The 106984-nt window shown below is 40.7% G+C and overlaps 2 protein-coding genes and 1 pseudogene across 2 annotated transcripts; 2 read left to right on the forward strand and 1 right to left on the reverse strand.

Annotated features, from left to right (window-relative positions):
• Nucleotides 1-2174: 2174 nt before the first annotated feature.
• On the forward strand, nt 2175-3333 carry LOC100032461 (glyceraldehyde-3-phosphate dehydrogenase-like; annotated as a pseudogene).
• A 14074-nt stretch (nt 3334-17407) lies between these two features.
• On the forward strand, nt 17408-81652 carry LOC100032466 (antizyme inhibitor 2-like). Its single transcript, XM_056826173.1, has 9 exons — nt 17408-17476; nt 20025-20198; nt 20904-21076; nt 22082-22216; nt 22656-22821; nt 26127-26274; nt 27754-27851; nt 29402-29619; nt 81475-81652. The coding sequence occupies exons 1-9, from the start codon at nt 17408-17410 to the stop codon at nt 81650-81652; spliced, it is 1359 nt and encodes a 452-aa protein (XP_056682151.1).
• A 239-nt stretch (nt 81653-81891) lies between these two features.
• Nucleotides 81892-83535, reverse strand: CITED4 (Cbp/p300 interacting transactivator with Glu/Asp rich carboxy-terminal domain 4). The gene has a single exon (XM_007492910.3). It carries the CDS (start codon nt 83194-83196, stop codon nt 82609-82611), a length of 588 nt encoding a protein of 195 aa, XP_007492972.2. The 5' UTR covers nt 83197-83535; the 3' UTR covers nt 81892-82608.
• Nucleotides 83536-106984: the final 23449 nt, after the last annotated feature.

Genomic DNA, 106984 nt, shown 5'->3' on the forward strand with positions numbered 1-106984 from the left:
TTGGGAATTTTCACAGTACATGGAGTTAATTCAATGATTTCCAATTTGCATGATGTAAATAAACTTTTAAAACAGTCCAGAATGCTAAAATTTCAATAGCCAACATTTATATAGGACTTGAAGATATGGGCAAGGGTGGTGCTAAGGTGTGTGAGTACAACCACCAGATGGCCATCTAACTTCATTTGTAACAGCTAGGCAGTTAAGGATTGGGAATATGAATTAAATCTCTTATTTATAATTTTTAGTTCTCAAATGTCACAGTAAATCTGCAATGATGAGCAACTGAGGCACAAAAGTTCTGAGCTTAATCTATTTATCATCAAGGTTAGCAGTTACCAATAATAGAGGTCAATTGGAATGTCAGTAATCAGACCCCTAACATAGTCAGAGCAGTTTTTTATATGGTTTAAGAGTTACATAAGGTGCAAAAGTACCCCCTAAATTAAGATTGTAGTTGGTTCTTAATTATACGATCTGACCTCTTAACAAGAGTGTTCATCCATTATGGCAACCAGACATCCCAAATTTGGCCAACATCCCCTTGGAAGGCCTCATAGCAGCTAACCCCACAGTACCCTCCAGGTCTGGACTTTCTAGGGGACTTTCTAGAGTCCATGGTGTTATGAAGGGGGCACAGAGTTAGTCACCTCTAGAACATTCTCCAAGAACGTCCTATCTACCACTTCCTGTCCCAATGGAGTTCAGTACCAGGAAAACATCTTGTGATAAAGTCAAGTCATCCCTCATTTAGTTTTCTTACTTCCCTTAACTGGCATGCTTGTTTTGCTTGCTTATTGAGAATTAATCATTAGGTCTGCACAACAGTACTCTTTTAAGCTTGACTATAATGGTTACTGTTATGATCAACAAAGCTCTATAAATCAATAATAAGTAATCAATGATCAATTCCACACAACTAAAATTAAATCACTGTATTTCAACTATTAGCAGGGCTGGCAAAATCCTAGGACTTTAAAGAGATTCCTATTATAGTATATCAAAATGGTAGTAGAAACATTATTATTTATGATGTTTTTATGATGATATTTCACATCATTCTTTTAACCTGTAATCCAAAAGAATCTGTATTTAAAAGAAATATACCATTTTGACAATAGGTCAAAGTGATTTAACAAATTTAGACATTTTAATCTCAGAGTTGTTTTGATTTGTGTTTATCTAATCAATAATCATTTAGAGCATTTTATATAGTTATATATAATTTTGATTCCTTCATCCAAAAACTATCTCGTCATATCTTTTGACCATGTATCAGTTAAGGAATAGTTCATATTCTTATATATTTGAAGAAGTTCTCTATATTTTAGATATAAGACTTCTTCTATCTGAGGAACTGTCTATAAATTTCTACCCAACTTATTGCTTTCCTTCTAATCTTAGTTACATTAGTTTTATTTGTATAAAAAGTTTCAATTTAATGTATTCAAAATTATCTGTTTTACATTTTACAATGCTTTCTATCGCTTGTTTATTAATAAGTTCTTTTACCCATAAACCTGATAGGTAATACATTCCCTCTTTTTCTATTTTGCTTATAATATCTCTCAATTTGGGAATGGCTGAACAAGTTATGGCATATGATTATAATGGAATATTATTGTGCTGTAAGCAATAATAAACAAGATGATCACAAAAAACCTGGAAAGAAGTGACTCAAAGTAAAGTGAGAAGAACTAGGACAATATTTGTAAATAGTAACAACAATAATAAAACTGTAAATGACAACTATTATCAGCAACACAAGAACTCACACACACACATATACAATGTATTTAAAACAAATAGCTTTCCTTACAGATGGACAAAGTACAAAACATAGTTAGCAGCTATCCCTTAAGGGGGATGGTTGGAGTGGCCACATAAAATCCATTTTTAATTGTTGAACTAGTTTCATTTAAAATTTAAATTAAATTCAAATTCATTTCAGTTGTTGAAGTAAAAAAATCAATTGTGTATTCTCTTGAAGAGAGAAGAGTTTAACTTCTTATTTCTGCTTAGTTATTTCAAGGATCCATTGAAAAAATAAAGGCATCCCACTCAGGTTCCTCAATCTTGAGGTCTGCAGAATAGAGAGAGTCAATTGTGGCTCTCAGCTCTTCTCCCAAGCTTGCTGCCAGGATCCTCTGCTGCAGTTGCATCCCTGAGACAAGATGGTGAAGGTTGGAGTCAACAGATTTGGCTGTATTGGACGCCTGGTGACCAGGGAAGCATTCAACTCCAGTGGAGTAGATGACCTCAACTACATGGTTTACATGTTCCAATGTGATTCTACCCACAGCAAGTTCAAGGGCACTGTAAAGGCAGAGAATGGAAAGCTGGTGAGCAATGGAAAAGCCATTATACATCTTCCAGGAGCAGGATCCCACCATCATTAAATGGGGAGATGCTGGAGCAGAGTACCTTGTGGAGTCCACTCACATCTTTACTACCATGGAAAAGTCTGGAGCTCATTTGAAGGGTTGAAGCAAGCAGGTTGCTTGTTATCTCTGCCCCTTTTGCTGATGACCCAATGTTCATGATGGAGGTGAACCATGAGAAATATGATCATTCCCTCAAGATTGTCAATAATGCCTCCTGCACTACCAACTGCTTGGCCCCTTTGGCCAAGGTCATTCATGAAAACTTCTGCATTGTGGAAGGACTCATGACCATAGTCCATGCTATTATTGTGACCCAGAAGACAGTAGATGACCCCTCTGGCAAGCTGTGGCATGATGGGTCTGGTGCTGCCCAGAATATAATCCCTGTTTCCACTGGTGCTGCCAAGATTATGGGCAAGATCATACGTGAGCTGAACAAGAAGCTCACAAGCATGGCTTTCCATGACCCTACTCCCAATATATCTAAGGTGGATCTGACTCGCATCTGGAGAAAGGTGCCAAATACAATGATATTAAGAAGGTGGTGAAGCAAGCTGCAGAGGGATCCTTGAAGGGCATCTTGGGCCACACAGAGGACCAGGTTGTATCCTGTGACTTTAACAGTGATACCCACCCTTCTACCTTTAGTGCTGGCACTGACATTGCCCTCAACAACCATTTTGTCGAGCTCATTTATTGTTATGACAATGAGTACAGTTACTACTACTGTGTAGTGTACTTGGCCTCCAAGAAGTATAGTGGAAAGAAAGCCATGGATCTTCATCCCCAGTCAAAAAAGAGTAGTTCTGCCACTGGGGAGCCCACATCCATAATCTATGTCCCTATGCTGGGGATCCCATGTCTCGTTCACATTCCTGCCCTGAGCACCCCTCTAATGGGGGTGGGGGAGTATATTCAGTACAAAAAATAAAAGAGAGTCAATTTGCAAAATAATTTTATTATGATTAAAGGAGTCCACTGCTACTAGAAATGTTGGGAGTCAGATTTGATTAAATCCTGCTAATTATCCAAATACCTTGCAAGTATACAATTCATCATATGAAAACACATACCTGGCAGCTATCCCTTGGCAGAGGGGACATTTTGGAGTGGCCCTAAAATTGTGCTTGGGTCATTAAAAAAGATTATTATCATTTTGCATTTTTCCAGATTACATGTAGATTCCATTTTAATAATCATTTCCTACATTTTTTATCCATGTTCCGTCTTCCTCCTACCCCTCTCCTCTCCTTGAGAGGAGTGGTAATATGATATGGGTTGTACATGTCCTTTTATGGAATACATATTTCCATGTTCATTATGTTGTAAAAGAGGGCGTATTTAATTTATACTAGAGAAAAATTTGTGAAGGAAATAAAGTGAAGATTGGCATGCTTCAATGTGCATTCAGACTCCATAAGTTGATGGAGTATATGATTGCAGATAGCCTTTTTCATCATCGTGAGTCCCTTGGAGTAGTTCTGAATCCTTGCATTATTCATAATAGTTAAGTCATTCACAGTAGATCATTGTGCATTATTTCTGTTAGTGTGTACAACATTTTCCTGGTTCTACTCCCTTCACTTTTCATCACTTCATAGAATTCCTTCCAGGTTTTATTGGGATCATCTTGTTCATCATTTCTTCTGGCGCAATGATATTCCATTACAATCATTTTCCACAACTTGTTCAGCCATTTCCCAGCTTACAGATGTCTTTTTAGTTCTTTGCCACCACAAAAAGGGTTATCATAAATATTTTGGACAAGTAGCTCCTTTTCCCCTATCTTTGATCTCTCTAGTAGTGGTATTGCTGAATATGCACAGTTTTATGGCCCTTTCTGTTCTGGGAGAGCTTGATATTATCTGGTTCAAGAGGGTACACTCTTAAAGAATTACCAGGCTTCGATGAATCTTTAAAAATAGTCTAGGAATTTATTGAGTGAATGGCTGGGAGGCAGGTGCAGGTGAAGTCTGCCTTCCTGAAGAGAAGGGGTCCAGGATTTTTATACCTTAAAGGAACAGAGACTGCGTGACCAGGAACAGAAGGTAGGGAGGGGGACAAACAAGGGGGATTAGGTGACATTCCTGTGGGAGGTGCCTTGGTGTCTGGGATAGGAGCATAGGTATACATTGTCTATGACATATTAAGCCTTGATCATAAAAGAGGGCGAGTTGCATATCTCAGAGAATCTAGTGATGTTTGAGATGCAAAGAGAAGGTGAGCTAAAAACTCTTATGAGAACACTAGGAGAAATGTATATCTCAGAAAATCCTTTGATCGAGCAGTTTGTCCCTTTAATTGCACCAGGGCCAGCTTTCTGTAGCCAGCACTCCAGGGGGTCCAGGATTGGGAAATTCCTCAAATATGCTTTTGATCTGGGATTCCTCTAGAGACTTGGGGTGTCCAGGGGACCCTGTACCCCTGTACCATCTGGGCACGGTTCCAAATTGCTTTCTAGAATGGCTGTGTGAGTTTACAGCTCCAATTTTCCCTTCATCCTCTCCAAAATTTATCACTTTCCATTTTTTTTGTTTTAACCAGTCTGATAGGTGTGAGGTGGTACGTCAGAGATGTTTTAATTAGCATTCCTCTACTCTATAGTGATTTGGAGCCCAAAGACCTTTTAACAAATGCTCCATCAAAAAGCAAGGGACTCAACCAAAAAGGGACAGGAGTTCAGAGAATTCAAGAGTTCCCTTACCCAAACTGAGCTGCGGAATTGAATACAGACAGGCACACAAGGGGTCTCTGCTGGTACTGAACACCTGAAGTCAAAAGCAGTGGCCAGCCTGGGCAATCAGGCAGGAACTTTGAATCTCACTGGGGCTTCCAATTATGTCAATCTGAAATAACGAGGACTACCAGAGTAGTAACAGAAAAGGGTCTTTAATTATAGCAAGGGAATTGCACTTCAGGGTAATCACACAGCACCGCACAGAGTGGAGGAATTCCAGAAGAGGTGCAGAAGGGGCAGAATTGAAATATTCTTCAACAAGGAGGAGTGCTTAGGAGGGGCAGCAACAAGGAGGAGCAATAACAGGGAGAAGTCAGATCAAAGGGCTTCAGGGGCAGTAAGTTTTTGAAGATCTCTCAAGTCCTGCTCCAAACATGATGTCAGTGAAGTCAAGGCAGTCCCTTCTGACAACTACATTTAATAGGGTTCCTATAGACAGAAACACATGGCCTAAAATTCTATTAGAAAACACAATCCAGGGGGCAGCTGGGTAGCTCAGTGGATTGAGAGCCAGGCCTAGAGATGGGAGGTCCTAGGTTCAAATCTGGCCTCAGAAACTTCCTAGCTGTGTGACCCTGGGCAAGTCACTTAACCCCCATTGCCTAGCCCTTACCACTCTTCTGCCTTGGAACCAATACACAGTATTGATTCCAAGACAGAAGGTAAGGATTTTAAAAAAAAGAAAAGAAAAGAAAACACAATCTGTGAAGAATGGAAAGTTTTCAAGGATGAAATGATGAAGACATAAACAGAAGGGAAGAAAAGGAGTTGCAAAACAGGGTGATATGGATACATAGGTAATTCACCAACCAACTTGGATTCATTAAAGCCATATTCAGAGGTCAGAAGCAAGGAGAGGAAATTCCTAGAGAGACAAGACAAAGCTATAGGAAAGTATGACATGGTCCTGTAAAAATTATTTGTATAATTCTAAGTCCAAAGACAGGTGAAGTTGGAGATGAAATTCAAAGGGCAAAACACTAATTTTAACCCCTATTGGGGAAAAAAGATAAAAGAAAGGAATAAAACAAAAGAAGAGAATAAAACCATTGATTTGGGTGGAAAGGACAACAAGAAGTGGCAACAGAAATTGTAATTGCTTAATTCTTACCTTATGGAGAGACCAACTTGTACAGCAATATTATGAATTTAAGAACTCTAATCAAAAGCAGTGGTGGTGGTGTTGAGTTATTTCAGTCCTATTTGACTCTGTGATTTCATTTGGAGTTTTAATGGCAAAGATACTGGAGTTGTGTGGCACTTTTTTTTCCAGTTCATTTTAGAAGTAAGGAAAGTGAGGCAAACGGGGTTAAGTGACTTGCCCAGAGTCACACAGCTGGTAAATATCTGAGGTCAGATTTTAACCCAGGAAAAGTCTTCCTGACTCCAGACTGAGAGTTCTATCGACTATGCCACCTAGCTGCCCCTTAACATTGCTACATTCATAGTGAGAATCCATGCTGAAAATCTTAACATAATGCATTATAGTTTTAGAAAAATCCACTACATGGCTCAAATTTTCTATATTCTATGCTAAGCTATCTTTCCATCTTTTAACTCAAGAAGTCTGGAATTGTGTTTCTGAATAAAATTCCTAATTCTTTAAAAGTTTTTAAAAATCATCATATTATTGTTATTGTATGTATTTTTCTCCTGATTCTTGTCAACATGCTCGTTATCTGTTCAAGTCTTCTGAGGTTTCTCTGAAACCTTCATCATTTCTTACAGCACAATAATATTCTGTTACATGTATATATCCTAACTTATTCAGCCATTCTCCAACTTATGAACACCCAGTCAGATTTCAATTTCTTTGTCACCTCAAAAAGAGCTGTAAACATTTTTGTATATCCTTAGAATTTGTTTTGCTTAGGACTAATTTTCTCCCTTAAAATTATCCTTCCTCTAATTCCTCCTCACTTCTCTTTCTGTCTCTTTTTCTCTTGAATAAAATGCATTTCTATTCCTATGTGTGTCTGTTCTTCCTTCCTTTAATCAGTTCAAAAGAGAATGAGATCTGTCAGATTCTCTACTCCCCAACACCTTATATATGTCTACTTACACACTCTGATAATGTGAGGTAATCCTGCTTTCTCTTCCTTCTTTAATTCATGCCTTTTCTCACTTTCAATTCTTCTTTTAAGAGTATTAGAATGTAAGAGAAACATTCTCAGGGATATTTAATTGGATTCCTGCTGGGGCTCCTAATGATGAAAGGGCTCAGAAGGAGTAAGTATATTATTTCTGTATATTTGAATATAAGCAATTTATCTGTTTATTTCCTTCTCCTTATTTATGTTTATGTGATTGGTTTTTGTATGTTTACAAGGTATGATTGTTTATTGTGTGTTAGCTATTTATTATATGTTTACATATTGTATGTTTATAGTGTATGGTTATTTATTGTAGGTTTCTTTTAACTTCTATATTTGAATTTCAAAGTTTCTACCCAGCTCTAATATTTTCATCATCAGTTCTTTGAAAGTCCTTTATTTCATTAAAAATCTATTTGTTCCCTGTAAAATTTTACTCAATTTCCTAAGTATTTCTTAGCTACAAGTCTATGCGCTTTGCCTTCTAGAATATCATGTGCCAAATTCTTTGCTCCTTTATAATGATGTCTGTTCAATCACAAGTTGTCCTGATTATGGCTCTGAATTTGGGTTATCATATTCCTGGGAATTTTCATTTGGGAGTTTCTCTAAGGAAGTTACCAAATATATTCTTTCTATTTTCAAGTTGTCATCTAGTTCTAAGACATCTGGAAGCTTTCTTTTAAGATTTCTCAAAATAGGATGTCTAGGCCCCTTTTTGATCATTTCAGATAATTTGGTTCTTAATGATTCTTAATTTTTTTCTCTTTAATCTGTTTTCCAAGTTGATTATTTTTCTATGTTATACCTTAAGTTTTCTTCTTTTTTTCTAGTCTTTTGACTTTGCTGTAGTATTTCTTAGTGTCTCATGAAATGACTGGCTTATATTGGGTCCATTTTAACCTTTAGAGATTTTTTTGCTTGGGCAAAGTTTGGTACTTCTTGGGCCAACATGGTAATTCCTTTTCTTTATAGTGCTCATTTCTTTCTCTTTTTTACCATTTAGACTGATTTCCATTTTAAAACAACATTTTAATTCTCTCCTTAACTCTTGCCTCCTCTGTTCCAGGAATTGTAGTTGAATTTGTGCCTCAACTGTTTCTTTAAAGATTTCTTTGTAGATGTTTTGGAGTCCTTCTCTTTTATGGGTTTGTGGTTTACATGTCCATTACATGTTACCATAATAGCTTTATATGGTGGGATTCTTTCATCATTTGTTCATTCTTGTGTCCACTTTCTAACTTCAGACTTGATGTGAGAAGGCTAGGCTTTGTTCATTTTTAGTGGGAAAATCAGGACTTTTCCCCAGATAAACTTGATTTGAATATTTTCCCCACTTAATTGTTTCTCTTTTAATTTTAGTTGTATTGGTTTTATATATGTCAAACCTTTTAACTTTTATATGATCAAAACTGTACATTTTATCTTCTGTGATTCTCTGTGTACCTTGTTTGGTCATGAATTCTTTCTCATACATAGATCCCAAAAGTAATTTCTTCCTTATCATCTAATTTACGTCACTCTCTATGTCTAAGTGACGTACTCGCTTGAATTTTATCTTTCTTTATAGTGAAAGATAAACATCCATGACTAGTCTCTTTCCAGACTACTTTCCACTTTTCCAAGGAATTTCTCAGTGAGTTCTTATGCCAATATCTGAGACCTTTGGTTTGACACTACGTTACTATTCTTATTTACTTCTTTCATCTCCTTTGTAAGACAAGGTCTAAAGCTTTTAACAACCTCCCTCAACATATATATTTATTCATGCAGATATTATCTTCCCTTTCTGAAAGAGAATTCTTTATTGTCTATCCTGAGTTAACACCAACTTAAGTACCTCACTAGATTGTTATGACAGCATTAACTCTCCTTTGTCTACCTTTTGATTGAATCAACACAAGCTTAAACTAGGAGGAGGAGCTTGCAAACCACTTAGTGAATTCACACCCTCAGAAACCCAATCAGCCAGGATAAGGATTCCCCTCTCCAGAAGATGAGATTTGGAAAATTCACACCCTTAGATGAGAACTAAACCTTCAGAAGATGAGAACTTAAGTGTCAGAAGTTGAGAAGTTGATCCCACAGACACTGCCCCCTGGGCAGTGCTAGACAATTTGGAAACTGTGATTGGCCCCTGTGAAGAGGGGCAGGGACAAGAAGTCACCATAAAAGCCATGAAATCCTTTGGCTTGAGGGAAGTTGTCTTTGAGAAGATAATCTGAAGAGATTGTCTTCTGGAGATAGTCTTTTGACTGGGGGGAGTCTTCAAGGGAACTTTGCTGGAGACTGCAACTTGGATCATGGGCTTGGAGCTCAACTTCAACTTAGACTCTGACTCCTGGACTACATCATTGGGTGAGTGAAAAGCCGACTCCTTTCCTTGTTCTTGAAGGAGGCCATGTGATTACTCACCACTAGCCTTACTGGTTGAGAACTAATTAATCTCTGCCTGGATTAAGCAGACCTGGAGTAAACATTTAGGATGATAGGATAGATAATCTCTCCATCCCCCTCACATTTCTCTTCTTTATTGTTTCTTCTCTATTTATAAATACTTGTAAATAAATTTCTGACTTGAGATATAATAAATACTGGCGACCACATAATTTTATAAAATTATTGTCCAACCATTAATTTTCACCTTTACACCTCCAAAGAATGAACTTTTCTTGAGGTCAAGAAGAGTTTTACTTTGGCTTTTATATCACCATCACCCATCATGCACAATGCCTAATATAGCTTGTTTGATGATTTTTAGATGTATTTTAAATAGCAATGGATAAGATGGCCAAGAATTGATGTTCTACAGGTGACATGGTCAGTTAGGAAGCTAGTGATAAAAGTCTGAACCAGAAAAGTCTTTTTTTTAATTATTAAAGAAGAGAAGACAAACTGAAATGTATAGACTGAGAGAACAGATTTACTATTACTATTCTTGGAAGAAAGTTAATGTAAAATATGTTACTAAAACAATACTAGGAAAGTCATGTGATGGATGTAACTCTGAGGATGTTACTTTGTATGTACACTTTAGAACTTTAGTTGAAGCTTAATATGGTTCAATGTCCCAGGAACACTATAGAACAATTTTTTGTTGATGAGTTATGTGATAACATTAGTGGTTATTTATCTTTGGGAAATTTTTCATGGATTTTGATGACCTTGAGTTTTATTTTTTTTTAACAAGAGGTTTGATTTAAATACTTTAAAAAGTGTCTTCTAACTCTTCAGTCTAGGAGTTTATGAACCTCAAGCTATTCCTTGAATTCCTTCATTTTATTAAGATTGATTTTTAAAAAATATTTGGCTGTGTGACTCATAGACTGTAATAGCTTCTGAAGAGTTCTAGTTAAAAGTCATCCAGAGGATAATGAGTTAGAAGTAGAATAGGAATGATGTGCAAATAGATTGAGACATAATATCAATGAAAATTTTCATAAGAGTCTGCATAAAGGATGGCAAAATGGGAAATAAGAAAAACTGAGGAACAACCCATGAGCTTTATTTGGCATCCATACAATGTCCAAAAAAGTAGAGAAGGTCCCCAGCACATGGGGGTGAAAGAAAACCTAGGATTTATGGAAGAACTTGGACAAATGAGAGGAATGACCACTTATACAAAAATAATCTTGAACTGGGCATCAGCATGGCAAAGGCTCTTTTATTTCATCCTGGAAAGAATGGCTATTCTCAAGCTAGTGTTACAGCCAGCAAGCAAGTACAAAGCATGGAGGCGCACAGGCTCCTTTTATCCTGTGTCCCTGCCACAAAGATGGTCCTTTCCCTCCTACACCATTGACTGGTTACTTGAGAGTTACAATCTCATCTCAAAAGCTAGCTAATCAGAAAGTGCAGTTTACAAACCCAGTTATCCTAATTATTCAATCAGGGTTTAACAAATCAAAGCAAGGACTGGTATTTGACCACACAAAACAAGGACTGTTTGAATCCTATCCATCTGCATATCCCATAGCCTTTGATGGGGATAGCTTATCAGTTTGGGTCTCATCTGCCTGAGCTGATGTGGTTTTGAGGAAATGGGACTTAGGATGGACACTTAAGAGACATGACCTGACTTCTTCCTACTTGGATTCCATTTCGTATCTTTGTAAGAGGAGTCCATCATCTTATAAGTTCTTGCTCCTCACACAAATTTCCCAGAAATTGAGAAGATTTAGATAGTTTGCAATCCGCATCATTGGAGAGAGTGTCTTCATTGATGAAATCACAGATCCATTAAAATATTGAATTATCAACATGTGATGAAAGCTCAAATCTATACAGTACAGATCTAATTAATCTAGATGTTTGAGTAATTTAAAGATTTAAATGATAACAGGAATTGTGGACCCCAGACTTTTGTATGTAAATTTTGGTCCCTATATGCTTTATATTTAAAAATGATAATGATATTTCTTCATCTACAATATTTTTCTCTATCCATAAGTTATCCAGTGCCAAGGAACCTAAACTCTAGGTTTATATAGGTTCAACATTAGAAGCCAGTGCTAAGATTGGGGTAAGTAGGTGGCGCAGTGGATAGAGCCCTGGGTCTGAAGTCAAGAAGACCTGAGCCTCAGATACCCACTGGCTGTATGACCTTTAGAAAATCACTTAACCTGTCTGAAAAATGAGGGTAATAATATCATCCACTTCCTAGGGTTGTTGTAAGGATCAAGTGAGATAATGTTTATTAAATGCTTAACATAGTACCCGACACACAGTAGGCACTATGTGAATATTAGCTACTATTATTATCATACTTATGACTCACTGTGTTCAAACCAAGAGTTTCCTCTAGGAACCCCAGAATATACCTTGAATAGGGGTTTCCAAATATGTGAATAAAAGAGTTCCCCAGTTCCTATGAAAGCCTTCAGGCTAATGCATATGAAGTAGAGCTTTTATGTCCCCCCACAGAAAATGAGAAACAATATAAAATTGTTTTACACACAGTAATCAGTAAAGTCGATATAATTATCTTCCCTTTTCTGATGATTCTCATCTTCATATTAAGAACTCATACAATATCACTGCCTGAGAGGACTATCTGAAGGGTTTGGACACCTTCTGGAAGGAAATAATAGAATTCTAGAGAAGCAACCACTTGACATTCCAGTGAGTCATGTCTACTTCCTAGACCTCCAGCTTTATAGTAATGCCATAAGGAATTACATTCTTGTGAAAAGAAATTAATGTAGGGTTGCTGGATATAGCAACCACTTCCAACTAGACCTATGTGATGCAGATAACTCACATTAGTAACTGATCAGGAGGTCCAGGGTTTTGCCAATACGTATCATAGTTCCTTCACTTGTATCTCCCTCAAATCCAGGGTTGTGAAGGAGTCCTTTAGACTCATCCATAAGACTATCACTCAGAAACTTCCAGCATTCCTTCAGAAACCTGAAATCCAGATAGTTTTACCACTTGATCTTGAGTTTGACCTCTCCAAGCTATTGTCTCTTGGGATGAGAAGTTATATTGCTGCTGTTTGATCTCTCCTAATGAGGACAATGACTGTCACTTCCATCTCTTGGACCATAATGTGCAACTGAGAAATGTCTTTGTGCCAAGAGGGCCATTAACCTGATTTGGGACAAGGCTCTCAATGAGTAACTTTGCAGCTACCTGGGCTTTCTTCCATTCCAAGTTCTGATCCATGCTCAATTCTCTCAGAATCAATTTGCAAAGGCAATCACAATTCTGTTAGCTTCATGGTGACTGGCACTGACCCCCAATACCTGGAATCAACCAATTCACTCCCAATTGAATCACATCCTCAGGGAAATAAGAATGAGATGACAAGTACACGGGGCAAGGGAATGAGAAGATGTCCAATTGGCATATCTACACCCTTCTTAGGAAGATACAATCAGCATCCCAAACAAAAGTTCCCAATACTGGCATATCTCATAGAAAGTAAAGGTTTGTTGCAACACCAAGTCAAGTAAGTTTATGAGTGCCATTTCCCCAATAGCATGTGACCACATTGTGTCTGTGTGTCACAATTCTCACAATATTTCAAACTTTTTCATTGTGGTAATGTTGTTGGTTATCTGGGAGCAATGATCTTTGGGTGTTATTATTGCATTTGTTTTGGGACCTCTGAACCATGCCCATATAAGATACCAAACTTAATAGATAAATGTTGTGTAGGTTGACTGCTCTACCAACTAGCTGTTCCCCATCTCTCTTCCTCTCCTTGGGGGTCCCTATTCCCTGAGGCACAACAATACTGAAATTAGGTCAATGACCTCCAAGTGTTCAAATGGAAGGAAGAGTTAATTGATGTGGCAAACATCATCGTTGTCTTATTTTAAGGAACTGCCACACAAAATGCATTGCTCATGGAGTTTTGAATTGATCCAACCATTCTGCAAGGCAATTTGGAACTTTGCCTGAAGGGCTTTAAAAGACTGTCTGCCCTTTGATCTAGCCATACCACTGCTGGGTTTATACCCTAAAGAGATAATAAGGGAAAAGACTCCTACAGAAATATGCATAGCTGCGCTCTTTGTGGTGGAAAAAAAATTGGAAAAGGAGTGGATGCCCTTCAATTGGGGAATGGCTGAACAAATTGTGGTATCTGTTGGTGATGGAATACTATTACGCTAAAAAGAATAATGAACTGGAAGAATTCCATGTGAACTGTAACGACTCCCAGGAGCTGATGCAGAGTGAAAGGAGCAGAACCAGGAGAACATTGTACACAGAGACTGATACACTGTGGTACAATCGAATGTAATGGACTTCTCTATTAGTAGCAAAGCAATGATCCAGGACAATTCTGAGGGCCTAATGAGAAAGAATGCTATCCATATCCAGAGAAAGAACTGTGGGAACAAAAACACAGAAGAAAAACAACTGTTTGATCACATAGTTCAATGGGGGATGTAGACTCTAAACGATCACCCTAGTTCAAATATTAATAATATGGAAATAAGTCTTGATCAATGATACATGTAAAACCCAGTGGAACTGCTCGATGGCTATTGGAGGGGAGGAGCGGAGGGCAAGAACATGAATCATGTAACTATGGAAAAATATTCTAAATTAATTAATTAAATAAATTTAATTTAAAAAAAAAAGGAAACTGCCACAGCCTCCTCAGACTTCAGCAATCGTCACCCTGCTCAGTCAGCAGTTATCAACATGAAAGTAAGACCTTCCACTAGAAAAAAAAAAACAAAACCATCATGAATCACTGAAGGCTCAGTTGATGGTTAGCATTTTTCAACCATAAAGTGTTTTAATTCAGGTAGGTGCATTGTTTTAGACATAATACTATTGTACACTTAAAAGACTATAGTATTTAAAAAACCTAACTGGTATATGCACTGGGAAATTTAAAAAAATCAATATAACTTAGTTTGCTGTGGGCTGAGAGAATAGGAAAGAGTCCAAACGGCCACATTCCTATAGGATAAAATCTTACATTTCTCAATTTCATATGTTCCCTGAGCACAGCATGCAAAGAATTAAAAAAAAAGTTCATATTGGTGAATCCATACCATACAATAAGACTGATTTCACTAGACAGAAGAAAAAAATAAAAGTAAATAAATTGGTGTTAGATAGTGAAGATTTACCCTACCCTTTAATGCTTCTACAAATTCTTCAAAGATAGAAATTATCTGGTTTTGTATTTTAAAAAGTGACTCCCAGTACAATAGCCAGCACATAGTAGGTTGTTTAATAAAAACTTGCATTGGTATTACCTAATGAGCAATTCAGAACACACAGGCAAAAATAAATAAATAAATAATAAGTGAGAAAGAGGCTGATGCTTTCCTAGCTCCAAATATAGGAAGGCTCCTTGGATCAGATAGCTATAGAGAACATAATTCCATTCAATGGAAGAAGCACAAAGAAGAAATAAATGGGCACTCTGCTACTGGAGACTTTATGGTAAGAAGAGAATGGATATCTGTTCCCACTTACATTTGAAATACAAAGACAGACAAAAATTTCTCTGCCTCTTTCTTTTTCTCTCTCTCTACACACACACACACACACACACACACACACACACACACACACACACACACACACACACACACACACTTATGAAGAAAATGTACTCAATTTCTCAATTTGGAGGCAAAGTTTCTGAATTTGAATTCTGGCTTTGCCACTTCTTACATGTGTGAACTTGGGCAAGTTAATTGACTCTTCTGGTGCTCATTTTCCTCAGCTGTAAAACTTGGGAATTGTACTAGACCATCTTAAATGTTATTTCTAGTTCTAAATCCACGATCTCTAGCTCTTAATGCATACCACATCTGTAGAATGTTGAAAATGGTTTCACTTCCCACTTCTAGTTAAAAACCACTCCCTAAATGAATGAAATGGGGGGATTGGGACAGCAAGTGGTAGTGGGAATTGAGTGAATCATCCTGACTGTCTCATAAATCAATTCCAGAGCTAGCTCTATTCTGTTCAGTTATGGGTCTAGTTCCAATTCTGTGTTGCAAGAAAACTTTATTCAATTGTGAGAATTAGGGGAAAACATTGCTTGAATCTAGCCCCCTCATGGTTGGGAAACTGGACCACCCTGCTGTTTAACTAACCCTTAACTGAGATCCTAGGTTTTGCTGACATGAAATTCAGTCGAATTCACAGACTTATGTAAAGAGTTTTCTCACAATTGTACATCTCAAGAAGCCCACTTATGTTATCTGAAAACTGGCCACATACTGATTAATCAGTTACTGTTTCTAAGTTCCTTTGATTGTATACAGACACTTGGGAGTGGGAGGATTGTTTTTCTGAATGGAGGAAGTCGTCCCTATATTCACTCTCCTTCTAACTTGTAAAGTCATTCATCTTTCATCTAATTAGAAAGTAGATTACCCAATATTGCATTGTTTAATTAATTGGTCTTATTCAATTGTTTTAATGTATAATAGTCTGAATTCAGGACAAGACCCCTTCTTCAACTCAGGGCTAGATCCTGAATATGGCCAGGAACATTGACTTTTATACATTAAAAACAATTCATTAGAAAAGGCCAATTTACTAAAAGGAATCAATACCACGTTAAATAATCTGATTTCTAATTGGATGAGAGATTAGGGATTTACCAGGTTAAAAGGAAGAGAAAAAACAGGTTCAATTCTCTGAATTCAGAAAAAACAGGTGTCAGGCTCCTGTCACTCTTCTAAGATTTATTTGTGTTCAGAAAAGTGAGTGGAGGTATCAGCACTCTGGACTCACCCTGTACTAAAGCAAAATAGACCTTTACATTGTGACTTCCATTTAGGGAATCTAGGAAAATATTTTATTATTCTTGGTGAGGAGAAGAAGGGTGATGAGATCTAAAGGGAAGAGGGTGAAACAAGAAAATGTTAGACTAAAAGTGGGTGGAGCGAGTTTGAAGCACGATTCCTTATATAGTCTCCTCTTACCATTCATCACTACCTTGCCTTGGCTGGATTCTATTCTTTCCTTTTCAAAAGGTGTGCTTCTACTTGGAATCAGTGCTGTCACAGTGGAATGATGTCCAAGAGGTGAGAGAAGAATTGGGTAACAATGTTTGCATTGGTATGGGATAACCCTTGTGCTCTTAAAAGGTGAAGACATAAGGGTTCTGAAGGGCTAATGGCAGAGAATTGAAAGTCTTCAGGAGCTGAGGATTCAAACACTTAGGGGCTAAGGAATAGTAATCCCCAAAGTACCAGAGGCTCTAAAGGGGGTTCTCAGGCTCTCTAATATTGAAGGGAGCTCTTTGATGCCCTAGGACCAAGGGGAGACATCAGGCTAGTGTTCCGGGACCTGTGAATCTTACTTTCATGTATACAAAAGGGCTTTTGAAGATAAAAAGAGGCTGTATTTTGGTCAAGGATAGATCCATGGGACAAATTTAAGAAAGATTTAAGATAGTCAGCTCTCTGTATTTTGGTTTTTTACTGGCAAAATTGGCAAAATGAGAGATCATATTAGATGATCTCTGAAATCTTTTTCATCTCTAAATCCTATATGATCCATTGGAGAGGACCGTTTCCAGAAAGGGAAGGAGGTGAAGAAGTTGAGTCCCTTGATTAATAGGGGGAGAGATTGGGATGGGGACAGACATTTCACAGCTATTTCTTCCCAGAACCTGTCTTCACATCCTCTCTGAGGGTCCAGAATCCTGCATTCAAACTCCTAAGGGGGTTGGAAGTCATGGGGAACTACAAGAGCAGGTGATGCTCCTAGAGACAGGAACCTCTGCTTGGAAGATTCTCCAGGAAAAAATCCGGGAACTCTCAGACTCGGTAAGAGAAGCTGTTGCACTAGTTCCAAGGCTGTTGGAAAATCAGGGAAGAAGGGACTCGGTTCTTGAAGGACTGAACCTATTTGCCACCTGACAACAGAAAATAGAGATGGAAGTCAGAAAACCTGTACTCAAATCCCAACACTTCCAATAACTTTTTTTTTTTAGTTCAATTGCTTCCCTACTCAGAGACTTAGCTTCCAAAAGGAGGAAATGGAGAAGTTAATTAAATTCTATGAATCAGTCCCTTCCCACTGATATTCTGTATTCTAAGATCCTTCTTAGTTTCAATATTCTAAGTTTTAAGAGTCCTCTCATTTAGAATGTCCTATATTTTAAGGTACCATCCAGTTCTGATGGTCTTTGTTTCAAGGCCTTTTCTTTTTACTAAGATTCTTTCTATTCTACTTTCTAGCATCCCTTAAAGCCCAGACTTTCTCAGTTTTATGTTCTAAAACCCTTGAGTTTTCATATTTTATCTTCGAAGGACCATCTGAGATCTAATATTGTTTATTTTTCCTAACTTTGACACTCTGTTTCAAGGTCTCTTCAACTAAAAATTCTATTTCCTTTTTTCTTTGCAGTTCTATTTTATTTTATTTTCAAATGAAAATCTACCTTCTCTTGCTCCCATATCCCCAACTCCCTACACTGAGAAAGCAAGAAAAGCAAAATTACCAATCCAAGTATGCGTAGTCAAGCAAAATAAATTCCCACATTTGGCCATGTTCCTGTTATCCCAGTATTCCCTAATCCAAAGAGATCAGTGCTACCACAGAGGAATGTAGGACAAGAGTGATGGCAGCCCTGGATAGCAATGCTTGTGTGGGTATAGGGAGACCTGAAAGCTCTCAGAGACTGATGGGGTAATCCTTGTACTCTTAGAAGATGGAGACACAAGGATTTTTGAAAGTGGGTTATAAAGAATTCAAAGTCCTTATGAGCTGAGGAAAGTACCCTAAAACTCTGAATTGCAGAGGGATAGTGATCTCTGAATTCCTAGGTCCCTATGCTGTCCAGGACTGAAGAAAGCCTTTTGATTCTCTATGCCCAAGGGATATATGTGGAGAGAATAATGTAGATTCTCAGGAAACTCACTAACCAAATTAAGTTTTTAACATATAAATATAAGATAATAACAATAATGACTATATTAATAATACTTTAATATTTGCAAAGAACTTTACAAATACTATCTCATTTGATCCTCACAACAACCTGATAAGGTATGAGCTATCATTAATGCTATTTAACAGATGAGGAAATTGAGGCAGACAGAGACAAAATAATTTGCCCAGTGTCACAGTCATTAAGTATCTGAACTTGGGTCATCCTGATTCAGGGCCAGAGCTCTCTGGAAGAAAAGGCAGATAATAGCAGATGAATACAAAGGCATGACTTGCTCCTGTAAGAATGTGTCAGGAATTATGATAATAAAACTCAGAATGAGCTGAGACTGATAAGGAAAGAATAGCAATCATTTTGGGATATTTTAAGACTTATATTGGAGAGAAAAGAGGGATTGATGATGGGACAGTACTCTTCCAGGTGAATGTAATGATGATAATATGTGAAGATGAGAATTCAGAGTTAATCCACTCATTTTACTTCTGTCTTCTCTGAGAAAGACATTTATCTTGCTCCTATTACACTAACTTAATTTCCTTTTTTGATAGGTAATAGACTAGTAGACTAGGGAAATTCTGGAGATATAGCTTACCTAGATCTTAGTGGAGCATTTGTTAAAAATATCTTATGCTACATTTGGGGGGGGGGGGATTGGGAGAAGCAAGATGATTGTACAACTAGCTAAATCCAGAAATGGTTGAATGACTGGATCCAAAGAGTAGTCACCAAGATTGTCAAACAGATGTCTACTCAGCAAGAGGTCTTCAGTTCAGTGATCTACAGATATGTACTTGGTCTCGTGTTGTTTAATATTTTTGTCAATGATTGGATACAGAATAGTCACTAACAGGGTCAAAGAGATATCTACTTGGCAGGAGATCTTCAGTTCAGTGCTCTAGAGATATGTACTTGGTGCTGTACTGTTTAACATTTTTGTCAATGATTGGATAAAGGCATCAATGGCAGGCATAACAAATTTGTAGATTACACAAAGCTGAGAGGGATAGCCAAAACAGTGGAAGACAGATTCAGGATTCAAAAAGATCTTTATAGACTAAAATATTGGGTTGAAGCATATGAAATTAAATTTAATGAGCATAAGTATAAAGTTACCCACTTAGATAGTACAGTTGATGCTATGTTGTTTTTGCAGATGAGGAAACTGAGACTGAGAAATCAAGTGACTTATCTAGGATCACATAGAACCTCAATTTGAACTGAGACTTCCTGATTCCCAGGCTATATCTCTGACTACCATACCATGTTTGAATTGCCAAAGGTTCCTTCTCCATAACTCTAAGGGATAGCTTTAATTAGTTGAGATATGGAGTAAGCAGAATGCAGGTCACAGGATAATCACAGTTAGGGAAGTTCTTCCTTATTCCACCAGAAATGGCTGTACCATAACGTTTTACCCACAGGATGAGAGAGATGCTTTCATGGTGGCTGACCTGGGGGTTTTGGCTGAGCAGCACAAGACATTCCAGCAGATGCTACCCCGAGTAACTCCCTTCTTTGCTGTGAAGTGCAACAATAGCTCCAGTGTGTTGCGGGTACTGGCCAACCTGGGCACTGGCTTTGATTGTGCCAGTCGGGTGAGCTCCAAGAATGCTCCATATACACATAAGCCTAGAGGTGGGGGTGCATGATGGGAAAGCAGGAGATGCATGAGGGTCAGAAGGAAAAAGTTCTTTGAAAAACTGAGCAGCTTGGGATTGAACAGAAAGGAGTTTAAAAGAACCTAGGCTGTGGGTCCATGGATCTGAAAGAAAATAAAAATGTGGGTGACGTGCTTACACATCAAGGAGGGCCACATCTTTCTTTTCTTTTTCCCATTGGCAATATCTCCAGTAGAGTCTGTCTAAGGGTATGGGCTAAGGAAGATTTGAAAACATGAGCAAGAGGAACATTTATGTATATGTGTTTTGGGAGGGAGGGAGGAACTGAGAATGTTTTGGCCATATCCTCTTTTCTTCTCCTCCCCGCCCCCCAAAGTCCTTAGGAGTTCTCATCTAGGGAGCTTTAAATCCATGATCCTCCTCCAGTAAGACCTCAAACGTTTCTCTAAGGGATTAGTGTTTTCTAAATGGAGTGGCAAGGAATGGGGCAGGGAATGGATTATGACCCACATTCCCAGAAGGTCAACACTATATCCAGTTCTTTTCCCCTGGGCTTTCCAAGACCCTTGGAAACTGGGACTAGGGATGGCATGCTCCATTGAGTTCTAAAGAGTCCCCCAGGTTAAGAATGTCAGAAGGGAGTGACCCCTGGAGGGATGACCTCTGCTGTGCTGCCATTAGGGGGAGCTGGAGCAAGTTCTGAGGATGGGAATCGCCCCTACCCGCATCATCTATGCCAATACATGTAAGCAGATCTCTCACCTCCAATATGCTGCCAGCCATGGGGTCCAGCTGATGACTTTTGACTGTGAGGAGGAGATTGCCAAGATTGCCAAGTTCCACCCCACTGCCAGGTAAGGGTGGCAGAAGAATCCTTACTGTTAGCATCAGGTGCTGGTTGATGGTTTCATGGGACAAACAGGGATGTTCTGAACCCAGAGACAAAATAGTCCTGAAGAAAAGGGGATAGATAATAGGGAGAAAGTTTCCCTATCAGATTCAGTTTCTTCATTTGTAAAATGGGGATAATAATTGCATTTATCTTATAGGGTTGTTGTGACAATCAAATGAGATAACACATGGAAAGTGCTTTTCAGACTTCATAGATTTATATGCAAAGGCTAGTTATTGGTATTAGTAATAATAAGTGAGTGACTGGAGAAAGATAGACAGACAGATAAATAGATAGATAGATAGATAGATAGATAGATAGACAGACAGACAGACAGACAGACAGATAGATAGATAGATAGATAGATAGATAGATAGATAGATAGATAGATTAGATGGATAATTTAGATGGATGGATGGATAGAGAGATAGACAAACAGAAAGACAGACAGACAGATAGATAGATAGATAAGATAGATAGATAGATAGATAGATAGATTAGATGGATAGTTTGGATGGATGGATAGATAGAGAGATAGACAAAAAGATAGACAGAGAGAGAGAGAGAGAGAGAGAGAGAGAGAGAGAGAGAGAGAGAGAGAGAGAGATAAGGAAAGATAAATCAATGACCTAAACCCTGAGGTATGAGGTGGGGAATTGGTACTAGGAGAAGACATCAAGCAATAGTTCTTAGAAGCTGACAAGATTTAGGCAGAACCAGCAGCAAGGTGACTCACTGGTGTCTGGGATATGAGGAAAAGTAAAGATGGAGTGGGAGTGGGGTGAGTAATACAGATATCTAGATGAGACTCCAAGTAGTGTGAGTCATTAGAAAGAACACTAATCTTAGATAAAGACACAAATTGAAATTCTCTCTAACACTAGTTATATGACTTTGGCTAAGTTGTTTCATTCATGTAAAATGGGGATAAGGCATGAGTGAAATGTGGACTGTTGTTTCTTGGCAGATTGGTCCTCAGACTCTGGACCCAGGACAGTGAGAGTCTGTTTCCCTTGAGTACCAAGTTTGGGGCTCCCTTGGACCAATGTGGCCATCTATTGACCCTTGCCAAGGACTTGGGAGTGATTGTTGTTGGAGCCTGGTGAGTCTGCCTTCAGTAACTCTTACTTCTCCCTGGGTGCTGGCAAGGGAAGAGACCTAAACGTGGAGCCAGAAGACCTGGGTACAAACCTGGGCTCTTCTATGACTTACTGGATCAATGACTTGATCTTTGACTTTGGGCAAATCCTTTCCCTTCTCTGGGCTTCATTTTCTTCCCTGTCAGCTAAAGGCAATGATTTCTGTCTTGTTCTCCACCCAGAGATTTTGGGGGAGTTTGTAAGCAGTAAAGGTTTTACAGACAGAAAAGCAAATCTAAGCTGTTTATGCCTTTTTATGTGTAGATCTACATATATGTATGTATACATATATATATGGGTCTATGTGGGAACATTTCTATACTTATGTATGAACATGCACACACGTGTGTCTTCACACCTACATCTGTACTCAACACTGACAGTGTGCTTGACTCTGCTCAGTTTCCATGTGGGTTCTGGCTGCCAGACACCACAGAGCTTCAACAAGGCCATTGCAGATGCCCGGCACGTGTTTGACCTGGGCCTCCAGATTGGGCACCCAATGAGCCTCTTGGATATTGGAGGGGGCTTCCCAGGCAAAAAGAACTTCGTGCCTACATTTGAAGAGGTGAGGAGCCAAGATCCAAAGCTGGAGGGGGATGGCAGGAAAAGGCAGCTTAGGATGGGGGGCTCTACCAATGTAGGTAGAAAAGACGTTTCCAGGCCCAATCATAGGAGGTCATTACAAAAAAAATGGTTTTATTGATGATCTTTTAAAAATCTCTACCTTGTTTTTCAAGGCTTCTGTCTTATTTAGGAGATAATGAAGTGGGGTGGTCTCTTCTTTACTCAGATGTCATTAGACACATTAGCTTAAAAATAATTGGATAGTTCAAAGCTCTAGCAAAAAATAAATGAAGTATCAAACTCTTCTTGACACTCTAGAGCCTATGCAGGTATCTTTAAAAATGTGATTCCCGGAACTCTAGGAGATACTCTTAAATGTGGCCTGACCAAGGCAGGGGATATTGGAATGATCACCTCCTTTTGACTGTAGACAGGGTAGTTATACTGATATAACAAATGCATAGTATGCTACCAACTGGCTTACTCACTCCAACCTGCCCTCATAATGGCAGTTCCCATGTCATTCCATGACACTACAATTCCAGCCCTCTCAGCATCCTAGGAGGAACTCTTGTTGTGAGTGGAATATACTCTCTTCTTACTACTTATAGCTACTGAGCCCCACTGGAGTGCTTCCCATTTACACAAAAATAAGTCAATCACAATTATGATACCATTAAATGTTAAACCTAAAATGTTTAGTGATGAGGCAAAAGGAATAATATTCAAAACATCATAATTATTCAATATAAGGAAATGAAATAATATGCAATACACCACTGCTGAATGATAAACTTGACTTATACTCTGCCATCAGTAGATATCTGTAAGACAATACAGGCATATAAAAATCTCGGTCGGGGGCACATGAGTGAGGGAAACCATGTTTTCAGAGCAGCTCATCACTCTACATTTCAGGATTTATTGTCTTTGATCCTTCCCCAAATGTGTCTCCTCCACCCCAATAGAGTCTCTTCTTGCCTAACTGCTTCCCTTTGGCCCTCATTTCTCTCATTGGGTGAATCTGTTCTTCTACTTTTGAACTAATGAAACAGTGACAAGTAATTTTTAATTTATAATGACCCTTTAAAGGATGCAAAGTGTTGGAATATTATAATGATATGGAGTTCTCTTAATTCAAAGAATTGTAAAGCTTCTCAGATTGGCTCTCCAGGAAATGCAGAGAAGCCCGGTTATCTTTACAATATGGAGCATGCCATATTGTACAACTGGCTTCCTGTTTCTTAAAGCAGCTTCAAAGGCTGCCTTTTTCCTACTCTTTCTCAAACAAAACATAGCAGTAGGGAGCAACCAGCTTTTCTAAGAAGCTTCATGAAGCTACTTGTAAAGAGCTCTAGATGGAAATTGCTAAACTCAGCTCTCTTCCTAGCAGAAGGCTCTTGATATTTTTTTAAACCCTTACCTCCCGTCTTGGAATCAATACTATGCATGGCTTCCAAGCCAGAAGAGTGGTAAGGGCTAGGCAATGAGGATCAATTTACTTGCCCAGGGTCACACAACTGGAAAGTGTCTGAGGCCAAATTTGAACCTAGGACCTTCCATCTCTGGCATGGCTCTCAATCCAGAGCTACCCAGCTGCCCCTCTTGATCTTTTCTTCAGCTAATCCACAAAGTGATGCTTCTATTACAACTAGCATCCTATCAATATAGCAGCAGCTAAAACCCTCTAGTTGTTCCTGTAGGTGTTTTCTCATTCCTCTTCCGTCTTCTTAACCATTCTTTCTTGTTCTTTTCCTGCTGGGTTCTTCACCCCTTCCATTAGCTCCTATCATAACTTTCTAGTAGTTTGCTTTCCTTTATGAAGCAGAGTTCACAAAACCCATCTTTCTATTAATTAAAAAACTAATGGACTTTATTTACTTAGATCATGGACTCTAATACTTGATTACAACTTTGTCAGGCTTAATCTCTTAAACACTGAAAATAGTTACATGGAAATGAGCCAAGGAAACATAATGGTAGTATCAATTACTTCTCTGTTCTCAAACATGTTCTCTATCTGGTCCTCAAAAGTTCTGTTACTCCTCACTTTTTATCTAAAACTACACTTCTTCACATTTGGGTTTTTATCTTTTTTTCATGCACAAAAATTATTTTTCTTTTCCTTTTCACAACCATATTCTTTATTTACTAAAAGGGCATGGCTTTGCTTCCTTTGAGAGTTGTTTTAATTCTTTTTCTTTATGCAAAAAATTTATTTTCTGACTCCTAACCCATTTTCTGCCCCTTATAACAGACAGAATTCTTGACTATAAAAGGTCCTGATAATGTGGCCTCTTTCAGCATAGTCAGGGTGGTCTTTGGGCAACAAATGTAAAGTTCTCCCTTGATTCCACACCTGAAAATCTTCTGGTAAACTTCTGGTAAGAAAACCTGCTGGTAAGACCCAGCAGCAGTTGGCTCTACTGACATATCCTTTCAGAACTCAGGGTCATCTTCACAATTTATGACATTGAAGAAAGATTTATAGGAGCCCATCTATAATGAATGGAACATATTATCTTCAAAAAAAGAGTCAAGTCACTGAACACTCTACCACCTGCACAATGACCCCAGGCCCTATATGTTTAACCCTAAGCTGAACTGGTGTTTGGAATGTGAGTGAGACAAAAGAGAAGAACTTGTCCCTGATTTCTTGGAGTTAATAATCTGGAAAAAGAAGAGGAAGAACAGACCCAGATCTTAATCTGGGGAGATATCAGAGAAGAAGGTCCTATCTCTGATATTTGAAACTTACAATAGACTGGAGAGACAGAAAGAAAAAGAATGGACCCAATCCCTGACCTCAGAGAAGTAGCAGACTCAGGTCCTGCCCTTGAGAAGTTCATATACTTAGTAGAGTAACCAGTCTCCAGACACAGAGAAGATTCAATGGTTGGACTGTGTTGCTTACTCCAGGAAAGTTGCCTGGAAGAGATGACATCTCTAAGATGGAAGGAGAGGAGAATAATACAGCATAAGCAAAGTCTTAGAGGCAGGTAAAAGTTCAACATGGTGTTGGTGGGGTGCCTAGTATACTGAAGGTCCTAGGGCTGATCTACATGGATTAACAATTCTAACATCTAAGGAGAATGATGACAAGTTCTAATAGATGTGAGATATCTGAGTGGCATGGCACAGTGCAGAATCTCCAGGAACATCCCCATGGGACAAGTAGGAGACATAAACAAGCATATGCTGAGTCATTGTATAAGTAGGTCCAGAACAGTTGGCTTGGCTGGAAGTGTAGGTTTGGGGATCAGGTAAGGAGATCTGTATTGATAGAGACCATCATCTTGCCTACAGATGGCAGCTGTGATCAATATAGCCTTGGACCAATATTTCCCAGAAGGCAGTGGAGTGGAGATCATTGCTGAGCCTGGCCGTTTCTATGGCACTAAAGTGTGCACTTCTGCCCTCAACATCATTGGCAAGAAGGACGTGGTGGAACAAGGTGTGCCAGGCTGATGTGCAGGTTATGTTAGCCTGGGATAACTCCCTCAATCAGGTCATGGTCTTTGGACTTAGCTCACAGTGTGGCCAAGAGCCAAACCTTACCCCAATATAAGAGCATCCTACAATGAAAGAATTTCAGAGGAATCTAGTCCAACCCTGATCTAAATATAATGTCTCTTTTTCCTTCTCATGTCCCTATTTCTATTTGGTATCGCTATTCAATGTGAAGCTCAAGATTGCTACCTTATTTCTCATATCTAATCAGTTATTAAATACGGTCACAGGCACATCTGAATACCCCTTCTTTTATTTTCCTGTGATTACCATCTTGACAAAGGCTCTTACAACCATCTCCTCAGTTACTTCAGTAACCACCTAAAAAGTTTTTCTCTCTCACTCTTTCTAGTTGAGCACATTAGCTCATAGATAGAGCTGATAAGGACCTCAGAGGACATATAGTTCAACCCTTCCATTTTACAAATGAGAAAACTGAGCCCCATGGAAGCTAAATGATTTGCCCAAGGTAGTAATGTCCATAGGTAGGATTTGAGTCCAGTTCTTCTCACTCTAGATCTAATCATCCTCCCTCTCAACCATACTGTTTCCCCCTCAAGTTTGTGCTTTGTATACTGCCAGGATCAGCTTTATTAAGCACAGGTCTTTCCATACCACTGTTGTGCTCAAGAATCTTCCTTTTCAAGCAGAGATCACAGTCCTGTTTGGCTTTCAAGGTCTTCCCAACCTGATGCCACCTTACCTTTCTAGCTTTATTTTATATTACTTCTTTCCAAATAATCTATTCTATTATCCAGACAAATTGTACTTAATATGTTACAAAGACAAAAACAAAATAGTCCCTGTCCTCAAGGAGATGGTAGTCTATTGAGACTGTGGACAGGGTGAGAAAAGGACTGGGTGTAGGTGGGATATAAAGTGTATGCTGTTAAGTACAAAATAGAAGCTAGATAAAGTAATTGCAAGAGGGAGAGAATACTAACAACTTCATGGATGAGGGAAGATCTCATGTAGGAGGAAGCACCTGAGTTGTACTTTGGAAGACATTAGGGATTTAATAACAAACCTCTTATCTTCTGTCTTAGATTTGATATTAAGTATTGGTTCCAAGGCAGAAGAGCAGCAAGACCTAGGCAACTGGGGTTAAATGACTTGACCAAGATCACATAGTTAGGAAGTGCCTGAGGCCAGATTTGAACCCAGGATTTCCCATCTCCAAGCCTGGCACTCTATCCACTGAGCTACCTAACTGTCCCCCAAAGCTAGGGCTTCTTTGTCTTATGCAAAATTTTTATATCCCCAGTGCCCAGCACCAAGCTCTGTCACAAGGAAGGCTCCTCATAACCTACCAAAAAATAAAGAAACCTAGTGGAAGAGTCTTGGGGCACTTGTGATTATGGGGAAGTATATGCCACACAGCCTGAAACTTTCCTCTGACTGAATTATTTTCTTTTCCATGAAGGTGGCCGGAAACTGATGTACTATCTCAACGATGGTTTTTATACCTCTTTTGCAGCTATCAGGAGGGAGAAGGAAACGAGAATACCTCATGTGGTGAAGGCAAGAGGGATAAAGGGGCAAAAGCTGATTTGGGAATCTCTGGAGGTAGGGCAGGGAAAATTGTATAGAACTGAGAATAAGTCAGCAGGACAAGACTATGTTTCCTATGGAATTCAGTCAGTACAGAGCCAGTTCTCTAAGATTTCCAGGTTAATATAGACCCTCAGATACAGTCTTGATCATCCTTACCCAGCCTCTATTCGCAACTCACCCCTGAGTTTCTCTATTCAGCACTTAGGAAGGAGGAGGAGTAACTACCTAATGCCCTCCAAGGTGACTAGACTCTAGCTAATACCCCTACATCTTTCCTGCTCAAAGAAATAATGCTTTCTGGGACACCTACATAGCTCAGTGGAGAGAGTGCAAGAACTAGAGATGGGAGGTCCTGAGTTCAAGTTTGACTTCAGACACTTCCTACCTGTGTGACCCTGGGAAAGTCACTTAACCTCAGTTGCCTTCTCCTTACTCTTCTTCTACCTTAGAACCAATACATATTGATTCTAAGAAGGTAGGGGTTAAAAAACGTTTATGCTTTTCCTGGAACATTTTATAGCAAGAAATGTCAGTTCATTCAGAAAGGTTAAAAGGGATAGTAGATCATAGAATCATATATTTATATTAGGAATTGGTAATCAGAAACCATTGAGTTCAGCCATTTCATTTTGTAGATGAGTAAACTGAGAATGACAGAGATGAAGTGACTTACCCAAGGCTGTACAACTTGTAAGTGCCTTAGGTAATATTAGACTCAGGTTTTACTGACTCCAAGAAACCCTTTATCCATCAGTGTAGAGGTTGATTTTTTTAAGTGTTTCTTTAAAAAAAAAAAAAGAAAGTATCTCTTTAGGGGCAACTAGATATTACTGTGGATAGAGAGCACCAAGTCTTGGAGTTGGGTGACCTGGGTTCAAATCTGACCTCAGCTACTTCTTTGCTGTTTGACACCAGGCAAATCACTTAACCTCAGTTGTAGCAATTTAGAGATATAGAGCAAAATATTTCCACATTTTACAGTTAGAAAAATCCTAAATAGCAAACATAACCTTAATATAAATTATGAGAAGTGTCTAGCAATCATAAACCATATAAAGTATTATGGAATGCATTGTGGCCTTCATGATGTACCCACCTCTAGTGCACCCAGCTAGGGTTCCTTAAAACTCTTGTCCAGCATCATCTGATTCATTCATTTATTCATTCACTCATTTATCTGACAAATGTTAATCAAGCACACCCTGTTCATGAGGGAGATAAGTTTTTTTTAAAACAATTCTACTATGTAATTAGAATAAATTAAAGAAGGGGTGAGGTGTAGAGGGTGAAAATTAAAGGAGAAAACCTAGTAGGGGGTAATCTTTGAATTGAGTTTTGAATTCAGCAGGGAAAGTGAGTAAGAATTCAGGAAGAAGAGGAAAGATATTTTAGAAATAGAGCTAGATCTGCATGATCTAAAACATAAAGAAGGGGAGGAAATAGAGAATGGGGATGGGATGGGCAAGGAGTAATTTTATTTAGCAAAACCCTCATCCTCTACTTCCCATCTGATACAGAAATTCAATTGCAAGCCACTTCTTTACCCTTCCACACTGTGGGGTCCCACATGTGATGCTTTTGACCGTCTGGGTCCCACAGACGTCTTGCTGCCTGAGCTTCATGTGGGTGACTGGCTGATCTTTGAAGACATGGGGGCCTACACCTACACCATAAGCTCCAATTTCAATGGTTTTTCACGGCCTGAGCTGAGTTTTACCATTCCCTCTGAGCTGAGGTAAGTAGGAATGCAGGACTGGGCATGGAGAGATGAACAGATGGTCCTCTGGCCACCCTCTCCCTGAGTTCTGAGCCCTTTCAAAGGGGAAAGTGGGACCTGGCCAAATTCAATCATGCCACTGAATTGTGGAGAGAATGGGAAGTCTCTGGAGTTCCGTTCAGAGGATATCTTCTGGGTCACAGAGCTATAATGAAAAATTACTCTGTTTGACCCTCATGACTTTTATGGTCCCTTTAACCTGCCCTCCCCTCCAATTAATCCCCATACTCTTCCCACCAACTTCTCCTTGCCCCATCTCCCTGTCCCCTTTAGAGTCTTATGCCTTACTAGGTAACAGCAAATTAATTTGATAATCCAAATCTTGTGAAAATATTTGAAGTATGGCTGAATGAATGGATCTCTATTCCCATGTAACACAAATTTGTTTTTACAGAGGCCTTCTGGATCCAATATCTTAAACTCCAGGCAGAGATGTTCACAATGGAGCGTTCAAGAAGCCTGACAAGTTGGGGGGGTGGGGGGGACTGTTTAAGGAGGGAGTATGGGAAATGGGAAATTCTGAAAACTTTTACTGTTTCTTAAGTCATATCAAGAGACCTATCTGATTATAACATATGACATAAACATATGACCATGACATGAAAAATCATCTCTGATAGATAGGGGGAAAGCCTTGACTAAAATTGGAGTTGAAGGTGGATCAGAAAAGGAAGAGGCTAGAATAAATGCTTTCCATTTGCAATCTCTGCACAGAAACAGCAGAGTATAGTCAGAGAAGCTCTAAATCAGCAAACTGTGTTCATTTCTAACATTATTGCTTCTTAGCTTTATGACTCTAAAGAAGTCATTTACCTTCTCTGGGCTTCAAATTCCTCAATTGTAAATCAGGGGCTGGATGAGATGATCTCAAAAGTGTCTTTCAGTTCTCATCTTCTAAGATATATTCAGGATACTAAGAAATTTAAATTTATATATATTTATAATTCTATATAAATCTTATTATATATGAATATTTTTACATATTTATCTCCCCAAATTTCTGCCTTCCTCCCTCCAAAAAATAAAAAATAAAAAAAGATGACCCAAAGTCCATATTTCTTTTCTCCCATGAGGACAGTGCTTCATATACTGCCTTGTTGGAACAAAATAAATATGTATTAAATTGTGACACTTTTGTTTGTTGCTCAATTCATGCTGCTTCCTTTATAAACACATAATAGCCATTGTCATGTAGGTTAAAATCCAGTGAAAGGATTGGGAGAAACTTAGAGTGGGGGCAACTAGGTGGCACAGTGGATTGAGTACTGGATCTGGAATCAGGACTACCTGAATTAAAACCCAGTTTCAGATGCTTGCTAGCTGTGTGACCCTGGGCAAGTCACTTGTCCTGTCTGCCTCAGTTTCCTCATCTGTAAAAATGAGCAGGAGAAGTAAATGGCAAACTATTCCAGTAAACTAGTCCAGCATTTTTTCCAAGAAAACCTCAGATGGGGTTATAAAGAAATGGACATGTCTAAAAGGATTGAATAATAACAGAATGTAGTACCTGCAGATATATTCAACCTGTTCCCTAGCTGTAGAGATTGAACAGCACTTTTAACTTTTCAGCAGTCTGCAGTCCCCGCTCTGATCACTAGATGGTCCTCAAAACCCTAGCTGTTTACCACTCCCATGCCCCCACACACACCCATTTCCTAGCCCCAGTTCCTTGACCCCTACTTTCATTCTTCCACCACTTATAGTGACTTTTTAGCCTTTCACTTTTCTGTTGGAAAGCAGGTTTGGCTTTGTAAAGTGTATGGTTTCCTGAGACCAAATGGATGAATAAATAATCCTCTTAATAGTAATTGTTATAATTAATACTCCTAACCCTCAGATTAATTTGCTTTTACTTTCTTATTGCACCTAATAATTGAAGATAAGAAAAATGTTACTTCAATTTTAATGTGAGTTTTAAGTGAGAGTAAAATAGACACACTCTCCTATAGCCACAAGGCTGGGGTACTCTCGGCTACTCAAGCTGAGAGAAACATTTCTATTCCTTTCATTCCTTTTTTTTTTTCTTACCCAATTATCTGTGCTGGAAAACTCTTATCATCAAGGGAGCAGAAGGCCACCCAACACTGGGCCATCAAAGGAAATGACAATGGGTTGAAGGGCTCCCAGAAAAAAACTCAGGGATTTCCATGAGTGGTCACAAGATGGGCAAAATAAGGATCATCTCCACTAACAGGATTGGCGGGAACTACACTTATCACTGACTACAGAGACATAAGATAGGCAAATGGAATGCTTATCTCCCCAAGTTGAGTAAGGGGAACATGTTGGAAGGCAGAGGTCCGGATCATTCCTTTCCTTATTTTGGCACTTGCTCACCAGGCCATGTACATTTCTATGGTTATGCAAGTGTACTCATGGTTCTTGGTATACAGTCTTAAACTTGCTTCATATAGCCCCAAAAGTCTGAAAGGAAAAAGCCTTTTAAACCTAGCTATATATATATATATATATATATATATATATATATATATATATATATATATATATATATATATATAATACTGATCGGAAATAGAGTAGGTGTCACGATCATTTCCCAAAGTCCTCATCTTAACAATGAAATTTTAGGCCTAGATCATATAAAGAGGCCAATCACAATCTTTTTCCCAAGGAGAAAAAGAGCAAGTCAGGAAGGTTTGTTTCTTTTTAAGGATGTGTAGCTATTATTGTTAGTTATTGTTCTAAGAGCTATCAGCACCATGGTCAGCGCTAGTATGGCTGCAGTGAGGGAAAGAAGCTTCAGCGCATCTGAATAGCTGCTCAGTGTGGTCTTTAGCTGCCGAGTGAAAGTGACTCACCTTTGCCCTCAGGGCAAAGTAGGGAAGGAAAGGTTGTTGCTGCCCCCTGCAAATTTAATTAGGTTGGCTGACTTTTGTGCATTTAAGTGGTTTGTTCATAGAACAAAAAAAATGATTCAGAAGAGTCTCTGGAAGATGAGAAGTATGCTGTGGCATTCTCTAGATTCCTAAATAAACATTCCCCTAATGAATCAATCAGCAAACAAATTATTGGGTCAACTTGTCTTCTCTGCAGTACTTAATCATAAGGAAGTATATGGAAGAGCTTATGTGTGCTCATGTGTCTGTTCTGTTAGCATCTGGGACTCTGTGGAAGGATTTGGTTCTATTCTTGGGTGTCAAGGTACCATTGTATAGGTAAAGACTGTGCTGGGAAGGTCTATCAGTGATTGCCTAAATTTCTCTTCTGTTCTGACTGATTCTGAGATTCCACCTCAGAATGCTAAGAGCAAATTTGAAAATCTTAACGTAATGTTGAGTAAGATTTGGCAGCACACCAAATGGCAGGCTATCTCTGCTGCTCTACATAATTTTTCTGATATAATAGATGAGAGCTCAGTCATCACATCTACTAGTTATAAGGTGGTAGAGGACACAACGTTTAGAGCACTGGGATGGAAGTCAGGAAGACCTGAGTTCAATCCACCTTCATACACTTTTTGTGTGACACTGAGCAAGTCACTTAGTCTCTGTCTGCCTCATTTTTCTGAATGGTAAGATAGAAATTGTAGTGTCATTTACTTTCCAGTGTTGTGTGAATCAAGTGAGATAACAGTTCCTACCACAGTGCCTGTTATATAGTAAGGGCTTAACAAATGCATGATACCTTCCTCCTAATGCATTTATAGAATACTTCAAAGTTTGCAAAGCACTTTAAAAATATCTCATTTGATCCTCACAATAACCCTAAAAGGTAGATATTATTATTGCTCCCATTTTGTAGCAGAGGAAATTAAGGCAGGGGGGTTAAGTGACTTGTTCAGGACCACATTCCTATTAAGTGTCTGAGACTGAATTTGAAACCAATTCTTTCTGAATCCAGAACCAGTCCTCTATTCATTATGCCACTTACTTAACTAATGACTTGTCAAGAAGTGACAACAGAGAAAGGGTGGAGTTGCTTAATTCTTACTTTGACAGAAAAACAATTTATACAACCCTGATCAGTGCACAGACCAACCATGATTCCAGAGTTTCAATGATGATGCACATTACCCATTCTGTCAGTCAAACTGACAAGCATTCAATAATGCATATGTGCTTTAGGCTAAGCATTAAAATTACAAAGAAGGGCAAAAAATAATCTCTAGGGGCTGCTGAGTGACTCAGTGGATAGAAAGCCAGATCTGCAGTAGGAAGGACCTGGGTTCAAATGTGGCCTCAGGTACTTCCTAGGTGTGTGACCCTGAGTAAATCACTTAAACCTGATCTCCTAACCCTTACCACTCTTTTGCCTTAGAATTAATTCTAAGATAGAAGATACGAGGGTGTTTGTTTGTTTGTTTCCATCTCTACCATATAGGAGTCTAGATTCTAATCAGAGGGACTCAAGATTCAGAATGCAACATACACATATTTACATATAGACAATTACTTATGCTTGACCATACATTGTTTTTGTTTAAGGAAAGAAGCTAGGAGAGAAAGAAAATAAATATGTGTTGATTTTTTAAAAGCAAAATAAAATAGTTGTCATTGTCAGGATGCTGGGCTGTTTGTTTCTAAACTACCAAGTTGTTGCTGATCTTATGTTTATCAACTGAATGGCCTCACCCTTCTTTTCACTTCCCTGTGGTCCTGTCTTTTACATCTGAGGAAAAGGGCTAAAACAAGAGAGGAAGGGTAGTAGAGGATTCTTGGAATTTCTGTTTTCTGTCCTTCATAGTGTTAAACTGGGGAAAAACAGAAGTATAATCAGAAAAACTGCTTTTTAATTAAGGAGAGGGGTTCAGTGCTTTCTTCTTAGGCCTCCACACAGAGCTGTGTGCTACACACCCACACAGAGCCCTGATTCTCTGGCTCTGGTTGCTCTGGTCACTGACCCCTGGGAACACCAACCACACTAGATTGAACAATTCCAAAGAGTCATAAAAATTGGGAAGCTTATATAGTCTTTTGGGAAACCAAGGGACAGGGAAACATGACTGATTGACATAACCATGACTATAAGGAAATGGGAGTGTTCAATTTACACTGATAGGCTAGGGAAAAGAGCCATAGCCAGAGGCTAGAGTGTAAGGGAATGGACTACTTACAATAGATTCTAAAAGGATGGTCCCTGTACAGGTGTGGGTCTTCTTGGGAAAGTGTCTCTGATACAATTGGGAAGACTACTAGGACAAAATGGGTACTTAGCCCCACCTAACTGGGATTATAATTTACCTTAGGTCTGAAACTGCTAGTCTGAGATTCCCTTTAAGGTGGATTTTCACAGGAACAAGGACAGACTTGGGGGTCTCCAGCTTTCAAGCTAGCCCTAAAACTTGGGGTTCTCTTATATTCCATGTGGACAATAGCCTACATCAGCTGGATCTTCCTTTTAAGTAGCATTTCCGAATGAATTGAAACAGCTTCTCCCCTCTCAGCTATTAAAAAAAAATAAACAAACAACCCTTATTTCTGTCTTAGTATCAGTTCTAAGACAGAAGAATGGCAAGTAGTAGGAAACTGAGATTAAGTGACTTGCCCAGGGTGACCTAGCTAGAAGTGTCTAATGCCATATTTGAACCCAGGTCCTCCTGACTCTAACCAGGCCTGATGCTCTATCAACTGTGTTATGTAGTTGCTTCCTCTTGCCCCTTCTTGACCAGAAAAGGTCCCAGGGAATATGTGTAGGAATAATTCTAAGGAGAAGATTTTTAAGCTGGAAGACCATTCTAAAGAGAAAAGGGCAAATACAGCAACTGTCATTTGAAGGTCAAGAAATCCCAGAAGCAAACCAGGAGATTCCTGCATGAATTTGGAGTGACTAGAATGGGAGCACTTTGCTTGTGAGACTATAAAGAAGCAGGCAGGGGCCCATGATTGCCATAGCAAGGAGGGAAGAAGTTCCCAGAGGCCAGGCAGCGAGTAGTGAGACACTTTACAGATGGCTTCATTTACATTGCTTCTAAGACTTCATCTGTTAGTGTTTTCAGTTCTGTGAAACAGTTTGAAGATACTGTTTAATCTTCTTGGACTGAGAGAGGGAAGCTGAGTTCAGAGGACAAAAAAAATTAGTGCTTTGCTAAAAGAGGTTGAATAAGGGGTACTAAGTGGCTCAGTGGATAGAGGGCAAAGGCCTAGAGATAAGAAGCCCCGGGTTCAAATCTGGCCTCAGTTACTACCTAGCTGCATGAACTAGATAAGTCACTTAACACCTATTGCCTATACCTTTCCACTTTTCTGCCTTGAAACTAATGCACGATATTGATCCTAAGGTGGAAGGTTAGAGGTTTGTTTTTTTTTTAAATGCTTATAAACCAAGGCTCTCTTCCTGCCCCCACCTACCTCTAGCATAATGTGGGAATTTAGGAATGTTCAGCTTAGCCAGGTTTAAAGAATGGGTTGAATTATCAGAAATATCCAAACAATGAATAGAAAAAGCACTTGATTTGAAGTCCTAGGTTTGAAACCTGCTTATGCCATACATTCTTCTATGTTTCAGTTTCCCTTTCTATTAAATAAGGAGTTGTATGATCCCTACCATATAGTTTTATTATCTATTATCAGGGTAAAGGCAGCAAAAAAAAAAAAACTGATGGAGGAGGAAAACAATGTCCATTTTCCAAGAACTCCTATGAGACTCCCATAGAGTAATCCTGAGGCCAGAGATGAAATCTAAGGTTCCTTGGACAAAGTAGGGAGGGGGTTTATTGAAAAGGTCTTAGCAGTCTATGTGGGAGAAAAAAATATGGCTTAGGAACCAAGGTAACTGCACTCCTCGTCACCCATAGGTAAATTCAGTTTAACAAAAATGTAGTAAAATGGCACAACCAACAAAGACTTTGATGATATTCTAATAGAAGGCATAGAGAGCTATGACCTAGACACAAATATGTTTGGCGGATTTTAAAATAGTTGTCTGATCTGCAATTATCTGAAGAGCCAAGAAGGAGGTACCCAGTAGAGTACCCAAGAAATCAGTTTGTTCCTATACTGTTTAATATTGCAACAATTATCTTGGATAAGCCCATGGATAGCATGTATAACAAATGTGAAGAAAATAAAACTGAGAGAGATATTTGACATGTTAGATGACCAAATTAAGACCCCAAAATATTCTGATAGGGTAGAACACTGGGTTCAATTGGGAAACAAATGACATTTATTTGGAATAAGCATAAAGGCTAACAGATTCAAAAAAAATTAATGTTAAGTACAAAAAGGGACAGGCATGGCTAGTCTATGGTTTTCATAGACAAAGATCTAGGGGATTTAGTAGAGCCCATTTTCAACCAGAGTGTGATGTGGCAGCTAAAGGAACAGGTACAATTTCAGACTACATTAATTGGGGTAGTACTGAGAAAGTAAAAGGCCTGAGGATCGTTTGCCACGTTCCGGGTGCATCTGAAATATTGTATTATTGTACAACTATGTCAAATTGGAATCAATCAAAGAAGCTGTAGAGGGATGGGGTTTAGCTTTGGCTTAGAATCTATTCCAAGGCAGAAAAAAGGTAAGGACTAGGCAATTGAGGTTATGTAACTCTCCCAGGTTCATACAGCTATAATGTGCCAGATTGCAATACAGGACTTCCTTTCTCCAGGCCAGACAGTCTATCCACTGAGCCACATAGCTGGCCCTGATTTATTGGCATCCCTGGATCCCTCCAAGTCATAGGTGAATGCTTTTCCCAACCCTTCTTAATTCTTATATTTTCCTTTCATTGATTATTTCAAATGTGACCTTTTTTGTCTTCCTTTGTATCCCTAAGAGTTTAGCATGGCATAGCATGGCAAATACTTGCCACTCAATAAATGTTTATTGACTGATTGACCACCCAGAATATTGTCACCAACTTAGCTTGCAAATATTCACTTTATAAAGCTCATGGAATAAAAGGTTTATTTTCATGTTGAATAAAACTAGGGAACTTGTTGCACAACTCATGGGAATACCAACAAGCCACCCTTCCTTCTCCTTCCTCTCCCCCATGGAACTGAATTCCTTCAGTCACTTACTCATACACAAGCTAAAGCTGTCAACCTTAAAAAAGACAGAACCACTAAAGTAGTCAGATAAAGCCTAGTCTTTAATCAGGAAAGAGATAGTGTTCAATATTCAGCTGCCACATAGAGCCAAGCACCAAATACTACAGAGTCAGAACCCTGAGGCTCTGAGGACATTATCTCTGAGAGGATTACTGCTGAGATGATTCTCTGAAGAATAATAAAACATGAGAATCTTATATATCTTTTGGGGAACTCAGGGTCAGGAGTGTTCTACTACAATGGATACTAAAAGGATGGTTCCTTCATAGGTGTTGGTCTTCTTGGGAAAAGATCTCTGATACAATGGGGAAAACTTCTAAGACTAAAAGGATGATTGAGCATTTGAGCACTTATATTATTCCTATTCAGGACACTTAATGGACTGAGAAATCCCTTATTCAGTCTAAGACAAAGCCACTTTGGGGTTTCCCTTAAGGTGAGTTCCCAAGGGAAATGGGCAAATTTGGAGCTTTCAAAAACCCAGCTGACATTGCTTAAGATCAGGGCAGAGTGCCCTTGTTGTGAGGGGAAAGTGCAGCCCTAGAGTCAAGAACAACTGGGTTCAAATCCAGCCTGAGATACTTACAAGCTGTATGACTTTGGACAAGTCTTTTAACCTTATTTGTCTCAGTTTCCTCATCTATAAAATGAGCACTAGTATTTTTGCCAAGAAAACACCAAATGGATCTGAAATGGATATAACTGATGTAATAGATGATATTTGAGGGTGTATATTTGATGGTTATTAGATAACTAATGGATCAGGTAGTTATCTTCTTTTGCCTAACCTCCTCCCTTTATGCCTCCCATTTTCCTCTCTCTTCAGAAGTCTTTCAGCCTCTACTCTGTACAGATAATTTTAGGGTTATGACCTAATCTAAATTAATTTTTGGTCCCCAGGGAATATCCCAAATAAAATACCCAAGCCAGTTTGGAAATTTATGGTGGTTTAATTAATATAGAGTGGAGTTGTTAAGGAGACGGGAGAGGGAAAGGGTGTAGGATTTCTTCTGCCTGGCTTGTGCCAGGGGGAGTTCAAAGTCCTCCGCCATGAGGTCTCTAAAGAAGATTAGTGGCTTTTTAAGAGGATAGTGTTTGGAAGGTAAAGGAGAAAGAATCAGCCTAAACTCCGATAGAGCTCAGTAAAGATGCCTCACCTGAACTAGGCTATTCAGCTTCCTCCAGTATGGTATCAAGGAAAACTCACCGCTAAACCTGGATAATAGCAGCTGCCACCCAAGATGCTGAAATGCATGCTCTGCCAGCCACCTCTTCACCTCCAAAGAGGCCAGAGAGAGGAAGTGATGAGAAATATATAGATGGTTTTTACATTCCTGTGTCTTACATGTACTGATGGTAGCTTAAGCTTGACTTAGGACAGCCCAGAGGTCTGTCAGTTGTTTCTGATTTGTCATTTGCTAGCACATGTTTGTAATAGGCCATCCTCCTAAATACTTAATCCTTAAGTACGGGTGTAGACATTCCTGTTTTTATTAGACTAAGTAGGGTGGAGTAATCCAAAGTTCACACCTCCCCCTTCTTCAGTCTCCTTCAAGTCACTCAGTGTGAGCTGTGAGGTTTCAGTGAAATAGTTCTTAATCTTCTTTGTCAAACAAGGGTTTTATTTGGAGAAGACAGGACAAGGATGGAGGATGGAGATAAGAGGGGTGGGATATCCCTATTCTCTACAATGAGTATTGGGTTGGAGGATATTGAGAGAAATGGCAATTCAGTCACTATTATGAAACAGAGCCAGTAAGACAGAGATATAAGGACAATTGTCCTTCTTCTTCTGCCTTCAAATCAGACAGGTCACCTCCAACTTGATTATCTCAAGTCCCAGAGATAAAACTAGCTTCTTCCTTCACCTCAGCCAGCAAGCCAAAAGACTTCAGCTTCAGTCCAGCAGTTGACTCTTGCCTCCAACTGTTTCCCAGTCACATTCCAAATGGAATCTTCATTTGACTGACAGATGACCCATCTCCAGCTTCTGTCCTTTGCATGCATTTTCTTATAATTTCTCTCTTCCACACTGAACAACAAAAATTATCATTCTTCCATAGAGGTCTGAACTTACTGAGGCTGGTGGACATGGGGATTATATTCTGTATTTTAATAAAAATCCAAGATTTTGAAATTTTTTGTTCAAGAAAAGATCTTCAAGGAAGAAGCTTGCTAACTCCTAAATCCAGAGAATGAACTATTGCAGAAAGATTCCAGAAAACCCATACTACATCAAGAAGATCCAGAACAAACTTTGGGTGTGGTTGATTGAACTGAAGTTTGATAGAACATTTATTGTAAAATGTACACTTTTATGCCAAGAGGACTGCCCCTAATTTGTTTTTTTCTCTTTTTCTATTTCTCACTAACTATTGTAATTTCCTCTTAGAAATTGAATATTGTATATATCTGTAGTTAGAAGTGCTTTAGGAATACAAGATGATCATGTTAAATGATCAATGGGGAGACTAGTCTCCCAATGATCATCAGGGAGGATTGTGAATTTTAAAATGACTCCACCTTACTCAGATATGCTTTAGGAGGAGATAAAGTTATAAACTCCTGATTGAACAATGAAGGTACTTAACTCATACCTTATAATGAAGCTAGAACTTTCAGTTGTCTATTTTTAAATCTAATACAAAACAGATGTTAAGTACCTGTAAAGGTTAAATTAATCACAAAAAGGTCAAGTAACTAACAAAAGGTGAACTTAACAAAGAAGTGTGAAGTACTGAAAAGATATAATCTAACCAGAGAAGGTGAGAACTAAAGAATGGGCTGTCCTGGAAAAAAAAGTGTCTGCTGTGATTGGTAGATGTAAAAATTTAGGGGAGGTGACATAAGAGAAAATTTCTTTAAAAGGAGGCTAGAAAAGAGAGTTAGGTCAGTTCAGTACTGAAACTCAGCCCGGAGGAAGTCTCATGGTGAGTAATAAGACTGACTCCTTTTCCCTTGGGCTCAGGGAGGCCACTTTGGCCAAAGCCTTTAACTACTGCCTGGCTCAGCCTGAGCTGGAGTAGTTTAAATTAACTCTTTCCTCTCTCTTCTCTTTAATTCCTTCTCTCTATATTAATTAAAATTACCATAATTTCCAGTTGACTTGGGTATTTTATTATTTGGTATTTTCCCTGGCGACCAAATTAAATAGATTTTAAGTCACAACACTAAAGTTATAATGATAACTCACCTCTAACATCACATATGATTGAATAAATGAACAGTATTTTACAGAATTCTATAGGTTAGTTGACTAGTTCTGGTGCTCTTGTAACAACACAGATTTGTTGGCCCCAGGATTGGGAGGTCACTTCTCCCCCTTCCATTAATTTAGGACTGTTTTAAAACTATACTATGTGCATTTTAGAGAGACTCTTGTTACAAGACACTGAAGATTTTGTCCATTAAAAGGACAAAGCTTGAGTCTCTCTGTATCTCTAGAGAATTACATAGAATTTTGGACTATGGAAAATGTACCATAGAATTCCCAGAATTATTCCAAAGAAACGTTCCAAAGAATTATCTTCTGGGAATAACAAATATTTAACCAAAGGGGAGAGTAAGTAGATGAGTTGATCATTGACCTACCTAGAAAACCTGAATTTTAATCAAAGAAAGTAAAGGACAGGTAAAAAAAATATTAAACTGTCAAGATACAGCTATACCTGGTATTGCCTTTATGCATTTTGGAGGAGATCCTAATTACTGACTGAGCAAAACTTGTCCATCTTCATGGGTGCCCTTATCTTTAAACAGGCATTCATAAAGTTTGAAAGTCAATTAGTCCAAGTCATACCAGCAATAGTTTTATGAAGTCTGACTCCTGTACTTATTCCAGAGGGGCAATGGCCAGGGCTGGAGAGGAGGGGGTAGGGAAAAGGAGGGAGGTTTAGGGGGCAGAGGAGAGATTTCTTCTCCTGGCTCCCTATCAGCCATGGTGTCTAGCAGCACCACTATTTGTCTAGTAGGAGATATTTCATCTAAGAGTTCAATATCATCTGGACATGGTGGTTCATATCCAGCTTCTAGAGAGGTTGAGGCTGGACATTTTCTTGAGCTCTGGAGTTCGGAGCTGCAATGAGATAGGCCAAATGAGTGTCTGAATTAAGTCTTGCAACAGAATGTGGGGGCCACCAGGATCCACATGGTTTGGAGAACTGACTAATATCAGAAATGAAGCACATCAAAGTCCCTGTGTTAATCAGTAACAGAATTGGGACAGTGAGTAGCTCTTGTACTTCTAGCCTGAGTGAAATGAGAAAAACCAGACAAACAAAAACAAATGAAGAACCTAGCTCGTTGTCATTGATCCTTCTGGTGAATATTTAGAGCTTTACAGGAATATTTGTGGAGGATCTTGATTCCTCTAGGTTCTAATATACTATCATCGCCCCAATAATTCTAGAGTTGGTGAGGTTCAGTTGAGAGTACAAAAATGCACACTCAGAGATAGAGGAGCAGCAAGGAAATGTCTCTAAGCAGTGTTACTCCTGGTATCAGAGAAGAAAAATAATTATTGTCTTGTCAATCAATATTCAAGTTTCATGAGGACTCCATAAGAGGGGAAAAACACATCAAGAGCCTGCGACATCAAAGAAATACCTTGTTCATGTGTTTTTCCTACATGTCCTTCACTATAATCAAACTTCATATATGCCCACTCTTCCCACAGACACTGGCAATGACAGAATTTTTTGTGGGAAATTATACTCCAGTTTTATAGGGAGATGTTTTGTAGCTACTATTTTGACCATGCCATCTTGGTAAATATTTTTGCTATGAGTTAATCATGTGTACTGACTATTAATTCACATATCTATGAATTATAGTTTAGAGAATGGCTATCCCAATACAGTACAATAGAGTACCCCACTACAACCAGAGTGCAGCTCACAAGTGAAAATTGAAGAGGTCATCCAGAAGGAGAATGGCAGTTGGATAAAGGTATAAATATGTAACATAGATGTCAAATTCATGGCATACATATCATAAATACATGGCATATATACCAAAGTTGCCGATGACACATTTGAGAGGGCAGTCAAATGATTGCATGACAAAATCGAACATTATTTTGACAGAATAGAATAATGGGGCAAATTCAATGAGAGAATTGCTGCATCCCTTAAATATACAGGGAGAAATTTTTATGTGAATAAAAATGCAGAGATAAATGTAGGGAGTGATAATACAATATATGTGTTATCCAAAAGGTGGCATTGTGTTTGAGCTTTTTCTTCTCTAATACAAATATGAAAGATCTTTCAGCCTTTTTCAAGGCTTCAATATATCCTCTGAGCAAAAGAAGGAACTAAAAACCTGATCTGAAGATGGAATCAAGATGGCAGAAAAATGGCAAGGACTTACCTGATGTCTCTTGAATTACCTTCCAAACAGCATGAAAATAATGCTTAAAATGAATTCTGGTATAGCAGAATCCACAAAAGGATGGGCTGAACACTTTCCTCTTCAACACTGTCCCATCTTTCCTAGGAGCAAAGCCCAAAGTTAAAAGTGAAAGAAATAGGCTAGAAAAATGAGCAAACAGCAAAAAAGAACATAGAAAGTTACTTTGGCAACAGAGAAGATAAAAACACAAATTCATAAGACAAGTCAAAACTGCTATACCCAGAGGCTCAAAGAAATATGTGAAGTGGTCTTAGGGAAAAAAAACCTCCTGGAAGAACTCAAAAAAGATTGTAAAAATAAGAGAGGTTGAGGAAAAATTAGGAAAAGAAATGAAAAAGGAGGCATAAAAAATACTGAAGAAAATAATCTCTTAAAAAAACAGAATAAGGCAAATGGTAAAAGAGGCATAAAAATCCACTGAAGTTGAATTGGGCAAATGGAAAAAAGATATACAAAAATTCACTGAAAAAGAGAACTCTTTAAAAATTATAATTGGCCAAATGGAAAAATATTTGAAAGCTTACTGAAGAAAATAATTTGTTAAGAATTAGAGTTGGGCAAGTGGTAGCTAATGATTCCATGAGACATCAAGAAAAAAATAAAACAAAGATAAAAGAATGAAAAAAAAAACAAAAGAAAATGTGGAATATCTCAGTAGAAAAACAACTTACCTATAAAATAGATTGAGAAGTGACCATTTAAGAATTATTGGACTAGGAGCAGCTAGGTAGCTCAGTGGATTGAGAGCCATGCCTGGAATTCAGAAATCCTGGGTTCAAATCTGGCCTCAAATACTTCCTATCTATGTGACCTTATCTGAACTGTCAAGCCCTTGCTGCTCTTTTGCCATGAAAAAGGTACTTAGTTTTGATCCTAAGATGGATAATAAGGATTTCTAAAAAAAAGAATTCTTGGACTACCTGAAAGCCATAATTTTTCAAAAAGGACTTTAGACATCATCTTTCAAGAAATTGTTAAGGAAAATTGCCCTAATATTTTAGAACCTGATGGTAAAATAAAAATTGAAAAAGTCCATTAATCACCTCCTGAAAAGAGATTGCAAAATGAAAACTCCTAGGAATATTATAATCAAATTCCAGTAATCTCAGGTCAAGGAAAAAAATATAATAAGTAGTCAAAAAGAAACAATTCAAATATTATAGAATCACAGTCAAGATAGCATTAAGATTTAGTGACTTCTATATTAAAGTAGCAGAGGGCTTGGAATATGATATTCTGAAGGGCAAAGAAGCTAGAATTACAACCAAGGATCACCTATCCAGCAAAACTGAGTATAATATTTCAGGAGGAAAATGGGATATTCCATGAAATAGAGGACTTTCCAGCATTCCTGATGAAAATACCAAAGTTGAAAAAAATTGACTTTCAAATACAACGCTTAAGAGAAACATTAAAAAAAATAGGAAAGAGAATTCAGAAAGGATCCAATATTGTTAAAACTGTTTACATTCCTATATGGGCATGTGATACTTATAACTTCTAATAACTATAATTATTGGGTCAATTAGAAGTAGTATGCATAAACAGAAGGCACTGGTGTGAGTTGACTACCATGGATTAAAAAAAAACTTTAAGGAGTGAGAAAGAGGAATGAACTAGGAGAAGGGGGAAGAGAAAGTTACAATGGAGTAAATTATTTCCCATAAAAGTGCTTTTACAGTGGAGGAGATAAAGGGAGAGATAAGGAAGGAGCATTTGAACTCATTTGAATTTACTCAAAAAAGGGGATAATATACACATTCAGTTGGATTTATCTCAACCTACAAGAAAGTAGGAGAGGAAGGGGAAAAGAGAAGTGTGGGGGACTGAGAGAATGAAAGGCAGATTGGGTAGAGGTGGTCATCAGAAGCAAAACATTTTTTAATATGGATGGAATGAAAGGAGTAAGAGAATAGAATAAATGTGGGAGGGGTAGAATGAAGGGAAATACACAGTAATCATAACTGAAAAAAATTACAGAAAGCATCTCTGATAAAGGCCGTATTTCTCAAATATATAGAGAATGGAATTAAATATAAAGAATACAAGTCATTCCCAATTGATAAATAGTCAAGGAAGAGATATAAATAGACAGCTTTCAAGTTTTCAGACTCCTCAAAGCTATCTATAGACATGAAAAAAAATGCCCTAAATCACTATTAATTAGAAAAATGCAAATGGAAACAACTATAAAGTATCACTCCATACCTATAAGATTGTCGAATATGACAGAAAAGGAAAATGAAAAATATTGGAGGGGCTATGGAAAAATTGGAATAGTAATACACTATTAATAAAGTTGTGAACTAGTTGTGAACATTCTGGAGAACAATTTAGAGCTAAATCCAAAGTGCTACAAAACTGTGTATACCTTTTAAGCTAGCATTACAACTATTACGTGTGTATCCCAAAGATCAAAGAAAACAGTAAAGGGACCATGTGTACAAATATATTTACAGCAGCTCTTTTTGTGGTGGCAAAGAATTAGATATTGAGGGGATGGTTATAAATTAGGGAATGGCTGGATGAGTTATGAAATATGATTGTAATGTAATACTATTGTGCTACAAGAAAAGACAAATAATATACTCTCAGAAAAAAAAACCTGGATAGACTTACAGGAATCAATGCAGAATAAAAGGAACTGAAACAGTATAATATTATACATAGTAACATTGTACAGTGGCCCATTGTAAATGACTTGGCCATCCTTGGCAATACAATAATCCAAGATGATTCCTAAGGATTTATCACCAAAAAGCTGTCCAACTCCATATAAAAAACTGGAGTCTAGATGCAGATCAAAGCATGCTTTTAAAAAAAACACCACAAAACTTTATTTTTCTTGTTTTATTTTTGTGTCTTTTTTTCACAACATGACTAATAAGGAAATCTCTTTTACATGCCTGCATATACATAACCTATATAAAAATCCTTCTTGTCTCAGGGAGAGAGTAAGGGATGGAAGGAGTTTGGAACTCAAAATTTCAAAAACCAGCTGTTAAAAATTTTACATATAATTGGGGAATAATAAAATATATGAAAAAGTCTGAATTGTTCCCCTATATGATAATCAAATTTCTTTTTTGGCTTCCAAAAATGGATTTCCCTCAACTGCACCCTATTGCTTCCCAAATTTAACATATAGGAGATGATTACTAACATACCAAAACTAATGATTGTTTCAACTTTCTTAGCTTGGTTTCCTTTTCCCCTTTAATAATTTTCTTTTTCTTGAATTTATCGTTAAAAGATACCCTTATTATCCCAAATGATTCAGGTAGGCAACATACATGTTGACACAATTTAATGTGAGCAAAATTAGATAAACTTGAAAACAAATGGACTCTTCAATACCCACATAGCAAAAAAAAGCCATCTAGTTGAAATGGGCATTTCTACCTTTTGTTTTCCTTCTTTCCCCTATTATTGCACGCTTCCATGTACTGTGGCTCATTTAAATAGGAATAGGGGATGATGCTGACAATATTTCCCAAGCATAAGTACAGAGATGTAAGAATTCTCATGGCTCACCCACACTGATCCTACCCAATCATTAGACAAGACACACAGACTTGCCACAGTTTTTCACAATACTCAGAAAATTCTGAGTGATGGCTGATTCTTGGAAGATTATCTCTCTGTGACTAGGCTCAGTATATATAGGCCTGTGAACTCTGAAATCTTCAGTTCGGTTCTTTTTTTTTTAATTTTTTAAGAATATTTTTCCATGTTTACATGATTCATTTCTCCCCTCCCCCCTCCCAGAACTGACAAGCAATTCTACTGGGTTGTACAAATGTTGTCACTTGCTACCTATTTCCATATTATTCATTTTTGCTATAAAGCAATTTTTAAAAGTCTAGCCCCCAAATCACATCTTCATGTATACATGTGATGTGATGCAATGTTTTGCTTTTGAATTTCTACTCCCATAGTTCTTTCTCTCAATGTGGATAGCATTCTTTTATATAAGTCCTTTAGGAATGTCCTGGCTTGTTGTATTGCTGCTAGTAGCAAGGTATATTACATTGGATTTTTCCACAATGTTTAACTTGCTGTGTGTAGTGTTTTTCTGGTTCTGCTCATTTCACTTTGCATTAGTTCATTGAGGTTCTCCCCATTTATATAGAAAGCTTCCAGATCATCAGTTCTTTTTTTTTTTAAACCCTTACCTTCCGTCTTGGAATCAATACTGTGTATTGGCTCCAAGGCAGAAGAGTGGTAAGGGCTAGGCAATGGGGGTCAAGTGACTTGCCCAGGGTCACACAGCTAGGAAGTGGCTGAGGCCAGATTTGAACCCAGGACCTCCCATCTCTAGGCCTGGTTCTCAATCCACTGAGCTACCCAGCTGCCCCCCAGATCATCAGTTCTTAAAGCACTTAAAGTATCCCATCACCATCATGTACCACAATTTGTTCAGCCATTCCCCAATCAATGGAAACCCCCCTCATTTTCAAATTTTTGCCACAACAAGAGGGTAGCTATAATATATTTTTGTACAAGTATTTTTCCTTATTATCTCTTTGGGATACAAACCAAGCAGTTGTCTTACTGGATCAAAGCACATGCATTCTTTTAAAGCCCTTTGGGTAGAGTTCCAAATTGCCCTCCAGAATGGTTGGATCAGTTCACAACTCCACCTGCAATGCATTAATGTCCTGATTTTGCCATATCCCCTCCAAAATTTATTACTTTCCTTTGCTGTCATATTGGCCAATCTGCTAGGTGTGAGGTGGTACTTCAGAGTTGTTTTGATTTGCATTTCTCTAATTATGAGAGATTTAGAACACTTCTTCATTTGCTTATTGGTAGTTTTGATTTCTTTATCTGAAAACTGCCTAGTCATATTCCTTGACCATTTGTCGATTGGGGAATGGCTTGATTTTTTTGTACAATTGACAGTTCCTTATAAATTTGAGAAATTAGATCTTTTTCAGAGGTTTTTGTTACAAAATTTCCCCCCTTAATTTGTGGCTTTCCTTCTGATTTTGGTTGCATTCGTTTTGTTTGTACAGAAACTTTAATTTAATATAATCAAAATTATTCATTTGATATTTTGTAGCATTCTCTATATCCTGCTTGGTCTTAAATTCCTTTCCCATAGATCTGATAAATAATAAACAAATCATAAACAATTTCTATGCTCACCTAATTTGTTTATGATTTCCCTCTTTACATTTAAATCATTTACCCACTCTGAGTTAATCTTGGTATAGGGTATAAGATGTTGATCTAAGCCTAATTTCTCCCAAACTATTTTCCAATTCTCCCAGAAGTTTTTGTCAAATAGTGGATTCTTGTCCACAAAGCTGGGATCTTTGGGTTTTTTAACACTATCTTGCTACTGTCATTTACTCCAAGTCTATTCCATTGATCCACCCTTTTATCTATACGCCAGTACCATATAGTTTTGATGATCACTGCTTTATAATATAGTTTGAAGTCTAAAAGCTAGGCTTCCATCCTTCACATTTTTTCACTTTTTCCCTTAATATTCTTGATCTTTTGTTCTTCCAGGTGAACTTTGTGATAATTTTTTCTAATTCTATAAAAAAGTCTTTTGATAGTTTGATAGGTGTATCACTGAATAAGTAAATTAATTTAGGTAGGATTGTGATTTTAATTATATTAGCTCATTCTACCCATGAGCAATTGATGTTTTTCCAATTGTTTAGATCTAGTTTTATTTGTGTGAAGAGTGTTTCATTGTTATGTTCATATAATTCTTGAATTTGTCTTGGCAAGTAGATTCCCAGGTATTTTATCTTGTCTAGAATAATTTTAAATGGAGTTTCTCTTTCTAACTCTTGCTGCTGGGTTTTATTGGTGAGTTTATTTTGTACCCTGCCACTTTGCTAAAGTTATTGATTGTTTCTACTAGTTTTTTGGTTGATTTTCTTGGATTCTCTAGGTATATCAATCATGTCATCTGCAGAATGATCGTTTAGTTTCCTTGTTGCCTACTTTAATCCCTTTAATTTCTTTTTCCTTTCTAATTGTCACTGCCAGCATTTCTAATACAATATTAAATAGTAGTGATGATAATGGGCATTCCTGCTTCACTCCTGATCTTATTGAGAAGGCCTCTAACTTATCCCCATATGTATAAATGGAGATTTTGAACCTTAGACTTCATTCCCCACAAGTCCTTGGTATTTCACAGAATTCCCTATGATCTCTCCTATATCTGCACATTGGTGAGATTACAATTGGTATTTAAATGGCAGTAACGCTCGCTCTTCTCTTTGGGCATGATGCAGCAATCAGTGGTAATGGTGGTTGCTTGCCCTCCCTACTGGTCAGGCTATTTTTAGCCAGGGGACTCTTGGCAGAGAAGATATAAGATGCTTCTCCTGATTCTGCTTGCTCCTGCTGCTAAATCCCAGCAGCTTGCTTCTACTCTTGCTCCTGCTCCTGCTCCTGCTGCCCACTCCTGCCTCCTGGGTTGTTCCAGCCATCCACTCCTGATCTTCTTGACCCAGATCGATCACCAGGTCCTGGCCCCAGCCCCAGGTACCAGCAACTCTGTTCCTGATCTCCAGCCTCCGACCCAGATCATTCATCCAGCCCCAGCCCCAGTCCAGGTCCCAGGCTGCTGGTAGCTGCCACTGTGTCTTCAGAATCACAAACCAACTGGTAAAAACTGGGGTGCTCTTTCCTTAGACAACAATTAGCTTCCACATGGCAGTGGACCTGGGGGGTGGGGTGGGACAGGGAGACTCTTCCATACAGGAAGTTGATTACAAGCAGGCATATTCTATGAGAGAACAATACATTGCCTATTACAAACAGCTTCCAGCTTTAGTATGTTTTTTTATGAGAGCACTGATCCTTTTACTTATCTTGCCTGAGATTCAGGGGAGAAAATCATCTCCCTACAACAACTCTTTGCCATTTAGGTCTGCCCAGTTTGGGATTCCTAAAACCCATGTTCTCCTTTGCTATAGGAGATTCCACAGTGCTGACAAAAGGAATCTCAAAGTATAAAAAAAGGAACTGTAGGTGAAATTTTCAAGACTTTTCAGACTACAATGTTATATAAAAGCCTCTGTAATTTTTTGTATTTTTCTGATTGTTTTATTTAAGATTTAATTTAATTTAATTTAATCATATATTAATGTATTCAATACTATTCTGTTACATTGAATCATTTTAATGTACTGGGTTTTAACTACTGTTATATTCTGTTGCTTTCCCCCTATAACTATACTGAATAAATATTATTGAATAAGCCCATAGAAAAACAATTTGTTTCTATTTTAGTTTTGTAAATTGTCACATAGAGGATGAATGGACTTCATAATCCATTATGATATTAATTCATTGCTGGTGGAGTTGTGAATTGATCCAACCTTTCTGGAGGGCAATTTGGAACTATGCCCAAAGGGCAATAAAAGATTGTCTGCCCTTTGAATCAGCCATAGCACTGCTGGGTTTATACCCCAAAGAGATAATAAGGAAAGAGTCTTGTACAAGAATATTCATAGCTGCTCTCTTTGTGGTGGCCAAAAATTGAAAAATGAGGGGATGCCCTTCAATTGGGGAATGGCTGAACAAATTGTGGTACATGTTGGTGATGGAATACTATTGTGCTGAAAGGAATAATAAAGTGGAGGAATTCCATGGAGACTGGAACAACCTCCAGGAAGTGATACAGAGAGAAAGGAGCAGAACCAGGAAAACATTGTACACAGAGACTGATACACTGTGGTATAACTGAACATAATGGACTTCTCCATTAGTGTCAATGCAATGTCCCTAAACAATCTGCAGGGATCTAGAAGAAAAAACATTATCCACAAGCAGAGGACAAACTGTGGGAGTAAAAACACCGAGGAAAAGCAACTGCTTGACTACAGGGGTTGAGGGGACATGTCTGAGGAGACCCTCTAAAAGAACACTCCAATGCAAATACCCACAACATGGAAATGGTTTCGAATCAAGAACACATGTGATACCCAGTAGAATTGTGCGTCGGCTATGGGATGGGGGCGGGGGGAAGAAAAGAAATGATCTTTGTCTCCAATGAATAATGTTCAGAAATGACCAAATAAAATAATGTTAAAAAAAAAGATTTCATTCCCATCTCTTACTTCTTTCAGATTTATTTATTGGTTTGATTTATCTAGATCTGATAGAGGAAGGTTCAGGTCTCCCACTAGTATAATTTTACTATCTATTTCCTCCTTAAGCTCCAATAGTTTCTCCTTTAAAAAATCTGGATGTTATACCATTTGGTGCATACATGTTGAATACTGATGTTTCATTGTCTATACTGCCTTTTATCAGGATGTAATTACCTTCCTTATCTCTTTTAATCAGATCTATCTTTACTTTGACTTTGTTAGATATCACAATTGTGAGTCTTGCCTTCTTTTTCTCAGTTGATGCCCAATAAATTTTGCTCCAGCCTCTTACCTTTACCCTGTGTGTCTACCTGCCTCTTGCATGTTTCTTGTAGGCAACATATGTTGGGATTTTGGTTTTTAATCCATTCTGCTATCTGCTTCTGTTTTATGGGTGAGTTCATTCCATTCACATTCAGAGTTATGATTACCACCTGTGTATTCCCCATCATTTTTATTTCCTCTTCTATTTCTGCCCTTTCTTCTTTCACTATTTCCTTCTACACTAGTGTTTTGCTTTTAATCAGTCCCCCTTTCTCCCACCCTTATTTTGCTTTCCTTCCCATCCCCTCCCTTCTTATTCCTCTCTTGTTTTTCTTTAAGGTCTATTAATTGCCACCCTCCAACATTTCCTTCCCTTTTAATACTCCCCACCCACTCCCCCCTTGCTTATTCCCTCTCAACTTCCCTATAGGATAATATATAATTCTATACCCCAATAGATCTGGCTGTTCTTTCCTCTCAGAACTGATTCCACTGAGAGTAAATATTACCTATAACCATTCTCTTCCTCCACTTCCTATAATAGTATTTTTCCCCCTGTCCATTTGGCTCTTTATGTAATATAAATTTATACTCTTTTTCTTCTTCCTTAAAGTTTCTCTTAGTATCATCCTCTTTCCTCCCACTTCTTTTACATATCATTTTAAACAACTTAGTACCACAACCTCTTCTATCTACTATGATAATTAAAACAATGTTTAAGAGTTACAGATATCATTCTTCCATATAAAAGTATAATCAATTTAACTTTACTTAAGTCCTTAAAACTCCGCCCCCCCTTTCTTGTTTAACTTTTTATTGGTCTTCTGGATTTTGTATTTGGACATAAAATTTTCCATTTAGTTCTGGTCTTTTCTTTAGGAATGTTTGGAAATCTTCTGTTTTGTTAAATGTCCATACTTTTCCCTGAAAGTATATAGTCAGTTTTGATGGGTAGGTTATTCTAGGTTGTAGACCCAATTATTCTGCCTTCCTGAATATCATATTCCAAGCTTTGTAGTCCTTCAGTGTGGAAGCTCCAGATCCTGTGTAATCCCGACTGGGGCTCCTCGACATCTGAATTGTCTCTTTCTGACTGCTTGCAATATTTTCTCCTTGACCTGGAAGATCTTCAATTTGACTTTTACATTCCTGGCAGTTGTCTTTTGAGGATATGATGTAGGGGGTGATCTATGGGTTCTTTCAATGTCTATTTTGCCCTCTTATTCAAGAATAACAGGGCAGTTTTCTTGGGTAATTTCTTGTAATATGATGTCAAAGCTTTTATTTTTTCTCAGGCTTTTAGGTAGACCAATAATTCTCAAATTGTCTCTCCGGGATCTGTCTTCCAGGTCAGTTTTCTTTTCAATGAGATATTTCATGTTTCCTTCTATTTTTAATTCTTTTGATTTTGCTTTATTAACTCTTTCTGTCTCATGAGATCATTAGCTTCTACTTGCCTAATCCTAGTCTTTAAAGACTGATTTTCAGCTATGATCTTTTGATTTGCCTTTTTGGTTTGGTCTATACTGCTTTTCATGACTTCTAGCAGGTCAATTCTGGCCTCCAATTTGCTTATTAGTTCATTTGATTTCTGTGCTTCTTTTCCCATTTGGCCAATTTTGTCTTTTATGCTGTTATTTTCTTTTTTGTAATGCTTTCATTTCTTTTTCCCACTTTTCTTCCAATTTTTCTTCTATCTTCCTTACTTGGTTTTTGTACTCTTTATTGAGTTTCTCAAAAGTTTGTGACCAATTTCTTTTTTTTTGAAAGTTTGTATCTGTTTGCATGTTTGTCACTCTGCTGTTGCTTCTGTATTTTGCTCTTTTTCACCATAGAAATTATCCTGGGTCAAAATCTTTTTTTTTTTTGGCTGCTGCTTATTCCTTTTGCTACTAGTGGATTGGGGTTCCTGCATGTTGGTGGTCATTGCTTTCTTAGCTTTTGTCTTGCAGGGATTTGCCTTGGTCATGTTTTCCCTTCCTAGTCATAAGCCTAAGTAAGGAGGGTCAGCAGCTCTGTGATGTTCTTTGTGTAGCACACTTTAAAGTGTTTTGCCCTGAGGCTATTTTTCCAGTCCCTGCTGCCTCTGCTGTGGCCAGCCTTGTTTCTGCCCAATCTCTGCGCTCTGCTGCCCAGGCTCCGGGCTTTTCAGCCTCAGGTCTCAAGTCTTGCTGCCAAGACCTTGCTGCCCTCAGGGGTAAGTCTGTGGTGCTTTTAGCCAGCCCATGAGAATTTAGAGATTGCCCCAATCCTCTCTCTGATTTTGTTGCAGTAGTGGTGTGCAGGAGGGATGATCAACTTGGGCTTTGATAAGTTCAGTTTTGCCCCCTTATAATGTGGAAATCCCCAAACACTGCTTACCTTTAAGGCTGTGTCCCATGGGAGAGCCCCTTTACTCAACTGCTCTTGATTTCTGTCCTTTTGAGACATTTTGTAATGATTGGTTGGAAGGAGATTCTGAAAGCTCTAGAAAAGAGGAGAATTTAGGAAGGTGGGCCATGATATAGTAACTATCTTCAAGTACTTAAAGAGTTGTCATGTGCAAGTTACCTAGCAGGACAGAATTATGAGCAATGAAGAGAATTTGCAGAGAAGTAGATTTCAGCTTGAGATAAAGAAAACTTTTAAACCATTTGAGCTAGTCAAAAATGCAATGGGCTATTATGAAAAGACTCCGGTTCCCCATGACTGAAGATCCTAACTGAATGATGAACAAACATTCACCAGTGATGTTGTAAATGGTTTTTCCTGTTAAGAGTAGGTTAGGGGCAGCTAGGTGGCTCAATGAAATGGGAGACAGGCCTAAAGAGAGGAGGTCCTAAATTCAAATTTGGTCTCAGACATTTCCTAGCTGTGTGACCCTAGACAATTCACTTAACCCCCATTGCCTAGCCCATATTGCCTTTCTGCCTTGGAACCAATACACAGTATTGATTATAAGACAAAAGGTAAGGGTTTTTAAAAATTAAAAAGTAGGTTAGGCATTCAGTAGTCTCTTGAGATGTCTCAGTGACTTGTGATGTCAGGTTTCCAGACTTTGAGTATCCATGACATGTGCAAGTAGCCAATCCCAGATTAACCCAGTCCAATCCAACCCTGCCCAATGCACTCCCTAAGATTCCCTTTTAGTTTCCTGTCTCCGAAAATTTTAATTCTGGGTTTTGGTTATCCCAACCTTGACTGACCAAGGAATATGTCTAATCTGTAGCACATTATTGCTAAGGCAATCACTGAATGGCTATCCAGCTGATTCTGTGCCCTTGAGGGGTCCCACATTCATCCCAGTAGATATAAAGATATACATATATGTACACATATGCTTGTGTGTGCATATACATATATATATGTACATATAAGCATGTATCTTTATAAACTTATATGTGTGTACCTACTGGGGTGAGTGTAGGATCCCTCAAGGCTACAGGATCAGTGAAAGTAGACTTGGTTATTGATATCTATCCACTGGGGTAAATTGTGTATATGTATGGATATATATATATATATATATAATCTACACAGTTTAAATAAGTTAAAATAAATCAAATTGGCTGTGTAAGTAGATCCTCATTGACTGGGAATTGGCTAAGCAAATTATGGTATATGAATGTAATGGAGTATCAACAAACATTTATTTAACATGTAAAGCCTAGGTTTGAAATTGAAATACAAATATGGATATGGCCACCGTCTCTCAATTAGATAGGACTTGCTCTCAATTATATTTTATCCCTTATATTATAACGTAATCTGAGGTGGTTCTGTTGGCACACAAATTGGACGCACAAATCGCTATTACAAAAGAGGATAAAAGATAAGCACAAAGAGACTCAAGCCAAGTGATTTAAAGCAGAGAACATTTTTGCTGGAGGTCAAAGGGTGGAATTCTTCAGGGATGAGGTGTTATCTGAGTTGAGCCTTGAAGAGAAGAAGGGACTTCATCAGATTGAGGGAAAGAAGAAGGGGACAAATACTGAATTCTAGGTATTCTGGGCAATAGTACCAAAAGGCCAGAAAACAAAAAAGACAACATAAGAACTAGGATGGGTAGCCATTTTGGCTGGAAAGTAGAGACTGTGAAGGAGCGTCATATCAGCTAAAACATGAAGGATGAATCCAGATTCAAAGGGAACAGAACACAAGAATCTAGAATATACATTTTAATCTGTGGGCAGTCTGTTCAGTGTCTTAGGGATATTATTTTAACAGCACATGTAGGATGAACTGGAAAGGGGAGAAACTGGAAGCAAGGAGGTTAATTAAGAGGGTAGGTTAAAAGAGTTGAACAAGTAAACTAGAGCATTTCCAGTAGGAGTAGAGGAGGGAGTAGATGAGAGAGAACGCAGAGAGATCATATCATCATGATGTGGTAATTAATTGGATGTTGGTGAGGTGGATGGTGGAGAAAGGGTAAGGCAATCATATTTCAAGTCTCAGAGAAGGGAAGAACATTAGTGCCATCAACAGAAATTGGAAGGGAGCAGCTGGGTAGCTCAGTGGATTGAGATCCAGGCCTAGAGACGGGAGGTCCTAGGTTCAAATCTGGACTCAGACACGTCCCAGCTGTGTGACCCTGGGAAAGTCACTTGACTCCCATTGCCTAACCATTACCACTCTTCTGCCTTGGAACCAATACACAGTATTGATTCCAAGATGGAAGGTAAGGGTTAAAAATAATAATAACAATAAACAGAAATAGGGAAGTTGTGAGGGTAGTAAGTTGGACATGAGGATGTAGAACTCAAGGGAGAGGATGGGATGGAATATAGATTTGGGAGTAGGCATATATGTGATCCTTAAATGCATAACTTTCAAAATTAGCTCCAAATTGGTCCTATAAATCTGTCAGAGGCCATTAGCCTGTGGCATGTCTTATCTTGAGAATCAAATAATCTGAAGCCAATGCCTCCAGATATAGGTCAACTGAATTTCAGAATAGTTGCTTAGGAATTCCAGATGAAGAACAGCTAAGGGAGTGCTGATCTTATAAATCAACTAAATACCATTGGGTCAATCACTTTACTCCAGTGGGCCTCAGTCTCCTCATCTGTAAAATGAGAAATTTGAACTGGATGACCTTTCTGCTCTAAACCTGTGATCCAATAATTACTCTATTGTATTGTTATAGATTTTTTTAAACCTCTAATAAATGTAGGATAGCATAGTGGTAGAGAATTGGCAGCAAGTCCTAGATTCAAGGCACACACTGGCTATGTGACCCTGGGCAAAATATTGAATCACTTAGTTCCCCAGGCAACTCTGTAACATAGTAATTTTCAGAATGGTATGGATCTGTATAAGTATAGAGAGTTCCTCACTGGGAGCTCCCTATATTTTTATATCCATTCTAATTAAATAAAACTAAGAGTTGATGAATGAAAACCTTTGTTCAAGGTTACACAGTTAGTTCATTTTATTCCATTATTCCATTGCATTTTTCCATGAAAAAAAAAACCCAAACATTTTTTTTAATTGGTTATGCAGAGGGCAGCTAAGTGGCTCAGTAGATTGAGAGACAGGCCTAGAGATGGGAGGTTCTGGGTTCAAATCTGGCCTCAGACACTTTCTGTGTGCCACTTTCTGGCCACATGACCCTGGGCAAGTCACTTGACCCCCATTGCCAAGCCCTTACAACTCTTTTGCCTTGGAACCTATACACAGTATGGATTCTAAGATGGTAGGTAAGAGTTTAAAAATAAATAAAATTTTAAAAATAAAATTGGTTGTTCAATTGACTGGGAAATGAATTTAATGGAGTGTTTCTGCACTATAAGAATATGAAGAATTCAGAGAAACATGAGGAGGCTTTTATAAACTCATAGCGAGTGCAGGAAACATAACCAGGAAAGAAGACATACACAATCAGTACAACAGCATAAATGGAAAGAGCAAAAATGAAATTGAACAGTGCAGTTATACTGAACAAGCTCAGCCCCAGAGATAGATGGGGAAATGCATCTTTTCTTCTTTCCAGAAGTGGAAGACTATGGATATGGAACATAGTCCATACTGCAGTTTGGAAGAATCCATTTTCCCATCTATGTCCTTTTTATTCTTTATTACAAGGAATGGTTCGTGGTGTAGGGAAGAGAAGAATATATTTGCAAATAAGGGTCGGACTAAAATAAAATTTTATCAACAAAAAATATATAGAGATGAAATTGGTTTTACAAAAAAAAAAACTCCAATAGGTTCCTATTAGCTGGTGAATGGCTGGGAAAAAATGTGGCATGGGAATATAATGGAACATTAGCATAATATGAAGAGCAGATACAAAGATTTGTGTGAACTGATCTAGAGTGAAATAAACTGAAAAGGGAAAATAATATTCGCCATGGCTACAACATAAACAAAAATGAAAAATGCAATAAAAGTGAATATTACATAATTATAATAACAAGTCTGGAGATGTTTCCATTGTCAGACAGGGCTGGTCAGCTCATCTTGCTTAACTTGTTTTTTCTGTTACAAAAGAGGGCTCAGTGTAGAGGGAAGGTAGGAACAAGATATCAGAAAATGGCTGATTTACAGAACAGAAAGGTGGCTTAGTGTAAAGAGAGCCAGGCCTGAAGATGGGAGATCCTGGGTTCAAATGTGACCTAAGACACTTTCTAGCTGTGTGACCCTGGACAAGTCACTTAACCCCCCTTGCCTCACCTTTACCGATCTGCCTTGGAAGTGATACTTAGGATTAATTCTAAGATAGAATGCAAGGGTTAAAAAAATAAAAGACTCATTTAAAGACTGAAGATAATAATGAAAATATTTTTGCTAATGTGGCCATCTAATGATGAGTGGCCAGGGTGAAGGTTGAATAAATGATCTGGTGGTTGGTGGTGTTTTAGGGAGAGAGGTATATGCTGGTGAGGAGGGGACTGATTGCTCCCTCTTTATGATCTCCACCCTCTTACAAGGCACATCCCACTTTTGTAGCTACTCTTTCTGCTCTCTCCTTGGGTGGGAGTTTGTTCCTAATCATTTCCTTTGTTCCTCTGCTCAGAGACAAGAGACCTTTCAAATAAGCCTTGGGAAAGGTGAAGGGGCTGAAGAGATGACTGCAGAAAGGCTGACTCCTAGCTCCCTCACACACATTTCTCCACAAATACTGCCAAGTTTGTTGCATTTAGAACTGGTTCAGATTCACTTGTTCTTCCTCCTCTTTGGGGAATATTTCATAACAACACTCTTCAGTAAGTCTCTCTTTTTAGTTTCAAGCTCTCACTGTGCCAGGAGAGGTCTTGGTAATTTATACACACATACATACAGATTAATAGATATGTGTATATATATATATATATATATATGAGATATATATATATATATATCAACCTATCCATCACCTGGGTACTTTATGATTTTCTTCCTTTCTCTGCATCACAACTGCATAAACAGTTACACACACATAGACATACACAGATCAACTGTCTAGAAGGAAGGAAGGAAGGAAGGAAGGAAGGAAGGAAGGAAGGAAGGAAGGAAGGAAGGAAGGAAGGAAGGAAGGAAGGAAGGAAGGAAGGAAGGAAGGAAGGAAGGAAGGAAGGAAGGAAGGAAGGAAGGGAAAGAAAAAGAAAGAATGAAAGAAGAGAAAGAAAGGGAGGAAGAAAAAGAGAGAGAGAAAGGAAGAAAAGAAGGGAGGAAGGAAGAGCAAAATATCCCTTTAGGAATCAAGAAAAAGGTCATTTTTGAGAGAACAAGAATGAGTGTAAAGTAAAACAGGACAATATGGAGCCACCAATTCTGTTCTCAGAAGCATAAACAGCTCTGAACAATACATATCTGTTCCTTGTTACCTCCACAGAGCTTGGCTTCTGTCTTTATCTTAGCATCATCTCAGATTTCATCTCCTGCCTCACTCTTGCTGGTGGTAGCTGTGTCCTCAAAGCTGTGACTTGTCTCTTGGCCCACAGCCTGTTGACATATTCTTTCATCTTCATTCCCTCTGACTTAATCAACCTTCTAATGTACTCATCAAAAGGTCTCCAATCCAGTTCTGCCTTCATGGTTCACTCCTCTTGTAAAGCTAGGAACAATAATAACTAGTATTTATATAACATTTTAAGGTTTGCAAAGCACTTTACAAATTTAATTTTTTTCCTTTCAACAACCCTGGGAAGTAGGTGCTATTATTCTCCCCATTTTATGGATGAGGAAACAGAGGGAAACAATGGTTAAGTGACTTGACCAGGAGCACATAGCTAGTTGAACTTAAGTCAACCTTCCATAAGATGGGATAGAGATTAATTTTTCATTGACAATCACACAGTTCTCCAGAGTTTCAGGTTAATAAATACTGAGGAATCCCTGACTGCTGGTGAATACATTCCAAAATCTTGTTTCAGATGGAATGTTGTGTAGCAGAAGGGAAGAGAGCTGGGAAGAAGTCAGAGAAATTTAGCAAGATGAGTGCTAAGCAGAGTAAAATGAAGAATGGAAAGTGAAAAGAATAATAAACATGACTGCAAACATAGTCAACATGGTCTTATGCAACAGTCAATATTCGTTCATCTCTCAACGAGCAATGTGCCAATAGCTGAAGACGAAAAGACAAAGATCAAGTAGTTCTTACCTTCAAGCATTTTATGATCTGCTTGGGAGCCAGGACATGTACAGTGACCCTGGGTCTGAGTAGGTCCAATCCCCTGGCAGTGTAGCTCCTGTATTAGAATAAAATGAGACATTGACAGGTCATTTAACCATTAGCAAAAAGAAATTGACTTGGCCATGACATAGAAAAAATAGTCCGCATATAGAAATCTATACAATCAAGGAGGAGGAAGTAAAGGAGACAAGCTGATACCTAAACCTCACACTCATCTGAACTGGCCAAAAGAATGAAGTACACACACACACACACACACACACACACACACACACACACACACACACAGAGTTAGATATAAAAATACATTTCACTCAATAAGTACATACAGGGGAAATGGGAAGCAAAGAGAAAAGAGGGAATTGGAGGGAGGGTAGATGAAAGGAGGGATTCATCCCAAGAAAAACAAACTAAAGATGTACGAAAATATTTATAGCTCTCATTGAGTTGGCAAAGGATAGAATCTGAGGGGATGCCCTTAAATTGGACAATGGAGACACAAGTTGGGTAAACAGAACACATTACAGTATATAAATGTGACAGAGGGGGCAACTGGTTAGCTCAGTGGATTGAGGGCCAGGCCTAGAGATGGGAGGTCCTGGGTTCAAATCTGGCCTGAGACACTTCCTAGCTGTGTGACCCTGGACAAGTCACTTAACCCCCATTGGCTAGCCCTTAACACTCTTCTGCCTTGGAGCCAGTACACAGTATTGTTTCCAAGATGGAAGGTAAGGGTTTAAAATAAAATAAAATAAATGTGATGGAATACTGTTGCACTGTTAAGTAATGATGACTCCAGAGGACTAACATGCTCCTAACAGAGAATAAATGACAGATTTTGAGCATGAATGACTGGGGAAAAAGAGGCATGATAAACAAAAATTAACTAGAGGAAGGAACAGATTTGATCTTTGAAGTTCTTCATATTCTGACTCCATCCTACTTTCTGGGATTCTTAACATTTTATACAATGTGTTCCACATTCCAGTAAAACCTGCCTACTTGCTGTTCCTCATACAGAACATTCCTTTTCCTTTCTCCACACCTTTGCACAGGCTGTTCCCCATTTCTGGAATGTACTCTGTACCTCTGATTCTTAGAATCACCAGTTCAAGGCTCTTCTCAAGTTCTTTTCCTATAGGAAGCCTCTCGAGACTATTGTTAAATGTAATACTTATCATTAAACCAAAGCTAGGAATGGGAATGTGGAAGGCACAACAGAAATAAAGAGGCAGTGTAGTATTATACAGAGAATTGTGTTTTTGGCATCACAGGACTGGTTTGAAGAACAGTTCTCTCACTAATTGTTCATGCAATTTTGGCTAAGTCATTGAATTCCTACAGGCCTCAGTGTCCTCATAAAATGAAGGGGTTAGAATAGATGACCTTGAAGATTCCTTCCAGCCCAAAATCTGTTTCCAGATAAGACCTATAGTTCACCTTTTTTTTTTTTAAACTCTCACCTTCCATCTTGGAATCAATGACTTGCCCAGGGTCACACAGCTGGGAAGTGTCTGAGGCCAGATGTGAAACCAGGGCTTCCGATCTCTAGGCCTGGCTCTCAATCCACTGAGCTACCCAGCTACCTTTTTTCCCCCTTTCTAACTCTTACCTTCCATCTTAGAATCAATACTATATATTGGTTCCAAAGTAGATAGGTAAAGGTGAGACAATGGGAGTTAAGTGACTTGTTTAGGGTCACACAGCTGGGAAGTGACAATGATCAAATTTGAACCCAGGACCTCCTATCTCCAGCCTGGGCTTCATTCCATTGAGCTATCTAGCTGCCCACAACAATTCTTTTTAATATACTACAGTGTCCCAGATATTCTGGTCTATATGAGCCTAAATAATAATAACAACAAACATCTAAATAGCATTTACTGTGTAACAAGCACTGTGCTAAGTGATTTACAATTATTATCTCATTTGATCTTCACAACAACCCTGGCAGGTAGGTGCTATTATTATCCCTATTTTATAGGTGAGGAAACAGAGGTAGGCAGAAATTAAATGACTTGCTCAGGATAACATAGCTAGTAAATGACTACTGAGAACATATTCGAACTCATCTTTCCCACTCCAGGCCCAGAGCTCTGTCCACTGCATGACAATGATTTATGCCACAGCTTCTGGGGGAAAATTGTTGTCTTTGCTAATGTCCTTAGGGCTTTTAATGGCCCCCTAGGTTCTCCCTGAGACAAAGACCAAACTTTTAGCAAATTATCTTCCAGAAATGCTGGATGAGGGGGCAGCTGGGTAGCTCAGAGGATTGAGAGCCAGGCCTAGAGATGGGAGGTCCTAGGTTCAAATCTGGCTTCAGACACTTCCTAGCTGTGTGACCCTGGGCAAGTCAGTTAACCGCCACTGCTCAGCCCTTACCACTCTTTTGGCTTGGAACGAATACACAGTATTGATTCCAAGACAAGAAGGTCAGGGGAAAGAAAGAAAGGAAGAAAGAAAGGAAGAAAGAAAGAAAGAAAGAAAGAAAGAAAGAAAGAAAGAAAGAAAGAAAGAAAGAAAGAAAGAAAGAAAGAAAGAAAGAAAGAAAGAAAGAAAGAAAGAAAGAAAGAAAGAAAGAAAGAAAGAAAGAAAGAAAGAAAGAAAGGAAGGAAGGAAGGAAGGAAGGAAGGAAGGAAGGAAGGAAGGAAGGAAGGAAGGAAGGAAGGAAGGAAGGAAGGAAGGAAGGAAGGAAGGAAGGAAGGAAGGAAGGAAGGAAGGAAGGAAGGAAGGAAGGAAGGAAGGAAGGAAGAAAAAGGAAAGAAGGAAAGAAGGAAAGAAAGAGAAATGCTGGATGACTACAAGTCATAGAATCAATCAATTAATCAACATTTATTAAGTGCCTACTTCGTGCCAGCCTCTGTGCCAAACACTGAGGCTACAAAGTAAAAGATAGTCCCTGCCCTCAAGGATCTTAGAATTTTTTAACCAATTACATGTAATAACACATTTCCAAACAAGCTTTCCTAAGTTATATGATCAAACTTATCTCCCTCCCTTCCTTCCTTTCCCCCTCCTAGGGCTGGCAGGCAATTTGATCTCAGTTATACATGCATTGCCAAGCAAAACATATTTTTATATTGTTCATTTTTGTAAGTGCATAATCCTATAAAAGCAAAACCCTAAAGCATAAATCCAAATAAACAATTAAAAACCCAAATACCTTCATTTGCATTCTAACTCCCACAGCTCTTTGTCTGGAGGTGAAAAGCATTCTGTCACAGGCCCCTCAGAATTGTCCTGGGTCATTGTGTTGCTGAAAATAGCTAAGTCCATCCCATTTGATCATTCTACAATATTGCAGTTATTTTGTATGATGTTCTCCTGGTTCTGCGTATTTCACTCTGCATCAGTTCATGGAGGTCTTTCCAGCTTTTTCTGAAATCTTCCTGTTCGTTGCTCCTTACAGCACACTAGTATTCCATCACCATCATCTATCCCACTTTATTCAGCCATTCCCCAATTGATGGACAAGGGATCTTACCATCTAAAGGTGAAGATAACAAAACAAATACGTACAAATAAGCTACATACAGGATAACAGGAACAAATTAACAGAAGGAAGGTGCTAGAATTAAGGAGTTCTGGCTGAAGTGACACCAAGGAAAATGAACAGATGCAGGGTGAGTGTGAGTAGATTGTGATGAATTACCAACAAAGATTTTGCCAAAGAAGCATCAAAAAGAATGTTATCAGAGAAATGCAAGACCAGAAAAAAAAAGATGAGCTATCCTTATAGGGAGAGGGAGGGATAGCTAACCCATGGACATGCCCTTGTGTCAAGACCTTGGAAAGTTGTTAGCATATTGGGGGGAAATCCTGGAGAGGATTTATTAGAAGACATGGGCAAGAGTCAGTTGGGATGAGATCTGTATCCCCGGAGTGTCCACATAGATGATGACCCAAATCTTTTGAAGGATTAAAATATAGATTTAGATACAAACTAGACAAAATACAGCAGAGGAATCATCACATAAAATCTGAGGTTACATTGAAAATACTCTGGGGAATGGGGTGGGGGAAGGAGGATTGGGGAGAAGGGGTAGCAGCTACATGACTCAATGGATAGAGAGCCAAGTCTGGAGATGGGAGGCCCTGGGTTCAAATTTGACCTTACTTACTTCTTAGTTGTATGACCCTGGGCAGGTCACTTAAACCCAATTGCCTACATCTTACTGCTTAGCATCAATTCTAAGATGGATGATAAGGATTTGAAAAAGAAAAAGAAAAAAAGAAAGAAAATACTCCAGAAAATCGTGGAAGGTACTTGGGGGCAGAATGGAGTAAGCAGAACCAAGACAACAATGTATACAATATCACAATGATATAAATGGAAAGAATAGCTATACACCCACAAACTCAAACTAAATGTTGCAAAAGTGTGAAGAATAAGTGTGGCTAGAAAGAAGAAACAGAAGATTCTTTCAACTCTTTCAAGGTAAGAGATTGACACATGGAGCACATTGCAGATCTTTTCGGATTTTTGATGGACTGATTATTCATATTGCTCTCCCTCCCTTCTTTTTATGTCTTGGTTATATGGGGTAGCTATCTGGGAGGGGGATAGGGGAAATAGGGGGGAGAATCATGGTGATATTAAAAAAACAAAAGAAACAGAAACTTATTTTAAAAAGAAAAACAAAGAAACTACTAAAGAGTACTAGGTCCCAAGAAGGGTTATGGTTTTTTTTTTTTAAATCAAATGTGAGCATCTACTCTTTGTCACCCACATCCCAGAGCTCCAAATTCTAAGTTTATAAGCGCTGCCATTGATTTGCTATGTGTCCTTTAGTAAGCCTCTCAATGTATCTGATTTTCATCTTCCATCATTGGATAATGCAAGGGTTGCCTGAGATGAATTCCCTCCCAACTCTCACCTGCCCTTGCTGGCCATTTTCCTGTGATTTACTTACTTGCCATCAGAAAAATGTGGGAATATGACGCTGTTCTAGAACAGGCAGATCTTGGAATGGTGACTCTTGTTTGAGGAATCTGTTCCTCTCTGGAGGCAGGGCCAGGAGATTAAGAACAGGGAGACTGAGGAGTAGAGATAGTTTGGAGCCCAGTGTTTCCCATTTCTTGTCTTCTTGCCTTGCCACTCATCACTTGGTGGAAGCCTTGGCCTCATCCGACTTCATTTCTAGCCTTTCCTCCCCCATAAGATTTACCTCCATCTGAAGTAGCAGCATCTTCACAGACAATCTTTGAAAAGAAGGGAAGGCCAAGTTGGGCAGTGGTAGCTCTTGGGGATTCAGGGAGACCCAAGACTTCCAGGGGCTAACAGGGGAACTAACTTTAGGGTTTTAAGTGGATAAATACTCCAAGGATGAAGATGGAAACCTCTGGGTTAGAAGGAATGGTAGACAATTTCAGAGGAAGCTGAAAAGACCTTTATCAAATGCTACTGAATAAAGTGAGCAAAACCAAGAGAACAGTTTAAACAATGTTATATTTTTAAAATTAAATTAGGGGGCAGTTGGGTGACTCAGTGGATAGTGTCAGGCCTAGAGATGGGAGGTCCTGGGTTCAAATCTGACCTCAGCCACTTCCTAGCTGTGTGACCCTGGGCAAGTCACTTGACCTCCATTGCCTAGCCCTTACCACTCTTCTGCCTTGGATCCAATACACAGTATTGACTCCAAGACGGAAGGTAAGGGTTTAAAAAAATTTTTTTTAATTAAATTGTTAAAGATAGGGGAGGGAGAGAGAAAAAAAACTGCCTATTTATATTCTCAAAGCTAGATACTCTAGAGATTAGGTATGATGGAGAGTGGCAGCTGGACACCCAGAAACTCACAAAAAAGAAAAACCTTAGATAGGAGCAAGTAGCAAACCCATGGCCTGAAGGAACAAATTGGACAAAGATTGTCCAATAAGCAAGATAAACTAAAGGATTACAAGGAGGCAAATATGACCCAATCTGACACCTGTTGAAATGAAATCTTCAACTGGAATAGTGTAATTGAAAATACCACAATAATAATAGTTGGCATTCATTTAGGGCTTTAAGGTTGGCAAAGTACTTTATATACTCTCTTGTTGATCCTCGTAACAGCTCTGGGAACTCAGTGCCATTATTATCCCCATTTTTCAAATGAAGAAACTGAAGCTGCCAAAGGTTAAGTGACTTGCCCCAGATCACAGAGCCATTAAGTGTTTGAGACAGGCTTTGAACTCAGATCTTCCTTAGTCTAATGCCAGAAACTTCTCCACCGTGGCACTTAGCTGTCTCTAGGGAAAAAAAATAAAATATAAAAGTAAAACGTAGTGAGTTTGTAATGCATTGCTGGTGGAGTTGTTGATCTGACTATTCTGAAGAGCAATTTGGAACTATACCCAAAGGGTGCTAAAAGACTGTCTGCCCTTTGATCCAGCCATAGCACTGCTGGGTTTGTACACCAAAGAGATAATAAGGAAAAACATTTGTACAAAAATATTCATAGCTCTTTGTGGTGGCAAAAAAATGGAAAATAAGGGGATGCCCTTCAGTTGGGTAACGGGTGAACAAATTGTGGTATATGTTGGTGATGGAATACTATTGTGCTCAAAGGAATAATGAACTGGAGGGATTCCATGGGAACTGGAACGACCTCCAGGAATTGATGCAGAGTGAGAGGAGCAGAACCAGGAGAACATTGTACACAGAGACTGACACACTGTGGTATAATCAAATGTAATGGACTTCTCTACTAGCAGTAATACAATGATCCAGAACTATTTGGAGGGACATATAAGAAACACTATCCATATCCAGAGGAAGAACTGTGGGAGCAGAAATGCAGAAGAAAAACATATGATCAATAGTGTAGTTTGATAGAAATGTGATTAGGATTTTGATGTTAAAAGATCATTCTACTGCAAATATGAAAACATGGAAATAGGTTCTGAACAATGATACGTGTATAACCCAGTGGAACTGTTTGTCAGCTTCAGGTAGGGTGAAGAAAGAGCAGGGGACAGGGAGAATCATGTAACCATGGAAAAATATTCTAAATTTTTTTTAATTAAAAAAAGGTAGTGAGTTTGGATAGCATAATTTAAACATGTATTCAGATGAGGAGTGGCTGGAACTAAATGGAGAAGCTTAGTAGGGAGTATTTGGGTGAAAATCAGTGGTGAGAGAAGCAGAAGCAATTTTGTCATCAAAATCTAACAGATCCCCTGGACAAAAGAAGAAATAATTGATGAGTTTGGGAAATAGATCACATATTACATGTAAACAGATCACAGATAACTGAGGCATAAGAGAGGAGGAGAATCTGCTAAGATTCTCACTTTCTTTCTCTTCCTCTCTCTCTCCCTCTCTCTTTTTCTCTCTCTCTCTCTCTTTCTCTCCCTCTTTCTCTCTCTCTCCCTCTCTCTCTCTCCCCTCTCTTCTTTCTTCTCTCTCTTAAGAGCAGATGGCCTGCCTTATTTGGAATTTCATCCACCAAGAGCTGGAGGAACCAACAAGGACACCCTTGATGAAATGTTCTGCTAAACGTGGTAAACTATTTCCACAGCATCTTCCTCATCGATCATTTTAGTAACTCTGTCAAAAAGGAAACAAAGTCAGTTGGCCATGATCTACTCTTGCTGAAGCCCTTTTGGCTTTGTTGTGATGGCTTCCTTTTCTAGATCTCCGCTGACTATGCCTTTCGTTATTTTGATTTTAAAACCCTTCCCTTCTGGCTTAGTAACAATTCCAAGGCAGAAAGGCAAGAGCTGGGCAGACAGGATTAAGTGATTGCCCAGGGTCGCACAGCTTAGAAGGTGTCTGAGGAGAGAGTTGAACACAGGTGCTCCTGACTCCAGGCTTGGTGCTCTAGCCATTGAACCACCCAGCTGCCCTAACTATCCCTTTAAGAATTTGCTTTAGAATTTTTCAAGGAATTGAAATTAGGTTCACTGGTCCATAGTCTGCAAGTGGATTTTTCCTTTTCCTTGGAGATCAAGACATTATTTCCTCTCTGGTCCTGTGGGGCCTCTCCCACCCTCCATAGCCTTTGAGATACCATTGTTAGAAGCTCAACAATTGCACTTGCTGGTTCTTTCATATTCTGAGGGCGTACTGGGAGCTGCTAAAGTGATTGCCCAGAAATGGAGTGGACTTTGCTGCCACCTGCTGGAAATATTTGGTAATACAGCTGTTGGCGTGAGATGACCAGAATCTGTATCCAGCCTTGCCACATTTACCAGCTGTGTGGTCTCCAACTGGCTTCTCCCTCATTTATGTGCCGCTTTTTCACTTTCATTTTGAAGTGGGGGCCTGGGAATGGGGTGGGTGAAATCCAGGCTTTAGATTTCCTTCACGTGGGAAACTCTTGGCATGGAAAATGCAGAGAGGCTACTCACTTCAAAGTCCTCAGTTTCTTCATTTGTAAAATGAAGGGCTGAGATTAGTGTCTTAGAGAGTTGTCTAGGCATCCATAGCCCATGGTCTGTAGCCACATAGCTATTCAGAAAGCCCAGTTTTTCCTGGTTCCAAGTCTAGCTACACTGTGTAAAATATACATATTTTAATATATATTTTATATATATAATATATATATAAATATAAAAAATATAAATTTTTTAAATGTAAAAAATTTGTAAAGTAGACATTATCATCCTTATGCTACCTCATTTCAATGTTTTGTCAGCTGCAAAACCAGACAAAAAGCAAACACTGCTTGCTGCCATGTGAGCTGGAGATGTGGCAGAAAGGCAATGGGGGAGTCCAGGTATCCCCAGGAAATGAATGGATGCTGTGGCTGTGTAATCTGGCCCAGCATCCTGCAGGGCCAGGTGCCTCCTTCCTGCAATGCTCTAGAAGCTTTATTCATGCTAGAGATCTATTTTTAGAGTTAGAGATGTCAGAGCTGGAAGGGATTTTTAGAACAAGAAAAAAAAAGGCCATCTGAGCCTGAAGAGAGGAGGCGAACTACTGGAAGGCAGGTGTGTTTGGCACTCCAGAGCCTATCCTGGGGCCTGGCCCTTCATAGGTGCTGAAGATTATTTGTTGATTGACTGAAGGAGGCATAGAAAAGAGACTGGCAGAACTAGAAGCAGTTTTAGTGGAGAGAATGCCAGAGCTGTGAAGGACCCTTAGTACAATGGAAAGAGCACTGGATGTTAGAATCTGAGAATCTGGGTTTGGATCCTGTCTTTGACACTTCCCGATGTCAGCTAACATCCCCTGGCCTCAGTTTCCTTATTTGTCAAATGAAGGGATGAGACTAGATTGTCTTTGAGATCCCTTCGAGTTCTAGACCTAGAATCTTATATCCATAGGATGTAAGCTGGAAGGGGCCCAAAGACGAAGAATGCCAGATCTAGAAGTCTTAGAGCATGGAATGGCAGGACTGGAACAGAGAATTATGTGCCTAGAATAGAGGCACATAGAAGGTAGTAGACAAGGTAATCTTAAGAAAGCATGTTAGACTTCAAATCAGAAAAGGTCTGAGTCTAAATCAAAGCTTCGACATTTGCTGGTCTCCTGTGACATTCTGAGTTGTCAATTTAGCAATCGGAGCCTGGCTATACCTCACAAGAGTGCTATGAGGAAGGCATTTAGCAAACCTGGAATACGGAAAAGTGCTATTATTTCTGTAGAATGTTAGAGTTGGAAAACATCTTGGATTTTTAGAGTGTTCAGAGGATCCTAGATTTAGAGCAGGAAGAGACCTGGGAACCCAAGTTCCTTGTTTTACAGATGAAGAAACTGAGGCAAGGTCAAAATGAAGAAGTATCTGAGGCAGGATTTAAGCTGGTCTTCCCAACCTCAAGTCCAGTGATCTGTCCATTGTGCCACCTAATTAGACTTAATAACTCAGAATGCTTGGCATAGAATAGACATCAGAAATGGAGGGGCCTCTAAAACAGAATATAGAGCTGAGAAATAGATTAGAGACCATTTAGTCAAGATTAATCAAATCTTTTCATCCTGAAGAAGAGGAAACTGAGGATGAAAGAGGGGGAGAGGCTTTCCCAACATTCCACAGCCTGTATTGATTTGCAGGGAAAGTCAAATAGAGGCTTCTGGGAAGAGAAAATATGAGAGAGAGACAGACATACAGACAGAGAAACAGAGACAGAGACAGAGAGAGACAGATAGAGAATATGAATGTCAAGTGGTGAGGGGGAAAAGACAATAATAAAAATCTTAATATCTTATTGTTATTCAGTTGTTTTCAGTCATGACTTCTTGGCAAAGATCCTGGAGTGGTCTGCCAATTCCTTCTCCAACTCATTTGACAAATTGAGGAAATTGAGGTGAATGGGATTAAGTGACTTACCCAAGGTAACACAGCTAGTAAGTGTCTGAGGTCACTTTGGAACTCATGTAGATGAGTCTTCCTGATTCCAAGCCCAGTGCTCTATCCACTGTTCCACCTAGCTGCCTGCTTAATATCTTTCACAAAAGCCAAAAAGCCCCAAATTGGGAATCAGTCTTGGCTAACTCTCTGAGGTCAGATATACAAAATACTATCACTGTCCTCACACCAGACTAATATTGTTTCTTTTGGACCCGTTGCCAGCCATGTCAATGAAGTTAATCATGACTTCTTCACATCTTTTGTATCCTAGATTCCTATGGCTAACTGGAAAAGCCTACGGGCCCCTTCTCAGAATAATATTTTAAATAATTCCAGAAAATGCTAAATTACATTTAAATGTTAGTAAAAATAAAGCTATTTTTCCCATCTGAGTTCACAGATCCCCTGACATCTCTGAGAACCCCTAGATTTTAGTATTCAACAAAGTCTTTCCTATCATCCTTGTGGACAAAAATATAGAGATTTAGGTTAAATGATGGTACAATGAAGAAGCTGGAGAACTGAGTCACTAGACCCACACAATATAAATTTTTTAAATTTATTTATTTAATTAATTTAGAACATTTTTCCATGGTCACATGATTCATGCTCTTCCTCTCCCCTCTTCCCACCCCCCCTCCCATAGCTGATGAGCAATTCCACTGGGTTTTACATGTGTCATTGATCAAGACCCATTTCCATATTATTGGTATTTGCACCAGGGTGATTGTTTAGAGTCTACATCCCCAATCATATCCCCATTGAACCATGTGATCAGGCAGTTGTTTTTCTTCTGTGTTTCTGCTCCCATAGTTCTTTCTCTGGATGTGGATAGCATTTTTCTCATAAGTCCCTCAAAATTGTCCTGGATCATTGCATTGCTGCTAGTAGAGAAATCCATTACATTCAATTGTGCCACAGTGTATCAATGTCTGTATACAATGTTCTACTGGTTCTGCTCTTCTCACTCTGCATCACTTCCTGGAGGTCATTCCAGTCCCCATGGAATTCCTCCATTTTGTTATTCCTTTGAGCACAATAGTATTCCATCACCAACATATACCACAACTTGTTCAGCCATTCCCATATTGAAGGGCATCCCCTCACTTTCCAATTTTTTGCCACTACAAAGAGTACAGCTATGAATATTGTTGTACATGTATTTTTCCTTATGATCTCTTTGGGGTATAAACCCAACAGTGCTATGGCTGGATCAAAGGGCAGACAATCTTTTAGCACCCTTTGGGCATAGTTCCAAATTGCCCTCCAGAATGGTTGGATCAATTCACAACTCCACCAGCAGCCACACAGTACAAATTAATGCATCCATCAGTGGCCATGAAGAAGGTCTTTAGTGGAGTGCTCCAGGGATCTGTACTTGGCTTTCTCATTTATGCCTTTCATTTCTTATTAAATCAAAGATGTAAGTGAACACCAAGAAAACTTGATTGTCCTATTTGAAGATGACACAAGAGGATAACTAACAAATGGATGACAAAACTGGAATCCAAAAAATTTAAACAACCTGGAACTATGGACAGAATGTAATGTAATAGGAATAAACACAAGGTCCTTCACTTATATTTTTAACGTCAATTTTAAAAGAACAGGATAGCAGAGGTGAAGCTGGACAACAGTTTGCAGAAAAAAACCCAAATAGAGGTTTTAGAGGACTGCAAATTTACTATGAATCAACACAATCAACTTCCAGCTGTATTAACCATTGCTTCTTCCCCTCCTGCACTCTGAAATCTAGGCACATTGACCTTACTTGATTCTTTCCATTGCACATTCCCATTTTCATGCCTTTGCAGTGGCCATCCCCCATCCCTAGAATGTGTTCCCTTCTTACCTCAACCATATAGAATCCTTCTCTTCAAACTCCAGGTGAAGTCTTTGGAGATGCCTCAATTCCAATACCCTTCCTCACAAGTTACCTTGTACTTAATCATTTTGAATTTGTTGGTACATAAATATATATATATATGAACATAATATGCATGAAGATAAATATCTATGTATATAAAAAGAGATTATTTGGGTTGTAAATTCAGCTCTTTCAACCTCAATTTCCCTTATCCACAAAATGGGAATAATAATCCTGGATAGCTCTATATAAAATATTTTTATTGTCTCTGCCTTTAGAATAGAAATTCCTCCGATTAGGGATTGTTTTATTCTTTGTATTTGTACCACCACTATGAAGCAGAATGTCTGGCACATAGTAGTTGCTTTATAAATGGTTACTAATGGAGCAACAGATGACAGTCCAAAAAAAGGTAATGTGATCTTAGACCATATTAAAAGGAGCAGGTGACAGCCTCACTATATCTCTGTCCTATCATACCACCTCTGGAATATTACATTCTGCTCTGGGTTCCACATTTTCATGTAGGGTTTCCTGTCAAGGCTGGAGCATTTTGCATGTGACTCTCCCAATTGGTGCAGAAAATGCCGCTCAATGGAGACCCTCAATGAGAGGTAGAGGCAGTAGAAGAGCTTTGGAAAGAAGGGACACTTGTTTTTTGTGGTATCTCGGAGTTGAGGCATAGTCTCTTTAGGAGGAGAGGAAGGCTGTCTTGCACATTTGGAGGAGCCCCTAGGTGTCTGCAAGAGAGTATCTTGAAGGCTCTAACATGTCTGTATGTGTGTTACATCTGTAGTGTTCCTCCTCTCTGATAGAACAGTGATCTGTGGGAAAGCCTACTAAAAGGAGCCATCACTCTATTTGCTGTGATGTTTAGTAAATGTCTTTTGTTTTGAACAGATGTGTCCTCTGACTGACTGTTGAATGTAAACACAGATGTGGGGACCCGGGAGCTGGCTTTGAGTGAATGCTGACCTACATATTTCCTTGAATCTGGGGATGCAGAATAGAGGAGAGAGAGTTGAAGCTCAGAGAAATAAAATGATTTGTCCAAGTAAAATTGCATAGTAAATCAATGGCAGAATATGAATGGAGCCCAGGCCTTCTAAATAGAAGGCCAGTGTTCGTGCTGTTTCACTCCATTGCCGCCACACAATGGCAATCTGTTGATGTGGATTTTCACTATACATCCTGTCTCTCCCACCAATTCAGAGGATCCTAGAGATGGAGATTTTTCTCCCTTATCTTCTTCCAGGGCACAAAGTGTGCTCAATAAACATTCATCATCCACTCTTATCTGATTCTGCAGCCTTTGCTTGTTGGGGAAACTGGCCTTCTGGCCTGTGCTAATTTCTGAAATTCTCAAGTAAACTGTGGATTCAACAGAGCCAAAATAATGTCCTGGCTTTTCGATGGTTTGGTTGTTATTTCAGTCCCTTTACAAACAAGGAAATGAAAGCCCCACCTCTAGTTTCTCTCCTGGCTGATGGGCAAAGTACTTCCTCTCTTTGGGTCTCACTTTCCTCATTTGTAATTCAATTCAGTAATCATTTGTTAAATATCTACTATGTGCCAAGCAAGCACTATATCAAGCACTGGGGACACAAACAGGCAAAAGGCAGGCTCTGCCCTCAAGGAGCTTACAGTCTAATGGGGAAGGCAACATGCAAACAGAAACATACAGAGCACACTGCATAGAGGACAAATGGGAATCATTAACAGAAGGAAGGTACAGGAATTAAAAGGGCTTGGGGAAGGTTCTAAGGGGAAGGCTTCCTGTTGAAGGCAGAATTTGAGTTGGGACGTATAGGAAGCCAGGGAGGTCAGTAGTCACAGTGGTGGAGGGAGAGGGTTCTGGGGAAAGGGGACAGGCAGAGAACGCCCAAAGGAAAGAGATGGAGTAAGACACTTGCTTGTGGAACAGCCAGGAGCCAGCCCAGGGTCATTGGATTGAAGAGTATATATTGGAGAGGGAGGTATAAGAAGACCAGAAAAGATAGGAGGGGAATAGATTAGGAAGGACTTTGAATGCCAAGCAGGGAATTTTGTATTTGCTCCAGGAGGGAACAGGGAGCACCTGGAATTTGAGTAGGGGTGGGGGAGACATGATCAAACTTGCATTTTTGGAAAATTGCTTTAGTGGCTGAATGGAGGATGGAGTGGAGTGGAAAAGAGACCTGAGGCTGGCAGACCCACCAGCAGGTTATTGCAATAGTCCAGGTGAGGTAATGAGGGTCTGCACTAGAGTGCTGGCAGAGCCAGGAGAGAGAAGCGGACATATTTGAGAGATGCTGCAAAGGTGAAATCAATGGACCTTGGAAATAAATTGGATATGAGGGAGAGAAGGGAGTGAGGCAGTGAGGAATCCGGGAGGACTCCTAGGTTGTGAGTCTGAGGGACCAGGAGGAGAGAGACAGGGATAGTGGTGGAGGTTTAGGGGGAAAGATTAGACTAGGTGGTTTGTAATGTCCCTTCCAACTCTGACATTGTGTCCTAAGATCTGGCTCATCTCTGATATCCTGTGTTCCAAAATCCCCTTTCCAAATGGGGAATGGTCCCAGTAGGGAATTGTCCCAATGGAGAATTCCCCAATGGGGAATTTTTTAACATTTACAAGTATGAGAAATTTCAAGATTCACATGTCTGAGACTGATTTTGAGCCCAGGACCTTCTGTCTCTAGACCTAGTGCTCTATCTACTATGCTGCCTAGCTGCCTCTCAACAAGCAATCATTAAGCATTTATTTGGTTCCAGGCACTGTGCTGAGTATTGTAGGTACAATAAAAGACAAAAATAGTCACTCTCCTCAAGGAAGGAGACAAATATTTACTAAGTGCTTCCTAAGTGCCAGGCACTGTGCTAGTTGCTTTAAAAATATGATCACATTTGAGTTTTACATCAGCCTTAGGAGATGGGTATTATTATTATTATTATTCCCATTTTACAATGAAGGAAACTGAGATAAACAAAGGTTAGGTGACTTGCCCAAGGTAATATATCTAGTTAGAGTCTAAGGTCAGATCTGAATTCAATTGTTCCTGACTCCATGCCTAGTTCTCTATCCACTGTGTGCATCAAAGAACTGCATCAAAGAATTCATAGTATGAATTCATAGTATGAATAACTGCATCAAAGAATTCATAGTATAATGAAGGAGACAACATGTACATATATAAGCACATACAAGATATATACAGAGTAGAAGGAAGAACATTTTAACTTTAAGTAAGGAGGACTATGAAAGATCCCCTATAGAAGGTGAAAGTTGAACTAAGTTTTCCTGAAGGAAGTCTGGAATTCTAAGAGACAGAAATAAGGTGGAATTGCATGGGATAATTCAATGCAAAGGCATAAAAATGGGGATGGAAATGGAGATAGGAATAGGGATGTAGGTAGTCATGAAGATGAGATGGAGATAGGGATAGAATGGAGATGGTATTTTCTGTGAGAAGAATAGCATGTGGGCCAGTATCACTGGATGATAGAGTTTGAAAAGATGAGGAAAAGGTGTATAGACTAGAACCATGTTGGTGAACCTATGGCCCACATGCCAGAGGGGGCTGTTCCCTTCCCCCTCTCCACATGCACCTAAGGTCATTTCTCACATGACCTGCCCCTTTGCCCAGCAGCCCAATGGGAGTGCTTCTTACTTCCCTTGTCTGGGGTAGGGTGTGTGGTTCACATGTAGTATGAGGGTTGTAGTTTGGGCACTCAGTCTCTAAAAGGTTTGCCATCACTATACTAGAAGGCTAAGAAGGGGCTAGATTATGAAGAACCTTAACTGCCAAATAGAGGACTTTATAGTTGATCCTGGAGGCAAGGAGCCACTAAGGTTTCCTGAGTAGGAGGGGGTAACAGGGTAAAACCTACAATATAGGAAAATAACTTTACACAGTTGAGTAGAAGATAAATTGGAATAGGGAGAATTGAAGCAGGAAGAGCAATAAGAAGGGTATTGTAAGAGACTAGATAAGAGGTAATGAGTGTCTAACTAACAGGGTGGCTGTTGTGAATAAGAAGGGAACATATATGAAAGATAGTATGGAGGTAGATATATCAGGATTTCTGTAGTTGGCAATGGATTATATATATGGGCATGAGAAAGGAATCAAGAATAATGCCCAAGTTATAAAGCTATTTAACTTGGAGGCTGGTGATGCCCTTGACAATACTAGGGAATTTCAGAAGGGAGACAGGGATTGTTTTGAGCATGTTGAGTTTGAGATGCCTATGGGGCAGCCAGTTTTGAATGCCCAATGTACAGTTGGATGTGAGGGATTAGAGCCCAAAGGAGAGGTTAGGGCTGGATTATAGATCTGGATTGTTTACGTAGAGATATTAATTGAATTTATGGAAGCTGATATTATCACCAAGTGACACAGTAGAAAAAGAAAAGAGAAAAGGACCCAGGAGAGAACCTAAAGTTGTGTGTGAGACATGGATAAAGACTCAATAAAGGAGACTGAGAAGGAACAATCATACAGGTGGGAGAACTAAGAGAGAACAGGTCACAAAAACCCAAGGAGGAGAAAAGTATATCCAGTAGGAAGTGGTCAACAGAACAAAGGATGACAACTAAGAAAAGGCCATTAGACTTTCTAGTCAGGAAGCCTCTCATAACTTCTGGAGAGGGCAGCTTCAGATGAATGATGAGGTCAGAAGCTAAACAATCAAACGTTTAAAAGAGAATGAAAAGAGAGGAAGGGAAGGCATTGAATATGGAGTTTTTCAAGGAGTTCAGTAGAGAAAGGAGAGATCCAGAGCTATAGCTATAAAGGTGGTAAAATAAAGTGATGATATGTCAAGGATGGGAGAGATAAGGATGTTTTTTGTGGGCAACAAGAAAGGAGATAGGAAGAGATTGAAGGTAATGAGATACTGGGGGTGATGGTGGCATCCATCTGCTAGAGAAGACAAAACGTGATGGGATTAAGGATTAAGAACATTTGGAAGGGTTGGCCTTGGCAAAGAGAAGTCCACCACTTCTAGACTTGAGTGAAGGAGGTGAGATGGGGTTTTATAGCAGATGGATATGGGAGTAGAGAAGAGAAGATAGAGCTCTCAACTAATTACAACTTTTTTTCAATGAGGTATAAAGCTTGGTCCTCATCTGAGATGATTTAGAGAAGGAGAAGAGTGATATGGGAGCCTTGAAGAGAGATGGGCAAGTATGAAACAATCATTGTGAAAAGGAGAGAGGATGAATTGGAAAAGAGCCAAATTGAGATTCAATTACAAATTTTTGTACTGAGGCTCAACAAGCATGACTTTTAGGATTTCCTCCAACTCTGTTTAGGAGCATGCGAATATAAGGAGAAGATGGAAATGATGGAAGCTAGTGAGTTCCCCGTCACCTAAGGCCTTTAAGTAGATGTTTGATTCCTAGTTGGAAATGATATAAAGAGGATATCTATACTTCCTAGCTATATGACCCTGGGCAAGTCACTTAACTCCCAGAGTCTAGCATTTCCTGCTCTTCTGCCTCAATATAAAATATTGATTCTGTAGCATCTCAGGTATATTCTCATGTTGAAAGTATTGATGTATTGATATTATAACCCAAGTACTCATATACCAGATACATGGCCATGTTACTTATTGATCATTGTATTTCCAAATCTTCAGTCCAAAAGTCAAAAGAATTCCTGGGCAGGGTGGTAGCTGATAGGATACCTCATTGTTAGATCACATTCCTTACCAAGTCACATGTTTGATTAACCTCCTCCTCTATGATTACATGATTGTCAATTGAGCCAATGTTAAAAATCTATGCCATGTCACATGTTTATTAGCTACCTCTCACTATTCTTCGATAAAACTTCGGGAACATGTGCAGTACCATCTCTCTCAATACCATCAGAGGAGCAAGCACAATGGAGCCCACATTTTTTAACTGCTTGTCTCTGAGTCTTTATTCCTTCTCTCTCTCTCTCTCTCTCTCTCTCTCTCTCTCTCTCTCTCTCTCTCTCTCTCTCTCTCTCTCTCTCTCTCTCTCTCTCCCCTCCCTCCTTCTCTCCCTCCTTTACCCATTTTCCCTCAGTTTCCAATCTCCTTCTCAGGTGTCCACCCATGAATATATTAATTTATGGCTGTAGGAAGCTACAGATTCTAAGATAGAAGGCAAAGATTTGGCTGGTTTTTTGTTTATTTTTGAAGAGGATACCTACTCAGATAAGGGTTGTGCTTCACAGCCTCTGATGGCTTTTCCAACTCTGAAAATTTCTATTTCTGTCTCAGTGGCTCTATTCATCTTGAGGGGGGGCATTTGCTACACTAGATGTGATCCCTTAGGCCCCAGGAAAAAATGGAACTTAATCCAGAGATGGGATTATCTTGAAAGAGTAGAGGACCCTGGGGTGGACAGTTTGGGCCCTTGGGTGATGGGACATTTATAAAGGAGTCTATAAAGGACAGGAAATGTCTCATCCCAGGTCCTTTGGTCAGGGCACAGTGCTGGAGGAGAATGGGCTCATTTTCACCATACCATCAAGGATTATAGATTATGTTTCCTGGGCCAGGGCCAAGTTGAAGTGTTGGCTATCCCCAGGCAGAGGCCCCACCAGACCTATTGCCTCAGAGTTGCCACCACTCTCCATCAACCCCCACTCTCTTCCATCCGGTCTCAACAGTCACTGAGATCATGTGAGCCAACAACTGATAATATAATCACTGTCTCTTGCAGTTGTATCTCACACAAGATCAGACCTAAGTGGGAGCTTAAAGGTTCTCCAGTCTAATCCTCTCATTTTACAGTTGGAAAAACATACCCAAAGAGAAAAGACTTGCCCAAAGTGACATAACCATCCAATGAGGGGACCAGGAGAGCGCAGAGAAGCAGACAAGCTGGCTCTGTTCCTTACTCATCTGTGACCTTGGGGAAAGTCACAACTTCTCTGAGGGTGTTTCCTGTCTGTAAAAGTGGGGAGGAGGGAAGGGGTAGTAGATAAGATCTATGAATCCTCCTAGCTCTAACTCCCATAACTTTATGTTGATGATGTGCTTTACGGTTACAAAGCACTTTATATCAATTATCTCATTTGATCTTCATAATGAATTAACCCTACTTTGCAAAGGGGAAAACTGATATCTACTCAGAAAAGTAGAGTGATTTGTCACAAGTCAAATAGCAATCATGGCAAAGCTGGAACCTGAACCTGTGTCTTCTGACTCCAAATCCAATGCCCTTTTCTTTATACCCCACTACCTGTAATACCTCTCCCCAAACTATTATTGTCTATTTCCTCTTTACTACTAATCCATATGGGTTCCAAGACAGAAGAGCAGTAAGGGCTAGGCAATTGGGATTAAGTGGTTTGCCTAGGGTCCCCCAGTTAGGAAGTGTCTGATGTCAAATTTGAAGCCAGGATCTCCCAACTCCAAACCTGGGGTTCTATCCACTGTATGAAGTAGTTGTCTTTACTGCTAAATTTCTTTTTTAAAAAATCAAACTCAACTGTCTTACTACTTAACTCATTCCTCAACCTATGGAGTCCTAAGTTTCATTATCCCTCCTCCCAGCTTTCTAAAGTCTGAAGCATCTCCCTAGTCATTAGGGAGAGTAGTGACTGGGCGATAGCTAGTAATGAAAAATAACTGGGTTGTCTTAGAAAACTGAAAGCTGGGAGTGTCTGGAGTGTAACATAAGAACCAAAAGGCTAATGCTATCATTGAGAGGTATATTATCCAAAATGGGGAGATAGGATTGTCTTTTGTCTTAGCCAGACTATGTTTGGAGCAGAGCCATCTCTACAGTGTCTTGTATATAGTAATTAATTACATGCTTAATGAATGCTTCTCAGTGGCTTGATTCTAGACATCACATTTTAAGAATATTGGCAATATTCCTTCTTTCTTCTTTTCCTTCCTAACTTTTTTTTGTCTTTGTATCCCCAAGGGTTGGTACCATTGTTGGCATAAAGAAGGTACTTAATAAAATCTTGTTGAATTGTTAGGAAAAAAGAATATTGGCGAGATAGAATGTGGTCAATTCCTCTTCATGGCAGGTCTTCACAATTCAAACCATCCATTCCTTGAGTTCTGGCCCTGCATCTGTATTTGAAGAGAGAGGACTGGGCTCCTTAAGCTCCACAGATGAAAACTGAAGCAGTCATCACTGTCTCCCACCCCTAAACTCATCCATCCTCTTCACTATCTCTGTTGAAAGCCAAACCATCTTCCCAGTCAGCTGTGCTCCAACCCTGTGTCATCTTTAAGCATTTTTCCTCTTCTTCATTTGCCAAATCCCATCTCTACCTCTACAGCATCCCTTCCATTCAGCCCTTCCCCTCCACTCCCACTAATTAGGACTCCTCTAGTTCAGGCTCTCATAGCCCTTGGATTATTGTAATAGTTCTGTTTTCCTGCCTTAATCTCCCTTCTCCAATTAATCCTTCATGTAACTAAGTGATTTTTCCAAAGAATGCCTAGGTTGGTTCTAGTCTCTCCTTTAATTCAAAAAGTTTTCATTGGAATGCAACCATTAATCCCCATTTTTTGGATAGGAAGACTAAGGCCCCCCAAAAGTAATCTGACCAGCATCTCAGGGGCAGTGATACCCCTGGCATTGGGAGCCTCAATCTTTGACTTCAAATTCAGTATTCTTTACTTTAGAAACCATCCTGCTCGTTTTGAGTTCCACCTCATTGGAGGAGGGACGTAAGGCCCTCCTCATCAAGCCTGCTCCGGTGAGATTCATTTGCTCCGAAAAGCACTGTGGTCCCATTCTTATGGCCTTTCTCCCTCTCTGCTGGAGTAAGCTACGGCTGACCACAGCGGGACAGAGCAGCTAGAGGAGTCTCTAGGAGTCAGGAGACTCCATATTGTCTAAGTGACCGGCTCCTCCGAGCTTCAGTTCCCTCATCTGGGAATGGGAGCCCAAACCCCGATGGCAGTTGTGAGGAAAGAGAAGTGTACTGTTAGAGGTTGGGGGAGATTGCCCAATAGCAGCCTTGTAGAATGGAGGAAGGGAGCCTCCGAGGCAGGACAATGTGGGCTCAGATCCCACCCCCAAAGCTGGCTCTTTCACCCTGGGCAAGCCAGGCGTGGATGAGACGAATAATTGTTATGGTAGAAACCCCTGGCATCGAGGCAATCACAGGTTCCAGCCCAAAGGGGGATTCTGCCATAGAAATGTAGCCAGTTGGTCTGCATGGGGAAGGAGGTGGCAAAGGCAGAAAGGAAGAGAACTAGACCTGACGGAGAAGGCTCTGAGGTAGCCCTGCTCCGTCTGACAACCAGCTCCCTCCTTCCTTCTTCAGCAGCACCACCAGCAGTGAGCAGCTGGGGGCAGCAGCCACCTGCAAGCTGCCCAAGCTGTTCTCCAGAGGTCTCCGGAACTCCACCCCAAGGCAGACCAGCCCAGGACGCTTTCTGGGCCTCAGCCTTTCAGGAACAAGCTCAGAGACCAACTGCCATTCTCTCCAAGAAGGAAGCTGAGATTGCGCCATTTCAACTGCAAGACCCAGGGGCAGTTTCAAAAGAAGCCCACATCTGCAAGCCCAATGGTGCCTTGATGCCCCAGTCCTGCCCTCCCCCTCCCCCCATCTGGGTTTGCTTGCATTTCTCTCCCCCACTCACCCATATCCGCCCCTCCCCCCCCAGTCAAACAACAAACTGGACCTTTGGTAAAAGTTCCCACAGCAGGTTTCCCCCAAATCAGGTCAGCAGACTCCAAACCCAAAGAGAAACAGATTTATTTTGGCTTTCAAGGCAAAGAGAGGGCATGACCTTAAGCCAGACAGTCCCCCACAAGCTGGGGAATTCCCCTCCCCAAATAGCCCCAACGCAGGGACAGTGGCTTGCAGAAAAAGTGGCAATGACCCAGGCACACCTTGCCTGTGCCCCTGAGGCAAGTACAGGGAGTCCTTTGCCAAGTGCCAGTAGTACTACTTTCAGCCAGATGGGAGAGAGAAAAGGAAAGTCTGGTATAGACCCTTGGCCTACAATGGCTCAGGAGGAGAAGATATAAAGGCAGACATCTGTAATTCCCCTCCCGCCCCCAGCTAAAAACCTCCACAGTTAAATCTGGCATAGTGGGAAAGAGCTTAAAGTCAGAAGACCTTGAGTTCAAATCCTGATTATGCCCTTGACCATCTGTACAATACATAGGTTAGGGCGCCCAACAAGCATTCTGCAGTGCCACAGAGTCTCCTCCTAAACCCCAATCCAGACATTTTAAACCCCAGGGGAACAGACAATTTATGCTGGTGGGGGCTCCTCCTCAAGCATGACCCCCTTTCTCCAAGTCTCTACTCCAGAAGGAGCCAAAAGGGATCAAGGGACAAGGCTCCTAACCTATAAAGAGGGGAACTAGAGTAGGCATGATTGTCTGCTAGCCTGGCCAGGGTGAGAGGGCAAGGGAAATCCTGGAAAAGGTCAGTGCCCTGGGGCCCTCAGCAGCTCACGGCCCCGGCCTGCTGTTTGCCCCCAAAGTCCCAGAGGCAGTCGAACTCGTTCTGTCCCAGGAAGAGCTCGGGCAACTCCTGCACCCGGTCCAGCTCCAGCTCCTGCTCCAAAGAAGTCAGCGTCTCCTCGTCTATGAGCTCCGCGTCCACACAGCTCAAGGTCAGGGCCGGGGGCGCCAGGTGTGGGCCCAGAGGGCCCGGCCAGCACTGCGGGGTGCCTGGGCCCAGAGCACACCCCACAGGGTGGCCCTGGTAGAAAGGGTGAAGCTTCTGTCTATGGAGGCTGGTCGCGAGCTGTGGTGGCCGTGGGGGTCCGGGAAAGGGCCCAGGCTGCCCCGGGTACAGCAGGGTCCCGGACTCTGGCGGCGGGGGTCCCAGCTGGACAGCTGAGTTGGGCCGGGGGCGCAGGTCGCCGTTCTCCAGGCCGGGCCCAGCATAGGGGTGCGGGAAGCCGTCGGAAGCAGGGGGCAGGGTCCGGAATACGTGGGGACTGGGGGTCAGAGAACCCACCCCCAGGCGGTGAGGCTGCAGCCCCGGAACTCCATGGCCCATGGGGAGCATCAGGGGGTCCGTCATGGGGGAAGGGACAGAGGATGAGGAGCGGGGAAGCGAGATATGGAGGACCCTGCAGAGAGAGGGGTGGAGATTCAGCCCTGGCTGCGGGGAGAGCCCCGCTCAGCCTGGGAGTGCTCCGGGCAGTCCCAGTCTGTGATCTGGATCTCGGGACTTGGCCCTTCCCCTATCTTCTCCGCGGGACCCCGGCCTGGACAGAGCAAGCCCGAGTCGTCCCGTCAGTTCCCCCAAAGGACCCAAACGAAGTCGGCTCCAGAATCTGCAGCCCAGCGAAGCTGCTTTTCCAGTCCCAGGTCAGCTCCAGATCTGTCCTATCAGCCTTTCCTCAGGCTCCGGGCCGAGACTGCTTTCTTATAGAGGGAGGCGGGGTCGCTCCGCCCATCTACACACTCATTGGACACTCTGCCTGGGCTCGGCCGACCTGAAGAAGGGTCCGCCCTCCCGGGGAACAGGTTCCGCCCTCAGTTCCCCGACGCGATTTGGCTACACGTGAGCTTCTCAGAGCCGCAGGCGCCAGAAAGCGCCCCAGAAAATGGGATGCGGGACTTGGGCGAGTTAGACCCTTCTCAGGGCCTCAGTGTCCCGCATCTGCGGTATGGAGAGTTGCACTAGAGGGTCTTTCGAGTCCCATCCAGCTCTAAATCCTGTAACCCCAGGCTGCCCTTACTCCCTCTACAGCCAAAATGGCTCCAGGAGAATGGGGGTTAATTCTAGACCCAAAGACTTTCACAGAGGAAGATTTCAATACCGTCCTCTGTTCTATGTCTGCTGGGAGCCTTCCCGGGAGCACCCATGCCCCTTGTTGCAAAGCTATGTCCTCTTACTTAAGCTGTACCACCTGCCGGGTGGATGCTGTTATTGTTCCTGTTTTCCAGATGAGAAAAATGAGGCCCAGAGAAGTTAGAGTGAGCTGTCCAGAGGGGAACAAGCCTGAGTCTTCCTGAATTCAAGCCCGTTGCTCTGTCTACTCCACCATAGTGCTGTCTCTTAGCCACTCAGCTCATTATCTATCCGCAGTTCACAATGTGGGTTTTATTTTTTCTTTATAAAATCGTGTTTTTTCTTATTCATTACAAAAAATTTCATCTAAAGAAGGGAACCACAAACCTCTCCAGACTGCTAAAGGAAACCAGGACTCAACCCCCCCCCCCAAAAAAAAACCCCAATGCCCTCTGAGCTATGGAAATTTGGAGCCTGCTCAGATGGAGCCCTGTATGACGATCTAGGAATCTCCTCCACAAACGGCATTTCTAGCACCAAGAAAAAGACTTTGAGGGAAGGAAGCCCATGTGGTGGTGGATAGAGAGCTTGAACTGGGAGAGGGGAGGTCCAGGCACATGACTCATGTAGTATGATTCTGACTGTTCCTGACTATATGACCCTGAGTCCTCCTTCCTCTCAGGACCTCAGTTTTCCCATCTGTAAAATGGTAAGATTGGGCTTAAAGACTTCAAAGCCCCTTCCATGACTCCCCATCTCTAATTCTGATAACTTCCAGCTGGCATCAGGCCAGGCATTGATATGTTTTGTCAGATCTGGAGGAAACCTTATTGACTGGCTGCCATTTTTACAGAGGTGGGAAATGAAGTCCAGAGAAAAGAAAAGACTTACCTAAGATGACCCAGCAGATCACTGAATCGGATGATTTTTCTTTCTTGGAGCCTGGAAGGAACTCCTTTTCTTTTTATTCTCATCCTTTATCCCTACTCAATGAGCCTTGCCCTTTCCTTTCTCTGAAGTAAGAAGACCTTTCCTCTGGGGACTAGCCAATCTCTTCCTTTCTATTTGGGGGCCTCTCCACTCCATAGCAGTGACTTGGGTTTCCTGGACTTCTGAATTTGTCTCTTTAGCACCCCCAGAATCAGAATTAGGAGCTCTGAGTTCTAATCCAGATTTGGCCTCAATCTCATCATCCATAAAATGGTGATTCATTCATTTAATGGGCAATTATTGTTCACCCTCTCTATCAAATGAGATAATGTCTTTGGCAGATGTTAAAGCCTTGTGTAAATGTCAGCTGCTACCAGGGCTACATAGAGGACTGTGAGATTTCAATCCAATAATTCAACCAATGTTTATCCAGCACCCTTTAGGGGCAAAATGGATAGTGCTGTTGGATCTGAAGTTAGGAAGACCTGGGTTCAAATCTCTCAAAGTCAGTTGACCTCTGAGCCTCAGGAAACTTTTAAGACTTAACTTCCCCATTATAAATAGTTGCACCTGCTTAGGTAGGAGGCTTCCCTTGCCCCTACCCTCCTTCCAAATCACACATCCCTGACTTCTTGTCCATATGAGCAGAGTGCTGGGCTCAGAGCTAAGAAGGACACAAAGACTAGATTAGATGAAGTCTGTGCCCAAGTGGCTCATGATCTTGAAAGAGGTTAAAACATAAATCTAGAAGGCCTAGAGATGGGAGGTCCTGGATTCCAATCTGGCCTCAGATACTTCCTAGCTGTGTGACCCTGGGCAAGTCACTTAACCCCTTTTGCCTAGCCTTTATCACTCTTCTGCCTTGGAGCCAATACCCAGTATTGATTTCAAGACTCAAGGTAAGGGTTTAAAAGAAGACTAGAAAAGACTAGAAAAGAAGACTACATACTGGTACATATTGACACATTATAGGACATCAGGTTTTTTGTCCAAGGAAACAAAAGAGCCTCCTCTTAGTCCTACTGGGTTAACTTTCAGGGACCAGAAACTTTTCATCCATTATTGTGACCTGGGAAGCAAGTTTAGGGTAACTACCCAGGGGACAGGAGAGATGGAAGAAAGAGAATGGGGAAAGAAACTGGCTACAGAGAGAGGTGGGAGGCATGGGGGGGGGGGAGATGGGAAGGGAAGCATCAGATCTTAGTGGTAGTCAGGGCTGGGAGTTGAAATGGAATAATGGGGAAATAGACTCCAAATGAACACCCTATTGCAAATACCAACAACATGGAAAGAGGTTCTGATCAAGAACACAGGCGCATCAGCTATGGGAGGGGTGGGGGAGGAGAGGGAGGGAAATAAAATGATTTTTGTAACCAAGGAACAATGTTTGAAATTAAAAAGAAAAAGAAATAATGGAAGGAACAAGGTTGTCCTGCATGGTTCCAGCTAGGACAGTCCTGTGTGACAGCAGGTGAAGTTATGTGCCATCTCTGGGGTGTCAGGTTCCCTGATCTGTGAAAATGAGAGGGTTGGGCTCAAAGATCTCGAAGGCTCCTTGAAGCTATGCTATTTTGTGAAATATGAATCACACTGATGGAATACGAAGTGAAGTCTGAAGATAGGAGTATTGCTGACAAGAGGACAACAAAAAAGTCTCCCTGGAGGAAGTAGCTTTTGAGTAGGACTTTAAAAGATGGAGAGGAAGGAATCTGGCAAGAGGACAAGGAAGGAGGACATTCCAAGACTGAAGAAAAGTATAAGATGTGAGGCAGCTGGGTGGCACAGTGGATAGAGAGCCAAGCCTGGAGTCAGGAGGTTCTGGGTTCAAATCTGACCTCAGACATGTCCTAGCTGTGTGACCCAGGCAAGTCACTAAAGCTCCCATTACCTAGCCCTTGCCCTCCTAAGACAGAAAATTAAAAAAAAAAAAGGTAAAAGATGGAAGCCAGAAAGGGTGGGATTTGATCAAAGAGTTAAGTTTATTTAACTCTCCCTCATATCATAATTATTCCTGGACTTCTCCCTCCTTCATTAGTTGGAAAGCTCGAGAGAACAGGATTTATGTTCTGTCTTTGTGTCTCGAGCACTGGTGCAGTCTCTGCTTGCAAGGGGTTAACGTGGAAACCTGGGGAAGGAGAAGAATACAAAGTGCTACATTTCGAGACATTCTAGGACATCAGGTTTTTTTGTTCAAAGAAACAAACTAGCCTGTTTCTCAATCTTGCTGAATTGACTGAAGTCCAGAGAGAGTAAAAGACTTACCTAAGATGACACAGCAAATCACTGAATCAAATGATTTTTTTTCTTGGTCCCAGTTTATTCACATTCTCTTCCTTTATCCCTTACTCAATGAACCTTGCCCTTTCTCTGGAACAAGAAGACCTTTCCTCCCTCCGGGGACTAGCTAATCTCTTCCTTTCTATTTTGGTTTCACTGAACAGTCAAGAACCATCAAGACCATACTACATGCCATTTGTCTGGACCTTGGTTCTAGGTCTCTGTCAACTCATATTGAATTAAATTAAAATTCTTTGGGGCTGGAGTGGTCTGGAGATAAAGGATATTCAATTGATTAGAAGACTTGAGGTCATGCTAGAACAAGAGAGAGTAAATCTGGATATGAATGCCATCTTATTTCCTTAGTAGCTAGGTGCTCCTGGGTAACCTAACTGGACCTCAGTTTCCTCATAAGGGGAAAAATGAAAGGAATAGACTTGATGGCCTCTAAGATCCTCCTGGTTTCCAATCATGAACATCCCATGATCCCATGAAGTTAAACCTAGTGGGGGATAGTTAGGCGGCTCAGTAGATTGAGTCAGGTCTATAGACAGGAGATTCTAAGTTCAAATGTGACCTCAGATACTTCCTAGCTGTGTGACCCTGGGCAAGTCATTTGACCCCCATTGCCTAGCCCTTACCACTCTTCTGCCTTGAAACCAATACACAGTATTGATTCTAAGATGGAAGGTAAAGGTTTAAAAAAAGAAATTAAATCTATTTAAATGTGGAAAGAAATTGTCATATATGAGTTGGTTTTTATATTTGATATTTTTAAAGGAAAAGTATCACTTGTACTATGATTTTTACATGGAACACTTTGTGGCATTACATGGAACACAAGAGTTCTATGGGACAATTTGGCTTAGAGGTGGAAGTCCATCTTTCAAGGCCCTTCTAATTGGTCCCAACTGACTTTTCCAGGCTGATCTCTCCCCTGTTAGAATCAATTCCCTGAAAGTAAGAATTGATTCATTCTTTGTATCAGTATTCCCAGTGCTTAGCATAGAACCTGGCACATAGTAGGCACTTAATAAATGTTTGATCATTGACTGACGGATCTCCCCATTGCCCATTTTCTTCTAGGCAAAAGAACAAATGAATATTTCTCAATTATTTTGAACTTTCTTGCCTCCATACCTAATCTCACATGGTTACCACTATTTAGAAGGCACAAGGGATAGACTCATGGGAACATAGAGCTGGAAGGGTCCTCAGAGAGCATCCAATCCAACCCCATTGTTTTTCAGAGGAGGAAACTAAGGCCCAGGAGGATTCAATTCCTTTCCCAAGGTCATACCGGTACTACATATCAGAGGGCAGAATCTGAATACATCTCTCTCTGACCTTAGAGCTAATGTACCTTCCACTCTACAACACTGCCTCATAGAATAGCCTCTTTGCCACCTTGGTCTGCCAATGTCCTACTCTTCTTTTAAGGTCTAGTTCAAAAGGCACATCTTTCAGGAATCTTCCTTTTGATTCTTTCTCTTTCCCTGAATAGATATAAATATTCCCTCTCTTCTTTCTCTCTCCCTCTCCCTCTCTCCCTTTCCCTCTCCCTTTCTTCTTCTTCTTCTTCTTCTTCTTCTTCTTCTTCTTCTTCTTCTTCTTCTTCTTCTTCTTCTTCTTCTTCTTCTTCTTCTTCTTCTTCTTCTTCTTCTTCTTCTTCTTCTTCTTCTTCTTCTTCTTCTTCTCTCTCTCTCTTTCTCTCTCTCCCTCCAACCTACCTCTTTCTTTCTCTCTCCTCTTTTTTGTCCCTTGGTTTTGTCTCTGTCTCTCTCTTGAGCCCACAAAACACTTTGTACATCTACTCTAGCCTTTACATCATGAAGTCCCAGATATGTGTATCTGTATCTTGCCCTGCTACTAGGCTATAAGCTCTAGGACAGAAGTGGCATCTTTCTGAAAATTTGCATCTCTCCCTTGGCCCTTCCCAAGAAGCCTTTGGGGGAATTCCTAGCTATTAGTCTCTCTTCCTTCTCAAATGGTTTGATATTTACTTAATAAACAAACATGCTATACAGTAACTGCAATATTAGATGACGGTCAGCTCTGAAAGCCTGGCTTCTCTCAACAGTGCAATGATCTGGGACAATTCTGAAGGACTTATGGCAAAGAATACTATCTATCCGCCCCCAGAGAAAGAACTATTGGAGTCGGGTGGATGCAGATCAAAGCTCACTACCCTTCCCACGTAGTTATGGTTTTATTTGGGGGTTTGGGTTACGTAGGACTTTGCTCTTATAACAATGACCAACATGAAAGTGTGTTTTGCATGATAATAAAAAATAAACAAGTATGCTGTAGTCTCATCCCCTGAAAAATATAAGCTTTACAAGGCCAGAGATTGTTTTTATTTTAACTTTTGTCTTTATTATCACAAAGTTTTGCACTCACTGGGCACTTAATAAATGTTTGTTGAGATAATAATAGCATTTATTTCAGGCTTACTATGTGCCAGGCACTGTGCGAAGCCCTTTACAAATATTACAAATATTATCTCAGGGAAGCTAGGTAGCACAGTGATAGAGTTCCAGGCCTGGAGTCAGGAGGACCTGGATTCAAGTCTGGCCTCAGATACTTCCTAGCTGTGTGACCCTGGGCAAGTCACTTTACCCCAACTGCCTAGCCTTTTCCACTCTTCTGTCTTGGAATTCTGTCTTAGAATTCATACTAAAAGTTAAGGTAAGGGTTATATATATACCTTCATTCTTAGAGATTATATATATTTTCTCATTTGATTCTTACAACAACCATAAAAACAACCATCAGAGGTAAATGCTATTATCCCCATTTTCCAGATGAAGAAACTGAGACAAACAGGGTTAACTGACAGGGAATTAAGAAGGTTTCCTGGAAGAGGCGACACTTGAATGGGAGTTGGATAAATTGAGGTGTTACTAAGATTCTAACTATGAAGTCAGATGACCTGGATTTCAATTGACTCTGTCACTTCCTAACTATGTGACCTTGGGCATGTTCCTTCCCCTCTTCAGTTCTCCATCTGTAAAATAAGGAGGTTAGATTGCTGTTCTTGTTCGGTTGTTTTCAACTCTTCGTGACACAATGGATCATACTGTCCATGAGGTTTTCTTCACAAAAATGCTAGACAGGTTCACCATTTTTTTCCCAGTAGATTAAGGCATACAGAGGTTGACTGGCTGCTGGTCACCCAGCTGATGTGTCTGAGGCTACATTTGAACTCAGGTCTTCCTAACTCCAGACCTAGCACTCAATCCACTGAGCCATCTGAGTTTGGATTAGGTGACCTCTAAGCTCTAAATCTGGGGTCCTGGGATCTTTCACAGGTGAAGAAGGTAGGGGAAGCAATATAATCAAAAGCATGGAAGTAGGAGAGAAGGGGATGCGTTCACAGTACAGAGACAGGGTGTGAAGAAGGGGATAATCTGAGATAAAGCTAGATAAAATAGCACCAAATTTCAGAGGGCCTTGAATGCCAACCAGAAGAGTGTGATCTTGACTCAGAAGGTAACAATAAACCATCTAAAAAAATCTTACCTTCCACCTCAGAAACAATTCTGTGTATTGGTTCCAAGGCAGAAGCACCATAAAGGGTAAGCAACCAAAAGGTGAGTGATTTGCCCGGGGTCACACAGCTAGGAAGGAAATCTGATGTCAGATTTGAACCCAGCACATCCTATCTCTAGTCCTGGTTTTTAATCCTCTGAGTCATCTAGCTGCCCCCATAGAAAACCATTTAAATTCAATTAGGGACATTCTGAGTTTAAGGGACTGACAGACTACTGTGGGAGGGATAACGGTTAGGCTTGTGGTTTCCTTTAGTAGAGGGAACTCCAGAATGAGGAAACTCTCTCTCCCAATACTGGTTGGCACCCTCTCTGCAACTTAAAGACCTGCCTAAAGCACTAGGAGTTATCCAGATACTGTGTTCCAGATTTGTACGCCCATACTCTGGGCTCTGGGACCAGCTCTCTCTCCCAGAGGCTATGGGTCCAAATCCAGCTCTCTGCCCACCATGCCAGGTTGCCATGGAGACAACCTCTAGATGGGGAAATGTAGGTCTGATGCTCAGAAGGGAGATAAGGACTGGAGATTCAGGAGTCCTCTCCAAAGAGGTGGGTGGTGGTTGCAGCCAGGAGAATGAATGAGCTTGCCAAAGGAGAGAAGAGGGTTTAGGACAGATGCTGGGGGGAAATCAAGATGAGCTGGGAAAAGAATGAAGAATCAGTGGGAAAGGCAGAGGGAGAACCAGGAGATGCGGTGCCTCTTAAGACGGCGGAAATAGCTGGGGAAAAGGAATGGGCAATGATGTCAAATGCTTCAGTCATATCAAGAAGGCTGATGCCACACAAAAGACCCATAGACTTACTTTCTTTTTTCTTTTTGAACCTTCCCTTCTGTCTTGAGTCAATGCTGTGTATTAGTTCCAAGGCAGAAGAGCAGTGAGGGCTAGGCAATTGGGGTAAAGTGACTTGCCCAGGGTCATACAGCTAGGAAGTATCTGAGGTCACATTTGAAACCAGGACCTTCCATCTCTCTGCCTGGTTCTCGATCCATTGAGCCACCTAGCTGTCCCCTACCTTTCTTTCTTTCCTTTTTCCATCTTTTCTTTCTTTCCTTTTTCCTTCTTTCCTTCCTTTTCCTTTCTTTTTTCCTTCCTTTCTTCCTTCCTTTCTTCCTTCCTTAATTCTTTCTTTCATGAATATTGAGTGATGAGAAAAGAGATAGAGACAGTTTTTTTTTCAAGCTTATCTATAAGGATGACAATGTCAGATTTGGAAAGGACCTTAGACATCATGCAGGTGCTAGGTGTCACGGTGTATAGAGTGTGGGCCTGTTCTCATCTCCCTGATTTCAAATCTGACTTACGATACTAGCTATGTAACCCTGGACAAGTCATTTAACCCTGTTCACCTCACTTTCCCCATCTGGAGAAGGAAATGGCAGACCATTCCAGTATCTCTGCCAAAAAAAATCCCCAAATGGGGTTATGAAGAGCCAGAAACTATTGAAATTTTTCTCAACAATAATCTACCCATTTTGTAGAAGAGAGAACTGAGGACTGGAGAAGTGGAAGGATTTGCCACTTGAAGCAAGGGACAGAATCAAGATTTGAACCCAGTTTTCTGACTCAAAATCTGTTGCGTTTTGCCTTTGAACACTGCCAGAGTTCAAGGTAGAGTCAGGGTCGGAGTTCAGATTTGGAGTGAGCATTAGCATTAGGAAAGGCTTTACAGTTGAGGCATAGCCTCAGATTCTCCTGTTGTGTCTCCTGGGCACATCTATCCCTTCTATGCTTCAGGTCCCAGGCAAACCTGGCCATCTTGATGAAGGGGAGCATCAGAGGATGCCTGAGCCCTGGAGGTTTCTTTGAGAAGGAAGGAAGTTGCCTGGGCCATTCCTCAGGTGAAGAGCGCCGGCCATAATTATAACCTTATAGCAAGAGCTTGTTGTTCTGCCCTGGGAATGCCATGAACCCAGTGAGCAACCGTGAGAACCCAAGTGCCCACAGGCTGGGGGGCAGCACCCAATGCCATGTCAGGGCCAAAGCAGCCACCCTCCTGCACTCCTAAAAAGGGAGGGGTGTGATAGGCTGATAATTGGCTGCCTCCTGACCTGGACCAGCTCTCACACACTCACACATACCTGAGCAGGCAGTTTGACTGGAGAATAATTACAGTGATGAGCCTTTCATCTGATGATCTCCAAGCACCAGGCTCCCATTAACTCATTAAGTCCCACACCTGGGTGAGGCCAGGCTTCAAGGTCTTTAGCCCCAATTCCTGATCAGAAAACAAAGTGGCCAAGTAACTTGGGCAAATTCCCACGATCCCGGGGTGGAGCTGAGATCCCGTGAGTGCCAAGTCCCCAGATGTCATTGGAAATCCTCTATTGACTCATAGAATGTCACAGTGGGCAAGGATGCTCAGAATCATCTAGTTTACTAGCCTCCAATCTACTTCCCCCATTTTACAGACAAGTAAACTGAGTCTCAGAGAGGGGAAGAGACTTGCCCAAGATCACATATTGAGTTTCACAAAGAGCTAGCACTTGAACCTACAGTTCCCTAATTGGTAGCCAGAATTCTAGGACTCATTAATCTCTCTTCACTCTGTTATCCTATATTATGGGACTATAGTTAAATTAGGGTTAAAAGAGACCTTAGAGATCATGTCATCTAACCTTTAAAAAAATTTCCTTTCCATCTTAGAATTAATCCTATGTATTGGTTCTAAGGTAGTAGAGTGATATGAGCTAGGCTGTAGGGGTTAAGTTACCTGCCCAAGATCATACAGCTAAGAAGTATCTGAGGCTAGATTTGAACCCAGGACTTCCCATTTCTAGACCTGGTTCTCAATCCCTTGAACCACCTAGTTGTACACTGCCTCAATACACACACACACACACACACACACACACACACACACACGCCCTTTGTTTTTTCTTTTCTTTTTTCTTTTTAACAAAGGAGGAGACTGAAGCCCAGAGTTCTAAAGGGACCAAGGTCACATAGGTAGTAATTGGAAAACAGGAATTCAAAAACCAGGTCTTCTGACTTCCAACTGTTTGGGGTTTTTTTCTCCTCTAGAGCATACTGCTCTCAGGCAGCAAATTTCCAAACCCTTGAGAGAGCTCCCATTTCCATAGCACTCTACAGTTTACTATAAAATCAAGTTTACTATGAGATAGAATGGATAAGTATTATTATCCCCATTTTACAGAGTTTGAAACTGAGCCTCTTTAAAGAAAAGTGCCTTTAGTTACCCATAGCTATATAGTCAGTGTTTGAGCCTGGATTCAAATCCAGGTCTCCTTATTCCAAATCCTAAACTCTTGTCACTATCTGATAATACTGAGGATGAGGAGAAGCTAGGCGGTACACTGACTAGAGCACCAGACCTGGAATCGGGAGGATCTGGGTTCAAATATGATCTCAGGAATGTTTTAGCTGTGTGACCCTGGGCAAGTCACTTAACCTCATTTGCCTAGCTCTTGCCCTTTCTTAGAGTTTTTACTAAGATAGAAAATAACGGTTTAAAAATATGTAATGCATAGGACTAGAAAAATGTGGGACCCAATGGCTGGGTAGTCAGGGCATCCTCTCCAAAGATAGAACCTTGGGAGCACCCAGCAACTTTCAGTACAGGCTAAGAAGATAAGGCTTCCTGTTGTTTTCACATCCCTCAGAGACACTTAAGGTTTCTAAACCTCCAGACACCAAAGTCCTTCTTCAAGCATCAGGGTCTAGATCAGTGAAGGTGAACCTATGGCACAGGTGCCAAAGATGGTACATAGAGCTAGAGCACTCTCTGTGGGCACTCAGCAACCCTCCCTTCCCACCCCCAGAGTTTGTTACTAGAAAGGCAGAGTGACTCAGGAGGAGCTTCTCCCTTTCCCCTCTCCACTCTGCCTGATGACATTTTTTCATATCCCCCACCCCTCTGTCCAGCAGCCAATGGGAGTGCATAATGGGTAAGGTGGGCAGCTCACAGGCGGCAGAGCTGGAGGGGAGCAGAGAGCTTGGGTCACTCCCCTCCCCCTCTCCATACTGCCTGAGGACATTCCTCACTTCCCCTGCCCCTCTACCCATAAGCCCAATGGGAATGCTTTCTTCCTCTCCTGTGTGGAATAAGGGGTGGGTAGGGCACACCCAGCATGTGATGGGGAGAAGGGACCCGGCATGAGGTCTCTGGGGAGGGGGGTGAGCACAGCACTTGGTCTGGGGAGGTAGGGTGGCAGCAGGGCCCTGTACTCAGTCTCTAAAAGGTTCACTCACTGGTCTAGGTGAACCCTGAAGTATTTCAAAAGAGAGGAAGAAAGACAGTAATTACAGCAACAAGAACCTTAGCCAGTGAGTTAAGAAGTTTGAGTTCTGCTGTAGGCGCTAAAGACAACTGGGTGGTTCAGTGGATAGAACTCCAGGCTTGGAGTCAAGAAAACCCATCTTCCAAAATTCAAATCTGGCCTCAGACACTTCCTAGCTGAGGGACCTTGGCCAAGTCATTTAACTCTGTTTGCCTCTGTTTCCTTTTTTGTAAAATGAAATGACAAACAACTCCAGCATCTTTGCCAAGAAAACCCCCAAATGGGGTCATGAAGAGTCGGACATGACTGAATAACTAAATACTAACAATCCAGGATCTAGTTCTGGATCTGCTACCTGTTGGCTGTGTGATCTCAGGCAAGCTGCCTCTCCACTCTGTGCTTCGGAGTTCCCAGATGTATGAAGAGAGTTAAAGTAATTGATCTCTAAGCTCCCTTCCTGCTCTGAAATTCTCTAGATGTAAGTGCATTGTTGTCCTTGACCAAGGGCATATTGGTTACAGGAATTGTTTTCCTTCCTTTTTTTTCTTTTTAAGGGGGAAGGTAATTAAAAACACACACACACAACATAAAAAACAAGAAGGGGGGGGTGGGAAATGGAAAGAAGCTACCTTTGATGGGAAGAAGCTTCTTACTGCAGTGTCCCTGCAGAGGATGGATGACCCTTGTGAGGCTGAGAAATGACCAGCTGAGAACAGATTCCAGCTCTGGCCTTCAATGACTGAATGAGCAGGGAGGGAAAACTGGCCTAAGCATCTGGCTACAGAAAGCTAGGTGACTCAGTGCATAGAGTGCTGAGGCCTGGCATCAGGAAGATTTGAGTTCAAAGCTGACATCAGACATTTACTAACTGTGTGACCCTGGACAAGTCACTTACCATTGTTTGCCTCAGTTTCCTCTTCTGTAAAATGAATCAGAGAAGGAAATGGTAAACTACACCAGAATCTTTGCCAAGAAAAGGGGTCATGAAGACTCAGACATGACTGAAAAATGATTAAACTACAACAATAGCAAGGGGGCTCCAGGTTATAGCGATGGAGCTGGGATGTGCTCATTGTCTGAAGCCTTTACAACAAAAGGTCACACAGCAACAACCCCTATGCTGTTAGAGCTGAGGCTCTGCCTAGCTGGGTGACTTTAGGAAAGTCACCTTTCCTTTCTGTGCCTTGGAGAAATCCTCTATAAAATAAGGAACTTGAACTAGCTGTTCCCTAATATTCCTTCTAATTAGTGGCAAACAGTGAGCATTTATAGACCGTTTTAAAGTCTGAAAAGTACTTCACAAATATGATCTCGTTTGACCTTCCCAACAACCCCAGGAGGTAGATGCTTTTATTTTACTATTGAAGGAAATTGAGATTGAGAGAGTTTAAGTGACTTGACTTGAGTCACACAGCTAGGAAATATCTGGGACTGGGTGTGAACTCACATATTCCTGATTCCAGACCCACTGCTCTGTCCATTGAATCACCTAGCTCCCTTCTGTCATTGCTGGAATTTGAACCCATCTCTTTTTTTAAACACTCATCTTCCATCTTAGAATCAATACCATGGATTGGTTCCAAGGCAGAAGAGTGTTACGGGCTAGGTTAAGTGGCTCGCATAGGAATACACAGTTAGGAAGTATCTGAGGCTAGATTTGAACCCAGGACCTCCCATCTCTAAGCCTCGCTTTCAATCTACTCAGCCAACTAGCTGCTTCTTGAACCCATCTTTTGATTTGGAAACTTATGCTCCTTCCATTGCACCTTGCTGCCTCTTCTTTAGTGGAGACGCTTCTAGACCCACCTCCTAAGAAGGTCCTTGTGGGCCAGAGCTCCAGAATCTTCTATACAGAGACCAAGAAAGGACTCCTGGAGGAAGACCTGCCCCTCAGTGCCCAAAGGAGAGCAGAGAGTTCTAGAGAACACACTTATGCCATGCTCTTCACTGCCTGGGTTCCCAGGGCAATACTGACTCACCAGCTATCTGGGACGTGGGAATAGGTTGTCTCATGTGTTGGTTTTCCAAGCCTGGCACTGGGCACAGGGCAGGGCCAAAGAATAGGGGAAATGCTGAGGGAAGCATCTTTCCAGGTCTGCCCCTTGTTGCAAGGCTGTTCCTCTTGCCCCACATCGTATCTTGAGATACTATCCCCATCCTCTGAACCAGGCCGGCCTCCCTCTAGAGCAGGCTTGTGGTACAGGCCAGCACGTGGTCAGCATAGAGGTCCCCCAAATCTCAAAATATCAAGAGGACAAGAGAGATGCAAAGGCTGGGGCTAGCAGGTCCAAGGATATCTAGCACCCTAGAATTAGGGAAGGTTCTTGGCAACTGCCTTGTCCAACCCTGATCTATCAGACACAGAAAATCAAGCCTGGAGAGGTCACTTCCTACAAGGCACTCCGCTCACCCTCTCAGCCAAGGCCCTCATGCTTGACCAGAAAATTGAGGTCATTTGTCAAGGGGTCCCTCTTCTCTCCTCCCCCTCATCTCACACCAATTGAATGTCCACCTCCCTTCTCCTGATCAAGACAAGCTCTTTTAATCCCATTCCCTTCTGCTTTCTCTAGCAAATTGCCCCCACTACCATCCCTACTCCTTCTCTCTCCTAGCTTTGAGCTCTTCCTTTCTGCTGGCTACTTCCTTGCTACCTACAGATATGTCGTGTCTTCTCCATCCTTAAAAAAAAACCCTTCATTTGGGTCAAAGAATATGAATAAGCAGTTTTCAGATGAGGAAATCAAATCTGTCAATAATCATATGAAAAAATGTTCTAAATCCCTCATGATTAGAGAAATGTAAATTAAAGCAACTCTGAGGTACTACCTCACACCTAACACATTGGCCAATATGACAATGTAGGAAAATGATAAATGTTGGAAGGGATGTGGGAAAATTGGGACACTGATGCAGCTGGTGGAGTGGTGAATTGATCCAACCATTCTAGAGGGCAAACTGGAACTATGTCCAAAAGGCTTTAAAAGAATGCCTGCCCTTTGATCCAGTAATACCACTACTAGGTCTGTTTCCTAAAGAGATTTTTAAAAAGGGGGGAGGGGGAGGCCCTACTTGTACAAAAATATTTATAGCAGTTCTTTCTGTGGTGGCGAAGAATTGGAAACTAAACGGATGTCTCTCAATTGGGGAATGGTTGAACAAATTGTGGTATATGGTGGTGATGGAATACTATTGTGCTGAAAAGGATGCTGAACAGGATGATTTCAGAAAGAGCTGGAAAGACCTCCATGAACTGATGCAGAGTGAAATAAGCAGAACCTGGAGAACAGTGTACACAGTAACAGCAATATTGTGGGATGATCAACTGTGAAAGACTTGGCTACTCTGAATAACACAATGATCTGGGACAATTCTGAGGGACTTATGACAAAGAATACTCTCTACCACTTAAGACAAAGAACTATTAGAATTGGAATGTAGATGAAAGTGTATAATTTTTCACTTCTTTACTTGTGTATTTGGTTTTATATGATTATTCTCTTTCAAAAATGAACAATATGGAAATGTTTTGCATGATAATATATGTATAACCCAGACTGAATTTCTTGCCAGCTCCAGGAGTGGGGAGGGAAGGGAGGAAGGGAGATAATTTGGGTCATATAACTTTGGAAAACTTATGTGGAAATTTATTACATGTAATTGGTAAAAATAACTCAGAAAGCCTTCATTTGATCCAATGATCTCCCTAGCCATTGTCCTATATCTCTCCTTTCCTCCTTGAAAAATTAGTTTATACTCAATGCCTCCACTTCCTCTCTAATCACTTTCTTCTGAAGTCACTAAGATCTAATTTCTGATGACATTCAACTGAAATGACCTTATCCAAAGTTATCAATGATCTCTTGATTGCTGAGTTGAATGGCCTTTTCTCAATCCTGAACCTTCTAAACTTCTTTGTAGAGGTCCTCACCAGAAGGTTCTCTTCTTATAGATATTCTTTCCTCTCTAGGCTTTTGTGACACTTCTATTCCTTGGTTCTCCTCCTGACTTGATTCTTCTCAGTCAACTTTTCTGATGCTTCATGCATATCATGCTCACCATCCATGGCTGTCTCCCTTCTCCTTTCAAAATTAGGCATTAGTGACTGAATATATTATACTAGTGGTTGCCAGGGATTAATTCAATCCCAATAAAATACTCAAGTCAGTTTAGGAATTTTATGGTGGTTTAATTACAATAGAGGGAAGAAATGTAGAAGAAGAAGAAGAAGGAAGAGGAGGAGAAGGAGAAGGAGGAGGAGGAGGAGAAGGAGAAGGAGGAGGAGGAGGAGAAGGAGAAGGAGGAGGAGGAGGAGAAGGAGAAGGAGGAGGAGGAGGAGGAGGAGAAGGAGAAGGAGAAGGAGAAGGAGGAGGAGGAGGAGAAGGAGAAGGAGAAGGAGAAGGAGAAGGAGAAGGAGAAGGAGAAGGAGAAGGAGAAGGAGAAGGAGAAGGAGAAGGAGAAGGAGAAGAAGGAGAAGGAGAAGGAGGAGAAGGAGGAGAAGGAGAAGGAGAAGGAGGAGAAGGAGGAGAAGGAGAAGGAGAAGGAGGAGAAGGAGGAGAAGGAGAAGGAGAGAGAGAGAGAGAGAGAGAGAGAGAGAGAGAGAGAGAGAGAGAGAGAGAGAGAGAGAGAGAGAGAGAGAGAGAGAGAGAGGAAAGAGAATTTAAACTGTTCCAGCCTGGGCTGACTCAAGCAGGAGTTCAGAGGCCTAGGTCAAGGGACCTTCTCAATCTAGCTCAGCTACCGGTTACAAGGCTTCCTCCAAGATGGGGGGTCTCCTAGGAGGATAGCATTTTAGGAGGTAAAGGAGAAAGGAATCAGCCTAAACCACTCACCAGATCACTCCGGGAAGATGCCTTACCTAACTGCCAAGATGCCCAGCATACTGTCATAAGCCACACAAGTCAGAGAGAGAGCCTGGAGAGAGGAAGTGATGCAAAATATTTAGACTATTCTTTACATCACTTCCTGCATCTCACATGTACCAATGATAGCTTAAGCTTGACTTAGGACAGCCCAGGGGGTCTGTCAGTTGTTTCTTATTTGTCACTTGCTAGCACATGTCGGTCATAGGCCATCCTCCTCAACACTTAATCCTTAAGTAGGGGTGTATACATTCCTGGTTGCTAGAATTTCTAAAGACTAAGCAGGTTTAAGTAAAACTAAAATTCACAGTGACTTCATCAGCTCCTTTAAGTTCAACAATCATCTCTGCCCAGATGATTCCTAGATCTCTACATCCTGGCATATTCTCCCTGCTGAGCTACAGACACAATTTCCCAGGGATCTTGTAGACAATCAAACTGTCTATCTCCTAAGTATCTCAAACTCAGGATGTCTAAAAAAGAACTCAGCCTTCCTGGCACCACCCTCTTCTGAACTTCCCTATTACTGCTTAGAGGGCCACTGTTCCTCCAGGCACCGAGGATGACAACCCTGGCATCATCCTTGGCTTCTTAATCTCACTCACAGCATATAACCAACGTGCTGCCCAGTCTTGGTTTTGCCACCTTTCCAATATAACCCTGTTCAGGTCTTCTCTCCTCTTACCTCAACTAGTAAGATAGCCTTCCTCCTAGTCTCCCTGCCTCAATCAAGCCTCCACTGAGGCCAGGGGTTTTCTAAAGTGAAAGCCTGACTAGTCACTTCCTATGCAATGAGCTCTGGTGGTTCTCTTTATCCCTAGGATGAAATACAAAAATCACAATCTGTTATTTAAAATTCTTCATCCTACCCCTTTCTACTTTTCCAACCTTACTTCCATGGTCATATTCCATGATTCTACTATACAGGCCTATCCCATGGGACCCTGGGCAAGCCAACTAGCACTTAATTTCCCAGTACCTCAGTTTTCTTATCTTATAAAACAATAGACAATGACACATGTAAAACCCAGTGGAAGTGCGAGTAGGCTATGAGACAGGGGGAGGGGGAGGGAAAGAACATGAATCATGTAACCATGGAAAAATATTCTAAATGAAATAATTAAATAAATTTTTTCCAAAAAAATGATAGAGGAACAGCTAAGTGGCACAGTGGATCAAGATCCAGGCTCAGAAAATGGCAAATATGGTTTCATATACTTCTTATTGTGTGGCCCTGGACAAGTCACTTAACTCCCATTGCCTGGCCCTTACCACTCTTCTGCCTTGGAACCAATACACAGTATTGATTCTAAGATGGAAGGTGAAGATTTTTTTAATGATAGATTTGAACTGAGAAGAATGGAAAAAAAAATTTTTGTCAAGTACCTTCTTTGTACCAGTCACTTTGCTGAGTGCTTTACAAATACTATCCCATTTTATTCTCACAACAACTCTCTGGGTAGTAAATGCTATTATTATGCCCATTTTACAGATGAGGTAACTGATTCAGGTAGAGATTAAGTGACTTGCCCAGGATCATAGAGCCAGTAAGTATCAGAAGCTGAATTTGAACTCAGATCTTCCCAACTCTAGACCCAGCTCTCTATCACTCCCTCAGAGGTCCTTTCCAATTCTAGAGTCTAGGCTGCCCTCCTCTTGATAATCTCCAGCTACTCAGTCTTTAGCATTAGATTAAGTTCCTTGAAAGTGGGTCTGTGTTTTGTCTCTTGTTGAATCCTCTGAGCTTAGTGCAGTGTCAGGCACACAGTAGGCACTAGTAAATGTTTACAGATTGATTGTTAGAAATGACTACTGTCTTTTCTAATATTCCTAGAATGGAATAAAATAATGCAGATGTGATGTGACCAAGATAGAGCAGGGTAGGACTATTCCTGTTCCTGGAAACTGAGTCTCCCAAAATCCAATTAGTGGTTCAGATGGTGCCCTCAAATTATTATTGACTCAGATGGAGCTTGCGATCCTCCAAAACCCTTAAGTCTTCTTCATATAAACTGCTGCCATCTTCTTTGTCCTCTAAGAGAAACCAGAAAATGACTCCAGGCATCCTCAGATCTTACCAGGCCAGTCTCAGACCCCAGGTTACCAATTCATGCTGCCTTCTCTGCTAGTCGCCCCACAAGAGGGACTTAGAGCATACTTGTGGTCTCCTCAAACCCTCAGATCTTTTTCACATGAAATGTTTTTTATAGGATCATAGATGGAGAGCTGGACGTGACCTGGGAGGCCATCTCGTCCAACCCCATCATTTACAGATGAGGACACTGAGGTCTCTGAGAAATGAAGGGATTTGTAGGTGATGCTATGGATAGAGCACCTGGCTTGGAGTCAGGAAGACCTGAGTTCAGATCCAGACACAGAACATACTAGCTGTGACACCTTGGGCAAGTCATTTAACCTCTGTCTGCCTCAGTTTCCATAACTATAAAATGGAGACAATAATGACACCTACTTCCTAGGGCTCTTGTTGCAATCCACCCAAACCCTGAAGCCTTTTCCATATATACTGTTGTCTCCTTCTTCCTCCCCTAAGAGAAATCAGGCGATGACTCCCTTGGTCCTTCCAGGCCAGCCTAGACCCCAGGTTACCAATCCATGTTGCTTTAGATCACTTCCCTTTCTTAGCTTAGCACTGTGCTTGTACATAGTAGGTGCTTCATAAATGTCAATTACTTCCCTTTTCCCCAAAGTCAAAAAGGGAACGTGACAGCAATAAGATCTGATCCCAGAGGACCAGGGAGCTTTTCTGTATAGTAAGGAAACTTTATTGTTCTCCCCTTTCCAGTTTCCTTTTGGGTGTTGTCTTCCCCCATTAGAAGGTAAACTCCTTAAGGGCAGGGATTGACTTTTTCTTAATTGTATCCCCACCTCTTAGCCCTGTATATCTTCAATCATTTCAGTGGGGACTCCCTTGGGGGTTTTTCTTGGTAGATACTGGAGTGGTTTGCCATTTCCTAATCCAGCTCATTTTACAGATGAGGAAACTGAGGTAAACAGGGTTAAGTGACTTGCCCAGGGTCACCCAGCTCCCTTATAAGTGTCTGAGGCAAGATCTGAACCCAGGTCTTCCTGACTCCAGGCAAGGCACTCTGTCCCCTGAGCCACCTAGCTGCCCCTGCCTGGCACGAAGTAGGTCCTCAGTCGATAGATATTAAACTGAACTGAACTGAACTGCCCAAGAATAGGGCTCTCCATTTGGCCTTTCACTTCCCAGCAGGACTCCTGCAAGGGCTGCACACCTGTAGTGACTCAGCCCTCCGGGGATGATGCCGCTGCCTTCCAAGCTGGGATCTCAGAATCAGGGGAGGGTGCGGTCCCAGAGCGGGAGGGTGTGGCTGGCTGGGTTCTGACGCTCAGCTTCAGGCCTGGGAAATCCAAGCGTCGCTGGCCTCGCCTCCCAGTTTCAGCTTCTTCTCCCCCCTCCCTGGCGTGGAGCGTGCCCGGGCTCTGCCCCTTACCAGCCCCGGAGCCTCTCGGGGCCTCCCCTGCTCCCCAACGCCAGCCAGCCCCTCAGCTGGGCCAACCCTCCCAGCAGCCCCCACTGCAGCCTTGCAGTCAGCCCGACCTCCTCCCTGGCAGCCTAGGGGAACGCAGCGGGCAGCCCCCCTCCCCCCCCCCCCCCCCCCCCCCCCCCCCCCCCCCCCGCTCGAGGCGGCTTCCTGGCTCCTTGGAAGTTCCCCAGGATGCTGAGCAGGGAGGGGCGGCTTCCCTGAAATGTCTTCAGGTCCCCTCATCAGCTGTGTAGGTGGAGGCAGGCTTGGAATGCCCCGTCGGGGCATGGAAGATGCCAAGTGGCTGGAAGAACAAGGGGCATGGCCACGGAGGGCAGGGGTGCCGGCCAGTCCGCCCGGGCAGGATCCAGTTCACTGGATCAAGCAAAATCAGACTAAGCGCTTACTACTAAGTGCCAGCAGCCCAGCTCAGGGGCTGCACAGACGGCGCTCCCAGTCCAGGAAGGAGAGGACACCCAACTACAGATAACCAGGATGTGCATCATTATATAAGGTCACCAGAGCAACAGATAAAGCCCTATGCGAGGACCAAGGATTCCGGAAGGCTTCCTGGAGGAGTCAGGCTTTAAAGGATATTTCTAGGCATCTCGGGGAAGACAAGGCTTTCTAGGACAGAGAGACAGCCTGAACAAAAGCAAATACAGGAAAGCAGTGATGGGGGTTGGAAGGGTAGGGAAATGGTCCTTAATGCAGGTATTTTAGCAACATTTTTTTTCTGTTTTAGGACAAATTTTTTTTTTACCCTTACCTTCCATCTTAGAATCAGTATTATGTATTGGTTCTAAGGCTGAAGAGCAGTACAAATGCTAGGCAATGGGGGTAGAGTGACTTGTTCAGGGACATACAGCTAAGAAGAATGTGAGATCTGATTTGAACCCAGGTCCTCTCAATTTCATTGTGCTCTATCCACTATGCTACCTAGCTATCCCCTTAGTAGGAATTCTAAGACGGAGGAATGGCAAGAGTTAGGCTTTGGGGGTTAAGCCTGGGATCATACAGCTAGAAAGTTTATGAGTGGACTTGAACCCAGGTCCTCCTGACTCCAGGACTGGCCCTCTACCCACTGTGCTACCTGGCTGCTCCATTTTGGCACCATTTTAAGGATGAAGAAACTCAGGTTTAGAGGTTAATTGGCTTGTCCAGTGTCACATAGTACAGGGAGGATTTGAGGTCTCCTGAACCCAGTATTCAATGTTGGTCTATCATTTTTCCTTTCCATCTGACTCTTTGGGGACCCCATTTGGGGGTTGCCATTTTCTCCAGGTCATTTTGCAGATGAGAAAACGGAAACAAATGTGGGTAAGTGACTTGCCCAGAGTCACATAGTAAGTGTCTGAGACCAGATTTGAATTCAGGAAGAGAAACATTACTGGCTCCAGACCTAGCACTCTCTCCAGTGCACCATCTAGTTGCCCGGGATATCTTTCCAATATATCACTAATTCCAGAGTGGCTTTTACTCAGGAGGCAATAGGGAGCCACTGCACTATTTGAGCAGAGGAGTGAACTGATTGGATCTATTTTTTACATAGTAAGGAGTGGTAGAAAGGATGAAAGGAAAGAACTATCTTAATCCAGATGGCAGGATCAGGGGTGTGCTTGAGTCAACTCATATGAGAAAACTGATTGTTAAATATTCATTGTGTATTTATACCTCGAAAATCAACAAATGCTACAAATCTGATCTTGATTTCCTGATTTATTGATTGCTTAGACTTAAAAAAGTAAGGGAGAAAATGTTACTAAACAATTAATTAAACAAATTAAACTTAAAAGAGCATCCTGCATACATTCCTACCCAGCCACCCCCAAACTGCCTAGCTCAAAAGCTGGTTCTTAAACATTTGCCAGAATATTGCTTATGGTAACAGAAACTTGACTGGAATAACAGAGGGGACAGACAGATGGCAAGGAAGATGGTGGAGTGGAAGGAGCAGGAATGGGTAGTTGAATGAATATGAGGAAGAGAGAAGAGCTGAAAATGGTGTGGACATGTGGAACTGGAGCTCAGGGAGAGATCCTGGGATGAACAGGCAAAATTAGGAGCTGTCTGCAAATGGATGGCAAGGGTATCTAGAGAGCTTAACTTTCACCCAGCACAATGCCTGGCACACAGATGGCATTTTATATATGTGTGCATAGATATATACATAAAAACACGATTATATATTGTGAAACATCAAACATCCAGATGGCAGGATCAGGGGTGGTGCTTGAGTCAACTCATATGAGAAAACTGATTGTTAAATGTTCATTGTGTATTTATACCTCAAAAACATAGCATAATATATAATTTAATATTGTGGCACTGGGCATTGTGGAACAGTGGAACTAGTTTTGGAATCAGGAAGACCCTGGCTCTTATGGGGCCACAGACACTTCCCTGCTGTATGACCCTGAGCAAGTCCCTTAACTTATCTGTGTCTCAGTTTCCTCATCTTCAAAATGAGATTGGGCTAAATGACCTTTCAGGTTTCTTTCAAGTATAAATCTATGATGTTAAATCATTTAACCACTCGGGGCCTGAGGCAGCTCTGTAAAACTAAACTGTGGACAAAATGTAGGTGCACACTCAGAAAGGGATTTCCTAAAGTGTGGGGTATGGGAGAATGGGAGGGTGGGGGGAGATTCTAATTCAAAGGACTGAGAAAGAGACATAAGAAAATGAATGATGAAGAAGGAAGGAAGGAAGGAAGGAAGGAAGGAAGGAAGGAAGGAAGGAAGGAAGAAAGAAAGAAAGAAAGAAAGAAAGAAAGAAAGAAAGAAAGAAAGAAAGAAAGAAAGAAAGAAAGAAAGAAAGAAAGAAAGAAAGAAAGAAAGAAAGAAAGAAAGAAAGAAGAAAGAAAGAAAGAAAGAGAAGGGAGGAAGGGAGGGAGGAAGGAAGGAAGGAAGGAAGGAAGGAAGGAAGGAAGGAAGGAAGGAAGGAAGGAAGGAAGGAAGGAAGGAAGGAAGGAAGGAAGGAAGAAGGAAGGAAGGAAGGAAGGAAGGAAGGAGGAAGGAAGAAGGAAGGAAGGAAGAGAAAGGAGGGAGGGGGAGAGAGAGAACAAGAGGGAGGGGGAGAGAGAACAAGAGAAGAAAGATGGAGGGAGGGAGGGAGGGAAGGAGGGAAGGAAGGAGGGAGAAAGGCAGAAGGAGGAGAATGGATTATCTAAGGAGATCCCAGAAGGGACAGATAGAAAGACCCGTAGACATCAATGTCATGGAAATCAAGGGAGGAGAGATCATCTAGAAGAAAGGAGTAGTCAGTAGTGTTGGATGCTGCAAAGAGGACAGAGAAAGTGAAGAAGTAGGAAAATAAAGGTAAGTGTTTTAAGGAAAGAGGACCAAAAGATTTAGGACTAGAAGTAAACTCAGACATTCTCTAAGCCCTGACCCCCTCATTTTCCAGGAATAAATTGCAGGCCCAGATAGGAAATGACTTGCTTTCACTTAAGAATCAAAAATTGAGAACTAGGCAGACACTGAAAGATGAGGTAGTTAAACTCCCTCATTTTACAGGTGAAGAAACCAAAGCTCCAAAAAGCAAGAATGGCTGCCCGAAGGCCCCTGGGTAGGTAAAGTGACAGGGAAAGGACACAACAATCCACTTAACACCTCTGAACACCAGTTTCCCCATCTGTAAAAATGAGTTGGTCTACACTACAGCTCTCAATCCAATTTTTTTTTAACCCTTACCTTCCATCTT

This window comes from Monodelphis domestica, chromosome 4 (genome assembly GCF_027887165.1).
Source record: "Monodelphis domestica isolate mMonDom1 chromosome 4, mMonDom1.pri, whole genome shotgun sequence".
Classification (NCBI taxonomy): Eukaryota; Metazoa; Chordata; class Mammalia; order Didelphimorphia; family Didelphidae; genus Monodelphis; species Monodelphis domestica.

Coding starts and splice junctions, on each gene's coding strand:
- CITED4 (XM_007492910.3), bottom strand. CDS start 83,196: ATGACGGACCCCCTGATGCTCCCCATGGGCCATGGAGTTCCGGGGCTG.
- LOC100032466 (XM_056826173.1), top strand. CDS start 17,408: ATGCTCCTAGAGACAGGAACCTCTGCTTGGAAGATTCTCCAGGAAAAA. Junction 22,217..22,655: donor GTGATTGTTGTTGGAGCCTG/GTGAGTCTGCCT, acceptor GACTCTGCTCAG/TTTCCATGTGGGTTCTGGCT. Junction 27,852..29,401: donor GAATACCTCATGTGGTGAAG/GCAAGAGGGATA, acceptor CATCTGATACAG/AAATTCAATTGCAAGCCACT.